This window comes from Lutra lutra, chromosome 18 (genome assembly GCF_902655055.1).
Source record: "Lutra lutra chromosome 18, mLutLut1.2, whole genome shotgun sequence".
In the NCBI taxonomy this organism is placed as follows: Eukaryota; Metazoa; Chordata; class Mammalia; order Carnivora; family Mustelidae; genus Lutra; species Lutra lutra.
In genome coordinates, this window is record NC_062295.1 from 23,312,876 (window position 1) to 23,450,772 (window position 137,897).

A 137,897-nucleotide genomic window follows, 5' to 3' on the forward strand; every position below is an offset into this window, starting at 1 on the left:
AAGGGTGACATGGTCACTCTGGCTGGGGTGAGAGTGGACTGAGTTGGCAAAAACCCAGGGGAGAGACGATGGTGACTTGGTTACATTGGAGATAATGATGAGTGGTCATATTTTGGGAATTCTGGAACCAACAGATTTCCTGATGGATTAGATGGAAGGTCTGATCCCCCAAGGTTGGGATGCCTGGGTGGCTCAGTCAGTAAAGCATCTGCCTTCAGCTCAGGTCATGATCCCAGAGTCCTAGGATCGAGCCCCCCCATTTGGCTCCCTGCCCAGCAGGGAACCTGCTTCTTCTTCTCCTCTGCCTCCCCTGCTTGTCTACACCCTTTCTCTCTCTCTCTTGCATGTATTCGTTCTCTCAAATAAGTAAAATTTTTTTTAAAAAGATCCAATGGGCCATGTGAAGGAATTTTGTGATTTTTTTCCTAAGAGAAAGGGGAAATCACAGGATTGGTTTTAAGCAGGGAGGTGGCATGGTTGTATTTGTGATTTTGAAAGATCACTCTGGCTGCTATATCAAGAACAGACAGGAAGGGAATGCTGTGGCAGAGGATGGTGGCGACTTGGACTAGGGTAGAGTAGGGTATGGGATGGACAGAACACAGCACAGTTCTCTCTGCCTCAGGGCCTTTGCACCAGTCACTGTTAATTACCCAACAATGCTTCATGCCCAACAAACCCTATTATCTCCAAGACTTCAGGAAATCCCTCCCCTGTGACCCTATAACCCTGAAATTTCCTTGTTTTAGCAATTATCACACTAGATTTTCTCTGACATCTGTGAGGTCCTCATACCTAGGACCACACCTCACTGGATTCCAGGAGCTCAACGCCCAGCATGGGCTCTGGTGCAGAGAAGGCCTTAGAGAACTTTGTTGAATGAATAAATAGAAAGAATGTGAATAAGGTGAGAGATTGACGCCCTGATATTTGGAGCTCACCTCTGTGCTCTCTCTCCCAAATAAATAAATAAAATCTTAATAATAATAAAAAAAAGATGTAACACACACCAGTAATTTGCTTTTCTTCTCCTTACATCAACATGACAATCTTTCTGTGCTAGTACATGTCAATCTACCATATTTTGCTAAAGGCTGAGTAGTATTTCATAAAATGGGTTTACTTAACTGGTATAACCAACTTCTTATTATTGTTAGATATTCAATTTATTTTTTCCTTTTATATTTTTTAAAAGATTTTATTTGGGCCTCTGGGTGGCTCAGTTGTTGGGCGTCTGCCTTTGGCTCAGGTCATGATCCCAGGGTCCTGGGTTCCATACCTGCACTGGGCTCCCTGCTCAGTGGAAAGCTGCTTCTCCCACTCCCCCATTTGTGTTCCCTCTCTGTGTCTCTCTGTGTCAAAATAAATAAAACCTTTAAAAAAAGATTTTATTTATTTATTTGACACACAGAGAGATAGAACAAGCAGGGGGAGTAGCAGGCTGAGAGGAGAGGGAGAGGGAGAGAGGAGAGGAGATGGAGAGGGAGAAACAGGCTCTCCACTGAGCAGGGAGCCCTATGCAGGGCTCGATCCCAGGATCCTGGGATAATAACTTGAGTCGAAGGCAGATGCTTAACTGACTGAGCCACCCACATGTCCCTATTTTTCCCTTTTTAATCTTTTTAAAAAAGATTTTATCCATTTATTTGACAGACAGAGATCACAAGTAGGCAGAGAGGCAGGCAGAGAGAGAGGGGGAAGGAGGCTCCCCGCGGAGCAGAGAGCCCGATTCGGGGCTCGATCCCAGGACCCTGGGAATCATGACCTGAGCCAAAGGCTGAGGCTTTGACCCACTGAGCCACCCAGGCGCCCTCCCTTTTTTAATTAAAGTATTTCCTTGAGGGGCGCCTGGGTGGCTCAGTGGGTTAAGCATCTGCCTTCAACTCAGGTCATGATCTCAGGGTCCTGGGATCGACCCCCACATCGGGCTCTCTACTCAGCAGGGAGTCTACTTCCCTCTCTCTGTCTGCCTGCTTCTCTGCCTAGTTGTGGTCTCTGTCTGTCAAATAAATAAATAAAATCTTTTTTAAAAAAAAAGTATTTCCTTGAATATCCTCATTGCATTTATTTCAAGGCACCAGATTTTAGGAGGATCGCTTTAACAGGTGTTCCTCCTGAGGTGGTCAGAGGACTTGAGACTTTGTCTTAAGGGGAATATTAGATATAATTATTCAGCCTGGAAGAGAGACTGATAAGTTGTGTCCACACTTCTGAAGAGGCTTCCAGATGGGAAAAAGAACGGATTTGTCCCAGGCATTTCAGCCGGAGAGAATCAGGTCTGAAGCATGGAAGTCACAGAGAGGCAAGCTCACATGTAATACAAGAAAACATTTTCCTATGAGCAGAGCCGCAGGAGATGCAGTGGACCTCCTTGGGAAGTCGTGAGCATCCTGTCTCTGGAGGGCTGGCAGGAGAACCTGGTTGAAGATTTACTAGGAAGTATGATATAAGGGACTTTTGTGCAGTAGGCCAAAGTTGAATTAGGTGATATTTGAGAGTCCTTTCAAATCTGAAATTTTGTTACTATTTTTTTCCGAATATTTTTACTTATTTATTTATTTATTTACTTGAGAGAGAGAAAGAAAGGAGGGAGGGACAAAGGGAGGGGGAGAGAGAGATTCCCAAGCAGGCTCCCTGCTGAGTGCGGAGCCTGACACAGGGCTCCATCTCACGACCCCAAGATCACCATCCCAAGATCATGACTCCAAGATCATGACCGGGGCTGAAACCGAGAGTCGGAATTTACCTGACTGAGCCCCCCAGGCCCCCTATTATGACACTTCTAACCCAAGGTATCCTAAAGGATGGCACAAAGAAGTTGGCAGGATGCCTCAGGGCTGGGAAGGTTTCAATAAGTGGCGATGGGAATGCACATTCCAGGCAAAGGCTGATGAAAGATTGAGGGGAGAAAAGTAGGGCATGAAGCTAAAGAAAGTTATGGAGTAAGATTTGAGCTTACCCCAGGTAACGAAGAACTTCAAAGGTTGGGGGTGAGGTGGCCAGATGCTGGTTTGTGTTTAGGACCCTGTTTCCTTGGCAGTAGCTGGTTCCCGTAGGGTGAACATTTCACCCCAGCTCGGTCAAGTTCTTTTTGCTGAGAAATTTAGAGTATGTGGAAAGTTGGGCTGAGGTTGGCACCGAAGGACAACCTCCTTCAAGCCTTTGTTGAAGAGGTGGAGAATGGGGCTCTCTTCCAGCCACCTGGAAGACCTGGTGGTATTTGGGTTTTTCTAAGGGCTTTGTGATACCCTTTAGACAAATGTATTTGTTGGCTTTCCGTCAGCTCAGATGGGTTCCTGTGACTTGCCACAACGTGACAGTTGGCCAAGACCCCCCAATTAAGAGGGAGTCATCCACCGCCTTGAAGAAACTTCAGGAACATTCAGCTGGAGGAGCAGTGGAAGAAAGGGTTGAGAAGAGTCTGATAGGTGGCGAGACCAGGGAGGAGGCCTTCCTAATCTCTTAGATAATCAACCAAGCGGTTGCTTCCCCCGCTAAACACTCCACCTCATTATACAGTACAAACATGTTCCGCCATGACAAGTCTTCCGGGTTCTGTCTGACTTGTTTTCTAGATGGACTCAAGTTACCTAGTCAGAAGACAGGGAAGGTTTTCCTTTTTTCCCCACAGAAGTAGAGTGATGGCAGGGAGTTCACTTTCCTTGATGCAGCAAATAAGATAGGCTGGGGTTACCAATATCCCCACTGTAGGCCAAATGTGAAGTTTGGTCATTTTGGAAGTTCAAGAACAATGGGGCACGTCTGGAGAACTAGAAGGGTAACCCAGCAGAAGACCTATTCGAGAGGGAGCCTTGATAGAAGTGTCCTGAGGTTGGGGAGGCTCAGACTAGAATGACCTTAACCCTGGAGTGACATTCTGGTTGTCCACAGACAGGGAGGCTCTTCCTGACTTCACCGCAGCTCTGGTGTTTTAACGTCTTGGGGTGAATAGCCAAGTATTATTTTATGTACGGTTTTGGTTATAGAACTACAGCCAACATGTGAAGCCTAGAGCAGCTCACATACAAGGGAGTGGAGCACAAGGGAAATATCTCTGAAGATTTTCTGAACTAGCAGAGGATCTGCAGGAAGCTGGAGATCTTGAACTAGCCCCTAGGGATAATGAGGCACAACGGCAGGTGTATTCACATTCATAGGATTCTACTGGAACTCACAGTCCCCCAGAAGCCTGAGCTGTGGAGGGAGGAGGGAACCAAGGCCCGGAGGGTAAAGAGGGCAGTGGCACCACAGAGCAAGACAGTACTGCTTAGAACTAGCTCCCAGGCTTCTGGACCTGAACGATAGGCTCTTTTGGACACCGTCAACCATGTGCCCAGAGGCTGGAAAGTGAAGCCCCCAGAGTGAGATCACCCAGTGACAACGGGGCTCCATGGCCTGCCCGTGAACACTCAAGACAGCCATCTTGTAGAAAATCCCTACCTGTGGTGCATTCAGCTCAGCCCTCCCTCAGAAAATCCCAAATAGAGTTTCTAGAACTTTAGAATGCCCTGCTACCCCTAGCCATGAGATCATAAGAGCCATGGAATAGGGGGGTGGCCTCCCAGCCCCACCCACTCTGGAGCCCTCTGGGCCTTTGTTACCTCCCCTCCCCCGCGAGGCCCAGCCTCGGGTAGTTACTCCCTCTAACTTCCTGGCAGGTGGGAAGCAAGGGAAAGGGCACTGTGATGAACCGATGTTTCTGCTAGAACCATCCTGACCAAAGTGGCCTATATTATTCTACCCAGGAGGAAGTGGTGGGTGGGGAGCCCCGGCTAGCAGGCAGCTGTGGATGGCAACTTGCACCAGCAAATCTTTGGGGTGAATCTGAAAAGAGAACTTTGCCCTGGTTTGTCCTGGGTTTGTAGGCAGTGAGGCCTGGTGGATTGGGGGTGGGGTGGTGCGGGGGAGGCCCCAGCTTGCTTTTCCTGCTGCCATCTACATCAGCCAGGAACCCACTGGTCCCCAAACAAGCTCAGAGGCTCCCCGCTGCCATGCCCTTACTTAATGCAACCTTGTATTCATTTAAGCATCACAAGGGAAAGGGCTCAGCATGGCTGTACTGGAACTAAGGAGGCCATCGGGAATGGAGGCAGCCCTCCAAGCCATCACCACTCTTCGTTCATAGACCTCACGATTATCTCTCATGACATCCATTTCTCTGTATGTCTGCACCATTCTCCCCTCCCTTGTGAACTAGCCCGTCCCCTCTGCATCCTCCAGTTTCTGTTCTGAAGGGAGCCAACTGATTGCTAACCTGCCACCAACTTATTATTTAATTTCATATATTAAGTTAAATCTATTATTTAATTTAGGCCTCCACTTTCAACTCCCCAACCTCTCTTTCTTGGACAATACAGCTTTTTGCTCCTAAGAATCTAGACCCTGGAAAGCAAAAGCCTCTTCATTGTCCTTAGAAGCAAGAGGAGACCCAAGCATTCATGCATTAGTAAATATTTGCTGACTACATATTTATCTACTAGGCTCCATGCACTGTTTTAGGTACTGGGGATACAACAGTGAATAGCAATGACAAATAATAAAGCTGTCCTGGTGGAGTTTATATTGTAATAGGAAAGATGGACAATAACCCAGGTGGATAAGTAAATTGGATAGTATAAGTAGAAGCCCACAAGTGCTAAGGAGCAAAATTCAAAGGAGATGATGCAGGAATGAGCCATGAGGCTTTCTTGGGAAAGCCAAGCAAAAGAATGGCAAGTGCAAAGGCCCTGAGGCAGAGGTATGATGGAATGAGCAAAGAGCCACGACAGCAGTGTAGTTGAAAAGCAGTGAGAAAGAGGGGGACTGGGTTTCAGAGAGATAATGAGATGACTGATAGGTGAAGGCTTTCTGGGCTACAGTGAGAACTCTGTCTTATATTTTGAGTGAAATGGAGAAGCACTGGAGGGTTTTGAGCAAGAGAATAAAATGATCTGATCTATATTTTTAAAGGATCTCTCTGGCTGCTGTGTGAAGAACAGACTATAGCAGAGACAAGGTTAGAAGCAGAGGGACCATTTAGGGGACTGCCACAAAGTCTAGGCACAAGGGGATGGTAGCTCCGGCCAGGGAATGAGTAGTGATGAAGATGAGAAATGGCTGGACACACAGTCTTGTTTACTCTCTTGAGTGGAGCAAGAGAAAATTCTCATTGTTTTCAGATGAACACTTAGAAAAATAAGACATAACTGAAATCATTTTACCTGACAAAGGACACAAAAGACCTGAGCCATCCAGGCTGCTGAGAGCATCTTAGACGCACAGATTCCGGGTACCCCAGAACTTCCCAGTTGAGAGTCTCATTTGTCACTCCCCCATGAGATGATATGTTTTAGTCCACTTCCATGGAACACTGGAACAGTTAGGTAAGTGGAACACCCAAGCCATCCCAAAAAGAGCTGGCATCTCTTGGGTTAAGTCTATCTGAGGCGACCTTCACCCTGAGCACTGATCTTGGGTATGGCCAGCTGTCGCCACCATGCCAGCACCATCAGTTTCTTTTCCTTTTATTTATTTTTATTTTTAAGTAATTTTATTTATTTTTATTTTATTCTTTTTTAAAATTTTATTTATTTCTTTGACAGAGACAGATCACAAGTAGGCAGAGAGGCAGGCAGAGAGAGAGAGAGAGAGGAGGAAGCAGGCTCCCCACTGAGCAGAGAGCCCGAAGCTGGACTCGATCCCAGGACCCTGAGATCATGACCTGAGCCGAAGGCAGAGGCTTCAAACCACTGAGCCACCCAGGCACCCTTAAGTAATTTATTTTTAAGTAATCTCTACACCCAACGTGGATCTCAAACTCACAACCCTGAGGTCAAAAGTCGCACACACTCCACTAACTGAGCCAGCCAGGCGCCCCAGCACAATCGGTTTCATACTGTTCATTTGATGCAGGCGAGATAACATCAAGCAGAAAGCACCTACTGAAGCCCATTTCCTCAAGATGGGGTGGCAATATGGCCGATGCTCTGAGTTTCATAGACTCCTCTCTAGATACTTGGTCTGTTTAAACCCTGATGAGTCATTGGCTAGCTAAAGTTAGAGCACAGAGTATGGAGAGACAACGAGGCCCTTGAAAGCCATGCCGATAAACTTGGACGTGATCTTGTGTATGCAAAAGGGGGACTCCTCCGAGTTTTGAAAGCCTAAGAGAGACATGCTTAGGTTTCTTGAGGTTAATTTGGAATTCCCCAGGAGGTAGAACCTTCTCTAGAGGCAGGAGAGTGAAGGAAGAAAGAGCTGTAGTGGTTGTAAATTGTTCCCATGGGAACTGGTGGGGATTTGAACAAATGGAATGGAATAGAGAGACCCGAGTGAGTCCTCAGAGAAATGAGAGATGATGAAGGCCCAGGACTAATGAAGTGTGTAAGTGTGTGTGTGTGTGTGTGTGTGTGTGTAAGGAAAACCGTGCCTCAGCACTTCCCCACCTGGTCCCAGCCTGAGATCTCTGCACCCCAGCTCTTCTCGGAAGTCACCTTCTCTCTCCAACATGGAGCCATGACACCCTAGAATCCTTGGGGGCCTCCTTATGCTTTTATAGCTTCCTCAACCTTACAGTCCTCAAGCAGAAGGGGAAAAAAAAAACCATTCTTCTGTCCTTTTAAACTGAAAACCAGAATCTAATATGTAAGTGAGTACGTTTGCCTACTGAAACATAAGCTAAGCTACAACCCAAGCAGTGGTGACCTTGAGATCATTTCCTGAATTCCTTCTGTTTTTAAAATATTTTTTATATTTTTAAAAGATTTCTTTTTATTTATTTGACAGAGATCACAAGTAGGCAGAGAGGCGGGCAGAGAGAGAGGGGGAAGCAGGCTCCCAGAGAGTCTGATGCGGGGCTCGACACCAGGACCCTGAGATCATGACCTGAGCCAAAGGCAGAGGCTTAGCCCACTGAGCAACCCAGGTGCCCCCCCTGAATTCCTTCTATTCCAGGTGTTATGACCGATACATCTGAAGTTTCTATACACTTACACCCTAATTTAAGAATTTAAATTTTGGGACGCCTGGGTGGTTCAGCGGGTTAAGCCTCTGCCTTTAGCTCAGGTCATGATCTCGGGATCCTGGAATCGAGTCCTGCTCCGAGCTCTCTGCTCAGCAGGGAGCCTGCATTCCGCCCCCGCTGCCTGCCTCTCTGCCTACTTGTAATCTCTCTCTCTCTCTGTCCAATAAATAAATAAAAATCTTTTTTAAAAAAAGAATTTAAATTTTGAAGACAGTCCAAAGGAAAACCTTCACTCTAGAAGGGGACAATTTGACTATTAATAATTCTAGTTAGATGTTCTGTGGTGAGATAATTAACAGTTTTTCCAAACAGGTCCAACCTGTATGGTTGATTACTAGGACTAACAATTTTTTTTCTGTCACGAAGCAGGTACAGCTCCAAATTGTTGCCAATGGTTATTTTTGGGATTCAGGGGTATGTGTGTGGGGGGGTGGATATTAAAAGAGAGTGTGCATCCTTTTACTTTACACGCTCCTGTGGTGTCTGAATTATTTTTTTTAAGATTTTATTTATTTATTTGACAGACGGGGATCACAAATAGGCAGAGAGGCAGGCAGAGAGAGAGAAGCAGGCTCCCCACTGAGCAGAGAGCCTGACGTGGGGCTCGATCCCAGGACCCTGGGATCACGACCTGAGCTGAAGGCAGAGGCTTTAACCCACTGAGCCACCCAGGCACCCCTGTGTCTGAATTTTTAAGTGAGTATTCTTTTTTTGTAATTTCAGAAGGACACAAAAGAATTTGATTAGATACAAACCGTAACTGTTATACAGAGGATCAAAGGAGCCAGCCTGAATTATCTGATTTTAGCTGAATTTGAAAAAGACTACCTGATATTATCTAAGGATCAGGAGGCAACTTCTCACATTGCAGCTGCCTACCAGCAGATGAGAGATAATGTGTCTGCAACAACAGCCCACGGGCCGTGACACTGGAAGGGGGCTTGCAAGCTAAATAGGACTTCCTCACAACACGTGGGAGAATCTGAGGGGCCTTCCCACTTTCCCAGAAACAAATACAAGTTCCTCTATTCTGTTGTGTTTTTAATTATTTTTATTTTCTAAAATTACGTAAGTTTTACATCCTCATTGTAAAAAAAAAAATTCAGACAATACAGAAACATGAAAACCTTATTCTTTTAGAATAGAAGTAACCACTGTTCGGAGTTTGGTTGTGTGTCCTTTCAGACTTTACACACACAAGCACACACACACACACACACACACACAATTTCAACTCCTCTTTTTCTTTTCTTTTTTTTTCTTTCGTTTTTTTAAGTAGGTTCCACACCCAGTGTGGAGGCCAGTGTGGGGCTTGAACTTACAACCTTGAGATCAAGACCCGAGCCCAGACCAAGCTTCGGATGCCTAAGGGACTGAGCCACTTCCTTTTTGATTTTCGTTTTCTTTTTTTTTTTTTAAGATTTTATTTGTTTATTTGACAGACAGAGATCACAAGTAGGCAGAGAAGCAGGCTTCCTGCTGAGCAGAGAGCCTGATGCGGGGCTTGATCCCAAGACCCTGAGATCATGACCTGGGTCGAAGGCAGAGGCTTAACCCACTGAGCCACCCAAGTGCACCTTAAGATAGAATTCACATACCATAAACTTTGCCATTTTAAAGATTTTAAAAATTTATTTATTAGAGAGAGCGAAAGCAAGAGAGATCACAGAGGCAGAGGAAGAAGCGGACTCACCACTGAGTGGAGAGCCCGATGTGGGGCTCAATCCCAGGACCCTGAGATCATGACCTGAGCTGAAGGCGGCCGCTCAACTGACTGAGCCACCCCGGTGCCCCAAACTTTGCCATTTAAAAATAAGTGTACAAGTCAGTGGTTTTTAAAGATTTTTTTTTTAAATTTTAAGTAATCTCTACCCCCCACATGGAGCTCAAAATCACAACCCCAAGATCAAGAGTCAAATGCTCTTCCGACTGAGCCAGGCAGGTGCCCCATTCAGTGGTTTTTAATATATTCATAAAGTTGCACAATCATCACCACTAATTACAGAACATTTCACCACCCCAAAAAGGAACCTTATACCTATTAGCAGTCACTCCTCATTCCCCACTCCCCCCACCCATCTTGGCAACCATTAATCTATTTTTTTTAAGATTTTATTTATTTATTTGACAGACAGAGATCACAAGTAGGCAGAGAGGCAGGCAGAGCGAGAGGGGGAAGGAGGCTCCTCGCTGAGCAGGGAGCCCGATGCGGGGCTGGATCCCAGGACCTTGGGATCATGACCTGAGCCAAAGGCAGAGGCTTTAACCCAATGAGCCACCCAGTTGCCCCTCCATTAATCTATTTTTTATCTCTGTAGATCTACCTATTCTGGACATTTCACTTAAATGGAATCACACAATATGTGCTTAGTGTAAGGTCTTCAAGGTTTGTCCCCTTTGAGGCATGGATCAGTGCTTCATTCCTTTTTATGGTTGAATAATATTCCATCATGTGGATAGAGTCTATTTTCTTGATCTGTTCATCGGTTGAAAGACATTTGCATTGTTTCCAGTTTGGGGCTAATAGGAATAAGGCTGCTATGAGTATTCATAGATACATTTTTGTATGAACGTCCATTTTCCATTCTTTTAGAATTGCTAGGTTGTGTAGTAACTATGTTTAACTTTTTTTGAGAAACTGTCAGACTGTTTCCCACAGCAGCAGCACCATTTTACGTCCCTCCGGCAACGTACAGGGGCTCCGATTTCTCTACACCCTCATCGATCTGTGTTCTTTTCTTTCTTTCTTATTCTAGACATGTGGTATCTTATTTTGGTTTTTATTTGCATTTCCCTAAGGACTGATGATACTGAACATCTTTTCTCTGTGAGTTGCTGTTTACCTTATCATCCTGTTTACCTCTCATCACCCAGGGGCACCTGGGTGGCTCAGTCAGCTAAGCATCTGACTCTTGGTTTTGGCTCAGATCATGATCTCGGTGTCCCTGGGATGGAGGAGCCCTGTGCTGAGCCCCATGTCAGGCCCTGCACTCAGTGGAGAGTCTGCTTGTCCCTCAGCCCCTCCCCCAACTTGCCGGCTCGCTTTCTCTCTAAATAAAATAAAATAAAATCTTATACATCATCCTCGGGGAAATGTATATTTAAATTCTTTGCCCATTTGAAACACTGGATCATTTGTCTTTTTACTGTTGAGTTATGAGAATTCTTTGTATATTCTAGATACAAGTCCCATAGCAGATACAGGATTTGCAAATATTTTCTCCTGTTCTGTGGATATTCTTTTTCTGTTTTTTCTCCGTTGGTGTATTATGGGCATCCTTCAATGTCAAGAGAAAACTATGTCATTCTTCCCTTTTCCTACCTTATACATTTTTTCTTTCTTTCGCTCTCATTTTTTTAAAGATTTTATTTATTTATTTGACACACAGAGAAAGATCACACGTAGGCAGAGAGGCAGGCAGAGAGAGAGGAGGAAGTAGACTCCCCGCTGAGCAGAGAGCCCGATGTGGGACTCGATCCCAGGACCCTGAGATCATGACCTGAGCCGAAGGCAGAGGCTTAACCCATTGAGCCACCCAGGCGCCATTTTTTTTTTTTTTTTTTGGTGGCATTCATTTATGATTGTACCACAGCTTCTTCGACGAGTCTTCTGCTGAGCTTTATAGTCTTCGGTTTGTGTGTTGGTAAAAGACAAGGGATCGGCAGCTCCTGGGCAGAACAAGCAGACATCTACCTACTGTGTTGTCTGCTCCTGGATGCTGTGAAAACTCAGGCGGGCACAGGAAGTGTCTCTAACCTGCTTGTACTTCCTCTCAACCCATGTGGTTTCACAACCCCTGCAGGCTCACCCACACCCAGTGTCACCAGCCTGTCGCCTGTGTGAGAAAGTCCCACTGTAAGAGGCCCTGGGGCATTATCATTTCCTTCTTTCACCCTGTCTGGGTTGCCGGCAAATCCCCAGGACTCTCGGAAACCAGAGTGTTGGATTAGGTCCCTCCAGCAGCTGGAAAGATGAACTCCTGCGTCACCGTCATGAGGCTACTGCTGTGTGGGCCTTTTCTCTTTGGTAGGCAATGGGAAAGGGGCCGGGAAGGGAAGGGACATGTATATGTGGCCAGAAACAGCAGGGCTTTGTGGAACTGGAGTAAACGAGCAGCTGCCGTGGGGTGGGATGGGCCATAGCGGACAGTGAGGCTCAGGAATCTTGGAGGGAACGGGGAAAGGAAAGAAAGTCAAGAGTCCAAAGTTGTAGCACGTTCTGGGGGGAGACAGAGAAGGGAGACACAGCTGGCAACAGAGAAGCGGAGTGGTGTTTTAAAAGGAGGCAGATGGCTAATGGGTACCTGCAGCTGTGGCTGGGGTCTGGTCCTGCTCGAGGTACGACCGTGGACCACCATCTCAGCCCTTTCCCCTTTCTGCGCCTCAGTCTGTTTGATGGAACAGTCTGGGATCTCTGCCATCCCAGGATGCTGCGGAAAGAAGCCTGATGCCTGGAAGGAAAGCGGGGCCCAAAGGGACAGTTGGGGACCTGTAGAGGATGCTTGGGCTGCTTCAGGTGGGAGGTAACATGGGGGAATCTGAGAGCTGATGGAAGGAAGAGACTGGTGCATGGTGGCGTGGGCAGTAAGGGAGCATTAGATGAGAAGCAGTTCCACAGAGATAGGGGATCCTGAAACCATGAGTCTGTGGCAGAAGCCTGAGGCTAATATCTCGGGTCTCAGGCCCAAAGGAGAAGTGGGTGTGTAGGGAGATGCACCCTGCCAGGGGGCAACCCCATCGCCTGAGGGGCCCCTTCCATCTGCCTCTGTCTCACGGACCTCCGCCTCCTCATCCTTCCTTCTTTGCTGGGAGGTCAAGCGGGCTCTGGGTGGTAAAGGCGTCGCTGCTTCCAGATTTCTCCCCCGGAGTCAAGTTCCTGAAAGGGGAAGCCCAAGGGGGAAGGTCCGGCTCTGCCTCCAGAGCTCGTGGCTTGAGCACCCCGGAGGAAGGAGCCGGGTCTTCATGGGTCAGCCGCCCCCTGGGGGCACGTGGGCGACAGCCAATCAGCGCTCGCGGCTCTGGGGGCACGTGCGGGGGACTGGCCAGCCGGAAGTGGCTGACCGCACCCCCTGGTCTCCCTCAGCCAGGGCCTCCGGCTACAATCTGGAAGTGCGGCACGTGCAAAACTTCTCCTTCCCACACGCCGGGAGGCATTTCGGGTACCGCGTCCTGCAGGTTGGAGACGGGTGAGCTGTGGCCCCAGGCCCTCCCTGGCCCCGCAGAGCCAGGACAGGGGACCAGGACACCAGCACCCGGGGTGGGCCAGATCAGGGGAACTGGTAGGGTCCTAGGGTCTTCCTGTGTGGAAGAGTCACGGTGGGATTTCTCAGAAACAGGAGCAAGCCCCTCCGAAAGGGGAGGACCGTCTGTCATTAAATCCCCACACAAGTGCCTAATAAAAGGGGAGATATCACAGCCCCTAAAAGGCTTCGCAACACTTCCAGATTCCCCATGGGGGCTCTGACTAGACAGAGAGCGCCTTGATGGCAGGGATTTTGTGTCTTTCTTTTTCTCCCTCATCCCTAGTACATGCCCCAGCCTAGCAAGTAGTCTATATGACATAAATGATTTTTTAGAAAGATTTTATTTATTTATTTGAGAGAGACAGTGAGATCACTGGCAGAGAGGAGGGGCAGAGGGAGAGGGAGAAGCAGACTCCCCAGTGAGCAGGGAGCCCAACGCAGGGCTTAACCCAGGACCCTGGGACCATGACATGAGCTGAAGGCAAATGCTTAACCACTTAACGGGCTAAGCCACCCAGGCACCCCCCGTAAATGACTTTTGAATTGATGGCTTATTGAATAAACTCATAATTTGACCTTCTGGCACATCAGTCTCCGGTCCTCAGTTTTTCTAGACTATGAATGAAAAAGATTCTTAACTTTCTAGAAGTTTGATGTATTCGATAGGGAAGAGGTAGGGGCTGAGGAGCCTCCCGGAAAGGGACTGGCTACAATGTTCTGAGATATTTGTGGATCTGAAACCCCTAATGGGTAGGAGTGGGTGGGTGAAGACGGGGACAATTCCCATCTCACCGGTGAGATTTCTCATCAGGGTTGTCGTGGGAGCTCCAGGTGAGGGGAACAGCACAGGAAACCTCTATCAGTGCCATCCAGACCCTGGCCACTGCCTACCAGTAAGCCTGAGTGGTGAGTAACTGATGAGGGGCCTGGGAGGAATGGTGTCTCAGTGAAGTTGAGGCTGATCCCACCACACCTGGATTACCTAAGCTCCTCCAGACCCATCTCCCGCTGCCTACAGGTTCCAGCTATACCTCCAAGTACTTGGGAATGACCTTGGCGACAGACTTCACAAGTGGAAAGCTTTTGGTAAGAATCTTGTGTAGTGTGATATCAGTCAATGCTAAGAAAGACAGATGGAAAAGAAGGAAGGGAAAGTTGAGTAAAGATACTATAGAAGATTACAGGCATCAGAGAGATTCTGCATTTATTATCAATCAGCGTTTATTAAAAACCCAAGTATGAGCCAGCTATTTTTGAGACCTTACTTATGTCATTCTTTTTCCAAATATGAACTGTGGCCATTGACATACAGAGATGAATTTTGGTGGTACACAGACTTTCCACGTTTTATAATTATATTTTTATTTAATAGTTTGTTGGGAAAAATATATGACACATCAAATAAATGATGTCTTGGATCGGATTTCTTGAAATGAGGCTAAGATTTAAATAAAAAATAAATTTGAAGTAAATAAAACATTAAATAAATACTAGTCTGCATAATATGCCCAGAAATTGGGAAGTGATGCACAAATGCCTGAAGTTCTCTTTTCTAACCTTCAGTACACTCGGGAAGGATCAGGGATCCTTATACACATTTTACACACAAGGAAACGAGACCCAAGGGCTTAAGAGGCTTGACCAAGGTCACATGGTTTTAAAGAGGTAGAGCCAGGATGTGAATCAAATTCCCCTTTGGTTCCAAGCCTGCTGGTCTTTACAGTTCATCCCAGCAGCATCTTCTGACACAGATGTACGAGATAGAAGGCTGGCTAAGTGAAGCATTTAGCTAGCATCGATGGAGACCTGTTTACTTAGCTACTTTTACATGCCAGCCAATGTGCTAGGCTCCTACGGGGTCAGACAAGTGAGTGATAAAGATAACATGAGCCCCGACTTTTGAGAAATTGCAGTCTGGCAGGAAATATTGTCACAAATGAAAGAAATAATATTGTATCTTCTGGGAATAGTGGGTGATTTGCCTTAAAAACAAGATGTGATTGGGAATGGAAGGGGATAGGCCTGGAAATGTAGGAGAGGGCCCAACTGTAAACAGTATGAATGCCCAGCTCAGGAGCTTAAACTCTATCCTGTAGGCAGTGAGCCTCCCCTGGCACACAGCTTTGGCAGTAGGGATGGAGAGGCAGCTATAAGACCTGGGGCAGAATTACCTTGCCTTGGTCACCTGTTGGTTGTAGGGAGTGAGGTCAGGGGTGGTGACTCTGAAGGTTCTTGTTCTTGGCTGAGGGGGCCCAGAAGACACAAAGGAAGAAGACCCACCCACCCCTTTTTTTGAACATTTGCTTCCTTCAGGCATGTGATCCTGGGCTATCTCGGACATGTGACCAGAATGTCTACCTAAGTGGCTTGTGTTACATTTTCCACCAGAATCTGAAGGGTCCTGTGCTGCAAGGGCGCCCTGGTTATCAGGGTAAGGAGCTGGGGATCCAGTGGGTAAAAATCTCTCCCACGTAGCTGCCCGTATAATGGAAACAGCATGGGCCCGCCAACCCATGGAGACATTTCACCGAGTCCCTTTGTGTTTCGCTTCTCTAGAATGTATAAAGGGCAACGTGGACTTGGTGTTCCTGTTTGATGGTTCAATGAGCTTGCAGACAGATGAATTTCAGAAGATTGTGGACTTCATGAAGGATGTGATGAAGAAACTCAGCAATTCTTCCTACCAGGTAAATATATTAATTAGTTCTCCTGATCGTAGGCCATAGATGCCTGGTTGAGCTAACGTAAGGCATAAAAGAAAAAACTTACTATGAGGTGTCTTCAGAACCTAAAGGCATAGTTGGACTGGACCTCTGGAAGAGACAAGAAACTAGGAAGTAAAAAGTGTCTGGGATTCTCGTTAGTTCTCATTTCTGTTTCTTTTTGGCTTTCCTCTTCTCTCTCCACACACTGACTCCCTCAGCTTCTTTGGATCACATGGGCCTGTGGAAAGCTCCTAAGCTTACAAATTAAAGTTTCAGGAGGGTTTTCCCGTCCTCTCCACCAACCCCTCCTTTTGCAAATTTCAAACTCTTGGAGAATAGATTCTCACTGGCCTAGCCTCAGCTGAGTGGCATGTGTGGCCCAACCAGCTGTATCCAGCTTAGCGGGGTCCCTCAGCAGAACCATCCCCAGAGGATAGGAGTTCAGCAGATGGCACTACATAAGGTATCAGGGGTTTAGTTAATTTTATTTCTGTGTTTGTGTATATATTACTTCATTTTCAAAAGAATGCTCTGAGGCAGGAATGTGGGGTTGGGTTACCCAGGTCCCAGATAAGAAATTGACTAGAAGGGGCCCCTGGATGGCACAGTTGGAAGAGCAAGGGGGTTATGAGTTTGAGCCCCATGTTGGGGATAAAGATTACTTAAAAATAAAGTGAGGGGCACCTGGGTGGCTCAGTGGGTTAAACCTCTGCCTTTGGCTCAGGTTGTGATCTCCGGGTCCTGGGATCGAGCCCCCTGTCAGGCTGTCTGCTTAGCAGGTAGCGTGCTTCCCTCTCTCTGTGTCTCTGCCTGCCTCTCTGCCTACTTGTGATCTCTGTCTGTCAAATAAATAAATAAAATCTTTTAAAAAAGTAAAAAAAATAGATTGGAGCAGACAAATAGGAAGGGATATGAAGTGATATTTCATTTCTTCCTTCTTTTTCTAGTTTGCTGCCGTTCAGTTTTCCACGGACCACAAAATAGAATTTAATTTCTTGGATTATGTTAAGACGAAGAACCCTGATGTTCTGCTGGGCAAAGTAGAACACATGCGCCAACTGACCAACACCTTTGGTGCCATCAACTATGTCGCGTGAGTCCCCATTTGTGGGAGACAGCCCACGTGTCAGTTGCACTGACCCCCTCAGGTTGCAGCGTATAGGAACTCAACAGATGGGCTTAGCAAGGGGCAGGCTATTGTAGGAATTCAAGTGGAGCAATGTTAGTCCAGGTTCTTTCATTTTTTAAAAGGATTTTATTTATTTACTTAAGAGAAGGAGAAAGCATGAGCAGGGGGATAGGCAGCGGAGGTGGGGAGAAGCAGGATCCCCACTGAACAGGGAGCCTAATTGCGGGACTCAATCCCAGAACCCAGGGATCGTGACCTGATGCTTAACTGACTGAGTCTCCCAGGATCCCCTAGTCCAGGAATCTACTTCATACTAACTAAATCCCCAACGGCAATTCTTGGGAGGACGCAGGGGTAGATCATGAGCCTTTGGGACAGGGAGTAATGCCAAACCTCACGAGGATCTAGTACTAAGAACTTGGAAAGTGATCGTGAACATGACAGCCATGGTTGGGTCACATATGAGTTGGGGATCAGCTTTGGAAGTCAGCAGGTGAACAAAAATATCTGCTAGTGAAAATTCTCCTTGAGGAATTCCTTGAATTATTCATAAAATTCAGTATACTCGAGTCCCTCATTGGAAGCTGGCATATCCTGATTTCCTAAATCTGCTCTAGAAGGTCTTCCTCCTGGAGGTAGACCAGGTGGCTGTGTTTCAATTGAGGCCTGGATGAATGCAGTTGGATTGTGCTGAAGGGCCATATTGTATATTTTATTTGATTTTTTTTGGGTTAATGATTATAAACAAGACATTTACTTTTCATACTCATTTGGGGGAAAGGAGAAAAATCAGTTTGCCCAACTCAATGATGGTCTTTCTGAAAGAGTCTCCATCATTCTTTAGAATGGGATAGGTTGCTTGATCTGAGGATTTTGTACTTTTCATTCATAAAGAGAAACTCCTTTGAAGAGAGTAATCGAAGAGTGAGTCTTTTGAGCAGCTTCGCTGGTGCACAGCCAAACTCCCTCTCTGAGTGAAGCTTTTCCCACATGGGACACACAGCTGGGGTGTCTCTCTTGTGTGGATTTTGCCTTGCAGGAGACAGATGCTCCCTGGTGTGGAAACTCTCCTTACGCTTCGTACAGGCAGAGTTTCAGGCCTGTGTGGACACTGATGTGACCAATTCACCTTCCTTTCTGACTGAAGGCTTTTCCACACTGGCCATATCTATAGGGCTTTTCACCACTATGGACTCTTCTATGAACAGCAGGTTTGATTTCTGAAGCTTCTCTGACAAATAGCCTACTCATAGTGTTTCTGTCCAGTGTGGGTTCTCTCACTAATGGCCAGACTACCTCATTGACTAGAGTTTTTCTAGCACTCCTTGCACTGATTGGCTTCTCTCCTGTGTATATATGCTGATATGTAACAAGATTGCCCTTGGCCCCGAAGCTGTTTCCCCAATAGGTACACTCAAAAGGCTTCAGACTAGTGTGGATTCTCTTGTGCAAGGTTAGACTGCCTTTTTGCCCTGAAGGATTTTGCACGTTCCTGACACTCATAGACCCTCTGTCTCCAGGTGAATCTTCCTATAGTGTCTTAGAATCTAGGGATTTTTGTTCCAGTTTCTCCCTTCAAAGGAATTCTGGAAATCCCAGCTGGGGATCCTATGGCCTCAGAGTGATCATATTTGCATTGGGCTTCTGTCATCATGGTCACTGAAAAATACTACACTCTGGGCCTATCTTCCATGAGAGTCCAGCAGAGTGGCTGTTGGAAATCCAAACACGGCCTCACCTGCCGTGTGACCCTAATCCCCACCTCTTCATAGGATTCATCCATGGGCTGTTCTTAAGCCCCACAGTGGCACATGCCACAGACAGAGGCCAGCGTCGAGCCACAGCAGTGCCAGTGGAATGAACTACAACTCCCAGGAGCCCGTGTTATATATTTTTTAAAAATACCTATGGGGCACCTGGGTGGCTCAGTAGGTTAAGTGTCTGACTCTTGATCACAGCTCAGGTCTCCAAGCCCCACTCTGGGCTCCGTGCTGGGCAAGGAGCCTACTTAAAATAATAATAATAATAGTAGTAACAACAATTTTAAAAATAGAAATATCTGTCTTTGCACGTTAAAGTGGCCAGAGACCCTGAAAACGATTTGGGAAATAAGAGAATTGTATCTTTCCTTCTCATGCTGCCCCTGGGCATACACAAAAATTAAGTCAAAAAGCAGGAAGGATTTCCTGGGCCATGACACTTATTTTTCTGATTCTTATTTCTTTGCCAAGATTGTACAGCTGTATTTGCATAAGTTAAATATGCATGGGATGAATCTCCTCAAGGCTCTACAGAAGTGTTCCCAGCCCTTTTCTTCTGAGGCTCACTTGACCTGTCATGTCCACTTCATTCTTCTCTTTGTAGACAGCTTTGGTGGGTACATGGCAAGGCAAGTCCACCAGAAAAAAAAAATGACAGCCTTGGCTCCTCAGTCCAGGTGACCAAACTGAATTCCAGCTTCTAGGAGAGAAAGTCTGATTGGCCGAGGCTGGGTGTCTACAGGTCCACTCAGCTCTGCCTTAGGCATCAAGTCACATGGCACAGACATGGATTCTGGGGTCCCAGAAATGTAAATACCATTTTTAGCTCATGGACCATACACAGAAGCGATCTGTGGGCTGGCTTTGGCCTGTGGGTTGTTGTTTGTCATGTTCTGGGTTCTGGGACTATAGCAACGAATGAAACAAAAGTCTCTACTCTCTTGATGGTTTAACATTATATTAGGGAAGAGAAACACAATAGACAGGATCAGTGTGTAAATTAGATAATGTAGTAGAAGATGGAAGTTTTTGTTTTTGTTTCTTTTAATATATATATTTTATATTTTTATTTATTTACTTGACAGAGAGAGATCACAAGTAGGCAGAGAGGCAGGCAGAGAGAGAAAGGAGGAAGCAGGCTCCCTGCTGAGCAGAGAGCCTGATGCGGGACTCAATGCCAGGACCCTGAGATCATGACCTGAGCCAAAGGCAGAGGCTTAACCCACTGAGCCACCCAGGCTCCTGAAGATGGAAGGTTTATAAAGAGAAAGAAAGCAGTAGGCAGTAGGAAGATGAGGGAAGGTTACATTTGCACAAAGACTGGTTGGAGGCAAGGAAGCAGCCATGCCAATACCTGGGAAGACCATTCCAGGCAGAGGGAATAGTAAATGCTTGGGATGTTCCAAGAAGAACCAGGACAACAGTGTGACTGGGGAGAAGTATGTGAAGGCAAAAAGTAGTAGGAGATGAGGTCAGAGAGACCGTGGGAGTCCAGAGCACTTAAGGCCTTTGAGGCCATAGGGAGGACTTTGGTTTTTCCTCAGAGTGAGATGAGAAGTCACTGGAGGTTTTGAGCAGAGGGATGATAATCTGATTTATGTTTTTAAAAGGATCCCTCTGGGGTGCCTGGGTGGCTCAGTCGGTTAAGCATCTGCCTTCCACTCAGGTCATGATCCCGGGGTCCTAGGATCGAGCCCTATTTCGGGCTCTCTGCTCAGTGGGAGCCTGCTTCTCCTTCTGCCTCCCCCCTGTTTGTGCTCTCTCTCAAATAAATAAATAAAATATATATTTTTAAAGAAGTATTCCTCTGGTTGCAGGGCTGTTAAGCTGTGAAGGGGACGGGGGTGGAGCAGGAAGGCCAGGTAGAAGGCTATTGAAAAATAGAGATGAGAGGTGATGGCGGTTTAAACCAGGGTGGAAATCCATGAACAGGAGCCATGAGAGGCCATGTCCATGTGGACAGAGGCCGGGGAAACAATTTGCACCCAAGATGGAACAGAGGCCTTGGCCCTGCCCCATCAGAGCTTCTCCACCTGTCACTCCCCACCCCGCCCAACCCTGCTGTGTGACTTTCAGCTTCTGCTCCCAAGTCAGGTTATGTCATAAGTCAAGGGCTGTAGTCTGTGTAGACTGGCTGCTCTTGGATTAATTGTCCGTCTCTAGTGAGCTGTGGGGTGGGGAGGGAAGGATCAGATGGCACAGGGAGAACTGTTGTCCTAACAGAAACTGTGGGCACCCTGTCTTCATCCAGAAGGAGGCCGTGGGCAGGTGCGACTTTGGAGCATGGGCCTGTCCAGTGTTCAGGACTCCCTTCTCCCTTTTATGTCATATGCACTGAGCACCTGCCCTATGTCAGGAGCCAGAGACACAGGAGCAAACCAGACATGTTCCTCCCCTGGGGAACTCATGATCTGGGGAAAACTGAAACGAAATAGGTGACTTCCATTCCCTGGGAGACTTGCTGTAGCAGAGACACCTACAGGCAGCCTGGCCATCAATGGTGAGGCGCTGCCAGATGAGCTTGTTCTGGAAGCATGACTTCCCAATTTTCTCTAGGCGTGGAGCCCGTTTTCCGTATTGAAATTGCACCTGGATCCCCAACATGTCTACCCAATAAAAGGGTAGTTGTTGTGTGGTTGAACTGGAGAGTAGGAAGCCCAGAGTGTCTCCTCACAAAGCCTCCCTGTCACTGCCCATGGGCTCCAGGACAACCCCTGGCAACCCAGAGTTCCATCGAAGACTACTGGTCTGAAAGGAGGGGGGTGGCAGCCAGGGTGAGGTAGGAAGTTCAGAAGAGAACTTGGAAGTCTGGGAACACCTGCCTGCCTGGGGGATGGGAGAAGGGCTTTTGCATAACCAGCAGGACAGTGACTTAATGAGCTGAGTGAGTGGGGGGAACCCTCATGATGTGGGGGAGACTTTCACATGTGCCTCTTCTGGGACACAGGACAGAGGTGTTCCGGCAAGACCTGGGGGCCCGGCCAGATGCCACCAAAGTGCTTATCATCATCACTGATGGGGAAGCCACTGACCACGCCAACATTGACTCAGCCAAAGACATCACCCGCTACATCATCGGGGTATGGTCGGGTGCTGGCCACTTCCCAAGTCCTATCCTGCCTGTCCTGTTCCTGATCCCCACTCCCCTTTCTCCTGGGCGGGGGGGTGGGGGGGTGGGGGGGAGGCAGGACCTTATCTGCGGATCTGGGGACGCCAACTCTCCAGTCTTCACTCTCTCACAGATCGGGAAGCATTTTGAGACCAAGGAAAGTCAGGAAAGGCTCCATGAATTTGCCTCAAAACCTGCGAAGGATTTTGTAAAGATCCTAGACACGTTTGAGAAGCTTAAAGATCTGTTCACTGAGCTGCAAAAGAAGATCTATGTCATTGAGGGTGAGTGGCAAACCCGGGGTTGGGGAGAGAGAGGGGAAGTCGCTTACGGAAGCTCATCTGAGACAATCAGACTAGCGACATGCTGGGTGATGGTGGTAACAGGAGCTCAGAGTGTCTGAGGCTGTAAGAAGGGCTCTCCTGGAAAAGGGCCTTGGGGGGCGGATTTGGGGGAGGGACCCTTGAGGAGCAGCCTCTGTTTCCCCCTGAAATTCCATCTTCCTCATAAAACTCAGCTGGGGCCAGGGTGAGGCCCCTAACTGACCTCTAGCTTGCTGTTGTTAACCGAGGCCTGTGGAAGAAGTAGAATTTCCCACCCTCCCCAACCCCACTCAGCTCCCTCATTTTCCCTTGTCTCCACTTACTTAAGGTGGACTAGTGGGCTGGGACCAAGTGCAGGGAGCCCACAGGCCCTCTTGGTCTGCAGTAAGAGAAGGTTTGGACTGCAGTCTTGGGATGGAGGACTTGCTCTGGGTGGGGGGTATTTTCCCAGGAATCCCGGTCTGCTGAAAGCTATGGGATTCCCTCTGGGAAGGCCCCTGTGCTAGGACACGGGCTTTGTGTCTGGTTCGGTTGAAGAAGCAAGTGGTGTATATAATGGGACTGGGCAGACCGCTCAGGAAGGCATTCTGCCTGTGCTGTGTGACCTCAGCCAGGTTACTTTCTCTCTCTGAGGCTTGCTGAGTTCTCCGCTAACTGGGGCTAATAATACCAGTCTCACAGCTTTGGGAGGTTTGACTGTTGTATTAGTTTCCTAGGGCTGTTGTACCAAAGTACCAAAAACCGAGAGGCTTAAACCAACAGGAATTTAGTGTCTTGTGCTTCGGGAGGCCAGAAGTCAGAGGTCAAGGGGCGGGCGGGGGCAGGCTCTTTCTGACAGGTCTTGGAGAGAACACTTCTCGCCTCTTCTAACTTCTGGCATCCGCAGCAGTCCCTGGCATCCCTTGACTTGTGGCTGCATCACTTCTGTCATCTGCGTGTCTACAAACCCCTGCATGTCTGCCCTCACGTCCTCTTCTCTCTGTGCGTGTCTGTCTGTGTCCACACTTCCCTCTTTCATAGGGACACTATAAAATATTGGATCCTGTTGGATCGAGGCCTACCCCAGTGACCTCATTTTAACTCGAGTGCATTGTAAAGACCCTATTTCCAAACAAGGTCATATTCTCAAGTACTAGGGCTTAGGTCGTGAAAATAACTTTTTTTTTTTTTTTTTTTTTTTTTTTAGACAACACAATTCAAGCCCCAACCCCAGCTTAGCAGAGTGCTTGGTACCTCGCAGGCCCTCTGTAAATCGCAGAGCTGGTTATCTCTGGCTCTGATCGTCTATCCTGACCTGCCCTGACTCATGCTTCAGAGGGTATCTTAGATGTCACTTCCTCTGATAAGTTCTCCCCAAACCTGAGTCTAGGCTGAGGGCTTCTTTCCGGGTGCCGCCGTTAAGGGCTGTATGCTCCCTCTCAGAGGCCCCGAAGCTTACATTGTATTAAATTATGTGCAGTATTATTTATGCAGTGAACGAACAATGAACAAAATCATGGTAATTGCTGTGTTTCTTGAAAGCTTTACAAGGTAACAGGCACTTTTTCTATATCATTTAATTCCTTCCTCTCAGAAGCTTTGCAAGGCTGGTGGGATGATTTTCATTTTATTAATTCAGGCTTGCACTAACCAGGTGCTGTGAATAAGACATTCAGGGGCACCTGGGTGGCTCAGTCAGTTGGGCGGCGGCATTCAGCTCAGGTCATGATCCCTGGGATGGAGCCCCACATCGGGCTCCCTGCTCGGTGGAGAGCCTGCTTCTCCCTCTCCCTCTGTCTGATGCTCTGCTTACTTGTGCTATCTCTCTGTCAAATAAATAAATAAAGTAAAGTAAAAAATACACTCAGGGATATTGTCAATGTGGGGCTCATATTCAGGTTGGATAAAGAAAGACAGAAAACAAAAGAACAGGGTAATTAGGGATGATGATAGGTGCTGTAAAGGAAATTAATAAACTGGATAGAAAGATTTCACTGGGGGAAGCCACGTGAGATGGGCTTTTCAAAAGGCCTTTCTAGATGCTTTATTTTTTAACGGAGGTAGAATTCACTCTGAGGTGACATTCGAACCAAGACACGAAAGATGAGACTCGAACAGCCACGTGAGGAATGTGGGCAAAGACCGTTGAAGTCAGAGAAGAGCCAGCATGGGGCCCAGAGGTGGGGAAGGGCAGGCGAGCCGGAGGAACAGAAAAAAGGTCAGCATGACAGGAGCTGATGAGCAAGGGAGACAACGTGGGAGAGAGAGGCCAGGCCTTCCAGTTCCTTATAAGCAGCTAGGGTTTTGATCTAAAGAGCGATGGCAAGGGATGAAGGGTTTTTGAGAAACGGAAACATGTGGTCTGATAGACATTTTTTCAAAAGATTACTCCAGCTTGCTCTGCAGAAAAAAGACACGACAAGAGGAAGAACAAAGTCAGGGGCTGAATGGGTAAGTGAGGACAGTTGTCAGGCAAAAGGCGAGGATGGCTGGGCCCTGTGTGGTGGCCTGCATGCTCTTCAGAGAAGGCCGCAGATGCATTTTGAACCTAAAACCATCCTGATTTGGTGATGTGGTGGGGAAGCCTGAGTGGGAGCAGAACCACAGAGCTACTTGTTTGCCCGGGTTCACACTGAGCTCAGCCCATGTCACTGCCCAGTCCGACGGGCGTGCAGGCGGTTTCTACCTTGCCCAAAGGCCGGTGCCATGCTTCTTTCTCGGTCTTTCCTCGAGTGTCCACCCATTCTCTTTACCTCATCCCTAGGCACCAGCAAACAGGACCTGACATCCTTCAACATGGAGCTGTCCTCTAGTGGGATCAGCGCTGACCTCAGCCACGTGAGTGGCGGGCCTGAAGTGGGGAGGGGTGGGCTGAAGGATGTTGTGGGCACTAGGCTAAGCCTGCTCGTCTCCTTCCTGGGCAGGGCCATGGCGTCGTGGGGGCGGTTGGAGCCAAGGACTGGGCTGGGGGCTTCCTAGACCTGACGGCAGACCTGCAGGATGATAATTTTGTTGGAAATGAGCCACTGACACCAGAAGCGAGATCAGGCTATTTGGGTGAGTACTTTTCTGCTGCTTTCTTTTGGTCTGAGGGGCCAGGGTCACTCAGAACAACTTTCAAAACCGTAATGAAGGTAGTTAAGCAACCAGCATGAACAAACTCAGAGTTTAAATAGGGGTGCAATGTTCTTTTTTTTTTTTTTTTTAAGATTTTACTTATCACAAGTAGGCAGAGAGGCAGGCAGAGAGAGAGAGAGGGAAGTAGGCTCCCCGCTGAGCAGAGAGCCCGATGTGGGGCTCGATCCCAGAACCCTGAGATCATGACCTGAGCCAAAGGCAGAGGCTTAACCCACTGAGCCACCCAGGTGCCCCAGGGCTATAATGTTCTTAATTTTCCCCTTAATATCTCCTCTGCTGTGTAGTAGTCATGTTTTTGTTTTCTGCATTTTATGATGCTTGGACATCTTGAGGCCTTGCGAATCCCAGAGACACTGCCCCTCCCAGGGCTAGCTAACTCCTACAGATAGTGAACAAGGGGCCTGTGAGCAGTTTGCCAGCCAGCCAACCCTGAGCCCGTACCCCCAGCCACCTTGTTTACCCAACTTTCACACACCAAGCCAGTATTCCCCCCGACCTGAATCTCTAGTTAGCTAAGTACCACCCTTTGTAGACCAGTGCCAGCCAGCATTGTTCAAACCGTCCCATCCAAAGCTTGTTCAAGCTTGCCTACTCAGCGACCTCTCTGTGTCTTACCCATAAATTAAATTCTGGGTCCATTTTACAGCAGCCTGCCTCATTAGTAGGGGGACCTGACGGTCCTCCTTGAGGCTTCCTTCTCTAGAATTGCCCACGAACTCCAAGGTTGATTCACCTCAAGAGTTCTTCAGATGCCAAGGGCGGAACAAAGGCACCCGGTCAGTCCACAGTTGCAGTTGCTTCTCTCTGACTCATGGTGTCCCTGTTGTGAGCTTGTCCTGCACAGTTCTGGGGCTGCTGGTCAACCCAAGGGGTTGACAGTCTCAGGCACAGAGAGGCCTTACTCTTGTGCACAGAGGTTATAGCTCTTCTGGTTCATGCTCATGTAGTCAACCTGTGTCAAGGCACAGACTGGCTTCAAGAGCCCTGGGATAGGACTGCTTCCAGGCTCTACCTAGAAACCCTCTCACCCCGCCTCATCCATGACCAGTGTATAGGGGCGGGCCATGTCTTTATTAAACGCGCAGAACAGGGACGCCTGGGTGGTTCAGTCAGTTGGGCATCTGCCTTCAGCTCAGGTCATGATCCCAGGGTCCTGGGATCGAGCCCCACATCAGGCTCCCTGCTGGGCAGGGAGCCCACTTCTTCCTCTGCCTGCCACTCCCCCTGCTTGTGCTCTCTCTCTCTCTCTGTCCCTCTGACAAATAAATAAATAAAATCTTAAAAATATATCTATGCTTTATAAAAAATTTAAAAAATAAACTCTCAGAAACAAAGACTTCATTACATAATTTCCTTGGGAAAATTAGTGCCCTTCATCTTGCATCTACTCTTCTAAGGAAAGCTACCCTCCATGACTTTCTCTCTCTCTCCCTTTTGACATTCTTTACTGAGTATTATGTGTCAGGCACTGGTCTAAGCGCATGACATGTATTGACAAATTTTATCTCATTTTATTCTTACTATAACCATGCTAGTAGGTATCTTTATTATGTACACTATTTATTTTTTAATATAATTAAAATATAATATAATAAAATATAAAAATAAAAAATATTTCTATTTTTTTGTTAGAGATAGAGAGCACGTGCATTCCAGAGCGAACAAGCCAGGGGGGAGGGGCAGAGGGAGAGAGAGATCCCGGAGGTGACTCCCCATTGAGCACGGAGCCTGACACGGGGCTCCATTCCAGGATCCCAAGATCATGATCTGAGCTGAAATCAAAAGTTGGTTGTTCAACCGACCGCCGCCCCCCCCCGGTGGCCCTATTACACTTAGCTCCTACACTATCACCTTCAAGGAGCTTTGCGTCCCACAGTGTTCTGCGAGCCAGCCAGCAACATTGATGGTTCAAGAAAAAATAATCCATATTTTACTCTCTAATTAGGCACCGGTCCCACTAGGCACACACACACACACACACACACGCTGCATATATTGTGTATATATGGACATGATTAAAGAAAAAGAGAAAAAAGAAAAAATTTTCAATTCCTGCTAACATAAATAAATAAATAAATAAATAAATAAATAAATAAATAAATAAATAATCTTGGGTGCCCTGGTACTATCCTCCTCCATATGTGGTCATCTTGAATCCTCAAAACCATCCTGTCCTATCCCGTGTTTTGGTTGAGAAAACTGAGCCTCAGGGCGAGACGTAATTATGTAAGATCACACAGCTGGGAGGCTTAGGCACTGAGAATACCACCTCGCCCCTGATTTCCACCGGCAAGTTCCCAACTCCCGCACTCCAAGAACGTGCACGAATGGAGGGGAAAGGGGCTCAGCCTCTCTGCCCTTCTTCTCCTGCATGGTGGTGTCTCGGATGGCTCTGTTTGTGTCGCTCCTTTGCACTACTCTAAGTAGAGAAGATGAAATTGGGTCAGTTAGTCGTCTTCCTGAATCAGAGCGTCCCTAATGGATGGGTGCTGGCTAGAGCACGATCCTCGGTCCAGTTTCAGGCAGCATTTCCTCAGCCGTCCCAGCAACGTGCTCACAGGGAGAAACCTCATTGCCCATAAAAGCTGTGGACTAGGAGCGTAGCCTGAAGAGACAACTCCAAACAAAATGTGTTCAAGTCTCCTGCCTTATTTTTAATATTCATGCAGATTTTTCATTCATCTTATGACTATATCTCACTTTAATTTTTAAAGATTTTATTTATGTATTTGAGAGAGAGAGAGAGAGAGAACACACACAGGGGGAAGGGGCAGAGGGAGAAGGAGAAGCAGACTCCCCACTGAGTAGGAAGCCCAACCGGGGGTCATGACCCGAGCTGAAGGCAGATGCCAAACTGACTGAGCCATCCAGGGGCCCCATTATGTGATTATTTTAAAATAGTGTAGTCTCCTTTCTCAACATTCTGGTCAGCTGAGACTCAGGAAGATGCTCCAGGTTTCCTGGCTGCATTTTCCTGGGCCTGTGCGTTGGCCACAGTTTGAGAAATGCAGTTTCAGACCAAGATGGCGGGATGTGTGCCCCTTGGAGCACATGGCTGCTTTTCTCTGGGGAAGGTCCTCTGTTTCACAGCATCTTTGCTTCTAAGCCAGTTTTCCAGAGTTTCCGCTCTTTTTTGTCCCTGGGTTTTACCTTCTTCCAGCCACCACTGTGCTCCTGATTCCAAGCCCCTGTCCTCCCTCTTGCCCATTCTTTCTCTCTTTCTCTCTCTCTTTCCCTCACCCCCCTCAGGTTACACAGTAACCTTGCTGCCCTCCCAAAGGCTCAATTTGCTGCTGGCCACTGGAGCCCCCCGCTACCAGCACGTGGGGCGGGTGCTGCTGTTCCAGGAGTCAGAGGACAGAGGACACTGGAACCAAATCCAGAAAATAGATGGCAGCCAGGTGAGCATGGCCCTGGGGTCTTCTGCAGGTCAGGGACTGGTAGGGCGCCAGTCATGCTCCCTGCTGTCTGCAAGCACATACCCACTCATGGGGCTTCCTTGGTCCTCTTCCTCTCCCTACAGATTGGCTCTTACTTCGGTGGTGAGCTGTGTGGCGTTGACATGGACCAAGATGGGGAGACAGAGCTGCTGCTGATCGGAGCCCCCTTGTTCTATGGGGAGCAGAGAGGAGGCCGGGTGTTTATCTACCAGAAAAAACAGGTGGGGACCAGGACCGCCAGGAGGTGGGAGGAGAAACAGATTCCCAGCCGACCCGGGCCCCAATTATCTGGAAAGGCTTTCCTTGTTGGGTCACAGTGGAATGGACCTTTAGAACCACGGGACCTGAGCCTCCGTGCCCAGGGAGGGTAGGCTGTGTGCCAGGCCCAGGGCCAAATCTTTTATTTACAGGACACCTTGGGTGGTCCTCACAGAGTCACCTTCTGGGAAACCCTGAGCTTTTCCTTCATAAACGGGATCACTGTGGCTCAGCAAGGCTGGGTCACCTTCCAAAGCCCCAAGGTCACCCAGACAACCAGCAGTGGAGCTGGGACCTGAGCCCAGGTCAGTCTGCTGCACTGGGACCGTTCTGTGAGAGACCACACCCAACCCTCCTTCAGCATTCTCCAAGCACACAGGGCCGCCCCCTGCAAACGCTGGCCAAGTGACTGAGGTGGAGCCTGTCACTTTGCTCCTTCCTAGCTGAGGTTCGAAGTGGTCTCAGAGCTGCAGGGGGACCCTGGCTACCCGCTTGGGCGGTTTGGAGCAGCCATCGCAGCCCTGACGGACATCAACGGGGATGGGCTGGTGGACGTGGCTGTAGGGGCCCCTCTGGAGGAGCAGGGGGCTGTGTACATCTTCAACGGGCAGCGTGGGGCACTGAGCCCCCGGCCAAGCCAGGTGAGAAGAGCCCTGCCTGGCCCCCCAAACCCATTCCCAAGCACCCAGAAGCCTCCAAACCCAGACCCCGCTCCCCAGCCTGACTCGTCCCACCCTCCGGCCCGTCCTCTCCCTAGCGTAACAGGAATTTTTCTCTTGATCTCAGCGGATCAAAGGGACCCAGGTGTCCTCGGGAATTCGATGGTTTGGACGATCCATCCATGGGGTGAAAGATCTCGGAGGAGACGGCCTGACGGATGTGGCTGTGGGAGCCGAGGGGCTGGTGGTTGTGCTCAGGTAAGACAGGAGTGAGGATGACCACAGCTCTCGTCCTTCAAACAGCTCCCCATGTAGTAGGACTCCTCTAGTCTTCCCCCAGCCCCAGCAGAGAGGTTCTCCTCCCGCACAGCCTTCATGTCTTACTCTGCTTTAAACGGCTGCAATTCAGTGATGGACTGGGATTTGAACCCAGGCCGGTCTGACATTACAACCTCCTAGAGAAGCAGCAGCCGGGGACGGCTCTAGAAACTGGTCACCCAGATGCAGGTCCAAGCTCTGCCATTTACTTCTTGGGTGGCCTTACCCCAGTCACTTAGCTGGGTGGCTCAGACCGTTGAGTGTCTGCCTCTTGGTTTGCATTCGGGTCCTGAGCTCAGAGTCGGGAGATGGAACTCTGTTGTGGGCTCCGCCCTGGGCGTGGAGCCTGCTTGGGATTCTCTGTCTCTTTCTCCTTGTTCCCCCTCACTTCCCCAAAGCTCATTCTTCCATATGGAAAATGGGTCAGAGGGCCTCTAGAAGGAAATGGGAAGCCCTAATGAATTACCATTATTATTACTGTTTCGAGGAGACAGGGCTGTTGAGGTCTGCTTTTGGGGATTAGAGTCCTCTGGATGCTTGTGGAAGGAGCCCCAGGTCTGACTGGGAATACAGTTGAGGCCCAGGGAGAGCATTGCTTTCCACTCCACAGCTCCCGGCCCGTGGTGGACATCCTCACTCAGATAACCTTCTCCCCGGCGGAGATCCCGGTACACGAAGTGGAATGCTCCTATTCACCCAGTAACAAGAAGAAAGAAGGAGTTAACATCACAGTCTGCTTCCAGGTCAAGCCTCTCACTCTCCAATTTCAAGGTCAGTGCCGTTTCCCAGAGCAGCTGCTTATGGCTCCAGGGCACCCCCCAAACCCTGCCCCTTCAACTTCTGACTTTTCTCCCTGCCCAGGACTGCTGGTTGCCAATCTCACTTACACTCTGCAGCTGGATGGCCATCGGACCAGAAGCCGGGGACTGTTCCTGGGAGGGAGACATGAACTCAGCGGGCACACAGTGGTCACTGGACAACCATCCTGCACCGAGTTCTGGTTCCACTTCCCGGTAAGGAGCGGTGGGGGCTGCCCTAGGAAGTGCGGGTGTGGCGGAGCTGACCTCGGTGATGGGAGCAGCAGTGCAAAGCTCAGCTCGGTCGGTCGTCTGGCTGGGTCACAAGGCCCTTGGGTCTCTTGACACCACCATTTCCTCATGTAATAGTGGTAATAATCCCGTTAGCATTTTTCCTCTAGTTCTTAATCTATGGACGTAGGCGTTTTAACATCATTACCATTAGAAAGTACTTCCCATTTTTTCGCCTAATTTTTCCACACATCATATATTTATGCTTACTACCCAGCTTTTTCATAAGTATTTGAATAGCTACAGAATATTCAGTCACGGCACGTATCCTGGTTTGCCAGGTGCCCATAGTCATTTATTATTAACATCCATTGCAGAAAAATATTTCCTTAATATCAATTTGGGCAACTGCTGAGACACCCAAATTCAGTTTGCTTCTAACAGTCCTGTGTAAAATAGGGTTGATGGTAAATTATTATGATCCTTTAAATATTTAATAAGAGATTGGGTGTGGGATTGGTGTATAAGATTTTAAAGTTTGGGGGCACCTGGATGGCTCAGTTGGTTAAGCGTCCAACTCTTGATTTCAGCTCAGATCATGATCTTGGGGTTGTGAGATCAAGCCCTGGGTCGGGCTCCACACTCAGCATGGAGTCTGCTTGAGATTCTCTCTCTCCCTCTCCCTCTGTCCCTCATCCCCCCCCAACAAAAACAAAAAGATTCTGAGGTTCGTTTTAAATTTTTTGTTATGGGGAAATTTCAAACATATAAAAGCAGAAAATATAGCTCAGTGAACCCCCAAACAGCCATCACAGTGTTAACAGTTCTGAGCTCACTCTCCTAGTTCATTCATATCTGCACTCCGTGCCCCTCTGCTTCCTTGCATTCACCCCTACCCCCCATAAGATTTGGAGATTTTCAACATAAATTTGCCAGAGAAAAGGTAGTGTGTCATGATGGGAAGACCTTGGACTTGAGGATTGGATAGATTTGGGCTCACCTCCTAGCTCTAAGCCTTAGGAAACTTGGATTACCTTATGTTCCTCCTCTCTAATGTGGGGATATGTTGACCTTATGTTCCTCCTCTCTAATGTGGGGATAATAATGCCTGCCTCTTAGGGTTGGTGAAGGAGTTCAGGGGAAGATGATTTGGGTGCTTACAAAGTGCCAGTTTTGTATTCCAGGGACTGGGAATAACATAAAAGGCCAAGACCCATCCCTGTTCTCAAGGAACTCAGATATTCTAGTTATTCTAGAATATTCTTTTCTTGTGCAAACCTCGGTAATGGCTTCCTAGAACGGTTTGACAGAGATTGAGGGGTTTGGTCAGGACTCAGTGGGAAAAGTGGGGTGGTTGAGCAGCAACGTCTGCCATGGGAGTTGGGGCTGAGGGAGCTGACTTGTGCTGAGAAGGGACCCTGGACATATTATAAACACCTGATGCTAGAATCTCACCATTTGTAAAGTACAAGCCAGGTGAGCATTTAACTGGAAGATTAAACTCACAACACAAGTGGCATTCCCATCACCCTCAGGTATGCATTCAAGACCTCATCTCTCCCATCAACATCTCCCTAAATTTCTCTCTCCCGGAGGAAGAAGGGACACCGAGGGACCAACAGGCGGTAAGAAGGGTTCACCTAGGGAATTGATAGGAAACAGGAGAGTAGAATTTCAGTTTAGCAGGACTGTATTATTGAGGAGTCTTTGGTTTTAAGCAATAGAAACCAAATACAGTAGGAAAGGAACGTATGGGAGCTTGTATTTGGCAAAGCAGGAGTGGGAAGAAGGAGAATCAGAGTGGAGACTCTGGGGGCTCTTGAGGGGAGGGGATAACGGGTGGACTCTTCAGACACAGCCCCTTCAGTGAATGTCCCTAGCACCAGCTTCAGACCTCCCCAGGAGCCCAACACTGCTCAGGCTGCAAGTTCCAGGGAGGCCAGGGCACCCTGGTCAGCCTTCTCACTGAAGTGTATTTAGTTGTGAACAGGTAGTTTCCTCAAAGCCGAATTGGGGGACCATCATGATGTAAAACAAGAGGAAAATATACCTTTCCTCATCTGCTGGACCACACACTCCCCACCCAGGACCAAGGCCAGATTTCATCTCCTCAAGTCCTTGATGCTCAGCTAGCATTTTGGCTTCAAGGCAGCAGAATCTGGTGGAAAGAGCCCGAGCCTTCCCGCCCAAAGATGTGGATTTCCTTTTTCCTGGCATGAACATCTGAGCAGGTTCCATCCATCTCTCGGACTGTGTCCCCGTCCATAAAATGCATCATGACATCATGAGGCCTCTCCCAGAGCTGGAGCACGGGACTGCTAAGTGCACTCTTTCTCGTGGCTTCTGGCAGCACCCACTGAGGGCTCCCCCGAGCATGCTCACTCTCCAGGGGTCTGCAGGGTACAGTGGCACGCTCCCCAGAAATGAAAGCCCCTGCCCACCAGAAGCTCATCAAGGGCTTAAGGGAAGTTGATTGAGCCCCTGCCTGTGCAAAGCCCTGTTCTGGGAACTGGCTCCACTGAGGCAAATAAAACATGTTCCCTACCCGGAAGGGGTTCCCAGCCTGCTCTGGGGGTCAGACAAGTCAACAGACAGTTACAACAGGCTGTGTACAGGCGTGGGAAGATGCGACCCTTGAAGTCCCCAGGTAGAGCAGAGAAGGCGGACATTCAGAAAGGAGGCAGAGTGTGAACACAGGCAATGAAGATGGCAAAACCCAACGCAGCAGGCGTTGGGAGCGCAGCAGGCGTGGGAAAGAGGTTAGAAGAGCACCCTGTTCCCTTTGAGACTGGAACCCCACGTGATGCATACCCTTACATCTCATTGGTCAGAACTTGGTCACATGGCCACGCCTAACTGAGAGCATGAGAAGCGCAGCCTACAGTCCAGCACCCACCAACCCAACCCCGTAACCTGATAAAAAGGGGAGGGTCTGTTTTAAAAGCAGGTGGCGAGGGAGGATATATGGAGACAACCAGCAGCCTCTGCCATTGGCACTATTTTTTTTTCTTTTTTCTTTTTTTTTAAGCCAGGCAGTGTGGAGTAGAAACTCAGGGTAAAAAAAGAGACTTGGGCTCACAGTTGTCAAGAAAGGCTTCCTGGGGGAAGTGGCTCTGGTTCTGGGTCTTGCAAAATGAGTCGACTTTGGGTAGGTGGATTGAGGAGAGGCAAGAGGAAGAGCATAAGGAAAGCTATGGTGGTACATTCAAGGGAAATGAGGAGGTGGGCTTAGCTTCTGGGAGAAGGACAACTGAGCAAGACAGAGACCCTGGATGTCCACTTGGGGGCTGGCTGTGGTCTAGTGAGTGGCAGGAATCTGTGTTGAGGGTGGGTGGGAGCAGTCAGCAGAGGCCCCCAGAAACCCTGCCCTGGGGGGAAGGGTCTGGAGGTTCTTTGGCTGGTGGCCTGGAAGTGGAGGAGTTTGGAGCCTTTCTAGAACATTCATCTAATAACTCACAGGACACTTCTATGACACCATTACCTTCAAGATAAAGTCCCAACTGCCTAACGTGGCTTCAGGGCCCAGGGGAACCTGGACCTTGCTGTGGACTCCTGCCCTCCCCCCGCTCCCCCCACACGTCCCCTCCCCCACATAAACTCTGCAGGGGGTCTGAGCATCTTCCTGCGCTTGCACAGATGCCATCTCTCTTGCCATTCTTCCTCCCTCTCCATTCTCTTCGCCGGGCTTTCTCCTGCTCATGGTTTAGAATTCAGTTGAGATCCATTCCTTCAGGAAGCCTCCCATCCCCAGGTGGGGGATAGGATTCCCTTCTGCAGGCTCTGAATATACCCCATACTGTTCCATCAAACTCTCGAAGATGCTGGTCATTTCTCCCCTCAGACTGAGGCACGGGCTGTGTGTTTCTTTTGTTCTCTGGTGTGCACCCAGCGCTCAGCACAGGGCCTGGCCTGGAGCAGAAACCCCAGAAATGTTGGGAAAACTGGCCTTGATCTGAGGAGAGAAGGAGAGCTGCTCTCGGGGGGGAGCTGGGGTTTGCTGAGGACCACAGTGAAAGCTAGTCACAGGCAGGTGAGCCCAAGGAAGGAGATGGGCTGGGAGGAGCTTTGGAGCTCCTTTGTCAAGGCCAGGTTCTCCTGTCCAGTGGACACCCTGAGCTTCAGCTTCCCTTAAGGAGCTGCACAGGTGGCCTTGGGGCGGAGTCAGGAGGATGAGTTGCCGCCTGGAGCTCCTGAGGGGTCCCCCAAGCCGGCCCAGCTGAGCCCCAAGCTCTGAGCTCCTCAGCCCTCCTTCGACAGTTCCGCTGCCTCAACTTAACCATCTTGTTTCCTGGTCCCCCCCCCACCATTCTGTGCTCAGCAGGGCAAGAACGTACAGCCCATCCTGAGGCCCTCACTACACGCAGAGACCAAGGAGGTAAGGGGGAAGGGGCAGCTGGAGAGGCCAGGGTCTGTCCCTCGTGCTTCTGGGGCCTGGGCCTCCTAGTCTTTCTCCTTGGCCTTTCAGATCCCTTTTGAGAAGAATTGCGGAGAGGACAAGAAGTGTGAGGCAGACCTGGGGGTGTCGTTCTCTCCAGGGTGAGGCCTGTAATCCCATGGGCTCTTTTGTCCCACTTGGTGTTTCCTGAGGCAGCTCCCGGGTGTGGGAGAGAACAGGGGACTTCGAGACAGAACACCTGCATCTGTACTCACTACATGTGTCCTACGGGCCTTAGTTTCCCTCTCTGAGAAATTCCAGTCCCGTGGACCCTCCTGTCAGGATCAGATGAGGTCGAATCCCTCAAAGCCTGTGCACAGGAGCTGATTTCGGTGTATTTATTTCTTCTCACCTGGCCGATCCCTCAGCTCTGACAGCCCCCACCTCTGAGCCTGCTTCTACACCTGGGCCCTTGTGACTTTTGCCGGGTCTTGCCCACAGATCCGGAGTCCTGCGTCTGACCCCCTCTGCCAGCCTCTCCGTGTCGCTGACACTGAGTAACTTAGAAGAAGACGCGTACTGGGTCCGCCTCAACCTGAGCTTCCCCCAGGGACTCTCCTTCCGCAAAGTGGAAATGCGCAAGGTGAGCGCCAAGGCATGGCCTACCTGAGGCCACCCTTGTCCCCATAGCTTCTGCTCCCCTCGCAGAACCTCGGGCAGACAGGACAGCCTGAAGGTGTGGGCAGCAACTGGCGTGCTGAAGCCTTAGGTCCACATCCGGGTTCTCAGGCTGATGGCCACCCCCTCCCTCCATGGGCTACGGATCCCTCGACTGGTGAGGCTGGGGGCACCTGCAGGGCTAGTGAGAGGGTCCCATGGAGTGGAGACTGTGACACAGATTTCGTGAGCTCCAGCTCCCTCCCTCTGAAAGGTGACCAACGTGTTTTTGCGGAGTGGCCTAGGTTGTTTTAGATACAACTTTTACTCTGTTAATTATTAGCCCAGAGGTAATGCATGATCACCCCCAGAAAGTTGGAAATCCCAGAGAAGCTTAGAGAAGACTATGGCCCCGTATTCTTAAAACCAACAGTTACTGCTTTTAACATTTTGGTGTTTATCCTGCTGTGTGTCTATGCATGTGCTTATAAATTACATTGCATCTTCATTCATTCTATACCTGTTTTAACTGATTGGCATTTTGTTCTCATTTGGTTATTTTTCCTCCTTATTTTTAAAACAAATGGTTATTGTAGTAAAAAATACATAATAGAAAATTTACCATTTTAACCCTTTTCAAGCACACAATTCGGTGGCATTGAGAACATTTGCAGTGTTGTGCCACCGGCATCTGTCCGTGGAATTTTTCCATCATCTCAAACAGAAACTTTCCATCCATTAAAAGCGATAACCCCCTCAGCCCCCGGTCATCTCTCATCTACTTTTTATCTCTATGAATTTGCCTGCTCTAGGTTTTTCACAGAAGTGGAATCATATGATATTGTCCTCTTGTGTCTGTCTTCTCCAATTAGTGTGGGGCTTGTGAGGTGGCTTGGGCGAATTTGCTTCCTTTTTTAAGGCTAAATAATATATCCATTGTATAGATAGACCCCATTTTTTTTTTATCCAGTCATCTGTCTGCGGACATTTGAATTATTCTCGTCCGATAGCATTAAACGCTTCCTCACGGGGCATCTAGTAGAGTGATGAAAAACTGGAGATCTGGAGTCAGACAAACCCCTGTTCCCATTCCTACCAGATCCCTGCCAGGTGACCCAGAGGTGGGACTTGGAGAAGTCACCCGACTTCCCCAAGCCTCGGTCTCCTTATCCAATTCCCTCCCCAATTTGAGACCGAGATCTGTCCTCACAGATGATGATGAAGATGAATGGTTCTGTGCCGCTTAGCCCAGGATCGGGGCTCAAGCTTATTTTTTTTTTTTAAGATTTTATTTATTTACTTGATGGAGAGAAACAGCCCGAGAGGGAACACAAGGAAGGGGAGTGGGAGAGGGAGAAGCAGGCTTCCCGCCAAGCAGGGAGCCCGATGTGGGTGGGACTCGATCCCAGGACCCTGGGATCATGACCTGAGCCGAAGGCAGACACTTAATGACTGAGCCACCCAGGCGCCCCTCGAGCTCATTTTTAGAACAATTGCTGACTGTGTAGATCTCACTGTGTCCTCGCCTGGCTCCGAACCATTCCTAGCTCTTTGAACTGTTTGATCACTTCTGGATTTTCACAATGATACACAGCACTGCAGTGAACATCTTTGAATGAAGCCTCTGGCTGTGCCCCTGATTCTCTGCCCCACCCCCAACCCCGAGAATGGGCCCCCCCAGGGACAGAGCAGGGGGTGTGAGCCCTGAGGGTTGGTGGCCTCTGGGAACCTTGGCCTTGCCCACTAAGAAGTGTGTTCCTTCTCTTCTCACCCCCCAGCCCCACACCCACATACCCGTGAGCTGTGAGGAGCTCCCTGAGGTATCCAAGCTTCTGACCAGGATCCTTTCTTGCAATGTGAGCTCTCCCATCTTTAAAGCAGGCAGTTTGGTGAGTGTCTCAAGCTCTGCAAGCCTCCAAGGGGCCGGGCTGAGGTGGGGAGGGAAGGGAGTAGGTAATGGGTAAAGAAGCTCCCCCCCACCTCCTACCCCAAAGGGAATGACAGCTTGGACTTTGGAATCAGGGCTTGGGCGCCCTGAGATGCCTCCTTCCTCATTCCCCTCTTCTCCCCTGCCAGGTTGCCATCCAAGTGATGTTTCATACGCTGCTGAACAGCTCCTGGGGGGACTTTGTCGAGCTGCACGCCAATGTGAGCTGGTGAGCAGGTCCCCAGGCAGGCCCCCATGGGCCCCGCTGACCCGGCTCACAGACGGCCACACGGTCCTGGCCACGCGCTTCTCCTAACACTGCCCTCTGCTTTGCCCCCGCGCAGTGACAATGAGGACTCAAAAGTCTTGGAGAACAACTTGGCCACCACCAGCATCCCCATCCTGTACCCCATCAACATCCTCACCGAGGAGTAAGTTGAGGGCTGAGCAGCCTACCGCCCTTTCCTCCCACCTCCGCCTCCCTACTCAGGGCTCAGCCTCGCCTCCCAGGGCTCTCCTTCAGAGCCTCCCCCTTTCCTCGGGCCCCCCAGGGATAATCAGAACTGCTTCCAACCACAAGCCCAAGAGTTTTCAACACCCAGAAGAGCGGAGGCCCTTTAAGAGTTCTGAAATCAGCGGTTTGCTGATGGAGGAAAAAGCACATGGAGGGTTGACCTTATCAGCCCCTTGTGGGGCAGCTGTGCCTCCCTCCATATTACCATGGAACAGGCAGGCTCAGAGAAGGGGGAACCTCCCTCCAGAGGCGTACAGCTAAGCAGCACGGCTGCTGGTGTCCGAATTTGGGTCTAAATGACCCCAAAACCCCATGCTAGATGCAGCCCCTTCCTGGAGGGACCTGGAAGGGAGAAGGAGAAACTCTTCACAAGTCTTCACAAGGAGAAGCCAAGGTCATGTGTACACAGAATAAGAGAGTCTCACAAGATTACCGCAGGAAGGACCCATGGGGATCACCAGTTGGATTTTCTCATTTACAGAAAAGGGGATGAAGCCCCAAAAGCAGAGTAGCTTTCTCCAGTTGGCTCAGGGAGAGGACAGGGACAGTGACTGAGCCAAGGTCTCTGGTACTTTTGAACGCAAATGCCAAACACAATGATATTGTCTGAAGTGTGGTATGAAATTAGAGCCAGGAGAAGTGATTTGAGTTGGAAGAGAGATGGATTCACGGAGATGTAGGGGCTTGAACTGGGGTCTGGAGAATGAAGGGGTTCAGATAAGGGCCAGGGAAGAGGAAGGACGTTGTCGCAGTAGAGAAAAGCATAGGCGAAAGGAGGCAGCAGATAGTGGGGTGGGTTTGGGGAACAGGGAGTGTGCAGGCACAGGGGACAATGGGTGTGGGGTGTGCAGCGGGCAGGTCTGGACATGGGGGGTGCTGTGGGCTGACCCTTGCGGGCAGCAGGGGGCCATTGGCGGATTCCGAGCAGGTAGATGGCAGAATCAGGCAGTGACATTAGGAAGGTCATTGGAAGGATGAGATGGCGAGGAAGCCAGAGGCTGGTGCCGTTGTGTGGGAGATAAAGGACCCAGAGGACAGTGGAGACCCTCATGGGGCGGGGGGGGACCTTGTGTGGTGGGTAGCACACAGCTCCAATGCACATCCGCCTGGGTTCCAGCCCTGGCCCTCTACAGCAGGATGCTGTGCAGCAGACGGACCCCCTTCCACGAGCCTTACTTTCCAGAGGGGAAACAGCAGAGCGCTGGGTAACAGGAAAGCATGCCTGCGTGATCCTTGGGGAAGTCCCTCGGAGGCTTCCCCTGGCTCCCGGTCCCTGCTCTGCTGGAGATCCAGTCCTTGTCTTCCCCTTTCTACCTCTGCTCTTCCCTCTCTCCACAGCAAGGAAAACTCCACACTGTATGTCAGCTTCACTCCCAAGGGTCCCAGGAGCCATTCTGTCAACCACTGCTACCAGGTATGAGCCTCTGTGTGACAAGGCCCTTGGGGGTCACACAATTTTCAGCCCCATCTTGAGGACCGAGGCTGCAGAGACCCAGCCCTGTCCTCGGCGAATCCAGCGGCCTCCACCTCACCCCGTGATCCTTCCTAGAGCACCTCACAGCCTCTGCTGACTTTCCCCAGCCCCTTTCTCCAGCACAGGATACTTCCTCTGTGGGTGAGAGAGAACCTAGATTTTCATGCACACGTTTAATGAGCCACTGCTCTAGTCCGGGTACTTGGCTAGTCGCTGGGGCAGCAGTTACATAAGTCAGGGACCCTGACCCCCTCACCTGACCCAAGTTTTGTGCCTGGCACTTTATCTGTGTGACCCCCCACCTGTGATTCTCCCCCCCAACCTGTGAAAGCCCCAGAAGGCAGAAGCGTAGCCATTCCCAGCGTACAGATGAGACATGCACAGCACAGAGAGGTCAAGCGACTTGCCAGGTGACACAGCTACTAAAGGGGAAAGGTCAGATTCCAGCACTTACTGAAATACCAGAATTCATGTGTTTAACCTCTGAGTTAATGATCTGTCGCTTCTCAATGCCATATGCTCGGGGCTATAATAGCAATCTTCATTATGGGAAGGAAGAAGAGGGAGGCCAGCCTCTGGGTCTAAAGCTTGAGTGGTCTAAGGCTTTTTTAGAGGTAACCTCTGAGAGAGGAGTAGGTACTGACTCCCCCAAGGACATTCTCATTTTCCTGTGGAAGGAACTGAGGCCCCACAGAGAAACTCTCTTTGCCCAAGGCCGCACTGGCGTCAGGGCAGACTGGCATAGGAGGCCAGCAAGAAAGGGACCCCAGCCAGTTAGCCCCTTTAGAACAGAGGCAGGAGCCATCTGACTTGGATATCATGACTTCCCCCCTGGGGAGGTCAGGTACCCATTTGCACAGAGAATGGCCACTAGGCTTGTTTTCTAGTGCTGTTCACTGGGATGCCTCCGGGTTCCCCAAGGAGGTTGGCAGACTAGTCCTTTTACCAGTGGAACAGTGGGGATGATTTGGGCAGACGTGGATCCAAGCCCCAATTCTACCCTTCCATCTCTGTGTGATCTTGGGCCAAGGGCTTAACTGTTAACTGTTAACTGCTGTGACACATGGCGTTTGGAAGAACTTGCAGGGGTCGGTTGTGAGGGTGAAGTGGCTTACTTACTCCACGTGGGGTGCTTGGCCCAGTGCCTGGGAAGTGGTGATGGTTAATGGCTGGGACCGGTGCGCCGGCTGCAGATTCCTCAGCGACTGCGGCAGCCTGCTTCCTTCCTTGCCCCACTCCTCTGGGAAGGGACGCAAACCCTTTGCGCTCCCCCCCCAACCACACCCCATTTCTCTCTCTCTCTCTCTCTCTCAAGTCATCCTGGTCAGATGCTTCCAGCCCCCTCCAGCCACCTCAGCACTCTCCAGCATCTCAAGCTCTGCCTTTGGCTGCCTAGCCCACCGCTTGGCTCCTCTTGCTAAAGGCCCTAATGATCTCTGTTTTAACTAAACCCAGCTCAGCGTGGGACACTGGTGATCTTTCCCTCTTGCCATAAGTTCTCCTGTTAGGCTTTTTTTTTTTTTTTTTTTTTTTTTTTTTTGCAACAGGGAGGTCACCTGGGGTCTTTTGTAAGCTCGACAGGGTGGGTAGTCCAGTGCCGGGGGGGGGGGGGGGGGGGGTCTGCTTCCTCCCTTTCCTCCCCCTCCTCCTCTCCTGGCCGGTTAGGACACATAAGCTTCAGTCAGCCTGAAAGCTTTTTGAAGCTCTGCCATTTCCAGCTGTGTGGACTTGGGTGGTTTGCTTAGCCTCGCTGAGCATCAGTTTTTCAGTCAGTAAAGTGGGGATAATAATCGCACCTACTTTATGGGGTTGTTAAGAGGAAAAACAGGACGATGCATGTGAAGTGTTCTGCATAGCGCTCGACACGTCAGCCAGCAAAGCGGTGGCTGCTTTGAGGCTTGTTCTCACCCTCATCCGAGGAAGGTGATGGAACACCGTTGTCCCAGTCTCGGGAGGCCCAGCCGGGGCTCAGATGCCAGCTCTGCTCCCCCATCACTTCAAACAAACCAGTCTCCCTGAACCTTGCCATCCCCTCTGTGTCTCAGGGATGACAGCGCTGCCCAGGGCCTAGATCCAGCATTCAGCGACCACCGCGGGGCCCCGCATGCTCACACCGCTGCCCACCCCGCCGTCTGCGTCTGAGTCCCCCTGCTGTTCCCAAGTCCACACTGTGACCCTCTGGCTCCTCTGTCCCCTGCAGCCTGTCACTGCTCTCCACCAGGATGTCTTCAAACATCTTTTTTTTGGTCATGATAGAATGAGATACAAGTCACAGTCCGTATGATTTACCTGCTTCTTAAAAAAAGATTTTATTCAGAGAGAGAGAGAGACCACACAAATGAGGGGGAGGGGCAGACGGAGAGGGAGAAGCAGACGCGCTGCTGAGCAGGGAGCCAGATGCAGGGACCTAGGACCCTGAGATCATGACCTGAGCAGGAAGGCAGAGGCTTCATTGACTGAGCCACCCAGTCGCCCCTGATTTACCCACTTTTAAAGCGTACAGATCCAGGGCACCTGGGTGGCTCAGTCCCTTAAGGATTTGACTTCAGGTCCTGATCTCAGGGTCTGGGTTCAGTATTGGGGTCCTCTGCTCAGTGGGGGAGTCTGCTTGTCCCTCCCCTCTCCCTCTGCCCATCCCCCAGCTTGTGCTCTCTTTGTCTCTCTTTCAAATAAGTAGACAAAATCTTTAAAAAAAAATAGTGTGCAGTTCAGTGACTCTTATATTTGCAAAGTTGTACGACCATCACCACAATCTAATTTTAGAAGATTTTCATTATTCCAGAAAGAACCTTCATGTAGGGGAGGAATCCTACAGTACCGCGTCTTTTGTGACGGGCTTCTGTGGGTTCCCAGGGTGTTTTCGGGGTCATCCGCGCTGTAGCCCAGGCCCGTGCTATGCTCTTTTTTCTTGCCAGATAATATTCCACTGTGAGGTAGGCCGCGCCAGATTTGTCCGCTCGTCTGCTGGTGGACATCTCGGTGGTTTCCACTTTCTGGCTTTTATAGACCGTGTTGCTTGAATGTTCCTGCCCAAACTTCGGTGTTGACAGGTTTTCTTTCTCTTGGGTATATACCTAAGAGTGCAATTTTTCCTCCTGAGGCTTTGTCTCAATGTGTTCTAAACCAAGTGTGTCGCTTTTCTCTAAGCCAACACCACCTCAGGGGTGCTCAAAACTACCCTTTTCCTCAAGTAAAACTTCCAAGTCTAGATGAGTTTGTCCTTCCTCCATGCATGGCCCCCGCCTCAACTTCTAGTCCATGTTCTCTTGTCTCCTTGGCCCCCACGACCACTCAGACTCTGGCCCCTCATCTTCTTGCTGCTGTTGGCACAGGCTGCCAGCTTGGACCTCCGCCTGCTGTCCCCACTTCTTTCTGTTCTGGGCCTGCTGTGAGGGAGCCGCCCGGAGCCTGCCCTCCTCAGCTAACTTCTGTGACTGACCATTGCCTAGTTGAGGGTCCCCTGATTTCTGGTCTTAGGCCTTCTGGTCACACAACCTTACCTCAAGCTTCCTTTCCAGACGTGTGTCCCACCTCTCTGTCCCAGGCCCCCAACCTCCCTCCGTGTCTCACTCGCCTGGTGCTGTCCTGACTCCCTGCATTTTCGCTTCCTGGGGGCCTCCCCCCATCTTCGTCTGTTCCACTCCTCTCAGTCTTCTATGGTTAAATTCAAAGGCCACTCTGATGTAGGCCTTTTTAATTTAATGGACCTGATATTTTTCAAGCGTCCGCAAATGTTTGTCAAGTGACCCATGGCAGAACCTTTCAGACTGGCTCTGAGATTCCCTGCTCGGCCTCCCTGAGCTGTTCCGTGGTTCTGCTCCTGAGTTACTCCTTCCCGGCTTCTGAATCTTCCAGCCCTCGCACAAGCTCGCTCTCTCATCTAAAGGGCACTCAGGCCTTGTTTCTTAAATCAGTTCAATGCCCTCACCAAAGCAAGTCCTTCCCAACCTGCATTGTGCAAACAATTTTCGCATCTATGCTTGTTAAATGCCCTTCCTTCTTTCTTTCACGCATTCGAACATTGACTTTTCGGGAGGCCCGCTGTGTGCTAGATAGTGCGTCAGGCAGCAGGGAGTCGTCAGCAAAAGGAGCCACAGCTGCTGCCCTCACGGAGCATGTAGCCCCTGGACAGACAGACCTATGTCCTGCTGGGGACGCAGAGCACTGTGGGAACATGCAGTGGGGATAGGGGGGCGCTGCCCTCTCCTTGGGGAGTCAACCGATCACCTCGAAGGTTTGCCCTCGGAGAAGGCAGAGAGGCACATGTAGCCCGCAGGGGCAAGCTTCGAGGACGAGCTGTCCTTGCCCGCCGCCTGGCAAAGAGCAGGCCCTCAGGCCTCAGCCAGTGAGCGTTGCCTCTGGAGGGGTGGCCGGCATTTAGGGCTCTGCTGTCCCATGTCCTCTGTCCTAGGTGAGGATTCAGCCCTCTGTCTACGACCACAACGTGCCCGCCCTGGAGGCCGTGGTTGGGGTGCCGGGGCCTTACAGCGAGGGGCCCATCACACATGAGTGGAATGTGCAGATGGTAAGTAGCCAGGGCCCAGGGGAAGGAGGGACACTCGGGTTGGTGGGAGTGAGCTCATAAGGGGGGTACAGACGTGTGGGAAGGGAGTGAGGAGGGACGCGTCCTGTTGGGCTCAGTGATTTCTGAACCTGCCAAGAGCCAGTGGGAGTGTCCTGGGATGCCCCCGGAACTGAGGAACGGAGAGGGAGGCCACGTTCTGGCCTTAAGGGGCCAGCGTCCTCCCTCTCTGCTCTGGACTAAGCGAGGACCCATCTCATCACTCCTAGGACTCTCCTGTGACCTGCTATCGTGAGGATCTGGAGAGGCTGCCCAGCGAGGCTGAGGTCCGGGCTGGTGGGCTCAGAAGTTGGGGTGGGGGCCGGCAGAGTGCAGGTGGGAAGACAGGCCTCTCTGACCCCCGCTCTCTTCCTTCTCGGCAGCCTTGTTTGCCCAGAGCCAAGTTCCACTGTCCACTTGACTTCAAGGAGGAGATCCTCGTCCAAGTGACCGGGACTGTGGAGCTGGTCGGGGAGATCAAGGTTAGCAGCTGCTGGCAACAGGTGCAGTGGGTCAGGGGTGCTTGAGGGACAAGCAGCGGACTCCCCACCAGATGGGCTTCCTACATTTTTCTTTATGACCCTGATGCAAAGCCCTGATCTTTTCACAGCAGCCGACGAAAGACATCCGTGATTTGCTTGGAATTTGCCAGGCGGTTTTCCTGGGCCTACGGATGGTTCTTCTGGGTTCTTTGTAGGGAAAATTTCCTTCCAGCAGTGGGGCGTGGCCCCTTAGGATGCTCCAGTGGAGAACTCAGTAGCCGTGGTGCTCCCCACCTGGGCCTGTTCTCCTCAGCTTCTCCCCCTGAGTCAAGGTGGGGTGCAGAAGTCAGCAGGTTCTGGTCCTTGTTTTCCCCGGCCTGACGTCTCCCACTCCCCTCCACAGGCCCCCTCCATGTTCAGCCTCTGCAGCTCCCTCTCCGTCTCCTTCAACAGCAGCAAGCATTTCCACCTCTACGGCAGCAACGCCTCCCTGGCCCAGGTAGGGCTCTGGCTTCTCAGAAGCCCCAGGAACAGAGGTTGGTGGAGGGCTCTGTAGAGCCCTGGGGGGCGGAGCTGGAGGAACTAGAGCAGAAGCCAGAGGGCCCCCGGCTGGGCCCAAAAGGAAGAGCTTCCGGGCAGTCAGAGCGGTTTGTCTTGGCGAGGGCCGTGGAGGGCAGTGCCATGGGTTCCCTGCCACCACTGGTGGGCAAGCAGTCAGGCTATGAGGTCACCCGTCTGATGAGATGCGTCAGGCAGAGATCAGTGTGTTGGCAGCTCAGCAGAGGGTACCCACCCCCTGCCCACTAGGAGCGTGACAGGAAAGTGCTCTAAGCAGAACAAGCAGTGAGCATGGGGGCTCAGGCCACCCAGGCGAGAGGGTGGCAAGGCGGTTTGCAGAGCAGGAAGCTTGGAGCAGGGGAAGGGAAGCTTCCCCTCATTAGGTAAGCCTCAGCCAGGTTCTGGAAGGTTTGGCATGCTGGGCCGAGATTCTGACATTTCATTCTGGCCTCGAGATAGCTACATCAGGGCTTCCGCTGGGTCATGTGCATGTCTGCCTGCTGGCTCCGGGGGCTGCATGGGGTGGGGTGGGGGTGGGGGTTCCCTGGAGGGAGGCATCCAGGCCAGCCTGGCAGTGTGGGGCAGTAGTCCCGACCAGAGCCGCGAAGACCTAGCCATTCACAAGCATGTCAGAGGTGGGAGAGCCTTCTCATGTCCCCAGCTCTCCGCCTGCAGGTCCTTATGAAGGTGGATATCGTCTATGAGAAGGAAATGCTCTACGTCTACGTGCTGAGTGGCATCGGAGGGCTCTTGGTGCTGCTGGTGATTTTCGCCGTCCTCTATAAGGTAGGAGCTTCTGGGAGCCATGGGCCTGCCTTAGACAGCCAGGCTGGGGAAAAGGGTTTCGCAGGAGTCAGGGCAGAGACTGTCAAGATCCAGGACCGTTAAAGATCAAGGTGGCCTAGGCCCACTCCCTCCTTCCACAGATAAGGCTCATGAAGCCCCAAGAGCAAACAAGACTCCCCCCCGCATCCCTCCACCAGGTGCTGGCAGAACCAGGACTGGGTACCCAGGGAAGGAGGGGGCGCCCACGACTCAAGGGCCGGGCCCTGGGACACAGAGAGACATACCACAAACATGGTCCCTGCCTTTGGGGGACTCACAGTCTAATGGTGGAGACAGGCACACTGGGGGGGCTCACAGTCTAATGGTGGAGACAGTGAGCTGGGGGGGGCTCACAGTCTAATGGTGGAGACAGGCACACTGGGGGGGCTCACAGTCTAATGGTGGAGACAGTGAGCTGGGGGGGGCTCACAGTCTAATGGTGGAGACAGGCACACTGGGGGGGCTCACAGTCTAATGGTGGAGACAGGTGCACTGTGGGAGCTCACAGTCTAATGGTGGAGACTGGAGCACTGGAGAGGGGAGCTCCCAGTCTAATGGCAGAGACAGGCGCACACATGATAAGGGCTCCACTCAAAGGCCTGTACGCTGGAACTTCACTTAGGCTGGGGGAGTCCGGGAAGGCCTCCCAGGAGAGGAGGCGTTTGAGTTGGGATTTGAAGGAGTTGCCAGATGAAGAATGCCGGAGGACAGATGTTCCATATGAAACCCTCAAATCCTCCAGAAAAGCGCAGAAAATCAGTTTCTTATTGTTGCATTCCCCCAGGGTCGTCATTAACAACCATTTGGTTTCTGTTCTTCCAGGTTCTAATTTTGTTGTTTAAATATGTGTATACGTGTGCGCATGAGAGAGGCAGAGGGAAAAAGTCAGCGTCTGTGTATATAGGTAGAAAACATAAAAGGGGGGCGCCTGGGTGGCCCAGTCAGTTAAGCCGCTGCCTCTGGCTCAAGTCATAATCCCTGGGTCCTGGGATCGAGCCCCGCTCAGCGGGGAGTCTGCTTCTCCCTCTCCCTCTGCTATTGCTCCCCCTGCTTGCGCGCTCTCTCTCTGTCTCAAATAAATAAATAAAATCTAAAAAAAAAAACAGAAAAGAAAAGAAAATGTAAATGGAAGGATCCCATATAAACTGCTCGGGAGCTTGGGTTTCCCACCGAGTATTCTGTGCTGCTGTCTCTCCGCGAGAGCACGCTCACGTCCACCTCTTGCTCTGTAACCTGCGCTGGTTTGCCACTGTCCAGATGCCCCACCTTTTCTTTAATAAGATCCCCACTGATCAACATTTAGATTATTTGTAATTTCTACCTATTTTTTTAAAGATCATTCATTTATTTACTTGAGAGCGAGCCGGGCGAGGGAGAGCACAAGCAGGGGGCGGGGGGCAGAGGGAGAGGGAGAAGCAGACACCCTCTGAGCAGGGACACCCCCAACCCAGACTCGGGCTCCATCCCACGACCCCGGGATCATGCCCCGAGCCAGACGCTTCATGGACTGAGCCAGGCAGGTGCCCCTAATATCTACCTGTTTTAAACAGTGACCGAAAAAGGCTCTTGGCTCCCACATCTTTGCGCACTTGTCCAAAAGCTCTTTAGAATTAGTTGCTGGAGCTGGAATGGCTGAGCCAAAGAACATACATGTTTTGGGGAAAAAAGAATATGTATGTTCTGAGCTTTCAACAGAGAGTACGGGACCCCCACTAAGCGCTATGGGAGCGCAGGCCCTTCTGTTAGTGTTACTGGATATTGTCAACCTGCCCGCCCCAAATATTGGTCCAGGACACTTTGACGAGCCTGAAGAATGAACTGTTGAGCGTTCAGCTTCTCGGCATGTTGTCAGGAAGCCGGTGTGGCAGACGCCTCGCCCCAGCCCTGGAGCGGGTACCACGTGTGACTCATGACCATGGGGGCCCTTTCATGTTTTGCGAGGCTGATGGGCCCAGAGTGTTCCATGGCCCTTGTGCTAACTCCGGTTTTGTTTTCCTGCAGTTTGGCTTCTTCAAACGGAACCTGAAGGAGAGGATGGAGGCTACTGCGGAAGCTTCCAGCGGAATCCCTGGAGAAGCCTCTGACCAGCCAGAGTCCATGGAAGAGGCTGGGGACCCGGGCTGCCTGGAGCCCCTCCACGAGGAGGAAGCACAGGATGGAGGTGGCAAAGACTGAGGCCCAGGCCCAACGCAGAGCGCCCAGGACTGGACTCGGGAAGCCTAGGGTCCCTCTGCCTCGACCTGTGTCACGCTGTGTGTCTTCGGGCAAGTCACTGCCCCCACCCAGGCCTCGGTGTCGCTGTTTTGAACACAGAGCTCCCTCCTGGCTGCCTGCTCTGCGGGCTCCTGGTCAGGGTCCATGAGCGTGGCCGGGCAGGCCACAGAGGGCAGGCCTTGTCCTGAGCAGCTGGCTCTGGCTTCCCCCGGTTCTTCTTAGTACCCTCCCCCGGAAGAGGATATCCGATCTAAGTCTGGAAGAACTGTCATCTCAGGACCTAGCGACCCGGCCCTCACACCCACCTGCTCTTGGATGTCCCCAGAGGCCTAAGACTCCCAGAACCTTCAGTTTCCTGCCTGGACTCCAGTCAGCTTTCCGTCTGCTGCCAGAGAGCAAACCTGATCCGTGTCACTACAGTGCTTCTACAAACCCCTGGCTCTGGGGCTGGGCACTGGCTTCCTTACCATGCCTTCCAGAACCTGCAGAATATCTCTAACATGCCAGGGTTGCCTTCCTGGCCTCCTCCGGAGACTCCCCGCCTCCCTTCCTGAGCTCCAGTTACACCTGCCTTCCTCAGGAGCCAAGCTCCTTCCTGTCTCACTTGCTTTCACCCAGACTGCTCCTTCTGCCTGCAACATTCCTCCCTAGCCCTTTCCCTGGCTCTCAGTCAGCCTTCGGCTCTCAGCTCCGGGAGAATGGCCTCAGACTAGCCCCTTGCCTCCCACCCCACAAGGGGGTTCTCCTTTCCCCTATTACACAAGCTTCCTTTCGCCTGCACTCTCCCTCATAGCGCAGCTCATGTTTGCTACTTAATGTTCCTCTCTCAAATCCAGCCATGGACTCCATGGGGGTAAGGACCATACCGGTCATGTTCACCTTGGAGATGTCACAGAGCCAGACACAGTAGGCGGCTGCCACAATTTCAGCGACCTAATGAGGGTGCCTGTGAGAGGATTGAGAAAACGTTTGGGTGAGCTCGTGACATCTCCCCCCACTTCAAGACTCGGTCTTCCCCGGGCTCCTGTCCCCTTGCTCCAACCCCCCAACCCCCACCCCAGATGCCTCATGACCCATCTCGGCCACCACTGGGAGGCTATGAGCTCAAGGCAGAGTCTGTCCATCTGGCTCCCGGCATCAAGCACAGTGCCTGCCTCTGTTTACCCAATAAATGTGAAAATCCATCCAATTTTGTGATGTTTTTATGCTGGTCCCCCATTTCAGCCTGGCTCAAGGAAATATTCATTCAACCTTTTCTCTAAATGGGACCCAAACGTCTCTTGTTTCCTCTCTCTCTCTTTTTTTTTCTTTTCTTGTTATGACAACGCTCAGGGACTGATCTGCAGGAGGCACTGACAACTCATTAAGGTGTGAGAGCACACCCTTTCTGGTCTTTTTAAAAACAACAATAACAATTGGTGGGGCTTGATCCTGAGGCCCCCATCTTTAGGAGGGGATGCGGTCCTGCTCCTGGATGCTGCCCTCTTGTGGTCAGTAGAACCCCCAGGAAGGGGGTGGTTTTAGGGGTAGAAATGGGGTAATTCTCAGCCCACTATCTGGGTCCAGCACTGGACGCTGAGAAGCAACCCATGGTCTCCCAAGCAGTGACCTTTGATGGCTGCCTTCTGCCTACAGGGGAGTAAACGAACATTCTCAAGCCTGGCACACAAGGCCCAGAACAGCATTTCAAAGCCTGCTGGCCTCTTCAACCTCATCAACCCCCTTCTGGTCCAGCACCCAGGGAACCATGGGGCTGGCTCTTAAGGAAGACCTCAGGAATGAAGAAGTGAGGCCCATTTTCCCAGAGAGAAGGGGAAAGAATGTTCTAAAGGGCAGGAATATCACAGAAATGCTAAAAGTACGCAGTTATCTGTAGGTTTCTGAAATTCTGTTGGCTCCTATGGATTCGTGTAGTATTTCTTGAAAGATCTGTGTCAGGGCCTGTTCTGTGTCCCAAGGGCATGGTAATGAACATGACAGACAAGTCCCTGCCCCCAGGAAGCATCACCCCAGTGGGAAAGCAGAGTGAAAAGGTAGAAATGTGATTCCAGGTGTCGAGGAGGCTGTGAAGAGGGTAAAGCAAGATAGCAGGTTGGAGAGGGATTGGGAGGGTCCTCTCACATTGGTGATGCTCTGTGACACACACACAAAGTGTGAATATTTTCATCAGGGATGGGAGCAAAATAGCACAGAAAATCTGGGAGGTTCATTTCAGGAACCTACCCTCGTCCTGCCCAGGAGTCTATATCCCGACTAGCTTAACAGCCCCCGTCCTCAAATACCTATGTGTCCTTCCCCGCCTGTGTCTTTGCAAATGCTCTACCCCTTTCCACCCTGTCCAGGTCCACCACCCCCTTCTATCCTTTAAAATCTTCCTACTTCAAAGCACTTCCAAGCTTTCCTCATCCCCTCAGCTCCTAGACAAAATGACCCATTTCATCTTCACTTAATACCCCATCAGAACATAGGACACTGACTGTGTGGGCTCCTCTCTCGAGACTGGGAGGTTCTAGAAGGCAGGATTCAGTCTTTGCTCACTTGTGTTACCAACACTGGCCCCTCATCAGGGCTGGCAACAGAAAAGATGTCCAAATAAGTGTTTGATTCGGTGGCCTTCACATGTTTTGGGTTTAGGACCCCTTTATACTCTGAAAAATTAAAGATCTCCAGAGTTTTTGTTTATATGGGTTATACCTCGTGGTGTTTATCCAATTCGAAATTAAAATGGAGAAAAATGTAAAACATATGGACACCCAAACCCACATGATCCACAAGCAGTCAGAATGATGACATATGTTCTCACAGGCCATGTAGCCTCTAGAAAACACCATCCCCGTGGCACAAAGTGAAAAAGGAACACCTTAGTATCGCTGGGAAATAGTCAAAACTAGTCAGCCAGCTGGAGTCCAGGCTCTGCTGCTTCGAAGCTGTGCCCTGTGGGGCTGTCACTTACCCTCTCTGGGACTCGTTTCTTTATCTGTAAAATGGGAATAATTGTATATCACTCAGAGCTGTCCTGAACATGATGTAACACTTGCGAATGGTCTGGAACTTTTGGAAGCACACCTGTGCTTGATAAAGGTGAGGAATCGAAAAAAAAAATGGTGAGGAATAGAAGTGGTTTATTGTGGGGATGTCTAGGCGGCTCAGTTGGTTGAGCATCTGCCTTCGGTTCAGGGTCCTGGGATCAAGGCTCCTTGCTCAGTGGGGTGCCTGCTTCTCCCTCTGCCTGCCACTCCCCCTGCTTGTGATATCTCTATCTCTCTCTGACAAATAAACAAAATTATTTATTATTTATTTATTTCTACTTTATTTATTTATTTTATTTTATTATTATTTATATTTTTATTTTATTTTATTTATTAATTTTTTGAAAAAGTAGTTTAGTTGGGCAGGACAGTGCTGTCAAAGCAGCACATCAGACTGCAAGTCAAAAGACCTGGCACTGGTTTTTCACCGTGACCTTGAGAAAGATGTGTGCCCTTCTTGGGCTTGACCTTGAGAAAGATGCATGCCCTTCTTGGGCTTCTCCACCTGGGATCTGGAGGACCTCAGGAGCTGTTATGTGGAAGAGGGGTGTGTCAGCTGAGCAGCTGAGCCCCGCCCCCCACCCCCACCCCCCACAACCTGCTTTAAATACCAAGGTTCCTAAGTAGCAAACAGGCAACTTCATCAATGAAACACTCTAGACTGTGCCTGGGGCCTCCCGGCTTTCAGTGGCCTTCAAACAAGTTTGGGAGCTGGGAAAAAAAAAAATCACCTCCAAACTATGAAAATTAAATTGTATAATTGAAATAAATGTTAAAGTAAATGTAATATGTCGGTAGTCAAATGCATTTCTATTTAACATTTGTAGTTCCATACATGAACTATATTAAATTTGGAGTATTTTAATATTTGAAATTACATCCAGTAGGGTACCTATACAAGAATGTGCATAAAGTTTACACAGATCTTTAAAAGACCAAGATATTTTACTTGAAAAATAATGTTCTACTTCCAAAAATAATTAAAACTTAAAAAAAAAAACACCAAACACAGGGCGCCTGGGTGGCTCAGTGGTTTAAGCCTCTGCCTTCGGCTCAGGTCATGATCTCAGGGTCCTGGGATCCAGCCCCGAGTGGGGCTCTCTGCTCAGCAGGGAGCCTGCTTCTCTCTCTCTCTCTGCCTACCTCTCTTCCTGCTTGTGATCTCTCTCTCTCTGTCAAAAAAAATAAATAAAATCTTAAAAAAAAAAAAAGGCACCACCAAACACAACCAAACTGTGTGATTTCTTTTTTTTTTTTTCAAGATTTTATATATTTGTCAGAGAGAGTGCACACAAGCAGGGGGAGTGGCTGGCAGAGGGAGAAGCAGACTCCCAGCTGAGCAGATAGCCCGATGCAGGACTTGATCCCAGGACCCTGAGATCATGACCTAAGCAGAAGGCAGACCCTTAACTGACAGAGCCACCCAGGCGCCCCAAACTATGTGATTTCTAAGGCTCCTTTCAGAGCTTGCAGAACATAAGAGGCTGGACAGAAACATCCTTAGAGGGGTGCCTGGGTGCCTCAGTGGGTTAAAGCCTCTGCCTTCGGCTCAGATCATGATCCCAGGGTCCTAGGATCAAGCTAGGGCTCTGCTCAGCAGGGAGCCTGCTTCCCCCTCTCTCTCTACCTGCCTCTCTGCCTACTTGTGATCTCTGTCAAATAAATAAATGAAATCTTTAAAAGAAAGAAAGAAAGAAAGAAGAAAGAAAGAAAGAAAGGAAGGAAAAAGAAAGAAAGAAAGAAAGAAAGATACTTAGAGAAGTTATTTGCTCTTGGCAAGTTATAAGGCCCTGAGGATGGGTGTGGGCCTGGGGGGTGACTCGAGGATTTGAGGCTCAAGAGCCTTTGTAGAGCCCTGATTCGCCTCTGCCTATGTGGCCGAGTAGCTGGGACTGATGGAGCCAGGCAGATGTGGTCAGAACGTCTCACCTGCCTTCTGTCCACGGAGTGACTTTAAGCAGGTCAGTTATCCCTGAAATGGAATGAAAAAATCTTTGCAGGGCCATTGGGCCCTTGTAGGCATTCATCTGAAGATGCTCCCAGCAGCTGGGTGATTCTCCTAGGTGTGGCCTGTCCTACTCAACCAAGGTCAAGGCAGACCACACCCCAGGCTCCCACAGATTCACTGCAGGTTCCAACTCTCCATTCCTTCCTAAGGGCCACGTATTAGGAGGGATGAGACTCATATAGGAAAGAAAATCAGGATAAAGGTGGGGTGGGAGCAGGGTGATACCAATAGGCCCAGGGGTCCTAAAAAAGAGGCAGAGGTGTGGCAAATCAGGCCCAGCTTGGTGGGTGGATCTTAAAGGCTAGAGTCCTCTGATCCTCTCACTGGGTCCCCTGTGTGCCCCCTACAGGTGGGGCCGGGACTCCAGGCACTCTCTGTGGTTCTGGTCATTCAGGGTCTGCATGACAGGAGGACTAGAGGTTCTGGCTGGGGAGGCGAGAGGAGGATGGCACAGCTAGGTGCTGGGAGCCAAAGAGATGGAGCACAGGCTCTATGCCTGGCTATGAGAACAGGGTCTGTTCTCTGGACCAGGACACACCCTGTTTGGTAAAAAGGATATCCCACAAAGTCAAAAGCTTTCTCACACCTCCTACAATGACCTCCCTCTGTGTTTGTGCCGGCTTCAAAGCAGGAGACAAAACTTGGGGATGTATGGGCAGGTTGTGTCTCCTGAGCATCAGATTTTAAGATTCCAGGGAAACTTGGAACATAAAAGGACTTCCCAGACAGGTCCCTAGGGCTTTACCAGCTCTGTGTAGTTATTATCACTGAGTGTCTCCCACTGCCCAGGGCACTGCCCATGTACACATTTTAAGGACAAGTCTCTTTTATCACATAAAGGTTTTTATTGAACTCAAATTCAGGGGCTCCAAAGCCTGAGGAAGACAAGGGAGGCTGGGCTTTGCACTGAGGCAGGAGCCCCCACCCAGGGCCCCACTCCCCACCCCACCTACCCTCACCCCTTCCTGACTCAATGAGGGTCTCAGTAGCTACCAATCTAAGCTACCCCACTCTAATTAAGTAACCCTCCCCCCTCCCCTCCCACCCCCGCCTAGCACTTTGCCAAGCCAGGCACCCACCAAGGGCCATGCTGCTGCTGAAGGCCAGATCTCTGCTGACCTCTTTTCTGGATCTCTCCCAGAACCTCCCACTGCCTGCTTGGCCTCTCTCCAACCCCTCTTCAGAGCCCATTTGCCAGAAGTCTCCAGGGCATGTACCTTCCTCCACCCCGGCTCTCAGCTCCTCCATCCTCCCCCAGCATTTCCACTATTCCCTCTAACAATTTCTCTAGCTCCCCGGCCCCTTCTCCTCCGCCCACCACCTCCCCACCCCACCCCAGGCAGGGCCCCAGGTCAGCGGCGGCCAGCTGCGTGGGTCCGCTGGTGGCGGATGAGGTCGGAGCTCTGCGAGAAGGCCTTTCCACAGTCATCGCACTTGTAGGGCCGCTCCCCGCTGTGGACCCGGTGATGCTGGAGCAGCGTGGAGGAGCGGCAAAAGCCCTTGCCGCACACGGCGCACCTGTAGGGCCGCTCGCCCGTGTGGGAACGCTGGTGCTGAATCAGCGTGGAGGAGCGGTTGAAGGTCTTGCCGCAGTCGGGGCAGCTGTAGGTGCGGCCTGGCAGGTGGGTGCGGGCATGGATGGCCAGCACCGAGCTCTGGCCAAAGCGCTTGCCGCACTCCGGGCACTTGAAGGGCTTCTCTCGGGCGTGGCTGCGGGCGTGGGGGATGAGAGCCGAGCGTTGGGAGAAGCTCTTGCCGCAGATGCCACAGCTGAAGGGCCTTTGCCCCGTGTGCACCCTCTGGTGACTACGCAGGGAAGAGTTCTGGCTGTAGCACTTGCCGCACTCGGGGCAGCTGTAGGGCCGCTCGTGGCTATGGGTGCGCTGGTGCCGCAGGAGGTAGGAGCTGTCGCCGAAGGCCTTGCCACAGTGCGGGCACTTGTAGGGCTTCTGACCAGAGTGGGTGCGCTGGTGGCGAAGCAGGTAAGAGCTGTCGGCGAAGGCCTTGCCACAACGGGGACACTTGTAGGGCCGCTCGCCCGTGTGGGTGCGCTGGTGTTTGATGAGGTCAGAGCTCTGGGAGAAGGCCTTGCTACAGACCTCACATTTATAGGGCTTCTCACCCGTATGGATGCGCTGGTGTTGGATCAGGGTGGAGCCCCGCCCGAAGCTCTTCCCGCAGATGCCACAGATATTGGGCCGAGGGCCCTGCCCACCCCTGGCCCGGCCACCCCGCCGGCCTGGGCCCCGAAGGGACCCTGTCAGGCCCAGGGGATTCTGGAGCATCTCGAACTGTGGTGTGGCCAGCAGGGTCCCTGTGGGCATCTCAAAAGGTGGCCCTAGGGGTAGACCCCCTGTGGGCTGCTCCCCAAACCCCTGGGTGAAGGAGTCCAAGGGGTGGCCTCCCAAGGGGATGCTCAAGGGGTTCTTTTCCTCGGGATTCAGAAGCACCTCAGCACCTTCCTGGAATTTGGAACTTTGAGCTTCAAATTCAGGGCTTTGGGTTTTGAACTCGGGATTCTGGGGTTCAAATCCCGGGCTCTGGGATTCATATGCGGGGCTCTGGGGTTCATACCCAGGGCTCTTGGGTTCATACCCAGGGCTCCGGGGTTCATATCCAGGGCTTTTGGGGTCATACCCAGGGCTTTGGGGCTCATACCTAGGACTTTGGGTTTCAAACTCAGGGCTCTGAGAACCTGATTCGGGACTTCTGGGTGCAAATTCAGGGCTTGGGGGCACAAACCCAGGGCTTCGGGACTCAAATCCTGGGCTTTCAGGCTCAAACCTGGGGCTCTGGTGTTCAAACTCAGGGCTTTGTGGCTCAAACCCAGGGCTCTGGGGTTCAAGCCCAAAGGGTATCTCTTCGACCTCATAGTCCCCACTGCCTTCTTGTTGAGACATTTCTTCTTCCTCATTCTCACTCATGTTGCCTGCAGGATCAGAGAATTACAGAAAATCCAGGTAGTGTGGGGCCTGGAAGGTCATTTGGTCCCACCACTAGTTGCCACAAACGTCTCCCTCTCCTCCAGCAGGGTCGCTAGCCCTTGAGCAGGTGCTGAAATTCCCACCTCCCCCTCCGCGGACCCAGGACGTCCAGTCCCCGCCCCCGCTTCCTCCAAGTCCCAGGTGTCCAAGCCCCCTCTCCCTCCCGCTCCCGACGGCCCACAGCTCCCTCTCCCGCTCCCGTTCCCAGGCACGCTCCTCGGAAAGGCGCTCTCTCCCTCACCTTTGAGAGACCCTTCGGGGCTCCCCAGTTCGTCGGGGCTTTGCACATCCCCGGGCTCCAGGCCCCACGGCGACGCTTCCCGTTCCATCCCCGCCGGCTCCCAGTGCGGCGGCGGCGGCGATGGCGGACGATCCTGCGATCAGGCCTGAGTCCCCTGAGACCCGGGCCCTCGCCGCTCGCCTGCTCAGCGCCGCCCAGGGGACCCGGCTGCCCAGCCCGGGCCCCTGAGGCCGGACGTCTTGACCCTGGGCCTCTCTGGCCGGCCGGGCCCCTCCCCTACCCGCGGCCCCGCCCCCACCCCCAAGGTCTCGCCTTGCCCTGGGGCCCTCCAAGGCCCCCGTGCGTCGTGGCCTCAGTGGTGAGGGTCTTCACGACTCGCCCTGCCGCCCCCGAATGCCGCTCCCCGCCCGCGACCCCGCCGTCTGGCCCCCCAGCCCCGGCTGGGCTGCGGCTGTCCGACCCCCTCCCCCCCCCCGCACAGGAAGTGTCCGTCCGAGGCCAGTTTCCCCCGCTGGCTCGCGCCACGGCCTCTCTAGGAGCGGCTGGAGGTGGAAACTCGTTGGCATTAACCCTGGGCTGGATGGCCCCGGCTTTGAGGTGGGGGATGACGAAGAGCCCTGCAGCCAGCGGGAAAAGCTGGGGTGGTTAGTGTGCTCTGTCCTAGGTCTCCGTCCGTCCAGGAGCCTATCTATCCGTCACCCGGGCCCTGCATCCGTCAGTGCCTATGGCCAAGGGCGAGGCGACAAGCGAGACCAAGGTCAGCACGAAGGAGCGACTCTTCCCGGCGCCAGCGGGGGCGGCGTCTAGCTCCCCTCCCCTCCCCGGCCTTGGGGTGAGCTCCGGCCGCGCCTCGGGAACCTGAACGTACCCCCAGCCTTGAGCTCCTGAATCTGGGACTGCACCCCGCCAACCCGAACTCTACTCCTCCTCACCGGCGCGCCCACCCCCCGCCCAACTCTCCTGACCCCCTCCCTCCCCGCTCCTCCTAATCTCCACCCTACCCCCTCTGGGAGGGCTAGGATCGTTGCCAAGGAAACAGCTCCGCCTCCGGTTTCCGGAGGCACCGCCCCTACCTCCCAGTGAGTACAGCGATTGGCCGAGGGAGCTCGTCCTCTCGTCGTCCCGCCGCCTCCTCCCCCTACACCAACTGCTAGGCGTTACTGGTCGCCAGGGAACGCGAGGCGCCTTTCTGATTGGATGGGGGGGAGGGCGGGCCGGTTCCACCTACCCAGCGATCAGAAAGGCCTGCGAGAAGGCTGAGAGGGAGGTTCCCCGCGTCTCCTTTCCAGGGGTCGGCTTGGTGTTTTCAGAACTTTTCCCGCCCCCATTTACCGTTCATTATGTCTTATCTCCCTGAAGGAAGCCAAGGGATCTGGAAAGGGACAACCTTCCTCCCCTGGTCTTCCGCATGCTTCCTTTCCCAGCACTTTCCTTTCTCGCAACAGGTTCCAGGTGCCGAGGGGGCCGGTTGGCGGATCCTCCCGCAGAGGAGGCTGCTTTCTTTTCTATTACTTGCCTATCCCTTCCACCTTTCCCCGAAGTGAGAGCCTTAGTCCCTGGTTCCTGGATTTTCTCCCAGAGAGGCAGGGATCCTATGGGACTTACTTCCAGGTGAGGGGGGGTGGTCAAGTTCAGGAGAAGCAGAGAAACTTCTGGCCTTTAAAGGAGCTAAGCACTCTCCAGTCCTGGCTTGAACAGAAGCTTGTAGAAGGAAACCTAAGAAACACTGCCCTTGGTGCCGCTTTGAATCAAGGGAAAAGTGATTCTGGAAAACAATTCTTATCCCCGTTTTTTACCCTTGCTGCTGAAAGTATTTTGGTAGCGATCTTTGACAATTGATGAGCCAAATTCTCACTGTGTGAGTGATGCAGAGGCCAAGATTGTTTTCTCGTTGCCTTCTCAGACAAATGAAGGAAAGAAACTGGTTTAGGAGGAAAGATGGCACCTTCCATTCTCCTGAAAAGAGATGAGAACAAGAATCTGGAGAATTGCAAGTAGTACGAGCTTAGAGAAAACAGAGGCTTACACATAGAATCACAATTACCTTCCTACAAATAAAGCAGGAGCACTTTCCTCCCCTGCAGAGGAACAGCTTCCAGCTCCAGACCTGTCTCCCACTCCCCATCTGTCCTAAAGCCTTCTGTGAAGAATGGTTCACACCATCCAGCACTAGAGGCCACACATGGGCAGGACACCCGACAGACAAGGGCATGGACTAGGGAAGGAGCAGGGCCTGGAGCACACTTTGGTCATTCCCAAAGCACTCACACAAATGAGAAGCAAAAGTCTCATGAGACTCTTTTCTCTGACCTCCAACCTGCTAACCCACTAGAAGATTTACACAGGAGAGCACAGTGTGTGGCAAGGCCTCCAGCCACAGCTCTGACCCCCGTCCTATTGCCTGCAGCCCTCTCCATGAGGCCCACATGTAGTGGAAGTCAGGCCAAGGCTGCAGGGTGCTTTGGCACCCACATTACCATGTGGAAAACCAGTCTTCCCAGTGCCCAGAGCAGAAGAGTCGCTGACTTCGGGCAGCCTCCTCCAGCACCAGCCCTATCCACGCAGTGGGTTGGAGAAACAACCGGCCTGCCAACCACTCACCCATTGCAATGAGAGGCTCAAGACCAGGGAATCCTCTGATGTAGGTCCCAGCTTGAGCCAGCACCAGCTAATTCGAGGCTAGAGTCCACTGACCTTATTCTACCACGTGTCCTGGTGAAGAAAAGCTCAGTCGGGGAACCACTTTGTCTGCCGCATTATTCCTGGTGTGCGGCGGCAATGAGGCCGAGGTGTTCAGTGTGCAGACAAGACTTCTGGTCTAGCCAAATTGACTGACACTTGAACGAAGGTCCTCGGTGTGAGGGGGACTCCTGTGTGAACTGCTCTTTCCCTGTATGCGGACAAGCCCTCTAAGGGACCTTCTGTCAGATGGTACAAGAGACACCCCAGTATATTCAAGAAGATTTGAGGTGCCCAGCAAGAGCTCAGCCATGGCACAGGCCCCTTTGAGAAGAACAAAGAAAATGGGAGTCTTTATATATGGCTAGCTCATCTTCCAACCTCAAGCATTTGCAAAACTAAAAGCAGCTGGAGTGTAATATTTTGTTCAGAGCATCATTACCAGGTATGAGAGTCCATCCCTGGAGATTCTGATTTAATAGTCCAGAGATAGACCCCAGGGAGCTGGCTATGTTTCAAATTTACTGAGTGGGATTCTGTGGCAGAAAGGCCTTACTTTGAAAAACACTTGCCTAAGGGCACCTGGGTGGCTCAGTCAGTTAAGCACCTGCTTTCAGCTCAGGTCATGATCCTGGGGTCCCGGGATCAAGCTCCACATTGGGCTCCCCGCTCAGTAGGGAGTCTGCTTCTCCCTCTCCCTCTGCCCCTTCCCACACTGCTTGTGCTCCATTTCTCTCTTACAAAATCTTTAAAAAAAGAAAAATACTGGCCTAGAGCAGGCTTTTGCTTCTTTGGGTCATGAACATCTTTATACATTCTGTTCTTGGAGAGACACACATAAATATGTAAAATGTTTAGGAGTCTTGGGGCGCTTGGATGGCTCAGTCGGTTAAACATCTGCCTTTGGCTTGGGTCATGATCTCAGGGTCCTGGGATGGAGCCCCACATCCCGCATCAAACTTCCTGCCCAGTGGGGAGCCTGGTTCTCCCTACTCCCCTGCCACCCCAACTCTCCCCCTTGTGCTTTCTCTCAAATAAAATCCTTTAAAAAATGTTTAGGGGTCTTTAAAAACGCAAATCAACACTTGCCCTTATTTTACATGGCTTAGACTAGTTAGGAATGGGTCATGTGGTCATGACTTTGACCTTTCAATCTGGCCATGTGGATGGGGCTCATTTATTATGGTTCAGACAAGCATTTCTCTTGATGCACCAAGGGAACAGTAGGAAAACCCTCTCCTGGCTTAAAGTGCTTTGGGGTCTTAGCCTTTAAAGACCTATGGTAGCAGAGAGAAGAGGGAGCCCCATCTCTGGTGGGAGTATCCATGCCAAGAAATGAGGAGCTGAGAATGGAGTGAGGCTGAGGCTTAAGCATTTCACTTAATTTCATGATTAAGTGAATTTCACGAAGGATTTCATGATTTTGACACTCAAAAATCAATTAAATGGCAGAAAGATGGGTCACAAGGACAGGAAGCAGAGGAGCTCGGTCTGGTTTGGGGGCCCTAAACGAGCCTTGAAAACTTCAAAGCACTTGGAGAAAAGTAGTAATTATGGTAACTTTAATTGGCAAGCTGAGGGCAGGATCCAGATATGGCTTTGAATCTGACAACTGGTGTTGCAGGCTGGGCTTTCCCCGGGCAGTGCTGAGGGTGAGGCAAGGGAAGGGTTGCACCCTGGCTTCTCTTTAGGGAGTTAAAAGCTGGCACAAAGGTAGTTCCTGTTGCCAAGGTGCTTCTTTTCACTGCATGTCTCCCCTGTGACAAGATGGCACCTGAGCCAACCCTCCCAGTAAATGTTAGGGTAAGCCAGGTCCTGGTGGGGTCAGATTTGAAGATTAAATTGATATCAACTCAGTTGGTTATTTGACCTGAACAGTGTCTTTTCCCCCAAATTTTCTACCTCTTCCTTTAGAAGCTTCTCTGGGTTGACAAATCTGGTTTCTTCCTAAGGTAAGCCAGACAGGATATGGGGTACAGCTGGATGAAGGCAGGTGTGCACAGACCAGCAGAAGACATAAGCCCCTCCTTGAGGGGGTGAGGGAGGCAGGAACAAGTGTGCCTGTGGCTTGCTGCTTCGTCAGTGGGTCAAGGCTGGACTCTGACCACAGCGGAACTGGGTGGCTGATGAATAATGGAGTCACAAGTGACCTGGCTTGGGAATACAGATGAGCCGTTCCCTTGGCTACTAACCCCAAGTGTTCCTGGCCTTGTCCCTCTTTGTTCACGATGAGATACGTAAAAAGAGAAGAGGGAAGCTCCGCCCTGGAACTCTCATCTCAGGCTGGTTGCTCCCCTGCATTGCTTTACTATGTGGCTGTTCTGTCATCTTGGAACTGGGCTTCACTGGCATTGGGTTGCTCTGTCCCTAGTCCAGGTTCATTGCTTGGGAGCCATCATACGGAGGGAGCAGATGCCTCCAGAACCCTGGCTGAGACACGGGCAAGGAACTCAGGAGTAGTGTGGCAAAGACAGCAGTAAACCAAGAACCCTGGAGTTTCACTCTGCATGTGACCTTGAACGAGTTGTTTGCCTTCCCCAGTCTCAGAGTCCTCAGATGCAAAAGGATAGAAAAGCTAAGATCTCTTCCAGTTCCAAAATGTGATGAGTCCCTTCTGGCTGGGTGGAGGGTGGCTAAGGCCTGAGCGGTAGGGCTGTCCCAGGGAGGCCCAAGGAGGACTGGAAGGCATACTGAGAGCCTTCGTCTTCAAAACTAGGAACTGCCCATCAGCCCAGAGTCCTCCCGTGGTGTGGCAGAGACACCTCTCGTTTTGGCACAAAGAAGAGAGCCCTGAGATCCTCTTCCTGACTGGGCTGTCCTTTCCCAGCTACACGGTTCCCTCGTTGGGCAGTTACAAGGGCAAAATGAATTGATGGACAAGACTTTGTAAACCAGAGAACGTGATACAAGCAAACGTCTGAAATAAAGCCTGCTTTTCCTTCTTTCCAACCACGCTTTCACACAGGCGCCTTCGCCCAGAATCCCTGGGTCAGGGGATTCTGAATGCTGTCCACCAGTTTGCAAACTCAAATGGCTACAGGAGCCCAACGGGTCAGGAAAACAAGGGGAAAATGGCCAGCGGAGAGGGCCTGCTGTACCAGGGACAAGGACAAGCGGAGACAAGGGCCAGCTGACACCGGATGCAAGCCGGGAAGGGCTAGTGGGCAAGGCCAAGCAGCTGCCCCATACCTCCTGCCAACTGTGCTTTTGTGGGAGCTCGGGTCCGGTTATCAAATCCTTGGCTTTTTCCAAAGAGGCCAGAAACCTTAATTTTTGTGTGAAATATCCTTTTAAGTCTTAACCATGATCTGTAACATTTTTAAATGTTGGTTGGACCAAAAAGAATTTGTGAAAGGTTGCTACAAGCCAGATTCATGGCCATCAGTTTTTAACTCCAGCAGTAAGACAATGGATACAGCAAATTTCCCTTCTGCCTCAATCCTCTTCATGTGTCTAAGTGGGAAACCAGCTTTTTCTCCCGCACAGCGGAGGTCTTGTGCATGTGCTTAGCTCAGCCCTCACGGAACAGAGGGGTGTCTGGGGTCTGGGACCACAGGGAGCAAGGTGGCAGCTGATCAAGCTTGTGAAGGCCTAAGAGAAAAGGGTCCTCATTCCCCAGGTCCACCTTTTGCCTGGAATTCTGGGACTTCCTTAGAGCTGCCTCAGAAGGTTCAGGCCCCTGAGCCCAACCTGGGCCTCAGGCTAGGTCTAGATCGTCACCCTTTGCCTGGACATCTTTGAGGCCATCATCCACACTCCTGGAATATTTCTGGGTAGTGCTGGAAGCCCACAGGTGGGTCCAGGTCCTCTTGGCTGGAGGCCAGAGGCACAGGCAACACACTGGCACCACGGCCCCTGTGCCCCCCGGCGCTGGGCCTGTGGACCCACTGGTGCTTGGCCATGGCTGACTTCTGGCCGAAGCACCTGCCGCACTGGGGACAGGGGTAGGGGCGTTCACCGCTGTGGGTACGCCGATGGGCTGCCATTTCGGAGCTCTGCCGGAAACAGCGCCCACAGTCTGGGCACGGATAGGGTTTCTCGCCTGTATGCGTGCGAATGTGGCGACGAAGGTCTGACGCATGCGCAAAGGCGCGGCCACAGTCCGGGCAGGGGAAGGGAGTCTCGCCACTGTGGACCCGCTGGTGCTGGTAGAGGGCAGAGCTCTGGCTAAAGCAGCGGCCGCAGTCGGCACAGCAGTAGGGCTTCTCGCCCGTGTGGACCCTTAGGTGAGTGGTGAGGGCAGAGCGCTGGGTGAAGGCCCGGCCACAGTCCGGGCAGCGGTGGGGCCGCTCCCCGCGGTGGATGGCCCGGTGCTTGCTCAGAGAGGAGGCCTGGCTGAAGCCCTTGCCACAGTCCGGGCAGCGGAAGGGCTTCTCACCCGTGTGCGTGTACTGGTGCTCCACCAGCGTAGAGCGCCAGGCAAAACTCTTCCCACACATGTAGCAGCCATGACGCTGGTCGGCTCTTGGGACAGAGGGGTGAGCACAGAGTTGGGGGCGACCCCGGCGAGGTGCCTTGGATGGCTGCTCCAAGCTATAAGGGAGCCCAGCAGAAGAACTTTGCATTAGAGCCTTCAGTCCAGGAGGCCCAGCTTCCACAGAAAGGCTCTTCTCCAGGGCCTCAGTCCCTTCTCCTTGTCTTTTCTCTTCCTTGTTTCTGGAATCTGCTGGGAGGTAAGGGGAGAGCTCAGACCCTGGCTTATTCTGGTCCTTAAGGCCAAACCTCAAATGGTGACAGAAAAGCCTTCTAGACACAGCCACCTTCTGGACCCACTGCAGCCTCTGGGACTCAGCTGGGGACGGGCAGGGAAGCTCGGAGTGACACCTTTTCCTGGGCTGCAGAGGACACAAAAGACCCGGAGACGAAGGAAGGAAGGAAGGAAGGAAGGAAGGAAGGAAGGAAGGGAGGGAGGGAGGGAGGGAGGGAGGGAGGGGCTGGCACCATACATTCTGCCTCAGAGCTGGGGAAATGGGAGTAGAGGGGACATTTTCGCTGGACTACGGAGGATGAGTGGAGGTCTCAGGGCACTCCGGGCAGCAGGAACAGTGGAGGAGAGGCAGGAAGGTGGCCGGCGTTGACAAGTTCACAGGGAGGGGGTACAGTGCAAGGACAAACGGGAGGAAGTAAACAGTGGAACCCAAGAGAAAGGAGACGCCCACAAAAATACAACAGAAAGAAAGGATACTAAAACACAAGAGGTGGCAGAGAAGCTGAAGTGTAGGGAAGCTGCAGGACAATGGGACGCCCCACAGAGCTTCCGGACCAACAAGAAGAGAGGGGCACAGATTCGCTGGAGAGGCAGGTAGCTGGGGTCCTGCGCGCTAGCAGAGGCCAGGGCCACACTCCCAGACACTTTCTGGACTGAACCCTGCAGCGAGGCAGGGGCCGCCATGGAAACCTCACCGGGGAAAGCAATTCAGGGAAGAAAATGAGGAGCAGGGAGGGTGTTGGCCGAGGGCAGCTGGATGGCTCTGGCCCAGAAGCGGTCCCAGGAGACGCAGTCCCCAATACTTCACCTGCGTCTGCTTCTGGCAGACACTCTCCCACCTCCGGATCCCGGGCAGCCGGGCCCCACAGGTCGGCCTCTTCCTCCACCCAGGAGATGAGAGCTGGCTTGGTGCCTCGGAACCCTGGAGGAGGAGAACGCAAACCCCACGCTGCCGGGAGGACACCCCCCGCCCGGATCCCGGGCTCTCGGGCCTCCCAGTGCAGGCGCCCGCCCGGGAGAGTGGGCGGGGATGTGGCCCGGGCGAGCAGGCGGGGCCTCACCGAGCGCGCCCAGGTGGCAGTAGATCTCCCGCATCACGTCCCGGTACAGGGCCCTCTGCGCGGGCCGCAGACAGCCCCACTCCTCCGGGGAAAAGTACACGGCCACGTCCGCGAAGCTCACGGCGCCCGGCCTTCTCCGCTCGCGCGCGGCGCCGACCGGTTCCCGCGCGGGGAGCGGGGTCCGCAGCGGCGACATGGCAAGGGCCGGGCCGGGGTCCGCGGAGCCAGCCGGGCCGAAGCCGCAGCAGCCGGCCCCTCGAGGGCCCACGGCCAAACACTGAGAGCCGCTGGCGGAAGGGACACAGAGCATCGGACAGAAATGGCGGCAACGCGCCGCGCGAACGTTGCTCCTACGCACCCGTGTCCCGATGACGCCTCCCCCGGGGTCTCCAGGTGTCTTTGTCCTCGAGCCCTCAGCCAAAATGGCCGCGACGGCTACCAGTGCGGGAGAGGGCGGCCTTGGGCCATCCTTGCGCCGCGAGGGGCCCGCACCAACCGCCGCGGTGGGAGGTGCAGCCTCAGCCCCGCCGGGGTTTGGAGGCGGGAAGAGCGCGGCGGGAGGTGCGGGCGGACTCCGCCCGCTCTGCCCTTGTGAATTTCACGCGACCTGTCGCCGTGAGGTTCCTAAGTGGGTTTCCGGCTTTGGGCCTGTCCTTGGGCGACAGCGCACTTTTCCCAATGTTGAGAGGAGAAAAACGGAGTGGGTAAAAGAGAACCTTCTCTACTGGAAGCTTCTTCGAGCCTGAAATTCTGGGAGCTTCTATTTCAGGAGATCGTGGGGGCGGCTGGGAAGGGGTTGGGTAAGGTCTGTAAAAAGAAAGACCCACTTTCTGCAGGCTTACTTTCTCCCCACATGCCCTGCAGGAGGCCTCTCAAACATTTGTTTACTTCTAGCTCAAGCCTCGATCCTAAGTTCTGATCACAGAGCCACCTCCCCCCACCCCCACCCCGCACGAATTCCCACTAGCACCTCGCACTAGGCAGGGCTCCAGCTGAACTCATCATCTCTCTCTTCTCCCTGCCTGCTCCTCCTGGGGACCTTATGAACAAATGGCATCAACGCTCCCTATCCTTTCTACCTCCAGCCTCCCTCTCTCACTCCACACATTTATGGATGGCGTTCTCTGGGTCCCCACATGCCTTCATAAATACTCTACCTTTTTTCTTAAAATTTTTTTTCTTTATTTGACAGAGATCACAAGTAGGCAGAGAAGCAGGCAGAGGGGGGGCTGGGAGCAGACTCCCTGCTGAGCAGAGAGCCGGATGCGGGGCTCAATCCCAGGACTCTGAGATCATGACCCGAGCTGAAGGCAGCGGCTTAACCCACTGAGCCACCCAGGCGCCCCATAAATACTCTACCTTAAGAAGACTTGATAATTTTCCTTTGGCTGCCTAAACCACTGCATTTCACATACCTCTTGGAAATGCACCTCCCCTTACCATGTCTGGGGTCTAGTCTGGAGCTTCTCTCTGCTTGCCTTCTTCCAGAGGTCTTCCTGAGGCTTCTGCCTAACACGTTGTATCTGGTGGATGCTTCTCCCCACACTAGAGGAGCTGGGCAAGTAGAGGTGATCAAAGCAGAAGGGGGAAAAGGAAAAGACAAAAAGCCTGGGAAAAGGTAAGGATGCAGATTTGCCCAGGGATTTGACTGAGCCCTAGTTACCCCTAGCCTCAGGTCCCTGAAGGACACAAGGAGAAAAAAACAAAACAAAAACACAAAATTTCAGTAAGAGTAATGGCATTTTATCATGTCAGTGCCCACCCTTCACGGTGATGCTTCTCACACACAGGCCTGGAAGAGGTCTGGATGGTGCTGGAAACTCACAGATGGGTCCGGATGCTCCTGAGGAAGAGCCCAGGGCAGAGTTCACACCCATGTGTCAGCCCTTGAGGTCCACCAGGCTGGCACTGGGGTCTACTGGTGGTCCTCTGCCTGAAGCACCTTCCACACTGTGGACAGGAATAAGATAGCTTGCCTGTGTGAGTCAGCAGGTAGCATGAGAGGTACTAGCTGTGGCAGAAACAGGTGCCACACTAGGCACGGACAAAGGCTTGTCTCCAGAATGCACTGAGTCAGGTGAAAGGTCACGGCAAAGTGTGCCTTCTCTCAGGCAGGTGCTGTGTGAGTACAAGTCCCTGAGGCTGGGTCTAGAGTTGGGGCTTGGGAAAGGCCTGTCTACCTGGGATGCTTTGACCCCAGGCTCAGACACCAAGCTAATGTCCCCGGAGGCTCATGACAACTCCCCAGTAGACTCCTTCTGCTGGTTTCTTCCAAATACATCATTTTTTCTGAGTGGCCCTTTGAAACACAGCAGATTCAAATTTTAATTTTTGTCCAGTTCAAACTCTACTAAATGTTCAGGTGACAGAATCAACTTTCACAAGTGCAGATGGGTGCTTAGCCCTTGGAAGCACCCACCTAGATTGTGTTGACCAGTTGAGGGGGTCACAGCAAGTCAGGGACATTCCCACTTCAGGACCAACCGAAAGAGATACCCTCAACCAGAGGAACAGCTGTTACAAGCACAGGCACTTAGACAGAAAGGTGAACTGCTTCCAACCTAAACTTTAATTCATACACTGCTGCTGACCTAGAGATTGGATAATTTGTGCAGTGTGACCTGACCTTGGGAATCCTGGATGCCTCAGTCAATTAGTGAAAAAGAGAAGGTCAAGATTCTAGTCTCCAATGGGTATCATAAATTTAAGCCAGCAGAACATAGTAAGGAACATATAGATGATCTTTCTTTTTCTTTTGTTCTTTTTTCTCTCTCTCTCTTTTTTTTTTAAGATTTTATTTATTTATTTGACAGAGATCACAAGTAGGCAGAGATGCAAGCAGAGAGAGAGGAAGGGAAGAGGGCTCCCTGCTGATCAGAGAGATGTGGGGCTTGATCCCAGGACCTTGAGATCATGAATGAGCCGAAGGCAGAGGTTTTAACCCACTGAACCACCCAGGTGCCCCTCTCTCTCTTTTTTTCTTAAGATTTTATTTGTTTATGTGTGTGAGAGAGAGAGCATGAATGGAGGGTGAGGGGAGAAGCAGATGGAGAGGGAGAACCAGACTCCCCCTCTGAGCAGGGAGCCCAATGTGGGGTTCAATCCCAGGACCTGGAGATCATGACCCAAACCAAAGGGAGACACTTAAGTAGCTGAGCCACCCAGGCACCCCTAGATGGTATTTCTTGTTCAATAAACATCTTCCCTTCCTGCTGGACCTGGAGCATAACCCCTAGTTCTCATCTTTCTTTCTCTCAGGCATCCACCTGGGGATCCTGAGCATCTACACTCCACAGTTGGGCCATCTGCTCTGCCCAGGAGATGAGGGCTGGTTTGGGGTCTGGGAATCCTGGAGAAGAACCCTAATCACTCAAGAAACAATTCATTCATCTAATGAAAACATATTGGGCATCGTTTGTGTGGCAGGCATTGTTCCAGACGTTCTCGGTGCTGGGAGGCACTGGTGAACCAAGATAATGTTCCTGCTCTAAGTTTATACTAACCTCTAAATTTACACTAACGGAGAGAGATGCCGCCTAAGAGCTATGCGGACAAAGGTAAGAGACCTTCAGGCAGTTAGAGAGCCAGACAAAGAGCTGCAGTTGAGACTTCCTGCTTGGGACAGAAGGGCTCCAAGAGGAATTTCTTAGAGACCGCATTTGAAAAGGGTACTGAAAGATGTTAGATTATGCTCCTTAAGCCAGATATGTGTCCCAAACCCCCCCCCCCCCAAAGATTCCTTGTAGCTAGAGCCAATGGAATCATTAGGCTGTAGGGAGAGACTGGGTTTGAACTGGAGGTTAGCAAGCCACGCATGGGCTTTCACGCTGTGGTACACAGGTTCTGAACTTTTTGCAGAAGTCCTGAGAAACCACGGAAGAGCCTGCCAAAGTCGCTCAGTTGCAAATTTCAGCTGGGCCGATCTGGCGGGGGTCACGGGAAACGAAGTCATCCGAGAGGAGGAGTGAGGCCGAGTCCGGCACTCAGAACTCCGCATCCCATCCGACCCTCTCCCTTTTCAGACACCCGGGATGGCCGGACCTCCCAGGTGGCTATCGATCTCCCGCATCACGTCTAGGCACGTAGGCCTCAGCGCGGGCCGGAGACACCCCTATTCCTCGGGAAAGAAATCTTCGGCTACCTTCACGAAGTTCACGGCCCTAGGTATTCTCCCCCTCCTCCTTCCGGCCGGCCTTCGCGGGCACCTCAGCACGCAGCCGGGAGCAAGACAAGGGACCCAAACGCCCCTCCCCAACTGCTGCCCCGCACCGGGCAGGGGACGCCCAGGATCCGGCCTCCAGCGAGCTAGGCGACCGGAAGTAACCTGGATGTGGCCGCTCTAGGACAGCTAGAAAAAGTCGGTTCCGCGAACTCGGTGGTTCCACGACAGACAAAATGAAGGCGCCCTTAGAAAAGATGGTGGCATTCCAGTACTTTTTCAATTTTGGAGAAGCATTTAGCAGAGTCACTGTCGGCCTGGTATTGATGACCTGGTTAATTACGCTCTCGAGCTGTCTTTTCTGTTCCGCAAGCCGCCTTGGGAGCGCCACTTGCCCACAGTTAAGATGGCCGCGGCCGCTTCGGCGTCCGTGCTCGGGTCCTCCGGGGGAGAGGGGAGGAGGCTCCGGACTGTGACGGCAGCCAACGGCTAGGGGTCCGAAAGAGGGGAAAAGGGGCCAGGATTCAGGGGGCCCTCGGCCTGGTGACTCTCTCCCAGGCCCCTTCAGAAAGCCCATTCAATGACCTGGTCTTAAAATAAAATTTATTTTGGCAAGCTAGTTCATTTCTCAACTTTTTTTCATTTACAAGTTACATCGTAATATTCTGTGACGTCTCCCCCCACCCTTTTCTTCTATTATCACTTTCTTGAACATCCCTCCAGATATAGCCTATTTCCATACATTTGCTAGCTCTTTAACCGAGGACACTGGGCCAAAGGCCTCTGAATGCCTTGGAGTTCAGCTATTTGACAGAAGAGGAAACTGAAGCCTGGTGGTTACCAAGGTTGGGCCTCCCATTAGTGCCTGAGCCGCTTCAGACTCTTCAATTTGAGCCTTTTCCACCATCTCGCGCTGCCTCCTCCAGGCCTGTTCCAGGAAAGCAACTGAAGACTTTGAATGTACTGACCCCTACTGAACTCCATTCTCCGTGTAAGTGATGATTGTGTAGAAAGTAGAGGAGTTACTGAATCACCTGGCTCATTTGTTTCAACACTCTGTGAAGGTGCCCCCAGACTTCCCAAATCCAAGCTCCTCTAACAATTGCGGACTATGCCAGGCTGCAGTTGGTTCTGTGCTAGGACTAAGACATCAATCATGTTAGTTTACCTCACTTGATTACTTAGTATATGCCAGACTGTTCAAAGTGCTCGCGCCTGTTAACTCACTGAACTCTCACCATCCCTCAGCGATAACTGCCCTTCTGGATCAGGAAACGAGCACAGAGGGGTGACCTTGCCCCAGGCCACCCAGCTTGTAAGTCAGGAAGCCAGGATTCAAACCCAGACAGTCTAACTCCAGAAACCCACGCTGTAATGCTTCGAATAATTCAAGGTACAGTGTCAACAACCACAGAGCGAGGTAGGATTGAAGCCAGGTTACCAAGATGCAGTTGAAATGTGAAGTAGTATGTGGAACAGCAACCTGGGAGGTCAGAAGAGCGGCTTCTGGTCGCCACTGCAATTCCATGCTGTTATGTAAATGAAAAGAGAAAAAAAAACCTTAAATGATGGGCTATGGTAAGTATTGAAAGTAAGTAAAAGGGTTGTATTTAAGGGTAGTGTCATGGCAAAAAAAAAAAAAATGTCATTCAGGTGTTTAGGAGGTATGTGAAATTGCCCCGGGGGGAGGGTGACGACAGGCTTCACAAAAGGTACCCTGTTGTTGCTCTCACCACTGGGTTCCTCACACTCAGACCCTTGCTGTGACCCCTGGGTTGCCTGGCTGGTCTCTGGGCCTCCTGCCTTTTGCCTTTCCCATCCAACACCACAGCCTGGCTTAGTGAAAAGAGCAAGAGCATCCCCTGAGAATTTGGGGACTTCTACTGTGTGATCTTAAGTAAGGTCCTTCCCCTCTCTGGGCCTCAGCCTTTCTCAGAGCGTATTCTGTGCAACAGTATTTACATGAAAGTCTGTGGAAAGAACCAAGCATTCTTCCCCATGTCCCCCCGAGAGTCTCCTCAGCAAAGAAACCTATTCCACCCACAGCTTCCTAAACCCTGCTTCAACCTTTGAGCCCAGCAGCTCCCCAAAGCTCCCTTCCTGTTCCAAAATGCTGTCATCACCTCCCAACCCCGGGTCACCCCAGGAACGGCCCCTCCATCCTCCTCCTCACTCAGCCAAAAATCTTATCATCATTCCTGGCTTATCTGATGCTCTCAGCCCCCACGTCCAGCCCACAGACAGGTCCTGTCCCTTTCACTCGCAGTGTTTCCCTCCGACCTTCTGCGACTCTCCATCTCCATTCTGCTTGCCCCACTGCAGTCCATTCTCAGAGTAGCCAGAGTGGGTTTGCAAATCACATTACCTATGAGGTCCCTAGAATAGTCAGACTCAGAGGGAGAGAAAATGGAATGGTGGTGGCGGGAGGGGGTAGTGGGGACATAGTGTTTAACAGGTACAGGTTTCAGCTGGGGAAGATGGAAAAGTTCTAGAGAGGGCTGGTGGTGATGGGTGCACACATGTATTGTACTTAATGCCACTAAACTCTATACTTAAAAATATTTGAGGGGCGCCTGGGTGGCTAAGTCATTGAGCATCTGCCTTCAGCTCGGGTCATGATCCCAGGGTCCTGGGATCGAGCCCCACATCAGGCTCCCTCCTCAGTGAGAAGGCTGCTTCTCCCTCTCCCACTCTCTCTGCTTGTATTTCCTCTCTCACTATCTGTCTCTCTGTCAAATAAAGAAAATCTTTTAAAAAAATATTGGGGCTCCTGAGTGGCTCTGTGGGTTAAAGCCTCTGCCGTCGACTCAGGTCATGATCCCGGGGTCCTAGGATCAAGCCCCGCATTGGGCTCTCTGCTCAGCGGGGAGCCTGCTTTTCCCTCTCTCTCTGCCTGCCTCTCTGCCTACCTGTGATCTTTGTCTATCAGATAACTTAATAAAATCATATATATATATATATATATATATATATATATTTAAAATGGCAAATTTTGCTGTATTTTACCACAAGGCAAAAACAAACACAACCCAGTGGTTTTCCAATATGTTTAGAATCAAATCTAGATTTGGCACCATGGCAAGCTAGAGTTCTGGGACCCGCTGCTTTTCCCCTCCGAGCTCATCTGTGATTCTTCTCCACTCAGTTCCTCAGTGCAGCCACCAGGGTCCCTTCTGCACCTCACCCAAACTCATCCCTACCTCAGAGCAGGGCACCTGCTACTTCCTCTGTTTGGGAACATCCCCCAGCCCCCCTACCCTAACTCCCAGCCTCTGAAACCCTGCACTGCCCCCCTCCCACAACCTGCCACCTGACCTGTTTCCCCTTGGGTCCTTCTCATCATCTGGGTCTCAGCTCAGTTCCACACCAAGACCCAGCCTAAGTACCTGTCTGCAACAGATGCTTTGAGGACATCTTCTGTTTTAGTACCTTTGTAGTACTCATTATTTACAGTTATAATAACTTGTCTCTTGTACTGGCTTATCACTTTTCTGTCTTACTTTTTTGTATTTTATTTATTTATTTGAGAAAGAGAGACCAGGAGCAGCAGGGAGAGGGAGAAGCAGGCTCCCCACTGAGCAGGGAGCCCTACATGGGGCTCAATCCCAGGAGCCTGGGATCATGACCTGAGCCAAAGGCAGACATTTAACAGACTGATCCACCCAGGCGCCCCACTTGTCTGTCTTACTCATGTGCTGGCTTATCACTTGTTTTACCCCACCCTTCTCGAACGTAAGCTCCACAACAGTTCATTATGTTTTCCATGCTGTATACACAGAATAGTGCCTGGTACACAGCAGATGCTTAGAATGTATTTGTTAAATGGATAAACAGAAGAAAAGAAAAGAAAGCACTCACTGTGCCATATGCTGACCTGGGCTGCTCCGTGCCTCATACACCGTGCCAGGTTCCACTCCCCTCTCCCTGGGGTGCCTCTTCTCTCCAGTCCCACCTTCTCTTCGCCTCACCCCTCTCCAGTACTGGTCATCCCTTGTCCTCCACACTGTCCCACTCCTGACTGATGGCCCCTCACCAGGCCCTCAGGCTCCCTTGCTCCAGCTCTTCATGCTCGAACCCCCTGGAATGTACTTGTTCACGGCTCCGATCACCAGTCACTAAGTCATGCAGATTCTGTGGCAGAAACCTCTCCTGGGTATCTTTCTCCCCAGTCCCCAGGTCAGTGAACAAGCACAGCTGCAAGAAAAATCTTGCTTTTTAGCCTGGTCCCAGCTCCTGCTCACCTCTAGCTGGTAGCAGATGCCCAACAGATCTCAAGTCTAGTCTCCTGCGTGGGTCACATCTTCCGACAGAGCTGGTCAAATACCCCTGCTTCTGTTAGAGACCTGTCTATGGCTCCTCAGTGCCTACCCAGCAAACCTCAAGCCCTCCTGCAGGGATCTGTGGCCTTCCCAGATTGCTGTGTGTGTTCTTCTAGGACCCTTTACCTAGTTGTCTATGTTTCACTCAGGTGGAACTGCTGACCATTCCCTAGATAGGACCAACCTAGTTGAAATCTTTCCTATCCTTCAAGGCCAGTTTGAACTTCCTCCTCCAGGAAACCTCCCAGGTCTCCTCTTTGTCTTCCTCCCATCCTATTTTGGAATAACAGTAACCAGTGTTTACTGAACACTAATATGCAAGGCCTTCTTCTGTATTATCTCGTTTAATCCATACATCACACTTAGGAGGTAGGTGCTGTTATTATGCAGGTTTCACAGATGAAGAAACTAAGGCACAGAGAGGCAGGGCAAGCACCGACTCCACACTGTGCCCATTTTCATCCTTTCTATGAAACAAGGCTCTGTGCTTGAAAATCTACCCCCACAACAATTCCTACTCCGCTATTCCCTCTGTTTCTACTAGACTTCCTACTCATGATATGGGAAACACAACCATCTCCTCTCCAAGCCACATTTCCTGGTGGATCAGCAGCCAGGATGGGTTAGGTGGTCCCTCTGGACTTCTTCCAACCTAGTCTCGATCACCATGGAACATGGGACCCAAGTCCGAGTGTCACTGGAGCCCAGCACGAACCCCACAGAGGCTTCACATGGTGTTTGCTGAGTGAATGAATGAATGAACGGGACCAGCCTGCCCCACCCTGGAATTCCCTTACCACCTAGCCGTCTCCCCCAGAGCAGCCACACAATCTATGGCCCCTGAATGATGACAGCACTTTCTAAGTGCAAGGTCACTGGCCTTGGTGGGACTCTCCATCTCCTGCTAAGACTCCCCTGGGAAGGCAGGGCTAGGCCCCTGCCCAGATCCCCGTTTCCACCTCACCCTCATCGGAGCCCCTGCTTTGTTTTCTGCCGAGATGTAACTTCCATAGAAAGTGGTAGATAACTAGGCACCGTGTCAGCTTTGTCCAGCTTTGCTGCTTTATAGTCATGACACTTTGAGAAAATCACTTTGTCCCTCAGAGCCTCAGTTTACTCATCTGCAAAATATGGCTTTGATGTCCACGCCCTGTCTCCTTAGCAGGCTTTTTTACATTTTCTGAAGCATAAAATGTCAACGACAGTTCACTCTTTCAACAAATGTTTATTGCACATTTACTGTGTCCTACATACTATCTTGTTAAAATTTCAGCCTTCACAGTAACCCGTTGAGGTAGCTATTTTTAATCTTTATTTTACAGATGAGGGAGCTGAGGCTCAGGGACAGCATGTGACTTGCCAGCTGTGCCTGGGGACAAGTTGTGGAGACTAGATCTGTGCTTCGGTACTCTTTCTACCCATGTCACTTCCCAGGCTCACTGCTGCTGTCAATTAGCCAGGGCTTGACCACGCCCTGGGTCCCGGGGGCCCCCTCCCCAGGCCTTAGTCCCCTCAGCCTTTGCCTCTGATGTAGAGCAGCAGCAAGGGGTAAGTTTCTGAGACAACGGTAAAACCTCAGTGAGATTAACACTTTGAGAAAGGTCCAGCATCTCACTCTATTCTTTTTTTTTTTTTTTTTTTTAGAAAGACTGGGGCGAGTAGGGTCAAATTTAATCTATTTGTATCTTTACAGGCACTTTTCTTTTTACAAGTTTTGGAACTTGAGGGATCCTTGAGGGAAGCCCAAGGGATTAATTTCGGTTCCCAAATCCCTGCCACCAGAGCCCCCCTCAGGGCTCAGGCAGTCCAAGTTCAAGCTCAACTCCAGCCTGCGCGAGGGGCTCACCCGCACTCCTCAAAGATGTCTGGGTAGTGTCGGAACAGCACAGGTGGGTCCCGGTCACCCCTCACGGGAGCACGAGGCACAGCCCGAATGCCGGGCCTCCGGCCCCGCCGCCCCCCAGAGCAGGAGCGGTGGATCCACTGGTGCGCCTCCACAGCAAACTTCCTCTTAAAGCGCATGCCGCACTCGGGGCAGGGGAAGGGCCGCTCCCCTGAGTGCATCCGCCGGTGGCTGACCAGAAGGGAGGGGTAGGTGAAGCGGCGGCCACAGTCTGCACACACGTGACGCCGCTGGCTGTCCTGAGTGTCCACGCTGGGCGCTGGGGCTGAGGACTGCACGCCTGTGTTCTGGTTCCAGGCAGCACTGGTGGCCGGCTGTGCTCTGCTGGAAACTTTTCTGACGGCCCAGTCAGGGTTGTGTTTAACCAGCTCTTTCGAAGGCTCCTTGCCGGGAGTCTTTCTGGGTCCCTTGGCTCCCCGCCCTTCCTCCCGTGCTGCTTTCTTCTTGTTTGGGGTGTCTCCTGGGAAATGGAAAGTAAGATACATTTTATTTTATTTTTTAAAGATTTTACTTATTTATTTGACAGAGAGAGAGCACAAGTGAGGGGAGCAGCAAGGAGAGGGAGAAGCAGGCTCCCTGCTGAGCAGGGAGACTGATATGGGACTCGATCCCAGGACCTCTGGATCATGACCTGAGCCAAGGGCAGCTCAGCTGACTGAGCCACCCAGGCGCCCCAAGATACATTTCATTCATTTACTTTTTAAGATTTTATTTATTTATGACAGAGAGAGCGAGCGAGCGAGAGAGGGAACACAAGCATGGGGGAGCTGGAGAGGGAGAAGGAGGCTCCCTGTGAGCCTGATACGGGGTGGATCCCGGGGGGCTGGGATCATGACTTGAGCCGAAGGCAGATGCTTCACGACTGAGCCACCCAGGTGCCCCCCACCCCCAAGATACATTTAAAAACACATTTGCTTACATCCTCTCAGGTTATAGGGTTCTTATAGTTAGGGAAGCAGCAGAAAAGTCATCCCCAGCGATTGACACACAGGCTTTGAAGGATGATAAACAAATTTCACATCTCCTAAGAGTGACTTATCTGGGCCTTGCCTCTCATGTTTCAAATGGGAATCAATGGTTTCTTCACTTCACAGGGTTGTTGGGAGGATTAAATCAGGAGAAGCATGTTAGGCATTTAGTAAATGCTCAATAAAACAATAGCCATTACTATTGTGTTTGCTCAATTTTTTTATAGGATAAAACTTTTACAGATGAGGAAACATCTTTGCTCAAGGTCACTCTGCTAAGGGATGGTGAGGGGAGAAGAGCCACGTTGTTGATTACTGGGCATTTTCTCTTGTACCACCTCTTGTACCACTTTGCCTTGCTTGAGGAATGTGAAAGGCAGACCTGAAGCCCCTTGCATTCCTAGGTTTTAATCGTTCCTGAAAGGGGAGAATGAGTGGTGTTTTCTCCAAAAGGGCCCTAGAAACCTGAGTCTGGGACTTGGGGTCCTGATTCTCCCACTCTAGTCCTAAAATGAGTAACGTCTCAAGTTCTGAAACCTTGTACCAGGTCTGCCTTCTTTCTCCTTTAGTATCCAACATGGGGCGGGGGTGAGAGGGTCTTTAATTCCTTTAGGGCTGCTGGAAGTGGGGATCTAAAGGAAAACTTCGTGAGACAGGAAGCCCTGGAGCGCCAAGTGGGGGGAGACTTGGGACAATCCCTCACCTCTCAGAGCTCCTCCCAGGCTTTCCCCCTCCTCAGGATCCTGGGCGGCGGGGCTCCAAGCCTCACTCTCCTGTTCCATCCAAGAGATGAGGGCTGGTTTGGGGCCTGGGAATCCTGGGAGAGAACAGGGATCACAGTGCTGGCTTGAGAGGCTGTCCTGGGCAGATGGCATCCCCCTGCCAGGGTAAGGACACCTCCTCAGAACTTGGGCTCAACGTGGACAGGGTCTGCAATGCTCCTGCCTTAAGGAAGCGGATGCTGGGTGGAAGCACTCCCTAACCTGAAGCCCTGGGAGTGGAGGTGGCTGGTGCTGTTGGTGGGATAGTGTGGGATTAGGGCTCACAATCCTCTCGGTCCTCATGTCATCTCCCCTGTGAACCCCAGTGAAGGAGGAGGGGGGCTCTGACCCGGGGCCTCACCGAGCGCGCCCAGGTGGCCGTAGGTCTCCCGCATCACGTCCCGGTACAGGGCCCTCTGCGCGGGCCGCAGACAGCCCCACTCCTCCGGGGAGAAGTACACGGCCACGTCCGCGAAGCTCACGGCCCCGGGCTTCTTGTAACCATGCCCGGTCTCCCCCGGTCTCAGCGCCAGAAGCGGGGCTGGGGGCGGCGCCATGGGGCCTCCCGGCCCCGAGCAGTGGCCGTCCTGTCCCCGAGGCCACCGCCTCCCTGCGCGCGGCCTCAGCTTTCGTCGTCCGCAGGAAGGGCTCCGGAGGTCGGGGCCCCGCCCAGCCTTGGCGTCCGAACGCAGTCGAGGGCACCGAGGTAGCTGGTAGCTAGGGATTCGGGGGTTGTGATGGGGACAAACAAAATCCCTCGGTGTTTATTCACTTCATGGCACCTTGGATTTAGCCGGGTTAAGGGACCCGGAAGGTGTCTTCAGAAAATATGGCGACATCCTGGCTTCAGTTGTCAATGGATGCTCTTAAGGGCGCCATTCCTTGATCATAACAAACATGGCGCCTGCCTGCCTTCTCTAGCCTCAGCAGCCGCTTGCCCTCAACTACAATGGCCGCTGCAGGTGGGGGTTTTAGGTGAGGCGGAGACGGAACACAGAGAAGTGGACTGGGGGGCGGAACGTTCCTGCCTTCAAGAAAGATGGACAAGCTGTGGCTTCCAGTACCGCTCTTTGCCCGCGCTGCCCGGCGGCCGGTGATTGGCCCACAGAGCAGGAAGAGGCTGCACCGCCAGGCCCCCGGGTGGGCGGGCAGTCGGAAAGCTCACCTTGGTCACCTGGCTCTGGAGTCCCTGGAGATCCTCTTCATCTGTGGAACTCAGCATTGTGCCGTCGACGATCTCCCTCTCTGCCTCCCCACGGTAGGATCTGGAATCGGGCTCCCACCCCTGCGAGAGAAGCACAGACGCTCTCCAAACCCTGGGGACAGCTGAGGTAGAAACCAGGTACACGTTTACCGTTGGGACCACGGCTGAGGAGCGCGCCCAACTCCTTGCACCCGCGGGACAGCTCTCAGTCTCTGGACTGGAGCTTATGGGGAGGAACTTTGGTTCATGCGGTTAGAATCGGAGTGGGGAAATTATATCTTATATTTTAATTTTCTGCAAGTTAATATGCATGGGTTTGTTTGTTTGTTTGTTTGTTTTAAAGATTTTATTTATTTGACAGACAGAGATCACAAGTAGGCAGAGAGGCAGGCAGAGAGAGAGGAGGAAGCAGGCTCCCCGCTGAGCAGAGAGCGCGATGCGGGGCTCGATCCCAGGACCCTGGGATCATGACCTGAGCTGAAGGCAGAGGCTTTAACCCACTGAGCCACCCAGGCGCCCCTGCATGGTTTTTAAAAAGGAGTACAAAGGTTTATAATGAAAAAGGCAGCCCCCTGTACCCTTCACCTTTGTTCCCTAGAGACCACTTTGTTGAACTCGTTTTATGAATCCGAGTTACACCATACAAACAGTAAAATGCACAGTTCTTCAGTGCAAAATTGGCTGAATTTTGATGAACGCATACAACCGTGTTAACCATCCCCCAAAACAAAATATAGAGCATTGATGACCCCTGCGATGACCCCTGCATGTTTCGTTGTGCACACTTTTAAGTCATTACACAATTTTTGACTGTGGTAAAATACAGGTAACAAAAATTAACCATTTTATATCTTACAGTTCAGTGGCATTTAGGACATTAACAATATGCAACCATCATCCCTACTTTCATCGCCCCTAAAGGAAATCCCCTACCCTTGGAACAGCCACTCCCCCATTCTCCCGTGCCTCCCTCCCTCCCTCCCTTGACAATCGCAAGCTTTCTGTCTCTGTGAATTTACTTTTTCTGGATATTTCCCATAAATGGAATCTTGCAATATGTGGCCTTTTGTGTCTGGTTCCTGACAGCAAAATATTTTCAAGGTTCATCGATGTATCATTACAGGTAAGGTAAGCATTACCTTACTACTTTTTTAATTATGTTTGAGTAATATTCCATTGTACAGATACAGGTTTCCCCTGCTATCCCAAAGTAGAACATTTCTATGAAAACTTTCATAAGCTGAAATGATGTAAAGCAAGAAGGCAGTTACCATTAATTTATAGGGAAAATTTTTTGAGCATTCCCAGACCCTATAACTAAGCTCTCTTAGGCTCTACTGATGCCTTAGAACACATCTTGCTGGGGCGCCTGGGTGGCTCAATGGGTTAAGCCTCTGCCTTCGGCTCAGGTCATGATCTCAGGGTCCTGGGATCGAGCCCTGCATCAGGCTCTCTGCTCAGCGGGGAGCCTGCTTCCTCCTCTCTCTCCGCCTGTCTCTCTGCCTACTTGTGATTTCTGTCAAGTAAATAAATAAAATCTTTAAAAAAAAAAAAAAGGACACATCTTGCTTATAGATGCACAAAATAAATGTAGAATAAACACAGATGCTCACATAGTTCAAAGCTTAGTAGCTTGATGCTGAAAGGCTGAGTTTAGGTCCCTGGGAAGGACCTTGATAGGGCCACTCCTGTTGCTCTGCCTGTGAGCTGTATCTAAAAGCAAAAATCCTCTTCAGGTTTATTTTGGTTAGTGAAACAGGTACTAATGTAGGTTTTCCTTAAAGGAAAGTAGCCTAATGGGAACTTTCGAAAAACGAGGGGACACCTGGGGCGCCTGGGTGATGCAGTCGGTTGAGAGCATCTGAATCTTGGTTTGGCTCAGGTCTGATCTCCGGGTTGTGGGATCGAGCCCTGTGTCGTCCAGCCCCGTGCTCAGTCTGCTTGTGTTTCTCTCTCTCCGCCTCTGCCCTTGCCCCCTGTGCTCTTTCCCTCTCTCTCTGAAATAAATAAATATTTTTTTAAAAAGTAAGGGGACACCTGTATGCTTTATTTTATTTATCCATTTGTCAGTTGATGGAAATTGGAGTCGTTTTTACCTTTCATGTTGCTGTAAACATTCGTGTAAGGCATTTTGTTTATCCGCTTTGAGATAAAATTCACTCATTAGATAACTCACATATTTAAATTGTACAGTTCAGTGGGTTTGGATATATATGTTATTTTTTTAAATTGCAGTAAAATTACACAAGGCAAAATTTGCCATTTTAATCTTTTTTTTTTTTTAAAGATTTTATTTATTTATTTGACAGAGTTCACAAGTAGGCAGAGAGGCAGGCAGAGAGAGAGAGAGGAGGAAGCAGGCTCCCTGCTAAGCAGAGAGCCCGATGCGGGGCTCGATCCCAGGACCCTGAGATCATGACCTGAGCTGGAGGCAGAGGCTTAACCCACTGAGCCACCCAGGTGCCCCGATTTTAATCATTTTTTAATCATTTTTAAGTTTACCGTTTAGTGGCATTAATTACATTCACAGTGCCGTGCATCTGTCACCACTATTTCCAAAACATTTTCACCACTGCAGAAGGAAACTGAGACTCCACAAGGTGGTCGCTGCTCATACTTTTCCCCAGCTCCTGGTAATTTCCAACCTGCTTTATGTGCCTGTGAATTTCCCTATTCTAGGTACCTACCTCATGTAAGTGGAACTGTGTAACACCTGTTGTTGGTGTCTGACTTACTTCACTTTCATCTTAACCATTTTTAAATGTACTGCTCAGTGGTATTAAGGACATTCACATTGCTGTGCAAACATCACCACCATCCTCTCTAAAATTTCTTCATCTTTACAAACCGGATCAGTAGGGGCGCCTGGGTGGCTCGGTGGGTTGAGCCGCTGCCTTCGGCTCAGGTCATGATCCCAAGTCCTGGGTTCGAGCCCCACGTCGGGCTTTCTGCTCGGCAGGAAGCCTGCTTCCTCCTCTCTCTCTCTGCCTGCCTCTCTGCCTACTTGTGATTTCTCTCTGTCAAATAAATAAATTTAAAAAAAAAAAATCTTAAAAAAAAAAAACAAACCGGATCAATACACTTTTAACACTCAGCCTTTCTTCTGGAGGTTTTTTTTTGTTTTTGTTTTTGTTTTTTTAAATATGCTTTAGATTCTCTCCCTCTGCCCACCCCCCAACACCCCCGCTTGTGCCCACTCCTTTGCACGCATGCGCACGCCCTTTCTCTCTTGCTCTCTCTTCTAAAAAAACACTTTAAAAAAGTATGCTTTTACTGTTGTCGCTTGATATATTCATTTGATTTTTATTTATCTATTTTTAAAGATTTTATTTATTTATTTGACACAGAGAGGGCACAAGAAGAGGGAACAGCAGGCAGAGGGAGAAGCAGGCCCCCCACTGAGCAAGGAGCCCAATGTAGAACTCGATCCCAGGACCCCGGGACCATGACTAGACCCAAAGGCAGCCACTTAACTGACTGAGCCACCCACGCACCCCTTATTTTTATTTTTTAAAAAAGAATTGATTTACTTGTCAGAGTGTGCACATGCAAGCAGTGGGAGTGACAGGCAGAGGGAGAAGCAGGAGGCATTCCTTGATATATCCATTTTAGAAATTATTTGTGGGCATCCGGCTATGATACTTACTTAGTTTCTAGCCCCATCTCCCTCAGCTCTTTCCCAACATAATGCAATAAATTACTCTAAGATGTCCTGGGGCGCCTGGGTGGCTCAGTCAGTTGAACATCCGACTCTTAGAGTTCCGCTCAGGTCATGGTCTCAGGGTTGTGAGATACAGCCCCACATTGGGCTCTGTGCTCAGTGCAAAGTTGGCTTGTCCTCTTCCCCTCTGCCCTCTCTGCTCATACGTACAAGTTCTATCTAAAATAAGTAGATAGATAGATAGATCAATAGATAGACAAATAAAATCTCTGAAAAAATTTCCTGTAGGGGCGCCTGGGTGGCTCAGTGGGTTAAGCCGCTGCCTTCGGCTCAGGTCATGATCCCAGGTCCTGGGTTCGAGCCCCACATCGGGCTTTCTGCTCAGCAGGGAGCCTGCTTCCTCCTCTTTCTCTGCCTGCCTCTCTGCCTACTTGTGATTTCTCTCTGTCAAATAAATAAATAAAATCTTTTAAAAAAAAAATTTCCTGTATATGCTGTAATTATGTTTCCTTGCTTACCAACTATTTGCTCTTTTTTACTGAAACATATTTGACATCGAACATGTAAATGTAAGGTGTATGACACGTTTTGATAAATTTATATATTGTAACGATTGCCATTGTCATTGTTTGCCTTTTAAAAATTTCCAGTTGTATTCCCTTTCTCCTTGCATTATCTGTGCTTTCTGCTTTTTAAAAATTTTTGGGTTTTTTGTGAGATTTTATTGATTTATTTGAGAGAGAGTGAAATTGGGGGAGATCACAGAGGGAGAGGGAGAAGCAGACTCGCCTCTGAGCAGAGAGCCCAATGCAGAGCTCCATCCTAGGACCCTGAAATCATAACCTGAGCTGAAGGCAGATGCTGAACTGACTGAGCCACCCAGATGCCCCCATTTTGTTTTTGTTTTTAATATTTTATCTATTCATTTGAGAGAGAGAAAGACAACGAGCATGATCGGGGTCACGGGTGAAGAGAAAAGCAGACTCCCTGACTAGGCCACCTGGGCTCCCCTCTGCTTCTTTAAGTTGTTCTAAATTACTGGGGATAGCATCAGATCTCAAATTACCATTTTTTCCCCTGGGAAACCTCCTTCTTTGACCCCTCTGTCTTCTCTCTCCAGACTTGCCTGAGCCTCATCTGTCATCCCAGGTCTGACTTCCCTACTGTCCAGGATTGTATGTAGCCTCTGCTTCCTACATTCAGTATGTTCCTTTTTTTTTTTAAGTGGGGATGGATCATCTTAATGGCTTGTGGCATTGGACTATAGATACTGGATAGATTTGTCCTGTTGGGAATATTCCTGCAACTAGGCAGGATGCCAGGAGCATGGGGCTAGTCGTTGGGTTAATGAACAAAACCTAGGTCTCTGTTGACAGCAGTCCACTGTCTGGTCTCGGAACCTTGAAACTCCTTGCTTGGCTCTCCTACCTGCCGTAGCACACACTCTTCTCTCCTTTGTGTTCACAAATGTTCTTCATGGCTGTAAGTTAGTGCCTTCTCCATCTTCATATTTTCTTGCCCCACCCTTGCGATTTTTCACCCGGAATACTTACGGCTTTTGGGATGACTTCTTATGATTTCACCTCAACAATTACTTGCTTATTTTATAACTTTTTAAACTTGAGTCCTGATGAGGCCTCACTGCACTCATTGTGGTGAATAGTGTAGAAGTGGAATAAAGAAAAATGTATCGTCAGGGGTGCCTGGGTGGCTCAGTGGATTAAGCCTCTGCCTTTGGCTCAGGTCATGATCCCAGGGTCCAGGGATCGAGCCCCCCATGAGCCCTACCTCGGGCTCCCTGCTCAGTGGGAGGCCTGCTTCTCCCTCTCCCGCTCCCCCTGCCTGTGCTCCCACTCTCGCTGTCTCTGTCAAATAAATAAATAAAATCTTAAAAAAAGAAAAAAAAAATCGATCTTCAGATAGGAGTCTCTTTCTAAACAGAGAATCAACTTTACCTAAAAAGAAACCACAAAGGATTTCACCTGGACCAAAAATTGCCTTTGTTTACTCAGGTACTATGTTATAAATCACTTCTTTTTGTACCAGGGATGGAGAAAACTGAAGGAGATGGAACCAAATAATTAGCCTGGGAGTTAACTAAGGAGATTGAAACAAACTTAGGACTAAAACTGCCCCATCCTAAGTGTCTGATGTCATGTTGTTTTTCCTGCCAAACATAAAAATACAAAGATGCTCTTGCTTTCAAATTGTTTTATTGCCCACCAAATTGTATATGTTTGTTCCAGAATCTTAATCAGATATAATTATAAGAAGTTATAAAACAGACAAAGATAATTACAGTTCATAAATTTTACTAGTCTATAACAAGCTGCATTTGAATTTTTCTTTTTTTTAAGATTTTATTTATTCGAGAGAGAGAGATAGGGCGAGCAGAGGAAGGGGCACAGGGAGGGAGAGAATCTCAAGCCGCCTCCACACTGAGCGCAGAGTCTCACATGGGGCTCAGTCTCACAACCCTGAGATTGCAACCCAGGCTGAAACCAAGGGTTCAAGGCTCAACCGACTGAGCCACCCAGGCGCCCCAGTGCATTTGAATTTTTTTTTTTTTAAGATTTTATTTATTTGACAGAATCACAGGTAGGGAGAGAGGAAGGGAAGCAGGCTCCCTGCTGAGCAGAGATCCCAATGCAGGGCTCGATCCCAGGACCCCAGGATCATGACCTGAGCCGAAGGCAGAGGCTTTAACCCACTGAGCCACCCAGGCGCCCAGTACATTTGAATTTTGAGAGCTGCTGTTTCTTGCATAAATCTCAGCCTTCTGTTGAAGTGTTTAGGAGGGAAGAATAATGATGCCTGCAACTTACTGTGAAATAAAATAAGATGTATAAATAAGCAGATAGGGGATGGACTGACTGATTGGCATGTGATAAAGCAAATGTAGCATAATTGTAGAATCTAAATTAAGTATAGATGTCGTGGGGGCACTCAGCCACTTGTTCTTCAGGCCACGACGACGTGTGAGGTACTTTCAGGTTTTTTCTCAGACAACCCTGTGGAGGAGCCAAGCGAGACTGTGAAGGCTTCGAAAGGTTGAATGACAGGCTTACGGTCCCACAGCTAGTGGGAACTGAGCCAAACCCGGAATCCAGATCTACTAGTTCAGGAGAGGCTATGTGGTTCAGTAAAATAACACCCAGTTCCCATTCCTAATCATCTTTGGAACCCAGAGGTTCCAAGAGCAGTCCTTTGTTCACAGAGATACTTGTGTCCCCCAGGACCGCTCCTGGCATGCAGCTCTGCTTAGTCCCACCCAAGTCCTTATTCCTTCAACAGTCTGATCAAAAGTACGGCTAGCAGGTCAGAGTGGGTCAGAAAGACCCTCTTAACTACTGACACATATAAGCATACACTAGAAACTTGACTGGAGATACTTGGCCTTGATTTCAAGACTAATGGCAGGTAATTTACTCTCTTAAACAAAAATGCCAGCATTATGTTTCCAGCTGCTCTGGCCCAAGAACGCATCTTCATTCAGAAGCTGTAAAATCCCGACAACATGCAAGTATCTGAAGAGAAAAACACTGCAATCACTGATTCATAAAAGTTGGAGGAAAAAAACCTTTAAGCTAAGCTTGACACTTCTGTGCACTCTGTGCCATGTGAGCATGGGGCAGGACAATTCCCCACCTGAAGCCATTGTTCTCCTCCCTGTGGTCATCTTCAGGACTTTAAGACCAAGAGTGCCAACAGTGGCTTGACGCTGCACGTGTTTCCTTGCCAGATGTCTCATCGACACTGGCTAAAAGAATCCTTGGGTGAACTTCCCCCACTGAGGATAGGCCCAAGGTGTCCCTTCTGTTCCAGGGGATATTCAGAATGTATATGGGCTCCTTTAATGGGTTCTTGCACTAAGGGGCCCCATCTCTGATGAACAGGAGAGACACAGACCAGAAAGCAGAATGCTCTGAGGGAGAGAACAGTCCAGGGAGAAAAGCCAGGTAGGTGAATGATTTCCTGCGAAGAAACTCCCAAGTGGCGGGGCGCCTGGGTGGCTCAGTGGGTTAAAGCCGCTGCCTTCGGCTCAGGTCGTGATCCCGGGGTCCTGGGATCGAGCCCCGCGTCGGGCTCTCTGCTCAGTAGGGAGCCTGCTTCCCTTCCTCTCTCTCTCTGCCTGCCTCTCTGCCTACTTGTGATCTCTGTCTGTCAAATAAAATAAATAAAGTCTTAAAAAAAAAAAAAAAGAAACTCCCAAGTGGGACTTGGAAGTTGCTACTGCCCCTCGGAACAATTTGTTACTTAAACTATAACCTGGAGGATTTTACTAGTTGCCAAGCATATTTAGATACGGCCTTAAGAAAAACATACACTGGCAACAGGTCTTTGGGGAGAAAGACGATACACGACCGTGAAGCTGGGCAGCTGGGGATGCATGGCCCACCCAGGGCGGAAGGCCGCCCCTTCACAGAAGCCAGGCAGCCGGGAATGCCCAGTCAGCTCAGGGTGGAACGAAATATTGCCTGCTTCCCTTTTCCGTTATCGCTCCTTTCTCTTCCCAGAAGCGCCGTTGTTTTTTTAGATGTGTCCTTTGAATGTGCTTGGTTAACTATAAACTTTGTCCTCCTTGCTTGTCCACAAGACGTGACTAATGTTTGACTTTCATCGGTCCTTCTGTTGGCTATTGTTTCTATCTAATAAAAGTGAGACTGTGGAGTTGCTCGTGGCTTTGACTGTTGTCCTCTGCTCCCAATCTCTTGCAGCTGACTTGTTTGTGCCTAATTCTTCTCCCATCGCCGACTGGAAGAAGTGGGAGCGAGAGCCTCAGAAAATGGGTTCAGCCTTCAGGTGGCCTTTCAGATTCCCTCCTCCTTCCGAAGGACCAGCTTTGTGCTCCCTTAACTCAGAGCTTTGTTTTCCTTAAATGCTTACTTCCTTTACATTCATTCCTTTGCTCCAAATACATAAACTTTGCCTTTTCCCTTCCAAAGAAAACAGGCCATCTCTTGCGAGCTCTATCACCCACATTCTTGAAATATATCTGGAAAGCACCGGAAATGAACTGGGGGATCCTGGCCTCCCAAAACAAGGACTGGCTCCGAGAGCCCTACCACAGGCCGCTGCCACCTCGGCCTCTTGCCAGACTGATGGATCCACTGGTGGGCTTCCAAGGCATACTTGCGCTTAAAGCCCTTCCCACACTGTGGGCAGGGGAAGGGCCGGTTGTCAGAGTGAATGCGCTGGTGACTGAGGAGGAGAGAGGAGTAGGTGAACCGGCGGCCACAGTCTGGACAGGGGTAGGGCTTCTCGCCTGTATGGGTGCGCCTATGGATGGCCAGCAGGGAGCTGTAGGCGAAACAGAGGCCGCAGCTGGGACAGCTGTAGGGCTTCTCGCCTGTGTGTTTGCGCTGGTGGATGGCTAGCAGGTAGGGGTAAGTGAAGCGACTTTTGCAGTTTGGGCATGGATAGGGCTTCTCCCTGGTGTGAGCCCGTCTGTGGATGGCCAGGGAGCCCCTCTGGCGGAAACGTCGCCCACAATCAGGGCACGAGTAGGGCCTTTCCCCTGTGTGGATGAGCTGATGCTGGAGCAGGTACTTGCGCTGGGAGAAACAGGCCTGGCACTGGTCACAGGGGAAGGGCCGCTCCCCGGAGTGGACCCGCCTGTGGGTGGTCAGGAGGGAGGGGTAGCTGAAGTTGCGGCCACAGTCTGAGCAGGAGAAGGGTGATGTGCGGGTTGTAGTGTCCTTGAACCAAGGCTTGACTGGGCTCTGCCCAGAGTTCCAGCAGAGCTCTGAGCAGGTGGCTCTGTGACCAGCACCTGGTGGCCTGCTGGATGGTGACCACTCCTCGAGAGACACTTCCTCACGCTCCATCTCTTTTTGCTTTGGACTCTTCATCAGTTCTTTCTCTTCACGCTCATCCCTGGATCCTGAGACAGGGGGAAAGATAAAAGTTGAAACTCAGTAGCACATTCCAGACAGTGGCCTGCCCTGGGAGGCAGCATGAATTGTCTGAGCATATGGCAGTGTTCGAGACTGGGGCCTCATCAGGCCAGAAGTCCATCCTGGAGTAAAGGCAAAATTCATCATCTGACTGGTGTTAACACGAAAGCTTTGAAAATGGGAGATAAATGGAGGTGTCAACAATATTGAACCCCTCCCTCCTCTGTCAGGCAATGAGGGTGGTGATGCACCCAGCCTTCATAGAGTTTACTGTCCAGAACCTGTTTATGATCCCTTCCCAAAATAGCCATTAAATGATCTTCCTTGGTGCATTCAAGGCCATGGCCAAAATGTCTACACTTGGGCTATACTCCAGGTTCCATGGGAAGACCTGGGAACAAGCATTTATTATGACACGGCTGCAGAGAAAACACGCTTTTTGATGTTAAAATCTCTGATGAGTGATAGCATCATTACAGTGTGACTCACATCATACCCAACAAGAACATTTCATTACACAACAAAAAACAAATTACAGTTGTGTTTCTCCTTTCGCTTGGCTGCCCTGGCAACTCAGGCGCTATTTTGCACTAAACTGGGGTTTCCCTGTATAACTAAGTGGTGCTGTAAGTCCCAATTTAGCGGTTCTACGAGCCATTTTGCAGTGAGACTGGAACTTTCTGGGGATGAAGTATAGAGAGACACGATGGGGCTTTGGAGGGGGCGGTGTGTACTGTGGATCCGAGTTGGGGCAGGGGCTTCTCAAAGGTCCCATCCTGGGTTTGAAGTGAAGTACCTGTTATCTTTCCCCTGTCTCTGATGACAGCTGCTGGGGTCTCACCCTCCAGATCCTGGGCCTCCGGGCTCCACGCCTCCACCTCTCCTTCCACCCAAGAAATAAAAGCGGGTTTGGGGCCTGAAAATCCTGCGGAGAGGAAACATTGGGTTCGGCTGAGGACCCGAGAGGGGAGGGTGAGGGTGCTCAGTTCCCACACTTCCAGCCCACTTGTTTCTGAGGACATTAGTTCCTCCTTCCCATGGATTACTGGGTCCTGGCTGGACGGCCGGGCCTCACCGAGCGCGCCCAGGTAGCCATAAGTTTCCCGCATCACGTCCCGGTACAGGGCCCTCTGCGCGGGCCGCAGACACCTCCATTCCTCCCGGGAGAAGTACACGGCCACGTCCGCGAAGCTCACGGCTCCGGGGCTGCTTTCTCCGGTCAGCCCGCTCCCGGCCTCCCGGGGTACATCCGCCAGGGGCGGGGCCATGGGAAAGCCCTCTAGTTTTACGCCAAGAGAGGCTTCCTATCCTCTGAAAAAATTCCTTCAGGGCCGTAGCACTGCCCTTGACCAACATGGCGTCTCTCCAGCCTCAACCTCCCTTTCCTTTCCGGTCGCCTCTTACGTACCAAGGGGAAAACCAGAAAGGTGATTGGCTCCGTAGCGCAGCAAATCGTAGGTGACGTGCGCTGATTGGACAGCGCCTAGCGGACCGGTGAAGAAGGAAGGTTGTAATTGGTTATGCTGGAGCGGCCTATTTGAAAGACTGAAGGGAAGGGAGCGGCTGGTCCGAAGGTGGAAGGCGCTGAGGGGTTAGGAGGCTCTGTTTTCACCTGCTTTACCCGAACGGGACCTAAAAAAGATGTTTTGACGGGTTGGAGCTACTCCCTTCTGCTACTCCGTGAGACCTCTTGCGAGCAGATGCAGATGTCCCGGGCTTGTAGGTGAGTAAAAGCCCACGGGCAAACGATTCTGGAGATGATGGAAGTGAGGGATGACCGGTCCCCGCCTGCTGTGGGTGCTTAGGGCAAGGCTAGCCCCTGTGCCTACCGGTATTTGATTTGGCCCATGCCCCGACGTCACAGATGTCTTGGCTTTCACAGTTGCAGAAGCTGAGAAACGGAAGGCCCAGGTCACTGCTCACCGGCACCAGAGCCAGATTCAACGTTACTCACTGGCTACCGGGTTCAGCTAAGTGCTTCGCTAAGTGCTTACTGTACCCTGTCTCCGTCGGAAAACTTGTGTTTAAATTACAGCTCATAAATACTAATAAAACTGGGAAACGAATCAGATCATCTCTTAATCTGTTTTCCAGACTTTTCCATCTAAGCAATATTTATAGGAGCAGCGAAGGAAAGTTCTAGAGCTGTAACACAAAAGCTCTCCATCCCTCCAGTGAAACCACTTTGAAGACATAGTACAGCTTTTCAGTTTATGTGGCTATGCATTCTATTTCATAATATAACCACATTCAGTAGAATGCATAGATTTGCAAGTGTTGAACGCTGTTACTCTATGGGGGGGAGCGTAAGTTGGTACAACTACTTTGGAAAACTGGCAGTATCTACTAAAGCTGAATATATGCATACCTATGACCCAGCAATTCCACTCCTCCCTGTATACCCAACAGAAGTGCATAGGTATATTTACTGAAATATGTGCTCAAACGGTCACAACAACACTAGCTGCAGTAGCCAAAATCAGGAAGCTACCCACAACAGTAGGAAAATGAATAAAAATATTGTGGAATATTCGTGGGAATGCTATTCACAGAATACTATTCAGAAATGAGAATGAGTGATCTAGAACTACATGCATAGTATGGATGAATCCTGCAGACACGCTGTTGAGCAAAAGAAACCAGACACAAAATGATATGTAATATGCGATTCCACTTATATAAAATATAAAATCTGGCAAAACTCTCCAAGTTATTGCTAATCCAAGTTTTTTGTTTGTAAAGTACTGATAATATTTTTTTTAATTTTTTTTTAAATTTTTTTTTTAAGATTTTATTTATTTATTTGACAGAGAGAGAGATCACAAGTAGACAGAGAGGCAGGCAGAGAGAGGGGAAGGGAAGCAGGCTCCCTGCTGAGCAGAGAGCCCGATGCGGAACTCGATCCCAGGACCCTGAGATCATGACCTGAGCCGAAGGCAGCGGCTTAACCCACTGAGCCACCCAGGCGCCCTCTTTTTTTTTTTTTTTTTTTTTAAAGATTTTATTTATCTGACAGAGAACAAAAGTAGAGGGAACAGCATGCAGAGGGAGAGTGAGAAGCAGGCTCCTTGCTGAGCAGAGAGCCCAATGCGGGGCTCAATCCCAGGACCCTGGGATCATGACCTGAGCCAAAGGCAGACATTTAACTAACAGAGCCACCCAGGCACCCCAATATTCTGTTTCTTGATCTAGGCACTGGTTACACAGATGTGTTCTATTTGTGAGAATTGACCTGCACACTTACGTATGTGTGTTATGCTTCAATTAAAAAAACAAAAAGTTGGGGCGCCTGGGTGGCTCTGTGGGTTAAAGCCTCAACCTTCGACTCAGGTCATGATCCCAGGGTCCTGGGATAGAGCCCCGAATTGGGCTCTCTGCTCAGCAGGGAGCCTGCCTCCCTCTATCTCTCTTCTGCCTGCCTCTGCCTACCTGTGATCTCTGTCTGTCAAATAAATAAATAAAATCTTAAAAAAAAAGTCTCCTCCCTCTAGTCTTCCTTCCCCTTCCTAGAAGCGACCTCTGTTACCAGCTTCTTGTGTCCTTCTGGAGATAATTTAGGTACGTAAAAACATACACTTTTTAAAAACATACACTTTTTTTTTTTTGTAAGTAGCATAATAAACACACTGTTCACTTTGCTTTCTTTTCTCACTTGATACATCTTGTAGATTGTTTAATTTCAGCACATATAGATCGCTTTTTTTAATGGCTGCATACCTAGTGTTCCACTGTATGGATGAAAACAGTTTATTTCGTTCATTTTCCGTTGATGAGCTATTAGTTGGTTTCCCATCTTACTACCATAAAATACGTAAGTCACATCCTTAGATATATTTCTTTAGGCACATATATGAGCGTGTCTGTACAATGAAATTCTAGAAGCAGAATTGCTGATTCTAAGGGAAGGCTAGTGTTTTAAGCCATTTATTAATTAAGATTTTCTCCCAGGGTGCCTGGGTGGCTCAGTGGGTTAAAGCCTGTCTTCGGCTCGGGTCATGATCCCAGGGTCCTGGGATCGAGCCCCGCATCGGGCTTTCTGCTCAGCAGGGAGCCTGCTTCCCTCCCTCTCTCTCTGCCTGCCTCTCTGCCTACTTGTGATCTCTGTCAAATAAATAAATAAATAAAATCTTAAAAAAAAAAGATTTTCTCCCAGATCCACAAGAAGCATTGATATATCCAGAAGATATATGATATTTATTTTGTATCTTCAAGCTGCTCCATTTTGAGAAGCATGGCTTAACGTCTTTTATTTATTCAGGTGGCCTGGCAAACCGAGTAAGGGACACCAAAGATGTCCATGTTCTAATCCCTGAAACCTGTGAATATGTTATATTGGCAAATAGAACTTTGCAGATATGATCAAGCTAAAGATTTTCAGATGAGAATATCTTGAATTGTCCCAGTGGATCTAATGTAATCACAATGATCCTTATAAAAGGGAGACAGGAGGCTCTTCTGGGCTTGGAGCTGGTTTGCAGCAACATGGCTAAAATGTACCAAGAAGGTCAGAACTGTCATTAAATGCAGGACCCATTATGATGCCTCCCTCAAGAAAATGATGAAGAAAATCGAAATAAAGGGCTCTTGGGTAACTCAACCGGTTAAGCATCTGCCTTCAGCTCAGGTCATGGTCCCAGAGTCCTGGGATCGAGCCCCACATCAGGCTCCCTGCTCCACGGGAAGTCTGCTTCTCCCTTTCCCTCTGCTCCTTCCCCCACTCATGCTCTCTCTCTTTTCTCTCTCTCATTTACTCTTTCAAATAAATAAAATCTTTTTTAAAAAAATCGAAAGAAGCCAGCACTCCAGGTACACTTTCGCTCCTTCTGTGGCAGACCAAAGATGAAAACATGAGCCATGATCATCTGGCGTTGTGGTTCCTGCATGAAAATGGTAGTTTCTGGACCTACAAGCCCACTTCTGTTGTTACAGTGAAGTCTGCCATCAGATGACTGAAGGAACTTTTTTCATTGAGTTAATTTATATAAACAAAAGAAGAGAGGGAGGAGGCAGGAAGATCAAAGCCGAAGAAGATGTGACAACAAAACAGGTGGGAGTGATGGATTTCTGGAAAGGGGACACAAACCAAGGGCTTTGGGCAGCCTCTAGAGGCTGAAAAAGGCAAGGAAAGGATTCTCCTCTAGAGATGGCCAAATGCAACCTTGCTAACACTTTGATTTTAGTCCTGTAAGACCTATTTTCAGACTTTTGACCTACAGAATTGTAAGATAGTAAGATTGTAAGATAGTGTTATTTTAAAGCACCTGGTTTGGTAATTTCTTATAGTAGCAATTGGAAACTAATCCAGGTAACATTACTGAGGAGCTGTTTCTGAGCTTTGTCAAGCACTGTATCGGGTGTGGGAGCATTCTCCCAGCTCTGAATACAAGACCTGAAGGTCTGCAAAAAGCATTACTCAAAGAGATTATGCTGAATGAAAGAAGCCGTGAACAGGAGAATACACACTGTAGGACTACTCTGGCGGGATGCGGATGGGTTTAATCAGGAAGGGAACTTTGTAGGATGATGGTAATGTTCTATATCTTGACCAAGGTTCTGGGTGTAAGCATTGTCAACACTCAGCAGATACACACTTGAAATTTGTTTGCTTTTTCTATGGCAGTTTTTTTTTTTAAGATTTTATTTATTTACTTGAAAGAAAGAGCACGAGAGGACTCAGAGGCAGAGGGAGAAGCAGACTCACAGCTGAGCACAAAGCCTGAACCAGAACTTGATTCCAGGACCCCTGGGATCATGACCTGAGCCAAAGGCAAACGCTTAATCAACTGAGGCACCCAGGCGCCCCGCTATGTCAGTTTAACTAAAAAAAAAAAAAAAAAAAAAAAAAAAAAAACATAAAGCAAATACTGAGCTCTAGTTAATGATGTGCATGCTGAAATGTTCAGGGTAACGTGTACTGATGTTGACAATTTCTTTGAATTGCATCCAAAAAAATAAAGTGGACTAGAAGAGAGGTGGATAGTTAATGCAATGAAGTAAGTACAGTAAAATGTTAACGCTAGAACGAGGTGGTGCGTATGGGGGTAGTCACTGTGAAATTCCTTCAGCTTTACATTTGAAAACTTTCAAAATAAAATGGGGAAAAAGAAAAGAGAAGCAAGCTGGATATTGTCCAGACAAGGCATGAATAACCATTTTTAAAAACGTACAATTAAGTGGCATTTAGTGCGTTCACAATATTTGGCAACTGCCACCCGTCTTTCAAAACTTTGTCACCTTTGTGATTTTGATTTGGTTACATTGAATCCATAGATTTCTTTCGGTATTGTGGCCATCTTAACAATAGTAAGCCTTCTAATTCCATGAACGCAAGGTGTCTTTCCATGTATGTAAGTCTTTAATTTCTTTCAGCAGAATGTTGTAGTTTCCAGTATACAAGTCTTTTGCCTCCTTAGTAAAATTCATTCCTAAGTATTTTACTCTGTTTAATGCTACTGTAAATGGAATTACTTTCCTAATTACTCTTCTGGATTGTTCATTGCTGATCTATAGAAATGCAACTGCTTTTTGTGTGTTGGTTTTGCATCTTGCCACTTTGCTAAGTTTATTTCTTAGCTCCGACAGTTCATGTGTGTGGACTCTCTAGGGTTTTTAGATATAAGATCCTGTCATCTGTGAATAGAGATCATTTTACCTCTTCCTTTCCACTTTGAATACCTTCTGTTTCTTTATATTGCCTCACTGCTCTAGCTAGAACTTACGATACAGTATTGAAAAGAGGTGGCAAAAGTTGACATCCTTGGGGCTCCTGGCTGGCTCAGTTGATAGAGTATACGACTCTTGATCTTGGGGTCATGGGTTCGAGCCCACTTTGGGTGAGGAGCTGACTTTAAAAAAATAAATAAAATATTTTAAAAAACAAGAACAAAATCCAGGGCATCTTTGTCTTGTTCCTGATTCTAGGGGGAAAAGTTTTCCATCTTTCCCCATTGAGTGTGATGTTAGGTGTGGGTTGTTCATCTGTGGCCTTTATCAAGTTGAGGAAGTTTTCTTCTATATCGAATGTATCAAGAGTTGGGGTTTTTTTCATGTTTTTGTCATGTTTAGTTTTGTCAAATTCTTTTTCTGCATTGAGATGATCATTTTTCCCCCTTGTCCTATTATTGTGGCATAGTACATTGACTGACTTTCATCTGTTGAAGCCTTCTTGTATTCCAGGAATATATCCCACTTGGTCATAGTGTACAACCCTTCTAATATGCTGCTTTGGTTTGTTAGTATTTTTTTGAGGATTTTTCTATCAATTTTTGTATGGAATAGTGGTCTATAATTTTCTTATAATATCTTTGTCTAGCTCTGGTATCAGTGTAAGAGTTTTTAAAATATATTCTAGACTCAAACCCCTTTTCAGATATATCTGTTGGAAAGAACTTTCTCCCATTCAGTAGACTGTCTTTTAATTTTCTTCAGGATATCTTTTGAAGCACAAGTTTTAATTTTGATGAAATCAGTGGATCTATTTTTATCTTTCATCATTTGTGCTTTTTTTGTCAAAGCTAAGAAACCATTATCTGATCCAAGTCACAAAGAGTTTTATAGTTTTAGCTCTTACATTTAGGTCTATCGTTTGTCCACATTGAGTTAATATTTTTTTAAAGATTTTATTTATTTATTTGAGAGAGAGAGCACAAGTGGGTGGAGGGGCAGAAGGATGAGCAGACTCCTTGCTGAGTGGGGAGCCTGATGTGGGGTTTGATTCCAGGACCCTGAGATCATGACCTGAGCCAAAGGCAGACACTTAACCAACAGAGCCAGCCAGGTGCCCCAAATTAATTTTTATATATGGTTGAAGGAAGGGATCCAGCTTCATTCTTTTGTATGTGTATATCTAGTCTCCACACCATTTGTTGAAAAGACCGTTTCACTTTTTGAATTGTCTTGGCAATTTTTGTTGAAAATTAGTTGATCACAGGGGTGCCTGGCTGGCTCAGTTGGTAGAGCATGGGACTCTTGATCTGAGGGTCATGAGTTCAAGCCTCACGTTGGGCATGGAGCCTACGGGAAAAGAAAGAAGCGGGGGCCTGGGTGGCTCAGTCACTCAAGTGTCTGCCTTCTGCTGAGGTCATGATGCCAGGATCCTGGGAGCAGCCCCACATCCAGTTTCCTGTTCAGTGAGAAGTCTGCTTCTCCCTCTCCTTCTGCTCCTCCCCCTATTCATGCTCTCTCTGTCTCTAATAAAATCTTAAAAGGAAAAAAAAAAAAGAAAAGAAAATCACTTGATCATAAATACAAGGGTTTATTTCTTGGAAGGACATTTTCTCTCATTTAATGAATTCCTGTCATGTAATCCTTCCATCCTTCAGTTGCACAGGAGTGTCCGCTGTGACCTAACTGGGAGTATAATGACTTAAGTGAAAATGTTGTAAGGTTCTTATGTTTTGCTTATAGTTTGGAGATTTTGTTCATTAGATTTTTTTTCCTTCAAAAGCCAAATCCTTTTAAATCCTTTAGCAAGTCCCTGTGAAAATACTATACTGTGTACAATAAAAGTGAAAGGTGAGTACCTAGTATCCGATGCTTAACTGACTGAGCCACCCAGGTGCCCCAGTATTTTTCATTTTAGATTAAAAATAGGGGCACCTGGGTGGCTCAATCAGTTAAGTGACCCACTTTTCATTTTTGCTCAAGTCAGGATCTCAGGATCTTGGGATGGTGAGATCAAGTCCTGCATGGGGCTCATGCTGGGTGTGGAGCCTGCTTGGGATTTTCTCTCTCTCCCCCTCTGCCCCTCCCCCACTTCTCACTCTCTCTAGAAAAAATAAAAAATAAAATTAAAAATAGGCAGGCATATTACAGAGCTTGCTTCAGCAGCACATATACTAAAATGAGAATGATACAGAGAAGATTAGCATGGCTGCTGCTCACGGATGACCCGCAAATTCATGAAGTGTTCCATATTTTGTGCAGTCCCCCCACCAAATGGCCACGCTTTCCGGATGAACTTGGAGGAAATGATAGGAGTCAAAGCACAACATGCGGCACTGAATAATGAAAATTATGGCATTTTGCTAGAAAAATACTAAAAATAAAATAAAAAGAGGCATACAGATAATGAGAAATGTTAGACTTAAATAAGTGTTGGAAATTTATGAGTAACTTCCAAAAGAATGTATAACTTTCAAAGAACAAGGGGTGAAAACCTGCATAAAGGAAGAATACATAACAAAAAATCATTAAGTCAATATACAATGACAAATTGAGAAATTTATTTGCAAATTATATTCCAAAGGACTCATTTCTTATTAAAGAACTACAAATGCTAACAACGGAAATATAGGTAAACAATATAAATGGCAATTCACATAAAAGAAAATCCAACATCTTAAAGCATTTGAAAATATAATCACTTGTAACGGGAATGCAACATAGAATTGCATGATGGTATTTTTCAGCTTTCAGAGGAGGAAGGATCAAAAAGTTTACTGATTGCGGGGAAAGGTTTGCTGAAGAGGGTTGGCAGGGGAAAAAAGTTTTCTGACACTCCTGTCCCAAAATAGTCCCCCTCGTCACTCATCCCCTCATCCTGCACTGAGCACTGCCTCATATGGTTTATCTTTTTCTTTAGCCTGGAATCTCCATGAGGGCAAAGACAATATTGTCACTGTTGCATTTCCATCTCCTAGAACATTGTATGGCCTGTGGCTGTTGCCCAAGATACTTGTTGAATGAAGGGATGAACGATGCGCCGTGTTTCAGGAGGCAGAGGCAGTCACATATACTGCTGATGGGAGTGTAAATTCATACCACCTCCTTGGAAAGCAATTTGGTAATAACTATTGAAATTGATGAAAAAGTTCTGGACATAGTGACGGGTTGTACAACATTGTGAATGTACTTAATGCCACTGAACTGCATAGTAAATTTTATATTTTACCACAAAAAAACCCGCAGTTTTGGAACTGCCACAGCAATGTAAGAGATCAACTTTTTTTACTTCCAAAATTCACTTCTTAAACACCATTTGTAGGAAATTTGTACAAAGTAGGCTGTGAATGGAATATTTTATTTGTAAGACTGACTCCTGGATAGCAGCTGGCAGGCCCAGGAATGCAGACTTGCCACATGGCCACAGCTACAGGTAAGATGACCCGATCCTGTGGTGACATCTTTTATTCTGGGTGCTTCTGTCCCTTTCACAGGTATGTTGCCTTTCACTTTCAACTCTGTAGGAGTGTTTCCTGGTCTTGCTTTTGATGACCCCTAAACCAGTAACCTATTTGTTTTTTTAAAAGATTTTATTTATTTATTTGACAGTGAGAGAGGGAGTGGGAGAAGCAGGCTCTCCTCCAAGAAACGAGCTGGATGCAGGGCTCAATCCCATGACCCTGGGACCATGACCAAGCTGAAGGCAGATGCTTAACTGACTGAGCCACCTAGGCACCCCTTCTCTGTGTTTGCTGTTAAGCTTTAATTCGCAGGACAATCATGATAGTTTTTTTTTTTTTTTAAGATTATTTATTTATTTATTTTGACAGAGAGAGATCACAAGTAGATGGAGAGGCAGGCAGAGAGAGAGAGAGAGGGAAGCAGGATCTCTGCCGAGCAGAGAACCCAATGCGGGACTCGATCCCAGGACCCTGAGATCATGACCTGAGCCGAAGGCAGCGGCTTAACCCACTGAGCCACCCAGGCGCCCCCATGATAGTTTTTTTTTTTTTTTTTTTTTTTTTTTTTTGCATTTTCCTGGCTTCTTGACCAGTTGCCCTCGGAACTTGGGAAAATGAATACATTTCCCAAGAAATGCTGAGAAGGAATTCCTACGTGTGCACACTAGAAGGAACCACAAGAGGCACCAGGAACACTAGAAGAAAATGGAGCATGAAAGCCAAGTTATGAGAGCGCTTCAGTAGAAAAACTAAGATAAATAAGATAAAAATTAAATTACTGATTTGCTAACTAAGTCCTGAGGTGTCTTAAAGGACAGTTTCTGTGGAGTAGTACCTTGTAGAGCAGCCAGCATTGGAGGCAGACCTGGCTTGGAATCCTGGCTCTTAGGTTTACCAGATACGTGATCCTGGACAAGTTATTTAATATTACCAGTGAGCCTCAGTTCCCTCCTCTATTAAAGGGAAATAATACCTACTGTCAGGTGTGCAGTTTAAGGTTACCTATTGTTTCATGGATGCTGGCAGAAGACAAGAGATGCCAACGTCATGGACAAAAGGCCTTATTCATGGTACAAGCCAAGTGAGCATCATGTATGTATCGGCTCTTTTGCCTCCCAAGCCCCACAGGCAACATGGAGGGGCCCGATGCATGCCAGGCACACAGTGAGTGGCACTGTGGGGGAGGAACAATGAACTTGGGGAACCTGGTGCTTTATGGTAAGTAGTAAGCAAGCTGCTCTTTGTCCCACATAGAGACACTCCTTCTCCCTCACAGTTGCTTAATGCAAACACAACCCGAAGAAATGGCTGGGGGAAGAGTAAACGAGTTGTCAGGGCCTTTGTCTTTTTTTTCCCCCCATATACTCTAGGTTATAGCTTACTAAAGGAAAAGGATACAGATTAAAATCAGCAAAGGATAAATGTGCATGGGGCAAAGTCTAGGAGAAACCAGACACGAACTTACAAACTTGCAGGTGTCCTTGTCCCATGGAGTTGCCCTTTATTCTCCCAACGACTTGTGACAATATGTGTGAACTGTGACCAAGCGGAGAAACTCACCCAAGCCTTGGTGTCTAGGGTTTTTATTGGGGAGTCAGTTACACAGACATGGAGACTCACATGACTGACCTCAGCTGCTCAGACTCTGTCTCCCAGAGCAAAGACAGGCATTCATCATAAACCACATCGTTAGGATAAACTCATCTGGTCAGACTGGTACCGCATGAGTCGAGGCCTCCAGTGTACAGGAACACCCTCATCAGGCAAAATAGTACAAGGGCTCAGAATTTACCTCCCAGGAAGGAGCCAGGTGCTAGTCCTGAAGGTGAGCTTTCTTTGGAATGTGCAGGGTTTGAGCAGCCTGGGCCTGCTGAGTTAGTCCTTTTCTGCACATGCCTGATCTTCATGAGTCCACTGCCTGGTGAACTACAGTGATGTTTTGGATCTCCAAGAATTAGGATGTGTCTAGATCCAACGTCCAGTAAGCCCTGAAAACTCTAGTTACTTCTCCTTTTCCCGTGCCCTGCCACCCAGGGACGTGGCTGCAGGTGCATTTGGAAAAGGCTAGAAGGAACGTAATACAGCATGTCTCATTCAGGAGCCTCTAGGTCTGGAATCCGCTCATCTGACCATTTGTTGAAGGCAAGGCCTTGCATTTTTGGCAAAAACAGTAAGATATGGGGCGGTGCGAGAGACACATGGAAGCACAATTACTTTGTGTGGTTCTCATACACATTACATGGGAATGTATGTAAAGTGCTTTACACAGTACCTGGCCCATGGTAAATGCTCAACCTGGTGGCTATAACACTGTTGCAATAGGCCAAAGAACACAGTGAATGCAGGCTACCGTTTCAAGAAATTTAGCTGAGGGGTGCCTGGCGGCCTCAGTCGGTAAACCATGTGATTCTTGATGTTGGGGCTGTGAGTTCAAGCCCCATGTGGGGTGTAGGGATTACTTAAAAATAAAATCTTAGGGGTGCCTGGGTGGCTCAGAGGGTTAAGCTTCTCCCTTCAGCTCGGGTCGTGATATCAGGTCCTGGGATCAAGCCCCGCATCAGGATTTCTGCTCGGCGGGGAGCCTGCTACCCTCTCTGTCTGTCTACTTTTGATCTCTCTTTCTCTGTCAAATAAATAAAATCTTTAAAAAAATAAAATCTTAAAAGACAGATTTTAGACTGGCATGTGTGTGTTCTGGAAAAGAGAGGGGCTCTGAAACCATAAAACTAAGAGGAGAGGAAGAATAATAGATGGAGCAAAGTCCCTGAGAGGGCAGTAGGGGAAATCATGAGCACAGCTATGTTGGTGAGCTTGGCGCCCAAGTGAAAATACTGGTCAAAGTGGGGAATGCAGTGTTAAGAGCTCCTATCTGAAACCTTAGGTTTCTTAGTGAAAGAGAAGGTATTCACTGGTTAAGGATGTAGGGAAGACTTAAGTCATACTGAAGGCTCACTGAGATTGGAGATCAGGAAAGGTGTGCTGGCCCCTGTAGGTAGCACTGCAATTTTCCCCTCTTTGCAGCTCATGGGTGATAAATCAATATTGGGAGGGTGGATTAGTTCATTCTTTGGGTTGCAAGTAACAGAAACTCAAACTACCTGAAACAGAAGGGGAATGAATTAGAAGGATACTGGGATCTCCCACTGAAAACAGGGCCAGGATCACAGCTGGTCAGGAATGGACGCTGGGACTGAAGTGCCTTAGGGAACCTAGGAAATTGTCACTCATCTTGGCCCTCCACTGACCGCACACACCCTGGAACTTGGACTTTCAAGCCTTATGAGTCACAGTCCAGGCCCAGAGAAAAGTTACAAAATTCCTAGGTAGGGTTGGGTCAGCCTGGTGATAAGAGTAGAACAGCCACCTCTAATACAGAGCTAGGCAGACGTTCGAATAGCTCTCTGTTAGGGCAGGGCAGGTCTCTGTAGAGTAAAAATTTTTACCCAGTCAAGGACCTAGACTTACAGTTTATAAACAGGGATTCCACAAGGAACATCATTTATTGACATTTTAATGAGACCCAATCTGGTATGACCCCTGTCGTGGGGCAGCTCATCCATTCATCCAAGGAGAAACAGACAAATAGTTACAATGCATCTTGCTAAATACCAGAACAGAGGTAATTACAAACACTGCGTCCCCCAGCGGCTCTCCCACTTTAGGGCTGAGATTAGGAGAACTGAAGGAACAAGCAACAAGGGTAGGAACATGATTCACTCCAGCTGTTGAATAGGAGAGAAGTCATGTTTGGAAATCCCAATTTGGTGCAGCTACCCAAGGCAAAGTGGTAGGCCTTGTTCATTTTAATGCGGTAAAGCTTTATTGAGCATCTACTCAGGGGCAGGTGCCAAGGAGGCATATCAGAGATTAAGACACGTTGCTGCTGCTGCTTTGGGGAGCTTCTGTGAGGAAGGCAGGCATAAACACAACTCCATGGCTGTAGACTCCTGCCCTGTATTCAAGTACTTGGCTTTCTGCCCTCCTTGAATGGCCTCACCTCACTTTATGAAAAATGTTGACTGAGGACTGACAGAAGGTTCTGTGCTGATGTCTCCTTATTCGGTTGAGAATCAGGGAGGAGTGAGACCCAGTTCTCAAGGATTTTCTAGCCACTGGCTGCCTGAAACTAATCCAAATCCCCTGGAAGAAGTGCAGGCTGGTCCCAGTTTTACCTCTTGCTGCTAGACCACAGCTCCCCTGCTTCTCCTTAAAATCAGTCTTCTCTCAAAACTCACTTTATCTATGTCCCAGACCCAACTTGAATCAATTTTCCAAACACAGAGGGTAGAAGACTTAGCTTCACAGTATGTGGTTTAAAAAAAAAAAAAAAAAGCTTAGGTATTTATGTCTTCGTAACCCAATGAAGCCCTGCTCCAATGTCACCACCCCCAAATTCAGTGCAATCTAGAGCTGTTAAAATAAGTAGAGACCAAGGAGGTGTGCACTGTACACTGTGGTGCTGGCTTATTTTTGGATGACCCTTTAAAAGGGACACTGAAAAACCAACACCTGTTTGGAGAGAGATCACGTGTGGGAATTTAAACCCTGTCAGTTGACCAAATCATGCTGTTTAACCTGAAAACGTGGGCAAAGCAGTTGTGGTTAAGTTATCTGAAATGCTGTCATGTAGATGAAATATTACATATTCTGGGCTAGGCTTCTAGGGAAGGAGAAGGTGGTACTTAACCGCATTCTAAAGATCAGAGCTATCCCAAAACTAAATTACCTGCCTTGTGAGGTAGTGAGCTCCCTGTCAAGGGAGGTTTTAAAGCAAGGGTAAAAAAAAAAAAGAAAGAAAGAAAAAGAAACCACTTGGCAGGAGTGTTGAAGAAAGGGGGCTAAACCAGGTTTGTTTAAACCTGGTATGGAGGAAGGGGCAAAGGAGGGCAAGATACTGCCCCCCACCAACTGTATGCACGAACTAGAAAAGCAAACAGCCCCTAAAATGGATGGGAGAACTTTTAGCCCTGACATCCACACACACAAATTCTTTTGGGATAGGGTAGCCTGGAAAACATGTGATGTAAGCTCTCCTAACAGGACTGTTCTACACACATCCGGTAAGGCAGCCAGTGTGGTGAGACAGACTCAAGTTTAGGTCGCCATAGCAGGAGACCTGGGTGTTCCTTCTGCCTCTGCCTTGTGTGACCCGGGGCTTCACCTTCCCTTCCCTGAGCCCCTCCATGAAATGAAATGAAAATCTACTGTCCTTCCTGTACTAAAGGGCACTGCCCTTCTGGGCGGCCCCCCCTGCAGCAGCTCTGGGGCCGCAGTTCGGGGCTCTAGGGCTACACTTGTGGACGGCCAGAGACCACCTCTGGCGGAAGCAACGGCCGCACTCGAGGCAGGGGAAGGGCTTCTCCCCGGTGTGCAGGAGCTGGTGCTGTGCCAGGTGGCTCCACTGGGCGAAGCGCTTGGAGCACAGGTCGCACGCGTACGGCCGCTCACCGGAGTGCACGCGCCGGTGGCTGGCCAGGAGTGAGGGGTAGGCGAAGCGACGGCCGCAGTCCTCGCAGGCATGCAGCTTCTCCTCGGTGTGCGTGCTGCGGTGGATGGCCAGGGAGCCGCTCCGCCGGAAGGCGCGGCCGCAGTCCGGGCAGGGGTAGGGCTTCTCCCCCGTGTGCAAGAGCTGGTGCTGGAGCAGCGTGCTGCGCTGGGAGAAGCGGGCCTCGCAGTGCTCGCAGGCGTAGGGGCGCTCGCCGGAGTGCACCCGCCGGTGGCTGACCAGGCGGGAGGACGAGGAGAAGCGCCGCTCGCAGTCCGGGCACGGGTAGGGCTTCTCGCCCGTGTGGATGCGCTGGTGGATGACGAGCGCGGTGCGCTGTCGGAAGCGGCGGCTGCATTCCAGGCAGGTGTAGGGCTTCTCGCCGGTGTGCGTGCGCTGGTGGATGGCCAGCAGGGAGGGGTAGGCAAAGCGCCGGCCACAGCTGGGGCACTGGTGGGGTTTCTCGCCGGTATGCGTGGTCCGGTGATTGGCTAGGGACCGGCTCCTCCGGAAGCAGCGGCCGCAGTCAGGGCAGTGGTAGGGCTTCTCGCCCGTGTGGATGACCTGGTGCTGCGAGAGGTTCTTGCGCTGGGAGAAGCGCTTGCCACACTGGTCACAAACGTAGGGACACTCACCAGAGTGTGCCCGCCGGTGACTGACTAGCAGGGAGGGGTAGGAGAAGCGGCGCCCGCAGTCCGGGCAAGGGTAAGGCTTTTTCAGATTCTGGGCACACTTGTGGCTCTCCAGGGTCGGCCGGTCAGGGAAGGTGCAACCACAGTCCGGGCAGATGGGGCCCCCAGAGGTCTGCCTGGGGATTAGTCGGGGTTTGCTGGGCCGCCGGCCTCGCTTGCCCTTTCGGGGGGCCTCCTTAGGTGGGAACACTTCCTTCTCTCCATTCTTCTTTCTGGTTCTGGTTTCTACGGACACACAGGGAGACATTAATTTAACAAATCCGGGGCCCCTGCCCTTGCCTATGGCAGTGTTATAGGTTAGAAGGCGAAGACACTCAACCTGTCTTCAGGGAGTGTTAGTACCACAGACATCCCACTGTGACACAACCACTACAGAAACGGGGAGGATATTCCAGGAGTCCCCAGCTCCATCTGGAGAAGTCGGGAAGTGTTTCTTGCAGGTTCTGCGGGCTTGAGAAATTAAGTTTTTGAAGCAGTAAGTATAAGGCAGGAAGTGGGAACATGAGGTACGGGCTGGCAGGGACTAGGTCATAAGGCCCTCTAAGCCAGTGGCTCTCAAATTTTATGGTGATCAGAATCATTTGGATGGCTCATTGAAACAATTTTGGGTTCAGCAGCTCTGGGATGGGGCCCAAGAATTTGTATCTGATTCTTTTCCAGGTAATGCTGCAGCTGGTCTGAGAACTACATCCTCAGAACCACTGCCATTCAGGACTGTGAACTCTATTTTATGCAATGGTTCTCAAACTTAAACATGCGTGCCAATCTGCTGGGGCTGTTAAAAGAGAAATACAAAGTCCTAGACGTCCATTGGAGTAAATCAATAGTTCTGGGTCCAGGAATCTCTATTTTTTTAAAAAAGATTTTATTCATTTATTTGACAGACAGGGAGAGAGAGCACAAGCAGAGGGAGCTGCAGGCAAAGGGAAAGGGAGAAGCAGGCTCCCACAGAGCAGAAACCCTGATGTGGGGCTCGATCCCAGGACTCCAGGATCGAGACCTGAGCCAAAGGCCAATGCTTAACCGACTGAGCCACCCAGGCGCCCCTAGGAATCTGTATTTTTTTTTTTTTTTTTTACCGAGTTCCCCAAGTGACTCAGATAACTGACAACCATTTGACAACATACTGTGGAAAAATGGAAAGGTTTTTAGTAAGGAAGTATCATTTTAGTAAGGAAGTATCACTTAGTAAGGAACTATCTTGGAAAGAGAGTCCTGGTCTCAGAGAATCTAGCACAGAAATGTCAGTCCAGATGCTTACATCCAGCCCCACGGGTGGATCCGGGGCCCTTCTCCCTGACTGGCATTAAGGAGAGCCTTGCTTGATCCCCAGGAGAGCGTAGATTCCTGCACTGATTAGGAGTCACCCCGCCAAAAGGGCAGAAAAGAGGGCTCTGCACTCCCAGACCGCTGTTCCCCACGAGATCCCTTCAACCAAAATCCAGAAACTCAGGGAGGTATCTTGTGTCTCAGAGCACAGTACAGAACAGACTGGGTTCAGGGATCCTGAGAAGGAGGCCAGAGGGTAGCTCCTTTTAAAGGCTAACGGATTCATTCACGCAATAGAGAACTGCGGACCCTTAGTTTGCAAACTGACATGTAAATCACCCTATGGTGGGACCCACCCAACACCCTCAGAGAGACAAGACCCTGAAGCTGTGAAAACAATCAGTGGCATGGGTACCCTTGGCCACTAACATTCTAGACAAGTTTAGAGGCTGCAGGCCCTTCACGGGCATTTTTCACTCACTTCTTTGGACTGTTAACCCCCTTGGGCACTCCTGCGGATCCAAGGCAGCCGGTTCCCAATCATCGGTATTTCGTTCCAACCAGGAGATGAGGGCTGGTTTGGGACCTGAGCACCCTGGGGAAGGAGAACCAGTCAGACGTCCAGCTCCTAGATAAGACTGGGTAAAGATCTACCCGGTGGCATCTCCTGCCAAGCCCCGGTCCTCCTCCCCTGACACAACCTGGTCACGGGCCAGATCCCTGGACACTCTGAACTCCCTGCCGTCACCCCCACCCCCACGCCTTCACCCACCGCCCTACCTAAGCTCCTCCAACCCTTCGAGCCCCGCGGAAGCGAACTGGGCCGGGCCTCACCGAGCGCGCTCAGGTGGCCGTAGGTCTCCCGCATCACGTCCCGGTACAGGGCCCTCTGCGCGGGCCGCAGACAGCCCCACTCCTCCGGGGAGAAGTACACGGCCACGTCTGCGAACTTCACCGCCCTCGGCCTCCTTCCCCTTCTCCGGCCGGGAACGGACTCTCCTGGTCCCCGCGCGGAGAGCGGAGCCGAAGGTGGCGCCATTGGACCCCAGAAGCCGGCGCCACGGCCTTCCCCGGCCCGGACCCCTGGCAGACCCCGGGATTTGGGAGCCCCCGCCGCACCGGGGCTGAGCGTGCCTGGGGAGGCCCTGAGGGAATCGGAATCGGCCGCCCTGCTGGGCTAACGGAAATCTTTTGCTGTTATTCAGGCAACTCCTGCCCGAACTTGGGGAAAAGGCACCGGAAGATGCCTTCGGGGAAGATGGCGGCGCTGCTACCGCACCGCCTTAGCCTGGAACACAGGCAGCTTCCAGCTATCGATTTTATTGACCGGAGCGCCATGCCGGCTTCCTAACCTCTTTGCCCTCAAGTGTGATGGCGCTGCGATTGGGCTTCACGCCCTTTTTTCCCCCATTCCGCGCGCTCATTGGGCGGCGACCGAAGATCGAGCGTTCTGATTGGCTGATGGCGAAAGCGGCCTGTTTGAACGAAGCCAACGGAAGCGTAAGGGCAGGAAGCCGACCTTCCGCGCCGGTGCCTAGAGCCAGATCCGAGGCGGGCGGCGGGGAGCTCGCCCGGCGTCAGTGACAGGCCTCCGTTCTCTGGCAGGCGCTGCCCCGCTGAGGGACGGAATGATTTGAGTGACGGAGCCACTCCAGCCAACCTGGGGCTGAGATTACCCCGGGTGGCTTTCTGAGAATTGGACAATTTCCTTGTTGCCCTTTTGGGAGGGAAATTAACGTTGGCGTTTCCCGCGCGCAGGCACTGTTCCCCTGTTACACATTTCGTCTTTTTTTTTTTTTTTTTTTTTTTTTCCTTTGCTACCATTGTGTTAAGTTATGGTCATCATCCGGTTCTACTGATAAGAAAAATCTCAGAGGGATACTGTTAGTAAAGAGAAGGAACAAGAATTTAAACCCGGGACTGACCCGGCCTTTATCCAAACCGCTGAACTCGGCTCCCTTCCCCCTGCTATCCGAATTCGCTTGTCAACTCAACAGTCTGAGCTCCTGGCCTCTTCTCAGGTTCAATCTTCTGCACATCTCCCCATACTCTGTTTACATAACATCTGTCCAATGTACAAAGCGTAGCTCTAGGCAGTTTGGAAATAAGTCATGCACCATACTCTGAATGGAGTTTCTAGTTGACTGAGGCATATGCATTTACAACTAATAACAGTGCTGCAAGCATGTACGTGAAAGGCTTAAGAAAATTGCTGATGGAACCAGTCAGCCCCGGCTCCATCAGCCCCTGGCTCCTGTGTAAGTGTGCAGGGTTTTACCAGCTCAGGGTCATCTCCCAGGGGATTTGAGGGTTAGCAATATGCCATTTACTATATACTTCAGCTGGTGACACACATCTCTCTCCAACCCATTAAATTTTTTTTCAAAGCACCTACTATGGGCAAAACATTACACCACGGAGAGCCTGGGTGGCTCAGTCGGCTGGACATCTGTCTTCTGCTTCAGTCGTGATCTCAGGGTCTTAGTCGTGATCTCAGGGTCCTGGGATCAAGCTGGACATTGGGCTCCCTGCTCAGCGGAGAGTCTGCTCCACCACCACCACCACCCCCCGCCCGCCGACCCTCCTCCCTGCTTGCTCTGTTCTCTCTCTCTCAAAAAACAAAAACAAAAACACTATCCCAAAGCCTGCAAGGAGTAAAGACAACATGTCAGGAATTCACAAGATAACATAGGTAGTAAGAGATTCCAAGGAAGATTGTTTTTGAACAGAGGAAGTAGGAAACACACACACACAACTGCAGTAAACATTGAGTTCTACTCTGTCCCAAGCATAGTGATGGTTTATTGAACAAACTACTGGGGGAGGAGGTGGAATGTCAAGCTTGTCAAAATGAGTAAGATAGAGTCCCCTCTGAATGACTTTCCAGATTGATACATCAGGTGGAAAATGAGTTTGGTCTATGAATGGGTAGGGTTTGGAGAGGGCAGTAGCGCTCAATGTACATCTGTTGAATAAACAGCTGAATTCCACAGCCATAAAGATCTCTGGTACAAAGCCAGGAATTCAGGAAAGCTCTGACTGTGGTGGGAATGAGGACACTTTCTGTGCAGCACAAAATACTGTTAGAGTAAAACTGAAGGATTGATCAGATAGGTTGGCACCAGATATTGGACGGCTTCATCCTGCCATCACTGGGGAGCTCCAAATCAGTCCAGAGGAGTGATTTACCTCCCGATAATGTTTTTGGAAAATTACTCTGGTAGTTTGTTTGCAGGGCAAACTGATAGCTTTGTGTCTAAGCTTTCTGCCTATACATAATTCAGTTTGGAGAAATAAGATGGTAAACTTAGGCTGCTAAGGGAATACAAAGGCCAATGGAGAGCAAACCATTTAATTTGGAAGAAAGTTCCAAGAAGACTGGAAAGAAATCTGCAGACATTTTGCCTGAATGGTAATGATGTGCTGTCAATGATGCTGACATTGAACAGGAAGGATGATTTACTATTAAGATGAAAAGGTGCTTAGCCCTCTTCCCACATGCAGGAAAGGGGAGAGCAGGCTGGGCTGAGGAGCAGCCTAGCCCTTTAGCCCTGGCTGGAAAGGCCCCATTTGGCCCTGGGCTGTAAAGTCCTGGCTTGCCATCATCTTGGTGGGAGCTCCTAATGTAGGACCTAGGAATCAGGCAGAGATGGAGGCTCTTAACTACGGGGAAACATTCTGGAGAGAGAAGCACTCAGGACTTAATGTGAGAGCAGAGGTTCTTGCTCCTTTTCTGTATAAATTCCTGGATCCATCTTGAGCATAGGGACAAGCAGGGCTCCTCTTTTTTTTTTTTTTTTAAAGATTTTATTTATCTGACAGAGAGAGATCACAAGTGGGCAGACAGGCAAGCAGAGAGAGAGAGAGGAGGAAGCAGGCTCCCTTCAGAGCAGAGAGCCCGATGTGGGACTCGATCCCAGGACCCTGAGATCATGACCTGAGCTGAAGGCAGAGGCTTAACCACTGAGCCACCCAGGTGCCCAGCAGGGCTCCTCTTGAAGGCTGCCCACTGTAGAGAAGGATGGAGAAGATCTAGGGAATCTACACACCAAGAGGCCACATAAAGACCAAAGATACACTGTTTTGGAAAAAGGGAAATGGTGTTGAGGGCCAACTAAGTACCAGCTGCCACCTTGTAGGCACATGGATATAGATGATCTCAATTGAAACTCATCTTCCAGGGGCAACTGGCTTGCTCATTTGGAGGAAGAGAAGATGCTTGATCTCAGTGTCATGAGTTCAAGCCCCATGCTGGGTGTAGAGATTACTTCCATAAATAAAAACTTAAAGAAAAAAGAAACACACCTTTCAGAGTCCTTATGAAGACAGTTATCAGACAGTTGAGAAGCTTATCCAAAACCTGTTATTAAAGACAGGGATGAGATCTGAACCTAGAATGTCCTCGGCATTCCACTGGCAGCTTAAACTGGGTGCAAGGCTTTGAGGTTAATTTCTCCTTGGTTCATCCTCAATTAGAGGGAAGTAACTGGCAGTGCAACCTTTGATGATAGCACACATGGACTTCACCTTATGCACTAACTGGAACCCTACCTTTGCCTCAAATGTCACTGTAGCATAAACCCAGACTCCAGCAAGCCATGTTAGTCCTGGGAGAAAGTCATGTCATGAATAATGAAGGAAACTTATATTTTCTCTTGTTTTTTAAGATTTTATTTGTATGAGGGGCACGTAGGTGGCTCAGTTGGTTAAGCGAATTCCTTCAGCTCAGGTCATGTTCCCAGGGTCCTGGGATAGAGCCCCACATCTAGCTCCTTGTTCAGCAGGGAGCTTGCTTCTCCCTCTCCCTGCTACTCTGCCTGCTTGTGCTCTCTGTGTCAAATAAATAAAAATTCTTTTTAAAAGATTTTATTTATATGAGAGAGAAAGCACAGAGAGAGGGGGAGAAGCAGACTCCCCACTGAGCAGGGAGCCCGACATGGAGCTAAATCCCAAGACCAGATCAAGACCAGACTAAGATCAGGATCTGAGTGGAAGGCAGGCGTTTAACCGACTGAGCCACCCAGGCACCCCAAACCTGACCTTTTCTTAGCAGAGTCTCGTAGTCCAGTTCTGGCCTGTCCATCTCTGGGTGAGGTAACTCACTGGAACATTTCTGATTACCTCTATATTCTGTTCTCTGAAGGAGGACGTAAAGGCACTATAGACCTTTTCACTTTGTACATCAACCCCACCACCACCTTTTCCCCTCTCTCTTCTGCCTCTTCACTCTGCGTGGCTACCACTTGATCAAAAGGGATATCTTCCATCATAAGCTTCTTCACAGCACCCACACTTCTGGAATTTAGCTAATAGTAGACATGAACTGAGGGCTCCTGATCTCCAAGGGAGGAGGCTAGGGCACAGGTCTCCCACACCTTGGTCTCTCCATGTTTGGTTTTTTTTGTTGTTGTTGTTGTTTGTTTGTTTAGAGACAGCGAGCGAGCATGGCGCAGGGTGTGTTGAGAGACAGAGGAAGAGAGAATCTAAGGCAGGCTCCACTCCCAGTGCGGGGTTGGATCTCGCAATACTGAGATCAAGACCTGGGCCAAGATCAAGGGTCAGTCAGTTAACTGAGTGAGCCACCCAGATAGATGCTCCTTGACTTCTCCATGTTTGCCCAATGGATTCACTGATGGGCTTGCAGGGTTAACTTCCTCTTGGAGCTTTTCCCAATGCTCAGGGCTGAGAAAGGGCCTCTCATCAGAGTGGAAGTACCCATGGCTTAGCAAGGGGGAGCAGAAGATGGCCACACTCTGGGCAGGGGTAGTTTCCCCGGTGTGAGTGCATATCTGTGAATGGCCAAGGGCGCCTGTGGCTGAAGCACCACCTACAGCCGCAGCACCCGTAGCGCCTCTTCCCCGTGCGGGTGAGCACTGTGAGCCCCACACTCCAGACAATGATGGCGGCGCTTCCTCCCGCGCACGCGCAGGTGGTGGGCCAGGAGGGCGGGGCGTGCGAGGGCACACCCACAGTCTGGACCTGCGTTGGGCCTGGCTCGGGAGCAAGCGGCAGCTGCAGTCAGCACACAGGTGTGCCATGTGTGGAGCAGCTATGCTAGACCACGTGCACCCTCTGGGAAAAGTGGACACTGCACAACGCCCACCCCTTAACACACACACACACGCACACACACGGGGACAGTCATGAGAGTGGATCCACCAGTGTCTAACAGCGAGGGGATCGCAAAGAGCTGCCCACGGCCTAGACGTGTACAAAACTTCTTCCTTATGGAGGTGGCCAGCACCCTATTTTTTCAAAAACAGCAGCCACACCTGGGGAGGGAGGGGCAGCGGAAGACTGTCTCGCCTGGGCGGAGGAGCTGACGGTGGAACAGCTCCTTGCACCACGAAAGCAGCCTCCATACTGTCACAGCGAGACGCTGCTCAGCACAGAAGGCCTGCTGGGGGCTGGCCAGGAGGAAGAGTACAGTCCAGACAGGGTGGCCCCTCTCGCCTAGGCTGCATTCAGTTCCTTCACCCCCATTGCTTTCTGCACAGAAAAGAGAATCGGAACTAAAGATTGTGGGGTGCTCTGACCCATCCCAGATTCACCCCGGTTCAACCAGGGCAGAAGGATCTAAGGGTGAAGCCCTCACCTGGCCATGATCCACCAGCCTCTGGCAGTTTCCTATTTTCAGAAAGAGCACCATCCCTTCTCACCGCAGGCCTCCAGAAGTGTAGAGGGTTCTTAAAAAGAAGGGCTGGATTTTTTTCAGAGGGAAGCTGGCACCTCTCCCTAGTTAAAGACCTTACATATGGACATTTCCGTGGAAACATTTCTTAAAAAAAAAAACAAAAAACACCAAAAAACAAAAAGCTAAACAAACCACACCTCAGTGCCTGTGGCGCACACAAAAACAGCTGTCTTCAACCTAAATGAAAGGTGGCAAGTCATTAAATTCTGTAGAGGGTTCCAGGCAGCTTCATACGGCAGGATATGCCCTGAGAAACAGGGGCAGTCCAACAAACCAAAACAGGCCCCCTTCCAAGTCCCGTCAGAAATACACCATGCCTATTTTAAAATTAATTAAAATGAAAAAGCTCACTTCCTGGGACACATGAGCCACATTTCAAGTGCTAAATGGCCACATGTGGCTAATGGCTTCTGTGTTCGACCTCACAGACAGAACATTCCCGTAACTGAGTAAAGCTCTATTGAAAGCAATAATCAAAGTACTAAGAGGAAAGAAGGCAAAAGACCTCAAACCCCAACTGTTGTCTCGCCCCAACTGCCAGTTGGGGCTACCCTTAAATGCAAGGACGCACCCAGGTCTGGGAAAAAACTTTAGAAGGTTCATCGGATTCTCAGGAATTGGGGTCTTTAAAGAGAAGGGTGCAGTGTAGGTGTGGCTGCGGGAAGAAAGAGCCTGCCCTGGGCTGGCTTCCAAGAGAGGATGCCGTCCAGCTCAGCCCCACTTTCCTCACCTAGCCCAGATCCTCGGTGCCTCGCCGCCGCCTCCGGACGTTTGCCCTCCGGGCTCCAAGCCTCCTTCTTCCATTTCCAGGAGACAAAGGGGAGCTTGGGGCCTGCGAATCCTAAGGAGATGAGGCCAAAAACAAGGCGTGGTTCGAGGATGGAACCTAGATAAGGCGTTTTCTGGGCAGGGGTGAGTATAGCCTCCCAAACCCGAGCAAAGACCCTCCCCAACAACAGACACACAAGCGCATCCGGACCGATACCGAGTGGTACCCCTTTTCGCTAAAAAGCGGAGAAGGGGAGAGCTGGGACGCTTCGATCACTCCCAGATGGTCTGGGGCCGGCCTCATCAAATCCCGGCCGAGGGCCCAGGGCTTAGCACCAGGGGTTCGAAGCCCTTCGCCCGCAAGGGTAATGGCACCGCTGGGCTTCACGCCCTTCTCCCTCCCCTGCACGGTCATTGGGTGACGCGGGGCAGGAGGCCAGGAGCCGCGTTCTGATTGGGTCTCGGCGAATCACTCGGTTGGAAGGAAGCCGGCCGCAGCCTGCGAGCCCGCCTTCTTCCTGGAGCCCCAGCCAACCCCGGAGCTCAGCGGCCGAGCACTTGCTGCGTGCCCCGCGCGGTATCGGGCCGCGCGTGCGAAGCGACGGCCGCGCAGCCCGGCTGCCCCCAGGGCCCACAGCACCTCTGGTCCTCCCGGCCGGGCTCGGCCCCAGTCTCACTAGAGCCCCGTCTGCGTCGCTGTTGGGGGCTCCCTGCCGCCTTTGCACTGAGATTTGAACGACGCTGCAACTTGCATTGAGCGCGCCTGTGTTGAGCTCAGCTCTAGGAGCTGGGTACAGAGCAGGGCGCTAAACAAAGCGTCCTCGTCCATGGAGGTTACACAAGGCTCTCCACAGCCTTCCGGATTCTCAGGTCTCCGCTGGGTCGGACCCAAGGTTTAGTCCCAGAGCACCTGCAGGTCTCCGTGTCTGTTGACGATTAAACGAGGCATCTTCGAACACAATGCTGGGGTCTGGAAAGAGGTGGCATTAAGGTGCCTGCTCTCTCGGTGGTGCTTACAACCTGGTGAGAGAGACACCTAATATATATTATATATTACATATATAAGCAAGGGTCTGGGTGCCTAAGCCACAGTGACACAGTCCAGGGAATTATGAGACAGTCTCTCATCTCTAAGTTGAGCACAGGATAAGCATTGTGAATCGCTTAAGGGAAAAAAAAAAAGGCAATAATGGTTTCCAACTTGCTAAGACATGTAAAAGAGCTAGAAAATTTACATTAAAAGTGGTTGTTTTCAGCAGGGGTCATTAGGTAAGGCTGTCCTCAATATTCAAACAGCTCTACTGTAATGTGCAAAGCTCAGAAGGATATACACAAGTGAGAAGTATTGTACTAGACTGTTTCAACTGAATATATATTATTTAATCCTCACAACCACCTGGGGGTAGTATTAATGTATTCATTTTATAGTCAGAGAGATGCTGATGATGCGGGGGATGAGCCAAGATTGGGCAGGGGACAAACTGGTTCAAAGCCCATGATTCTCCTTTTACATTATGGCTCCTGGCCCCAGCTGAGATCTGTTCTCCTGAGATCTAGAGTGAGGGGAAACCCGGAGCTGAAGGTCAGAGGTCGGGGCTGGGGGCTGACTGGAGGAGTCTCACACTTCTTCTGGAAGGTTCTTCACTCCGGATGTCCTACCTCTCGGCTCCCAGGTCTCTCCTAGATTCCAGACATGGCTGAGCCCCTGCCATCTCCATGTTGCCTGATTCCCTTTTTCTCCCCTCTCCTACCCCTTGCCCTCTGTGCACCTCCTTCCCAACACTTGGTGAGAGAGAACCTTAAAACTTTTGTTCCTTTACACTGCTTTTACTCAGACACTTGCACTACTTGAACACATCGGGAAAATGGCGGAAGTGTACTGATGGTTCCTGACCCTCAGGAATGGAGGCCTGGGTTGGGGGTGGTAACAGAGGTCTGTCACCCCTCTGACTTGCCCCGCCTGGACGATGGATCCATTGGTGGGCTTCCAGGGCACTCTTTCGTTTAAAGGTTTTCCCACACTGGAAACAAGGGAAGGGCCTCTCGACAGAATGGATGCGCCTGTGGCTGTTGAGGACACAGGAAGAGGTAAATCGGTGCCCACACTCAGGGCAGGAGTAGGGCTTCTCCCCTGTATGTGTGCGTCTGTGGATAGCCAGAGAGCCACCTTGCCGGAAGGAGCGGCCACAATCAGGGCACACATGGGGCTTTTCCCCGGTGTGAATGAGCTGATGCTGGAGCAGGTTATTTTGCTGGGCAAAGCGGGCGCTGCAGTGGGCACAAGGGTAGGGACGCTCACCAGAGTGGACTCGCTGGTGATTGGTCAAGAGGGAGGGGTAGGCGAAGCCCTGACCACAGTCAGAACAGATATGGGGCTTCTTCCTAGTATGGGTGTGCTGGTGTATAGCCAAGAGGGAAGGGTGTGTAAAGTGGCGTCCACACTCGGTGCACACGTATGGCTTCTCCCCACCATGTCTGTGTCTATGGATAGCCAGGGCCCCCGTCTGGCGGAAGCAGCGGCCGCAATCTGGACACGAATAAGGCTTGTCCCCTGTATGAAGCAGCTGGTGCTGGACGAGGTGAGCCCTCTGGGAGAACTGGACCCCACAAGGCCCACAGACATATGGACGGTCTCCGGAGTGGATTCGCCGATGCCTGACCAGCATCGAGGGGTAGGCAAAGAGCCTCCCACAGTCTGGGCAGGGGAAGGGCTTCTCCCCTGTATGTACACGCATGTGGACAGCCAGGTTGCCTCTTTGGCGGAAGCAACGTCCGCAACGGTCACAGGGAAAGGGTCGCTCCCCTGAGTGGACCCGCTGGTGGCTGGCTAGGAGGGAGGGATAGCTAAAAGAACGGCTGCATTCCAGGCAGGCGTAGGGCCTCTTGAGAGTCTCGGAGCACGGCTGTCCCGTGTCTGTGGACAGCTGAGGCAACGGTCGGCTGCAGTCCCTGAAACTAGGAACCAGCCTGGCCCTCACTGATGGCACGTTCTTCACAAGGGCATCCTCAGGCTCCTTGGGCCTGATTTTGCTGCTGGGTTCGTTCTTTTGCTTGCTTTCTAGAGAGACAAGAGAATTGAAACGGAATTGTTGAGTGCTTGTGAGATCATGCCTGTGTTTTCCCTCACAGGGGCATTTCTCTGTTCTAGTTTCTCTAAACAGTTTTTCTGTTCTAGACCCTGTTTCAGAGCCCCCAGGACTCATCTCAGGCAGCAGCTCCCCATTCCATGGCCCACGGGCCCTTTTTTCCCCCATCATGTAGGGCTTGTAAAATTGCAGCTTGTCAGAAGACGAGAGATCGTACTGCTGTTGGAAATAAGCAATCGCTTGCTGTGTTGAAACGGGCATTTCAACAGGGACTGAGATTTCTCCAGACACTGGAATGGACTGCAGGTTGGTGTGTAAATGACCAGTGTCCCTAAATGAACTTCTGGCCCCTTTTGGAGGCACGCAAATACTCTGGGACACAGAGAGGAAGGCTCAGTAAATTCTACCCCCAACTTCTCGTCCCCCAACCTAGGTGTCCTTGACCCAAGTAAGGCACCAGGTCTGGTAAAGGAACTTTGGAAGAGAAGGCTCGGAGGAGTCTCTCTTACCAACTGGGGTCTGTAAGAGAGCCCGTGTGTGGGGAGGAAGCTGTGGGAAGAAAGCCCCTGCCCTGGGCTTGCTCTGGGCCGTCCAGCTCAGCCCCACTTTCCTCACCTAGCCCAGATCCTGGGTGCCTCGCCCCGTCCTCAGGATCCTCGGCCTCGGGGCTCCACACCTCCTTCTTTCTCTCCAGCCAGGAGATGAGGGCCGGTTTGGAGCCTGCGAATCCTAGGCGAGAAGAGGCCAACAGCGGACAGGGTGAGAGGATGGAGCCTCGATAAGGCGCTCCCTCCACAGGGGTAGGTATACAGCCTTCTGAACCCAAGCGGAGAAGACCCTCCCCAACAACAAGACACTAGGGCGCGTCCAGGCCCGAAGTCTAAAAAACTCCGTGTCACAAAAAGGGACAGAAAGGGCAGGCCGGGCCTCACCGAGCGCGCCCAGGTGGCCGTACGTCTCCCGCATCACGTCCCGGTACAGGGCCCTCTGCGCTGGCCGCAGACATCCCCATTCCTCCGGGGAGAAGTACACGGCCACGTCCGCGAAACTCACGGCGCCCGGCCTCTCTCGCCCAGACTCGGTGTTCCCCTGACCGCCGGCGAGGCGCGGAGTCCGACGCGGCGCCATGGGTCCAGAGCCCCCCGCCCAGTCCCCGGGTTCTAGACGCCGCGGGGCGGAACCCGGCCGGTGCTCAGGCTCAGAGCGCCTCACAGGAGGCCCGAAGGGCCCCGGGACCTGCGTCTCGTGGGGCCAGTGCAGACCCCTCCGGAGTTATCTTACGGGTCCTGCAAGGACTTGGGTTAGAGCACTGGAGGATGCCAGTCGCCACAGTGGAAGCACCGGAGATGCTCACCCACCCCTCCGCTGCACCCGGGTTAGAAGCCCTTCGCCCGCAAGGGTAATGGCACCGCTGGGCTTCACGCCCTTCTCCCTCCCCTGCACGGTCATTGGGTGACGCGGGGCAGGAGGACGCGTTCTGATTGGGTCTCGGCGAATCACCCTGCGAGCCCGCCTTCTTCCTGGAGCCCCAGCCAACCCCGGAGCTCAGCGGCCGAGCACCTGCTGCGTGCCCCGCGCGGTATCGGGCCGCGCGTGCGAAGCGACGGCCGCGCAGCCCGGCTGCCCCCAGGGCCCACAGCACCTCTGGTCCTCCCGGCCGGGCTCAGCCCCAGTCTCACCAGAGCCGTCTGCGTCGCTGTTGGGGGCTCCCTGCCGCCTTTGCACTGAGACTTGAACGACGCTGCAACTTGCATTGAGCGCGCCTGTGTTGAGCTCAGCACTAGGAGCTGGGTATAGAGCAGGGCGCTAAACAAAGCGTCCTCGTCCATGGAGGTTACACAAGGCTCTCCACAGCCTTCCGGATTCTCAGGTCTCCGCTGGGTCGGACCCAAGGTTTAGTCCCAGAGCACCTGCAGGTCTCCGTGTCTGATCACGATTAAACGTGGCATCTCCAAACACAACGCTGGGGGCTGGAAAGAGGTCGCAGTAAGGTGGCTGCTCTCGGTGATGCTTACAACCTCTCGAGGTAGACACACAAATATACAAAGGTCTGGGTGCCTCCAGGGCTGGAAAAGCCCCAGTCCCGAGATCATAAATACATCATAATGCACGCAGACTTCACTCCTAGCTTAGTATGACTTACATCAGCATCGGAAGGCGGACCAGTCGGCCTCTTGCGTATTTCACCTCAGGCGACACCCCTTTTCCAACATTTTGGTAAACCTGTGAAGATTCACACAGGACCTACCATGAGAAAGCTACAGTGTTAGCACGGACATACACCAGGGAATTATAAGACCACCTCTGGACAGAGCTGAGGAAAACAGAAAGATGGGAAAAGACAGGCATTGTGAATCAATTTGGAAAAAGCAAGCAAGCAAGCAAAAAGGCCAATAGCTCCTCACTGACTGAAACCTGGAGAAAGAGCTAGTTGTTTAGGGACACCTGGGTAGCTCAGTCAGTTAAGTGTCCGCCTTTGGCTCAGGTCATGATCCCAGGGTCCTGGGATCGAGTCCCACATTGGGCTCTCTGCTCAGCAGGGAGCTTGCTTCCTCCTCTCTCTCTACTGCCTCTCTGCCGACTTGGGATCTCTGTCTGTCAAATTAAAAAAAAAAAAATAACAAAAAAAAACCAGTTTTTTAGAGGCGCCTGTGTGGCTCTGTCTGACTCCTGGTTTCAGCTCAGGTCTTGATCCCAGGGTGGTGGGACTGAGTCCCATGTGGGGTTCCCTCTAGGGAATCTGCTTCTCGCCCTCTGCCCCTCATCCTGCTCCTGCACATGCTCTGGCGCTCTCCCTCTAAAATGAATAAATCTTTTTTTAAAGCAGTTGTTTAGGGACACCTGGGTGGCTCAGTCGTTAAGCGTCTGCCTTTGGCTCAGGTCATGATCCCAGGGTCCTGGGTTCGAGCTCCGAATCAGGCTGCCTGCTTGGTGGGAAGCCTGCTTCTCCTTCTCCCATTCCCTCCTCTTGTGTTCCCTCTCTCTGTGTGTTTCTGTCAAATAAAATCTTTTTTAAAAAAATAAAGCAGTTGTTTAAAACAGGGATGATTAGATATACCTGTTCAATATTCAAAAAGCTATGTTGTTCTCCAAACCATTGGGAGGCCTACTATGAAAGAAAGAAAGAAAGAAAGAAAGAAAGAAAGAAAGAAAGAAAGAAAAAAGAGGGAGGGACGAAGGAAGGAAGGAAAGAAAAGAAGAAGGAAAAAATGAAACAAGATGGGATCAGGAGGGAGAAAAACCATAAGAAACTCTTAATCTCAGGAAACAAACAGGGTTGCTGGGGGGTGGAGGGGTAGGGATAGGGGGGCTGGCTTATGGTCATTGGGGAGGGTATGTGCTACGGTGAGTGCTGTGAAATGTGTAAGCCTGATGATTCACATACCTGTACCCCTGCAGCAAATAATTCATTATATGTAAATTTTTTTAAAAAAAGAGAAGAACAGAAAAGAAAAAGAGAAAAGAGTAAGTGCTGGCCAGGATGTGGACTAACTAGGTTCCCGTGCACAGTGGGTGGAAATGTAAAATGGTGCAGCCACTTTGGAAAACTGTATGATGGGTTCTAAAAAAATTAAAAATAGAATTAGTTTATGACCTAGCAATTCCACTTCAGGTATGTGTCCCAAGAATTCAAAGTATGGCCTTGAAGAGCTATTTGTCTACACATGTTTATAGCAGCAAATTCACAACAGTCAAGAGATAGAAGGAACCCAGGTGTCTGTAGATCAATGAATGGGGAAACAAAATGTGGTTGATAACATGCTATGGAATACCATCCAGCTGAAAAAGGAAGGAATGTCAGATACATGCTACAACTTGGATTAAACCTGAGGACATTATAATAAGTGAAATAAGCCATAGTGTATGATATCACTTATATGAGGTGTCTATAGTATCAAATTCATAGAAGCAGGAGGTTGGGTGATTGTGATAGTGGCTGAGTGGTGGAAGGGACTAGGGAGGGTTTATTTAATGAGTAGAGAGTTTCAGGTTTGCAAGAGGAGAAAGGTCTGGAGATTAGTTGCCCAACAACTAAGAGAGTGTACACTTAAAAAATGGTTAAGATGGTAAATTTTATGTTGTGTGTATTTTGCCACAAATAAAAATAAAAATACTTACCCAAATACACTAGTAGACCAAATCCAGCAATGTATTAAAAAGATTATATACCAGAATTGCACAGAACTAACCCAGAAATGTAAAGTTGGTTTAACATCTGAAAATCAATAAATATAATACATTATATATCAATAAAATAAAGACAAAACCCACACAATCATTTTTAAAAGATTTTATGTATTTATTTGACAGACAGCACAAGTAGTCTGAAAGGCAGACAGAGAGAGGGTGGAAGCAGGCTCCCCGCTGAGCAGAGAGCCAGATGCTCTGGGTCTCCATCCCAGGATCCTGAAACCATGACCTGAGCTGAAGGCAGAGGCTTAGCCCACTGAACCACCCAGGCACCCCACGATCATCTTAATAGAAGTGCAACAAGCACTTGATATATATCAAGTGATAATATCCAACACCCCTTCATGATTAAACAACTCAAAAATTGGACTCAAAGAAAATGTCCTCCACCTGATGAAAGACTGAATGCTTTCCCCCTAAGGTCAGGAACAAGACAAGGAAGTCCACTCTCACCATTTCTATTCTATTCTACTCACCACTGTTATCCTCAACACTTCTATTCTATTACATTGCATTGTTCTAGCCAGAGCAATTAGGCAAGAAAATAAAAGCATCCAGATTAGAAAGAAAGATGTAAAACTATCTGTGGATGACATGACATATAAACTCTTGAGGAATTCACCGAAAAAGCCATTAGTACTGGGGCGCCTGGCCAGCTCAGTCAGTAGAGCATATGACTTTATCTCGAAGTCATGAGTTCAAGCCCCACATTGGGTGTAGAGCTCACTTTGATAAAGGAAAAGGAGAAAAGGCCATTAGTACAGCCATTTTATAAGGTTGTCAATTTCTTACAAAACTAAACATACTCTAACTATATGACCCAGCAATTATGCTCCTTGGTATTTACCCAAATAAGTTAATAACATAAGTACACATAGAAACCTGCACACAGATGCATATGGCAACTTTATTCATAACTGCCAAAGCCTGGAAGCACCTCCTTCAGTAGGTGAATAGATAAATAACCGATGGTACATTCATACATGAAATATTAGCCCTAAAAAGACGTGAGCTATTAAGCCATGAAAAGACATGTAGTAGCCTTAAATGAGTATTACTAAGAGAAAGAAGGCAATCTGGAAAGGCTATATACTGTATGATTCCAACTATATTACATTCTGGAAATGGCAAAACCATGGAAACAGTAAAAAAAGATGAGTGGTTGTCAGGATTTGGGGAGAAGGAATGAAAAGGTGGAGCATGGACGTTTTTAGGGTAATGATACTATAATAATTGGTGGATACATGTCCTTATGCCTCTCCCAAAACCCATAGAATGTACAAAGACAAAAGGGAACCCTAATGTAAATTGTGGGCTTTGGATGATAAAGATATATCAATGTAGACTCATAGGCTTTAACAAATGTACCAATCTGGTATGCGATGTTGATAGTAGGGAGGCTGAGATGGGGGTAGAGAGATACGGGAACTTTTGGTACTTTCAGCCTAACCCTAAATTACTTCAAAAAATAAAATCTATTAAACTGTTTAAAAAATAATGATTCATTGTACAACACGGATGAACCTTCAATACAGTATGTCAGGTGAAAAGAGCCAGACACAAAAGACCACATATCTTATGATTACAATGATAAGAAATGTTCAGAATGGCAAATCAGTAGACAGAAAATAGATTAGTGGTTTCCAAGAGCTGAAGGAAGGGACAACGGGGTTGTGATGGCTAAAGGGTTTCTTTCCAGGGTGATGAAAATATTCTGGAGTTAGATTGTGGTGATGGTTGTACAACCCTCTGAATATACTAAAAATCACCGAATTGTATACTTTAAAGGGACAAAGTTTATGGCGAATTAATTATATCTCAATAAAACTGTTTTTAAAAAAAACTCTACTTGGGTGTCTGCGTGGCTCAGTGGGTTAAGCGTCTCCCTTCAGCTCAGGTCACGATCCAGTAGTCCCGGGATCGTGTCACACATCGGGCTCCCTGCTCCTCGGGGAGCCTGATTCTCCCTCTGCTTCTGCCTCTCTTTCTGTGTCTCCCATTAATGAATAAAATAAAACATTTAAAAATAAATAATTAATTTTTAAAAAACCAACTATGTTGTAGTCTTATTAGACAGGGAAAGATGGTTGTGTAAATTATTTAGAAAATGAAACAAAAAACCCAAGGCTTCCAGGAGGCATTCTAGAACAGTACCTCCCTAAGTCTCAGCCCCACCACTTTACCTCCTCTGTCCCCTCTAGGCATTTTGCACGCCTGGGTGGTTTCCGTGGTTGCAGCTTTCAACCAAGAACTGGTTTACATTGTGAAAAATGAAATGAGTGAGCAGCAAAAAATGGGCAGAGCGAGCGCCCCCACGTGGCCTTTAGGTCTCCTGCATCCCATCCGGCACAAGGCCTTCCGAGCCTCAGATTTCTCCATTCCCCCAAGAGAAAATACACGACCACGGCGGCGAGCCTCCTCGGCTCGGGTTCAGGTTCTGCGCTCCAGATAGGGAGCGGGGCTGGAGGCGGCGCTTTGGACTCTTCCAGCCCCCAGATCCTGCATGCTCCAACCCCAGGGTCACTGTATTTTCCGGGCTGAGGAGACAGTACCCCACTGGGCCCGGCCTCTGAGCTGGTCCGGATCCGGCTTCGCGTGGGGCCAAGCTCCGACCGGAAAGGAGGAATCACGACATCTTGGGTCATTCTGGTACAATGAGACCGGAAAATGCCCCATGAGAATATGGCGGCGAGCTGCCTTCACAACCGTCATTCTGATGCACTGGGAAGCTTGTCACTCGTTCCGGTTGACCTTAACTGGCAGGAGTCAGCTGCGAACGCTCAGCTCCAGCTAATATAATTCCTAAGCCGGTAGTGGAGCTGGCGGAGATTGGCTAGAGGACTGGCAGTGCTCAGTGATTGGACCACTCCATCACTGAAATAACTAGGTCTGCGCTGGTTGGTCCCTGGGGCTCTAGGACGCTGTTGCTAGGTAACGCCTGACAGGGGGCGGGTTCATACGCGCTGGACCAGGCGCCGTTACTGTGGAGTGAACCCGCACCGAGCGTGCTCTGCCCGATTCTACCTCTGCTTCTTCTGTTGAAACTAAGCTCATACCATCTGTCTCACAGACATGTCACTGGAATTTAAATGAGTGTGTAAAGTTTGGGGCCCGTGAGGCAGTTAATTCAAGAGAGTTATTATCTGAGGGAGATGAAACTTGCCAACAAGTGAGAGGCTTCCTACCGTGTTCTACTATCTTGAAGCAGTGAGAAATGCTGTAAGTTTATATTTTTAATTCTTGGAGAAGCCTTGAAGGTTGGGGGTGTGGTCTTTGCCCCATCTTCTCCAGAGTCCCATCCCTTAGCTATTCAAGTATGTACCAAACCCGTATTCTTGGTGTCCCCCTCACTCTCCCAGACTCAACTAACCTAGACTTCTGGAAAGTATCTGGATAGTGCTTAGTGTCCTCAGGTGAGTCCAGATCTAAGAACTGAGACCCCTGTTCTTTTTGCTATTTCTTGACATGTTTCTGGATTTTTTTTTTTCTACTACTGAGGATCATTCTGTTGATGCTCAATCAGAGCTAATAGATGGGAAAATACTTCAGGTCTTTGGAAAAGGTGTGAGGTCACTTCCCGCTTACTCATTCAGGTGATGTCCTTGTAAGAGCCGACAAGGGCCCAGCACTTCCTGTACCAGTAGTGAGATAAATTCTGCGAACTGCTTCTGTAGCTAATCAGTTCCTGGGCCTTTGAGAAGCGACAGTCACACTCAGGAAAGAGGCAAGGCCATGCATCTTGGTGCAAATCCAAGGTAGGGACTTTTCAGAAGGCCCAGTTACAGTCAAGGTAACATATCTGGTTACAGGGTTTATACTGGGGGATTAACACAGACTTGGATGCAGACTGTGGGTCCTAAGATGTCAGGGCATCATGAATGCCAGGCCCTGGTCCTAAGTCTTGGGGTGAGGCATCTGCTCTGGCCCTGATGTTTCTATCTCCCAAGTTTTCTTGGCTTTTGGTCCCTTCCTTCTGCTTCTTCTTCCTCTTATTTTCTACTGGAAAATAGGCAGAATCTCAGAACTTAGTCTGTAACCACTTTTGGCTCATAAAGGCAGTGGGCAAATTTAAAGGCTTGAGTCAGAGCCCTCCTGGAGAGTTGATTAAGAGAGGTGCCCAAGTCCCCACAGTTGGCACAGTCTTATAGAATCCTGGGGCCATTCATTAATCCCTCACCAAGAGCTCGTCATGGGGCGCTTGGGTGGCTCAGTTAGTTAAGCATCTGCCTTCAGCTCAGGGCATGGTCCCAGGGTCCTGGGATCAAGCCCCCATTGGTCTCCCTGCTCAACAGGAAGCCTGCTTCTCCCTCTCACACTCCCCTGCTTGAGTTCCCCCTCTCACTGTCTTTCTCTCTCTGTCAAATAAATAAAATCGTTGAAACCAAGAGCCCATCTTGTCAAGGACGATTGATCGAATGTCTCAGTCGAGATATTATTCTCCACCTGTGACTCCCCCCAACATTCCTTTCCAATAACAGGAACCCTCTAGGGACCCTCTAGAATTAGCTCAGCTAAAGACAAGAGTCCTGAGATCGTCACTCTATTGAGAAACTACTTTGATATCCTTTATATTTTAAGTTTTCAAAGGCCCAAGATGAGTATTCAGAAAGTGTAACTGGACACCTTAAAAAAAACTCACTATATTTTAACCTCTTTTTAATGAGTGGCATACTAAAACTTGAAGTGATCATGAGCGTCAACTAAGCTCTTACAACACTCCCATCCTAATGAAAGAAAATGTACCCTGAGCTCCAATACTTAATTCGTCTTTGGGACCCTTTCCAAAGAGTTCATGTTTCCTTTTGAATTCCCATTTATAAAGCACTCTTATCCTATGTTCCCATTAACAAGGGGCCAGAATTCTCTGCCTTAATTTTCTTACCTGTTAAACATGGATAATCCTTTCTTTTTCTTCTGGATGTTGTGAGGATTAAATGAGGTAATGTAATTAAAGATCCTCTTTAGGAGCACTGAGGTTCAGGACCCGAGCTCAGTAAGTGCTGAACAAAATTTATTTCTCTTCCCCAGTTCCACATCAGGACCCCCTCTCTCTATAGCATTCATTGGAGAAAAGATGTGTGGAGAAAGAATAGTCAAGGGTTCTTTTTAGAAACTTATTATTTCCCCGAACCTAGAAGGAGCTTGGTACCACTTGCAATCTGAGAAAATGGAACTAGCCTAGAATAGGTACTGAAATTGCACCAGATGGTTCCTTGAGAAGATCTTTGTGAGGGATGTGTCCTTGAGACTTTCCAAGAAGTCTGACTTGAGACGTACACTGATCCCCCCAACTCAACAGACTTCTCTGGGATGTACCTTCTCTTTAGGATCTGGAGCTCCAGAGGACCGCAGACCTCAACTTTTTGTTCCCCCCAAGAAACAAAAGCTTCTCTCAGATCCTAGGGAAGAAGAAATGTGTGTGTGTGTGTGTGTGTGTGTGTGTGTGTGTGTGTGTGTTGGGGGGATACAACTCCTGCGAGGCCTTTTAGGCATTATTGGGACCATTTTAGCCTTAAAAAAATCTGGAGGCTTAGAGAAATTAACTGGTTTGCCCAAGCCCACACCACATGTAAGAAAAAGAATCCGGATCAGAATTCAGGTTTGTCTGATATCAGTGCAGAAGCACTTAGCCACTTGGGGGTTCTGAATATGCTGCCTCTGTGACCCACAGCTTTAGGGACTCAGAAGCAGAGCCAAGGGGGATGGGAGGCAGAAGGTCTTTAGCCCCAGGCCTCATTTTCAGGAAACTCTGAAATGCAAACCTTTTTTTTTTTTTTAAGATTTTATTTATTTATTTGTCATAGAGAGAGAAGCGAGAGTGAGCACAGGCAGACAGAGTGGCAGGCAGAGGCAGAGGGAGAAGCAGGCTCACTGCCAAGCAAGGAGCCCGATGTGGGACTCGATCCCAGGACGCTGGGATCATGACCTGAGCCGAAGGCAGCTGCTTAACCAACTGAGCCACCCAGGCATCCCTTTTTTTTTTTTTTTTTTTAAGATCTTATTTATTTATTTGAGAGAGAGTGAGCGAGAGAAGAGAGCCGGGTAGGGGCAGGGGCAGAAGGAGAGGAAACAGATGCCCCGCTGAGAAGGGGCTCCCAATGCGGTGCTGATCCCAGGTTTCTGGGATCATGACCTGAGCTGAAGGTAGCTGCTTAACTGACTGACCCACCCAGGCCTCCCTGAAATGTAAACTTTTGATTTTGTATTCAAACAAGTAGTCTGGACCCAGAAACTATTACTAGACCTTACCCTATGTATTATTTTTCTCTTACAGTTATTTTGTAAATAGAACAATTACACTGCAGAGTATTTTTTTAAGATTTTATTTATTTAACAGGCAGAGATCAGATATAGGCAGAGAGGCAGACAGAGAGAGAAGGGGAAGCCAGCTCCCTGCTGAGCAGAGAGCCCGATGTGGGGCTCGATTCCACGACCCTGAGATCATGACCTGAGCTGAAGGCAGAGGCTTTAACCCACTGAGCCAGCCAGGTGCCCGCAGAGTTTTGTTTTGTTTTGTTTTTTAAGGATTTTATTTATTTATTTATTTGGGAGAAGAGAAAGCACGAGTGGGGGGAGGAGCAGAGGGAAAGGGAGAAGCAGACTCCCCGCCAAGCAGGGAGCCTGATTTGGGGCTCAGTCTCAGGACCCTAAGATTATGACCTGAGCCGAAGGCAGGTGCTTAACTAACTGAGCCACACGTGCCCCACATTGAAGTGTATTTTTGTATTAAAAGCATCAGTATGCTAAATGCATTTAAGATACACCACAGCCACTGTATGTTTTGGTTTTTAGTCTCTCCCCCCTCCCTCCCCACCCCACCCCCATTTTAAAAATACAGCAGCTTGGCAGGGGGTGGGTATGGAGGGCTAGGACTTTTGCGACTTTTTAATTAGACCCATGTCGGCCTGGGGCATCGCTCCCAGGACGCCTCCTTTCCGCCCAGAGATCCTCCCCACTCGGAACCCCAGGCCGCCCCTTAAGTTTATGAGCCCCTGGAGGACCTCTCAACTTTTGATCCGTTTCCTGAGAAAGTCCCATAGAAAACCGGACGACGCCAGCTTTGGGAGACAAAGCCGTGTGATGACCTTTCCTTGTTGAAGCAAGCACCGCTGGGGCTCCAGGCTCCTTGCCGCGGAGGGCGTTGGGGCACTGGGCTCCCGGAGCCCCTGCCGCTGGGGGCTGTCCCGCGATCGCGCTCGTTGATAGGCCATCTCCAGCAGAACGCCAAGACTAGCGGCGCGGTGACTGGGCCTCGGGGAGGGCGGGAGGTTTGAACTGCGCTTGCGTGGAGTGACCTGCCGCCGCGCCGCTCTGGATCCTAGGCGGGCGAGTGACCACGGTACCTGGAGGAAAAGGCGGCGTAAGGCCGCTCTCACTTGCAATGCAGCGGCCAGAATGAGGGGCAAGAACCCAGGCGGCTCTTCCCCCGGAGTTCTGGGTTGGCTTCTCCCGGCGCGGCTTCGATTCCAGCAGGGCTGCTGGATGGAGCCCCGCGGACTTCCCACTCCGGAGCTCAAGACAGCAGCTCCTCTATGCAGGGAATCCGAAATCCGTGTGCGAGTTTAGGTTTTACACAGCCTCAACACCGGTCAGTTTTCTCCTGTAAAATAATGGTGTTGATCCGCAAAGATCATTGAAAAAAAAAAAAAAATCCCACGAAAGAAGTCCTTACGGAAGTCAAATAAAAATGTGTGAAGGTTTATATGAAATGTCTAGAACAGATCTGTAGAAGGGCTGGGGAGGAGGTTGGGGAATAGAAAGTGACAGTAGATGGGTATGAAGTTTCTTTGGGGGGTGATAATGTTCTAAAATTAGGTAGTAGTGATGCTAATAGACAAAACGCCTTTGAATTGCACTCTTTGAAGAGGTGAGTTATGTGGTAAGTGAGCTCTTCCTCAGAAAAGCTCTTTTAAAGTGTGTGAACGTTTTTCATCACTTCACTAAAATTTGGGGGCACTCTAGTATTCCAAAACTCCTCCCACATTGTCTAATTTGTCCTCCATCTAATTTTTTTGAATTGAGCAGCATTTTAGAAGGGAACACAAATAATTGCAGGACAGAAGGGACATGAGAAATGCCCTAGAAGATCAGAGGAAGACACTTGAAGAAGGCTTCAGCGAAGACGTGGCATTTTGATCTGGGCCTTCAAGGATGGACCAGTGGCTCTATGCCCAACTTGGGGCTTGAATTCATGACCCCAAGATCAAAAGAGACATGCTCTACCGACTGAGCCAGCCAAGTGTCCCAGTGACTGGTGTCTTCATAAGAAGGTAAAATGGACATTGAACGACAGACTCCAGGAGAAAGCCATGTGACGACAGGACAGAGATTATAAGGACACAACTGCTTGTCCAAGGAATGTCAAGGATTGGTGGCCTCCATCAGAAGCCAGGAAGAAGCAAAGAAGCATTCTGCTCAGGGTCTCAGAAGGAACATGGCCCCCCAGATCTATCGCTTTTGGACCTCTAGCTTCTAGAACTGTGAGAGAATAATTGCTGTTGTTTGAAGGCACCGAGTTTACGGTGATTTGTTGCAGTAGCCCTAGGAAATGAATGCACTTAGCCTATAGTAGGCATTGATAAGTGTTAGTTTCCTCCCTTTCCCTGAACACAAAACAAGAATTTTTTCACCTTACACTGTAGGTGGCAGGGAGGTAGTAAATGTTCTTGAGCAAGGGAGTTATATGGCTTTAAGATTTGGAAGAGGAGGACGCCTGGGTGGCTCAGTGGGTTAAGCCTCTGCCTTCGGCTTAGGTCATGATCTCAGGGTCCTGGGATGGAGCCCCACATCAGACTCTGCTCCGCAGGGAGCCTGCTCCCCCACCCCCACCTGCCTCTCTGCCTACTTGTGATCTCTGTCTCCCAAATAAATAAATAATCTTTTTTTAAAAAAAGATTTGGAAGAGGAGAACCTGGAGTTGAGAAAAGACTTTTGCTTTAGTTCATCCACATCAGAGTACACAGGGGTCTTAACTCATGGAAGAGGAGTATAAATGCACAAAAGTGTCCTTTCCAGAGACTTCTGTGGTCTACTATGTTCTAAAAGAATGGCATGGTTTCATACTGTTCTAGTCCCAGAAAATTCTCTTTTTAAATTTACTTTTTAATTTTTAAGTTTTATTTATTTACATCATCTCTATGTCCCACATGGGGCTTGAATTCGTGACCTGGAGATCAAGGGTCTCATGCTCTTTATGGTTGAGCCAGTCAGGTGCCACAAGAGAAAATTCTTATGGCTCCCAATCCAGAAAGCCAATCTCTTGAAATTAGTCTGAGGAAGCTAAGGGTTGGATGGAGATCCCATTTCATGCTTTTCTCTAACTTAATTTGTTTAAAGCTCTGCTCCCTTCTTCTTTCCTTTAACAAACAACTTCTTTCCCTCTTGAGAAGGGGAGAGATTAATATTCTGTCCTTTCCACGACCCTCCAGGGATGAAGAATGGCGGTGGGATACACCTTTGCTTTCTCTCTTCCCAGTCTCCCTGCAGTCTCACCTTCTCTGATTCTTTCTTTCTGCTTTTGACCATGTTGTTCCATATTTGTGCGGTCGCTTTCTTGTTGCTAGCTACCACAATGCGCCTACTTTTTCATCACCTATCTCACCTAGGATGCATAATTGGACACAAGCACACACAAACGCCCCGCAACAGGGTTTTGTCATTTGATTCCATTAAAACAATTCTCTCCCAAGTCCTGCCAACTTCCTCATTAAAACACTGCCACTTGATTTCATTGGCTTCTGAATCCCTTTTCATTTTGTTGGTTTTACTTTTCTGGCTCTTCTGTCTTTTGTCACAGTCTTTCTTTCTTTTTTAAGATTTTATTTATTCATTTGACAGACAGAGATCACAAGTAGGCAGAGAGGCAGGCAGAGAGAGAGGGGGAAGCAGGCTCCCCACTGAGCAGAGAGCCTGATGTGGGGCTTGGTCCCAGGACCCTGAGATCATGACCTGAGCTGAGACCAAGAGTCCGATGCTTAACTAACTAAGCCTCCAGGAACCCCACAGCCCTCATCTTTATTTATATATTTTTAAAATTATAAAGCTTATTTATTTATTTATTTATTAAGTAATCTCCGCACCAACATGGGGCTTGAACTCATGGCCCAAAGATCCAGACTCACAGGCTCTCCCAGTCAGGTGCCCTGACAATCCTCATTTTAAAAGTGCATTTCCCCAAGATTCAGGCATCCAACCCCTTTCCCTTGGTTTCAATTGTCATTCTATCCTCTAGGCCAGTGATCTCCAGCTAGGGGTGGGGGGCTGATCTCCCTTCCCCCGGAATACTTGGCAATGTCTAGAGACATTTTTTTGGTTTGGAGGAGGGAGGGTGGTGACAGGGAGAGGAGGACAGGGAAGGGATGTGTGTGCTACTGACATCTAGTGGGTAGCAGGTAGGCTTACTTCTGCTAAACATCTTACCCCATTCCTCACAAAGAACAATCTGGTCTAAACTATTAAGAGTTGTTGAGGTTGAGAAACCCTCCTCTAGGCCTCCACATCTAACTGGCTGCTTGTTACTTTTTCTAGATAATTCACTATTCAACCACACTTCACTCCTATTACTGGTGTATTAGACCTACTGCTCCTTTATCTGACCCCTTCTTTTTCATGGTTTTCTGCTGCCAATCCTGAAAGCCTGTTATATACTAGGAGCTTAAGATAAATCAGTAAAGGGGCGCTGGGGTGGCTCAGTTGGTTGAACGTTTGACTCTTGGTCTCGGCTCAGGTCCTGATCTCAGGGTTGTGAGATCGAGCCCTACTTCGTGTTTCATGTTCAATATGGCATCTGCTTGAGATTCTCTCACTCCTTCTCCATCTGCCCCTCCCTCTGCTTGTGCTCACTCTCTCTCTCTCAAATTAAAAAAAAAAAAAAACTAAAGAAAAAAAATAAATAAAATCTGAAGAAAAAAAAAGATAAATAAAAAGAAAAAAAAATAGGCAAAGTTCCTCTCCTCAAGGAGCTTCGTGAGGTGGCAGGCAAGATGTTGGCCAGATCTGTAGCCATTTCAAGGCTTGATGGAGCCTGAAGGATTTGCTTCCAAGTTCACTGACGTGGCTGTTGGCAGGAGGCCTCAGTTTCCCCCATGTGAGCCTCTTTATAGGATTCCATAGAGCCACTTACAACATGTCAGCTGGCTTCCTGCAGAACAAGTGATCCAGGATAGAAAGAGCAAAAGAGGGTATCTTTTTATGACCTGGTCCCCAGAGTCACACACTGTCAGTTCTGCTTTCCCCTATTTATTGGGTTCGAGGCAATAGGTCATACTCAAGATTAGGAAATTAGGCTCTAACTCTGAGGGGAGAAGATTCTAAGAATCAGTGGATATACTTGTAAAATCATCACACTTCCCTCCCTATTATATCTAGCCTATTTTAATAACTCACCCCCATATATACCTTACGCCCAAACTCACCTTGCACAAGAGTTGCTATATCTCCCTAAAACATCATCTTAATTTTGTCTTGTCCTTCCTCAAAACTCTCCACTATAAAATACAGGTGCTAAGTGACATATATATAAATGTTATCACTGAAGCATTGTTTCTAGTACTGAAACGTAAAAAACAACTTAAATCTGATCAACAGGAGAGTGATCAAAGACACTGTGGTATATTCACACAATGACCAACTAGGCAGCTGTTGAAAATAACACAGAAGTGCTCTATGCACCGCCAAGGAAAAAGCTTCTGGATGTAGGTATGGGTGAAGAGCAGAACAGTGTGTGTAGTACGCTACCTCTTAAGTGTAAACAAGGCAGGGGCAGAAGAGTATATTTGCTTTTATATACACCAAGAAATTCTGGAGGATAGATAAGAACCTAATAAGAATGATTTCCTAAGGGAGGGGGCCAGGACTGACTACAAAATTATTTTAAAATATGAACCGTGTGAATATACTACTTATTAAGAAGTGATTTTAGGGGCGCCTGGGTGGCTCAGTCGGTCAAGCACCCCCCTAGCTTGCTCTCTCTCTCTCTATCAAATAAGTAAATAAAATCTTTAAAAAAATAAAAAGAAGTGAATTGTATTTAGTTATTTTTTTAAAGATTTCATTTATTTATTTGACAGAGAGAGAGATCACAAGTAGGCAGAGCAATAGGCAGAAAGAGAGGGGAAAGCAGTCTCCCCGCTGAGCAGAGAGCCCAATGCGGGCATGATCCCAGGACTGTGAGATCATGACCTGAGCTGAAGGCAGAGGCTTAACCCACTGAGCCACCCAGGCACTCCTATGTTTTGGTTTCTTGATCCGGGTACTGGTTATATGGGTGTATTCACTTTGTGAAAATTCACTGAGCTTACACTTAAGAATTGCATATTTTTCTGTATCATATTATTCTTTAAAAAATTAAATAATGTATATCTCAATATGTAAATGCTTAGGGAGGACTTAGTCAAAGACTTAGTGAAGTGGTCATAATGAAGTCATCATACGCTTGGATCTACATACAGGATTTCTATAATTCAGCAGCTACAAGCTTAGACTGTCACAGATGGGTTGCATTGGTGACTCAAATTCAAGTGTGCCCCTCTGTGCCATGATTTTCCAAAGTGGCAAACAATTCTTGGTGAAATTCCAAACAAAACAAAATACAGTCTTTCCTTGATATATACAGGTGTCTGTCTCTCTGGAAAAGTGAGGATTAAAACTACTCTTTTTGGGGCGCCTGGGTGGCTCAGTTGGTTAAGCATCTGCCTTCAGCTCTGGTCATGATCCCAGAGTCCTGGGATCGAGCCCCACATCGGGCTCCCTGCTCAGCGAGGAGCCTGCTTCTCCCTCTGCACCTCACCCTGCTCATCCTCTCTCTCTCAAATAAACAAACAAAATTTGGGGGGAAAAACTGTACTCTTTTTTTAAACAATTTTTTAAAACTTTTGTGTAAGTAATCGCTATACCCCATGTGGGGCTTAAACTCTTGACCCTAATATCAAGAGTTACATGATCTTCTGACTGAGCCAGCCAGGTACCCCAGGTTTATAACTGTATTTATAAATGTGTGTTTATATATAAAATGGATTTAGGTTCAGTACTTGGATAATTATAAATGTGTTTTGACCTACATGAATGTCCATGGGCCGTTCCAAAACTGGTGGAGGACAAAGGACATGTCATTGAGCAAGGCTGTCTGCTGCTGTGTAAGACAACTGATATCCCCGGGTTCACCCATTAAATGCCAATGTGACCAAAAAAATGTCCCCACAAATTCACAGAACACTCCCTAGGGGGTAGCATGTCCCTTATTGAGAGCCACTGGTTTAGGGCCACAGATTTAGGGCATAAAGAGGGATGCTCAAAGAAGTGGGAGGTGAAAAAATTATTTAGAGCCCAGTGAAAGTCAGCTTAGTTGGAGGAGAAATGCAGTGGGGGGAGAAAGGAGGGGACTAACAGGCTTGAATCATAACAATGTGGTAAGTGAGTTGGAGGACAAATGAGTGGAAGCTTGCAGACAAAAAACTATTGACTTTTAAAATTTACTTCTTGGGGCACCTGGGTGGCTCAGTTGGTTAAATCTGCCTACCGCTCAGGTCATGATCTCAGGGTCCTGGGATCAAGTCCCACGTTGGGCTCCCTGCCCTGCAAGGATCCAGCTTCTCCCACTCCCTCTGTTCCTCCCCTTGCTTGTGCATGCACTCTTTCTCAAATAAATACAATCTTTAAAAATAAGTAAATAGGGGCACCTGGGTGGCTCAGTGGGTTAAGCCTCTGCCTTCAGCTCAGGTCATGATCTCAGGGTCCTGGGATCAAGCCCCACATTGGGCTCTCTGCTCAGCAGGGAGCCTGCTTCCCTTCCTCTCTCTCTGCCTGCCTTTCTGCCTACTTGTGATCTCTGTCTGTCAAATAAATAAAATTCAAAAAATGTTTAAAAAAATAAAAATAAAAATAAGTAAATAGGGGCGCCTGGATGGCTCAGTGGTTAAATCCTCTGTCTTCGGCTCAGGTCAGGGTCCCAGGGTCCTGGGATCGAGCCCCACATGGGGTTCCCTTCTCAGCAGGGAGCCTGCTTCCCCCCTCCACCTGCCTCTCTGCCTGCTTGTGATCTCTGAGCCCCACATAAATATATATATATGCACATATATATATGTGTGTATATATATATTTAAAGACTTATTTGAGAAAGAGAGAGGGAGAGAGCACGAGTGAGCCACAAGCAAGAGAAGGAGCAGTGAGGGAGAGAGAGGGATAAGAAGACTCCATGCTGAGCCCAAAGCCCAACATGGGACTCGATCCCAGGACACTGAGATCATGACCTAAGCCGATACCAAGAGTCGCACGCACACTTTAACCAGCTGAAACACCCAGGCAGCCCTTAAATATATATTTTTAAGTTTATTATTTTTTTTATTAATCTCTACCACCCCAAGGTTAAGAGTTGCAAGCTCCTCTGACTGAGCCAGCTGGGTACCCCTAGTTTTGCCTCTTTTTAATGTAATACAAATGGAATCATACTACATATACATATATATGCACAGATATACTCTTTCATGTCTGGATTCTTTTCGTTCTAAAATTCATATCCTTGCCCTGTAATTGTAACTTTTATTCTAAATTATGTAAGGCACACTATTATACTATTGGATACACATTTTAAAATAAAAGACTTTGTCTTTTATACTGAGGGTTATATTGAGTTTTTAAAAGTAGCACAGTAGGGATGCCCTGCTGCCTCAGCTGGCTAAGCACCTGCCTTCGGCTCAGGTCACGATCCCAGGGTCCTGAGATTGAGCCCTGAGTCAGGGTCCCTGCTCAGCCTGGAGTCTGCTTCTCCTTCTCCCTCCTCTTTTCTCTCAAATAAATAAAATCTTTTAAAATAAATGAAAATAAAAGTAGCACTGTAAATGTGTTACTTCTCTATTCATTCATTTGTTCGTAGCAAAAGGAGGATTAAAAATAATTCTAAAAGGCGTGCCATAGTTCTGATAGGCTGCCACCAAATTGTTTGCAGCCTCCCGAGTTTGCCCTCTGGCCCTCTGCACAGTTGAGGTAACCCAGGCACGGTCTCCCTTCCTGACCCCCTTTTCCTTCAATTCTCAAGATGATTCATCACTTTCTCAGAGAAGTCTCTTTCTCCAGCTCTGCTTCTGTGCTCTTTCAGGAACCTGTACACAAGCTGAGTTTAGCATTTATCTCACTATGCACTGTGTCTGTTTACTTGTCTCTCTGGGGAAAAGGACTCTCACTGTCTCATTCACCATCGTAGCGTTTGTGATGGTATGTGCTTGGAATTCAACAAATGTGTTGAGCAAATAAATGGACACCTTAGCCCATATTTGGAGCCTTCTCCACCAGCCAGGCCCCATCTAGGTCTCTTTTGCTGACGGAAAGATCATGGATGTGTGTATGTGTGCGCGTGTGTGTTACGGACCTCCCTGCCCCAACACTGTTACTCTAGCTGTGAGTACCACTGCCCCTCTGCCTTCCCAGCCTGCAACACCAGGCACAGGCATTTCCAGAAACCTCTACCTAGACTTGTTTTCTGAGTGCTGTCTAGAACTGACCTCCACCCGAAACCAGAGGATGCCAAGGATTGCCTTTAGACAACATGGCGGCTGTCCAACTCAACCTCCCCCATTCTAGCTGAGCCAGCTGTTCTCACAGGCACCATCTGCACTCATTTTCTTCTTTTCTTTCCTTCTTTTTTCTCTTCAAGTGTGAAGGGAGCATTGGAAATGCCTTTATGGAATATGTCCGTGATGCAGCCTTTAAGCCTCTCTTGAAAATGGCCTACTCTCTGAAACATCTGCATGTAATTACAGCAGGGACTTTCAGATATTCTGCTTTATTTAAGCGAAAACGCTAGTATTTTTGTTGGTGACAGTTTAAGTCTACGTCCAATCAGGAGAGGGAAAGTACACAGTAATTTGAACAAGGACAAGTTTATTCTACAGAATTACTGGGGCAGGGGCACCTGGGTGGCTCAGTCAGTGAAGCGTCTGCCTTCTGCTCAGGTCATGATCCCAGAGTCCTGGGATTGAGCCCTATGTTGGGTTCCCTGCTCAGTGGGGAGTCTGCTTCTCCCTCTCCCTCTGCCCCTCCCCCTGACTCATGCTCTGTCTTGTTCTCCATGTCAAATAAATAAATAAAATTCTTGGGGCACCTGGCTGGCTCAGTCAGTGGAACACGAAGCTCTTGATCTCAGGGTTGTGGGTTCGAGTCTCATACCGGGTGGGGAGATTACTTAAAAATCTTTTTTTTTTTTAAAGGTTTTATTTATTTATTAGTCAGAGAGAGAGAGGGAGAGAGAGCACAGGCAGACAGGGTGGCAGGCAGAGGCAGAGAGACAAGCAGGCTCCCCGCTGAGCAAGGAGCCCGATGTGGGACTCGATCCCAGGACGCCGGGATCATGACCTCAGGCGAAGGCAGCCGCTTAACCAACTGAGCCACCTAGGCGTCCCTAAAATCTTTTTTTTTTTTTTTAAGATTTTATTCATTCATTTGACAGAGACACAGCAAGAGAGAGAACACAAGCAGCGGGAGTTGGAGAGGGAGAAGCAGGCTTCCCACTGAGCAGGGAGTCAGCCAGATGTGGGGCTTGATCCCAGCACTCTGGGAACATGACCTGAGCTGAAGGCAGACGCTCAACGACTGAACCACCCAGGTGCCCCTAAAAATAAAATCTTAAAAAAAAAAAAGAATTATCAACTATAACAGGGAAGTAGAGAAATGAGGGACTGGAATGTGTATTCGCTTCTGGGGCTGCCATAACAAGTTACACAAACTAGGTGGCTTAAGACAACACACATCCATTCTCTCATCGTTCTGGAGACTGGAAATCTGAAATCGAGGCATCGGGAGGGCCATACGCCTTCTGAAACCCTGGGTAATAACCTTCCATGCCTCTTTCTAGCTTTTGGCGATTGTTAGCAATCTCAGGCATTCCTGGGTTTCAAGATGTCTGTGTCTCTGTGCATGTCTTCACAAGGCGCTCTCCTTTCTATTTGTATCCAAATTTCCTTTTTCATACAAGGACACCAGTCATCGGATCAGGATCCACCCTGATCCAGTATGACCTCACTTGTATCTGTAAAGATTCTATTTCCAAATAAGGTCACAATTATAGGAACTGGACGTTAGGACTTGAACATATATTTGAGGCGGGGGAACACAATTCTGCCCATTACAGATAACAGGAAGTAAAGATTCTCAACAATGCAGGAATAGCAGATAAAAGAAGTCACTACCCCAGCTGGGGATGTAGCACACAAGGCATAGCCTCTACCTGGGCCTCCCCGGGGTGAGATCTACAACTTTTTGGAGAGAGCACCGAAGTTGCTGGGGTGCCACTTCTGGTGGAACTTGCTGGAAATCCCTCTGGGACACCAGGGAAAACTG

The 137,897-nt window shown here is 49.7% G+C and overlaps 7 protein-coding genes, 1 long non-coding RNA gene and 1 other non-coding gene across 14 annotated transcripts; 3 read left to right on the forward strand and 6 right to left on the reverse strand.

The window, feature by feature from the left end:
* Positions 1–11,824: 11,824 nt before the first annotated feature.
* Positions 11,825–51,360, forward strand: ITGAL (integrin subunit alpha L). 4 transcript variants are annotated; one of them, XM_047714070.1, is made up of 31 exons: positions 11,825–12,029; positions 13,086–13,188; positions 14,057–14,151; positions 14,264–14,331; positions 15,559–15,676; positions 15,802–15,932; positions 16,898–17,043; positions 21,787–21,919; positions 22,082–22,232; positions 25,015–25,088; positions 25,175–25,307; positions 28,638–28,789; positions 28,912–29,049; positions 29,530–29,727; positions 29,873–30,003; positions 30,674–30,834; positions 30,925–31,076; positions 32,627–32,716; positions 35,410–35,466; positions 35,557–35,627; positions 35,968–36,109; positions 37,902–38,012; positions 38,200–38,279; positions 38,395–38,481; positions 39,903–39,978; positions 44,450–44,563; positions 44,830–44,886; positions 44,980–45,081; positions 45,485–45,580; positions 46,315–46,425; positions 48,466–51,360. In XM_047714070.1, the coding sequence occupies exons 1-31, from the start codon at positions 11,975–11,977 to the stop codon at positions 48,637–48,639; spliced, it is 3,507 nt and encodes a 1,168-aa protein (XP_047570026.1). In that variant the 5' UTR covers positions 11,825–11,974; the 3' UTR covers positions 48,640–51,360. The 4 variants fall into 4 exon arrangements, with proteins under 4 accessions (XP_047570026.1, XP_047570029.1, XP_047570028.1 ...); XM_047714073.1 differs by having other exon boundaries at positions 35,413–35,466; XM_047714072.1 differs by having other exon boundaries at positions 11,826–12,029; positions 44,983–45,081.
* A 3,180-nt stretch (positions 51,361–54,540) lies between these two features.
* On the reverse strand, positions 54,541–57,876 carry ZNF768 (zinc finger protein 768). Its single transcript, XM_047714597.1, has 2 exons — positions 56,941–57,876; positions 54,541–56,644 (listed from the first exon to the last, which is right to left on the reverse strand). The coding sequence occupies exons 1-2, from the start codon at positions 57,026–57,028 to the stop codon at positions 55,068–55,070; spliced, it is 1,665 nt and encodes a 554-aa protein (XP_047570553.1). The 5' UTR covers positions 57,029–57,876; the 3' UTR covers positions 54,541–55,067.
* A 2,931-nt stretch (positions 57,877–60,807) lies between these two features.
* On the reverse strand, positions 60,808–66,663 carry LOC125091153 (zinc finger protein 764-like). The gene is made up of 3 exons (XM_047714599.1): positions 65,389–66,663; positions 65,136–65,249; positions 60,808–64,282 (listed from the first exon to the last, which is right to left on the reverse strand). Exons 1-3 carry the CDS (start codon positions 65,696–65,698, stop codon positions 63,366–63,368), a joined length of 1,341 nt encoding a protein of 446 aa, XP_047570555.1. The 5' UTR covers positions 65,699–66,663; the 3' UTR covers positions 60,808–63,365.
* A 2,544-nt stretch (positions 66,664–69,207) lies between these two features.
* ZNF688 (zinc finger protein 688) lies at positions 69,208–78,393 on the reverse strand. Of its 3 annotated transcripts, XM_047714601.1 has the most exons (4): positions 77,860–78,392; positions 77,441–77,554; positions 75,713–76,229; positions 69,208–71,076 (listed from the first exon to the last, which is right to left on the reverse strand). In XM_047714601.1, the coding sequence occupies exons 1-4, from the start codon at positions 78,053–78,055 to the stop codon at positions 70,815–70,817; spliced, it is 1,089 nt and encodes a 362-aa protein (XP_047570557.1). In that variant the 5' UTR covers positions 78,056–78,392; the 3' UTR covers positions 69,208–70,814. The 3 variants fall into 3 exon arrangements, with proteins under 3 accessions (XP_047570557.1, XP_047570559.1, XP_047570560.1); XM_047714603.1 differs by lacking the exon at positions 77,441–77,554 and having other exon boundaries at positions 77,860–78,393; XM_047714604.1 differs by lacking the exon at positions 69,208–71,076 and having other exon boundaries at positions 75,486–76,229; positions 77,860–78,382.
* Positions 78,394–86,577: 8,184 nt separating this feature from the next.
* ZNF785 (zinc finger protein 785) lies at positions 86,578–89,657 on the reverse strand. Its single transcript, XM_047714600.1, has 3 exons — positions 89,336–89,657; positions 89,057–89,185; positions 86,578–88,247 (listed from the first exon to the last, which is right to left on the reverse strand). Exons 1-3 carry the CDS (start codon positions 89,526–89,528, stop codon positions 87,337–87,339), a joined length of 1,233 nt encoding a protein of 410 aa, XP_047570556.1. The 5' UTR covers positions 89,529–89,657; the 3' UTR covers positions 86,578–87,336.
* A 158-nt stretch (positions 89,658–89,815) lies between these two features.
* On the forward strand, positions 89,816–99,669 carry LOC125091156 (uncharacterized). The gene is made up of 3 exons (XR_007124592.1): positions 89,816–89,983; positions 97,844–98,417; positions 98,978–99,669. It is a non-coding gene; the product is annotated as an uncharacterized LOC125091156 (long non-coding RNA).
* LOC125091210 (U6 spliceosomal RNA) lies at positions 97,078–97,180 on the forward strand. Its single transcript, XR_007124611.1, has one exon. It is a non-coding gene; the product is annotated as a U6 spliceosomal RNA (small nuclear RNA).
* Positions 99,670–101,878: 2,209 nt separating the features above from the next.
* ZNF689 (zinc finger protein 689) lies at positions 101,879–107,394 on the reverse strand. Its single transcript, XM_047714598.1, has 3 exons — positions 106,665–107,394; positions 106,312–106,425; positions 101,879–104,786 (listed from the first exon to the last, which is right to left on the reverse strand). Exons 1-3 carry the CDS (start codon positions 106,867–106,869, stop codon positions 103,603–103,605), a joined length of 1,503 nt encoding a protein of 500 aa, XP_047570554.1. The 5' UTR covers positions 106,870–107,394; the 3' UTR covers positions 101,879–103,602.
* Positions 107,395–115,136: 7,742 nt separating this feature from the next.
* LOC125091142 (zinc finger protein 689-like) lies at positions 115,137–117,506 on the reverse strand. Its single transcript, XM_047714588.1, has 4 exons — positions 117,311–117,506; positions 116,994–117,107; positions 115,592–116,350; positions 115,137–115,423 (listed from the first exon to the last, which is right to left on the reverse strand). The coding sequence occupies exons 1-4, from the start codon at positions 117,504–117,506 to the stop codon at positions 115,137–115,139; spliced, it is 1,356 nt and encodes a 451-aa protein (XP_047570544.1).
* Between the last annotated feature and the right edge of the window lie 20,391 nt (positions 117,507–137,897).

What these genes read in the sequence shown, in the direction of transcription:
- ZNF689 (XM_047714598.1), bottom strand. Translation starts at nt 106,869, where the DNA reads ATGGCGCCACCTTCGGCTCCGCTCTCCGCGCGGGGACCAGGAGAGTCC. An exon ending in CGGCCACCTGAGCGCGCTCG is followed by an intron (nt 106,426 to 106,664) that starts GTGAGGCCCGGC and finishes CTCCTTCCCCAG; the next exon opens with GGTGCTCAGGTCCCAAACCA. An exon ending in GGGGTTAACAGTCCAAAGAA is followed by an intron (nt 104,787 to 106,311) that starts GTGAGTGAAAAA and finishes GTGTGTCCGTAG; the next exon opens with AAACCAGAACCAGAAAGAAG.
- LOC125091142 (XM_047714588.1), bottom strand. Translation starts at nt 117,506, where the DNA reads ATGGCGCCGCGTCGGACTCCGCGCCTCGCCGGCGGTCAGGGGAACACC. An exon ending in GCACCCAGGATCTGGGCTAG is followed by an intron (nt 116,351 to 116,993) that starts GTGAGGAAAGTG and finishes TTGTCTCTCTAG; the next exon opens with AAAGCAAGCAAAAGAACGAA. An exon ending in TCACCAGCGAGTCCACTCTG is followed by an intron (nt 115,424 to 115,591) that starts GTGAGCGTCCCT and finishes GCACACATACAG; the next exon opens with GGGAGAAGCCCTACTCCTGC.
- LOC125091153 (XM_047714599.1), bottom strand. Translation starts at nt 65,698, where the DNA reads ATGCTCTGTGTCCCTTCCGCCAGCGGCTCTCAGTGTTTGGCCGTGGGC. An exon ending in CTGCCACCTGGGCGCGCTCG is followed by an intron (nt 65,250 to 65,388) that starts GTGAGGCCCCGC and finishes CTCCTCCTCCAG; the next exon opens with GGTTCCGAGGCACCAAGCCA. An exon ending in TCTGCCAGAAGCAGACGCAG is followed by an intron (nt 64,283 to 65,135) that starts GTGAAGTATTGG and finishes ACCTCCCAGCAG; the next exon opens with ATTCCAGAAACAAGGAAGAG.
- ITGAL (XM_047714070.1), top strand. Translation starts at nt 11,975, where the DNA reads ATGAACTCCTGCGTCACCGTCATGAGGCTACTGCTGTGTGGGCCTTTT. An exon ending in TACACGCAGAGACCAAGGAG is followed by an intron (nt 35,467 to 35,556) that starts GTAAGGGGGAAG and finishes TTGGCCTTTCAG; the next exon opens with ATCCCTTTTGAGAAGAATTG. An exon ending in CTGCACGCCAATGTGAGCTG is followed by an intron (nt 38,280 to 38,394) that starts GTGAGCAGGTCC and finishes GCCCCCGCGCAG; the next exon opens with TGACAATGAGGACTCAAAAG.
- ZNF785 (XM_047714600.1), bottom strand. Translation starts at nt 89,528, where the DNA reads ATGGCCCCGCCCCTGGCGGATGTACCCCGGGAGGCCGGGAGCGGGCTG. An exon ending in TGGCTACCTGGGCGCGCTCG is followed by an intron (nt 89,186 to 89,335) that starts GTGAGGCCCGGC and finishes TCCTCTCCGCAG; the next exon opens with GATTTTCAGGCCCCAAACCC. An exon ending in AGACAGGGGAAAGATAACAG is followed by an intron (nt 88,248 to 89,056) that starts GTACTTCACTTC and finishes CCCCTGTCTCAG; the next exon opens with GATCCAGGGATGAGCGTGAA.
- ZNF688 (XM_047714601.1), bottom strand. Translation starts at nt 78,055, where the DNA reads ATGGCGCCGCCCCCAGCCCCGCTTCTGGCGCTGAGACCGGGGGAGACC. An exon ending in CGGCCACCTGGGCGCGCTCG is followed by an intron (nt 77,555 to 77,859) that starts GTGAGGCCCCGG and finishes GTTCTCTCCCAG; the next exon opens with GATTCCCAGGCCCCAAACCA. An exon ending in CCTGGGAGGAGCTCTGAGAG is followed by an intron (nt 76,230 to 77,440) that starts GTGAGGGATTGT and finishes TCCATTTCCCAG; the next exon opens with GAGACACCCCAAACAAGAAG.
- ZNF768 (XM_047714597.1), bottom strand. Translation starts at nt 57,028, where the DNA reads ATGGAACGGGAAGCGTCGCCGTGGGGCCTGGAGCCCGGGGATGTGCAA. An exon ending in CCCCGAAGGGTCTCTCAAAG is followed by an intron (nt 56,645 to 56,940) that starts GTGAGGGAGAGA and finishes CTGATCCTGCAG; the next exon opens with GCAACATGAGTGAGAATGAG.